Source organism: Nesoenas mayeri (assembly GCF_963082525.1).
Source record: "Nesoenas mayeri genome assembly, chromosome: 20".
Taxonomy (NCBI): Eukaryota; Metazoa; Chordata; class Aves; order Columbiformes; family Columbidae; genus Nesoenas; species Nesoenas mayeri.
In genome coordinates this window covers 5,490,704-5,631,015 of record NC_137569.1, presented here as the reverse complement: position 1 = coordinate 5,631,015, position 140,312 = coordinate 5,490,704, and the positions used below count along the sequence as shown (strand labels likewise).

The 140,312-nt window shown below is 49.6% G+C and overlaps 9 protein-coding genes across 14 annotated transcripts; 4 read left to right on the top strand and 5 right to left on the bottom strand.

Moving 5' to 3' along the window:
- Positions 1-29,965: 29,965 nt before the first annotated feature.
- Positions 29,966-52,276, bottom strand: TMEM132E (transmembrane protein 132E; the record flags this gene model as incomplete). Its single annotated transcript, XM_080357010.1, has 9 exons — positions 29,966-30,994; positions 31,498-31,689; positions 31,779-32,058; positions 32,634-32,839; positions 36,284-36,427; positions 36,655-36,847; positions 39,562-39,702; positions 40,061-40,958; positions 52,204-52,276. 9 exons carry the CDS (start codon positions 52,274-52,276, stop codon positions 29,966-29,968), a joined length of 3,156 nt encoding a protein of 1,051 aa, XP_080213136.1.
- Positions 52,277-72,817: 20,541 nt separating this feature from the next.
- LOC308048255 (C-C motif chemokine 13-like) lies at positions 72,818-73,568 on the top strand (the record flags this gene model as incomplete). Its single annotated transcript, XM_080357269.1, has 3 exons — positions 72,818-72,890; positions 73,082-73,196; positions 73,463-73,568. 3 exons carry the CDS (start codon positions 72,818-72,820, stop codon positions 73,566-73,568), a joined length of 294 nt encoding a protein of 97 aa, XP_080213395.1.
- Positions 73,569-77,161: 3,593 nt separating this feature from the next.
- Positions 77,162-77,914, top strand: LOC308048214 (C-C motif chemokine 3-like; the record flags this gene model as incomplete). The annotated part of the gene is made up of 3 exons (XM_080357196.1): positions 77,162-77,234; positions 77,553-77,661; positions 77,821-77,914. 3 exons carry the CDS (start codon positions 77,162-77,164, stop codon positions 77,912-77,914), a joined length of 276 nt encoding a protein of 91 aa, XP_080213322.1.
- A 654-nt stretch (positions 77,915-78,568) lies between these two features.
- Positions 78,569-80,884, bottom strand: LOC308048008 (PHD finger protein 7-like; the record flags this gene model as incomplete). Its single annotated transcript, XM_080356850.1, has 9 exons — positions 78,569-78,741; positions 78,876-78,994; positions 79,198-79,308; positions 79,429-79,535; positions 79,653-79,815; positions 79,892-80,016; positions 80,306-80,407; positions 80,498-80,589; positions 80,773-80,884. The coding sequence occupies 9 exons, from the start codon at positions 80,882-80,884 to the stop codon at positions 78,569-78,571; spliced, it is 1,104 nt and encodes a 367-aa protein (XP_080212976.1).
- A 1,055-nt stretch (positions 80,885-81,939) lies between these two features.
- LOC308048006 (PHD finger protein 7-like) lies at positions 81,940-83,934 on the bottom strand (the record flags this gene model as incomplete). The annotated part of the gene is made up of 8 exons (XM_080356845.1): positions 81,940-82,087; positions 82,271-82,384; positions 82,513-82,619; positions 82,736-82,898; positions 82,975-83,099; positions 83,403-83,504; positions 83,593-83,684; positions 83,832-83,934. 8 exons carry the CDS (start codon positions 83,932-83,934, stop codon positions 81,940-81,942), a joined length of 954 nt encoding a protein of 317 aa, XP_080212971.1.
- An 847-nt stretch (positions 83,935-84,781) lies between these two features.
- LOC308048158 (C-C motif chemokine 3-like) lies at positions 84,782-85,411 on the bottom strand (the record flags this gene model as incomplete). Its single annotated transcript, XM_080357097.1, has 3 exons — positions 85,310-85,411; positions 85,047-85,155; positions 84,782-84,875 (listed from the first exon to the last, which is right to left on the bottom strand). The coding sequence occupies exons 1-3, from the start codon at positions 85,380-85,382 to the stop codon at positions 84,782-84,784; spliced, it is 276 nt and encodes a 91-aa protein (XP_080213223.1). The 5' UTR covers positions 85,383-85,411.
- An 11,325-nt stretch (positions 85,412-96,736) lies between these two features.
- LOC308048127 (merlin-like) lies at positions 96,737-118,407 on the bottom strand. The gene is made up of 20 exons (XM_080357051.1): positions 118,215-118,407; positions 117,136-117,244; positions 113,911-114,132; positions 112,882-112,999; positions 111,132-111,257; positions 110,640-110,762; positions 107,249-107,332; positions 106,690-106,758; positions 106,400-106,482; positions 105,110-105,185; positions 104,529-104,666; positions 102,784-102,858; positions 102,129-102,242; positions 101,570-101,692; positions 100,837-101,054; positions 99,869-99,971; positions 99,347-99,471; positions 98,717-98,867; positions 97,962-98,171; positions 96,737-96,945 (listed from the first exon to the last, which is right to left on the bottom strand). Exons 3-20 carry the CDS (start codon positions 113,916-113,918, stop codon positions 96,910-96,912), a joined length of 1,980 nt encoding a protein of 659 aa, XP_080213177.1. The 5' UTR covers positions 113,919-114,132; positions 117,136-117,244; positions 118,215-118,407; the 3' UTR covers positions 96,737-96,909.
- Positions 118,408-118,671: 264 nt separating this feature from the next.
- MRPS17 (mitochondrial ribosomal protein S17) lies at positions 118,672-122,864 on the top strand. 6 transcript variants are annotated; one of them, XM_080356976.1, is made up of 5 exons: positions 118,686-118,702; positions 119,237-119,311; positions 119,801-119,883; positions 120,097-120,243; positions 121,289-122,864. In XM_080356976.1, the coding sequence occupies exons 4-5, from the start codon at positions 120,121-120,123 to the stop codon at positions 121,589-121,591; spliced, it is 426 nt and encodes a 141-aa protein (XP_080213102.1). In that variant the 5' UTR covers positions 118,686-118,702; positions 119,237-119,311; positions 119,801-119,883; positions 120,097-120,120; the 3' UTR covers positions 121,592-122,864. The 6 variants fall into 6 exon arrangements, with proteins under 6 accessions (XP_080213104.1, XP_080213102.1, XP_080213101.1 ...); XM_080356975.1 differs by lacking the exon at positions 118,686-118,702 and having other exon boundaries at positions 118,792-119,311; XM_080356978.1 differs by lacking the exons at positions 119,237-119,311; positions 119,801-119,883 and having other exon boundaries at positions 118,672-118,702.
- Positions 122,865-123,817: 953 nt separating this feature from the next.
- NIPSNAP2 (nipsnap homolog 2) lies at positions 123,818-139,820 on the top strand. The gene is made up of 10 exons (XM_080356974.1): positions 123,818-123,906; positions 127,808-127,947; positions 128,027-128,072; positions 131,807-131,901; positions 133,649-133,719; positions 133,966-134,106; positions 134,519-134,550; positions 136,797-136,891; positions 137,720-137,803; positions 138,612-139,820. Exons 1-10 carry the CDS (start codon positions 123,821-123,823, stop codon positions 138,674-138,676), a joined length of 855 nt encoding a protein of 284 aa, XP_080213100.1. The 5' UTR covers positions 123,818-123,820; the 3' UTR covers positions 138,677-139,820.
- Positions 139,821-140,312: the final 492 nt, after the last annotated feature.

Sequence of the window (140,312 nt, the reverse complement as noted above, 5' to 3'; positions counted from 1 at the left end):
GGCCCCTTTTCCAATTGCAGAAAGAGATAAACTGCTTCAGGAAAATCCCATCCACACTGAGAGATGGAACAGTGCCTGTGTGTCACTACAGCTTTCATTTTTTCTTCCTTTAATTAAAAAGGTCTCCCTCTAAAGTTATTAGTTACTAATGACACAATTAGAACCAGTAAAGAGGCATAGGAAGAATAAGATGAAAAAATTTTTTTTTAAAAAAAAGGCAAACCAAAGCCCAAAAAACCCTCTGGGAATCTGAGCCATTCGAAGCTTGAGAGAAATTAAGGAAATAATTGCTTAATTTAAACTTTATTCTCATTCCTGCTGGGCTCACAGAGAATGGACAACATCTGGATGGAAACCACCTTTCCAGTGCTCCTCCCTTCCACCTGATGGAGGAGATAAGTCTCTCAATCTCATTTAATCTGCTTGGGGGCAGACCCGGAGGCAGCATTTCCCCTTGGGTTCCTTTTCTGCAGTTTGCCAGCTTTCCACGCAGGAAAACCTGGATTTAGCACCATGATCACCATAGTCACATTTTCCATGTCTGCGTTGCCAACGCTGGCATCTCTCCTGGCATCACCCCTGCTTCTCTCTATCCAGCTGTCCCATCTCCAGGGACAAGAAATCAAATCTCTTCTATCCTGTCCAGTTCTGCTGGGGACCAACGATGGAGCAGAGCTGAGGACAAGCAGGGACAGCTCTCAGTGTCCAAATCTAAAGCTCCTTGGCTTTGAAAGGCCGGCTTAAATTGCTTGAAGACTTTCTCTGAAAAAATAGATGAAGGGTGTGGGAAGAGGGAAGCCCAGCAGAGCTGCTGGCTGCCTGCTGAGTGCTTATTATTTCTGTCAGCTGAGTGTTTTAACTCGGTAATCTCGGATTGAAATGGGTTTGTGGAGGGGAGGGAGGCGGCTGCTCCCACGGGAGCCTGGATTAGGTGAAGAGTGAGGCTGCAAACATGTCCCCCCGGCCTTGCTCCAGGCTGCAGCAGTTTTAGGGCACAGCCAAGCCCTTTGCTCTGTGCAACGCGACCCTCAGCAAACCTCAAAAACGTGGTCAGCATTTGTCGTGGGCGTCACGGTGAAGTACCCTGTGCCCACCCAAAGGTCAGCTGGACTTCTGCTGGGACACGCTCACAACCCTAATTCTCACCGACTTTCTTCTGGGTTTATAAGGGATGTGCAAAAAAGCAGGGAAAGACAAAAATATAGGAAGGAAAAAAAATGTTCTTATTGACTGCTGAGTCCCTTTGGAGGCCATGGCAAGTGGGGGTGAGAAGGGAGAAAAGCAACTGATACATTGTTTTGTCTTCAAGCCATTATGTGAAAATGAGTTAATCACAGGGTCACAGAAGCCATAACTGTTAATTAATCCCCAGCATGAGCCAAAAAGATGAATTTCCTGCAGTAAACAAACATAAGAGTGTGGCAAGGAGTCAAGCTCCCCCTGGATTATTGGGCTGGCTGGTTTGCACCCCTGGACCACACACCAGCCACCAGCATCCTTCCCAAGCCCCAGCCCTCGGGGGTGAAAGCTTTCCTGCCAAATCGCTGTCCATGGATGGAGGAGCAGAGGAATTACCACAAATACAGATGTTCAGTCACTCCCACAAGTGGGAGAAAGCAAAGGCACAACCATCTGCTCCCTCCTGGTGCTGCGTGTCCCCAGGAGCAGGGGGAGGAAACTCAGCAGGCGTTGATTTGTAGTACCGGAGGGTGTCCTAATATAGCTGGATTAATATAAACCGATGAAACCTTTGGATCATCTCAGCAGCCTCCAGATGGGATAAAGCCGTGAAGGTGTCACCTGCTGCCGGTGGGTCCTGCCCTCCCATGGACCCCGTGGGGTGCACAGACTGCAGGTTCTGCTCCCACTGCTGTAATGGGAGGGTGAAAGGGCATGGAGGGAGGGATGGGAGGATCTGTGTCATCCATTTAATACCTATTTTCACATTATTGCCCTTTTAATAACTATCTGCTCTTGTTCTTTAAACCTTATTGGAAAGATCCTGTTAAATCCCACATGCAGACAAATCCAGCACATCTCCTAGTGAAATGGCTCCAAAGCCAGCCCAGGACAAGTGAAACTTTGCTGCAAATCCAGGCGTCTCATTGAAAACTGGCCTTTTTTCCTTTTTTTGGGGGGGTACTTTTCCTTATTTCACATGAAGCATTTAGTCACTGACCCTTTTGGAAAGGGTAGGAAACCCTCTGGAAGTTCATGTTGTAGCAGACTCTAAATTCAAACTGCACCAGTTCAATAAAAACTATGATTTTCTTTAGGCTGTGCAAGTTGGCTTCATGCACACGATTAAATTAGTTTAAACCCAGCCTCTATTTATTTAGCTAAATGGAACAGGAATAATGCTAAAACCAAATGGAAATCATCCCAATTCCTCCTGGGCTGTCAGAGATTGTTCAGGGCAGGCATGAAACTCTCCTCGCCGTGTCTCATCACTTCTCTGCTTTGCATCTCTTCATTAAGCCCCTGCACTCCCTGGCGCTGTGTTCTGCTCATCCCAAGAGAGAAGAACCCTGGTGGCATCTCGCAGGTCCATGTGACATCTGAGTGCTGCTCGAGGAGCTGCCGCAGCCCAGGCTGGATCACCAGGACAAGGTCTGGTTCTGATAGTCCCCACATCTGCCTCTTGCCGCAGAGCCTCTGGCTTTGTTCTCCTCTCATCCTCCCCTCCTCTCTTCAGGTTGCTGTAGGAGTAAAGCTGAGCTCAGCTGATCTGTGTTATTTGGTTAATGTCAACCTAAAAGTGCAATTCTTCTGAGGTGTGGAAGCATGTGAAAAGAAAAATATCATAAAATACATCACTGCAGATCACTGCAGAAGGGTTTTTCTTTACCTCCTCTCCAATAAACATAATATTTGGGCCTATCTACCTCTTTTTCTTCAAAATCAGACAATTCTTATTTTTAAATAAATCCTTTAAAGATGTCAAAACATTTCACTTAAAAATGAGTGTCCTGAAGTATCTTACTTTGAAAGCATCGGAATGAAACCTTTCATCTCCTTCCAGACACATTTCTGGGTGTCTCCAGCCAGACCTGCTTGCCCACACTGAACTCCCCTGATTGTCCCTTTACTGGGCATCCACCAGTTAATGCTGGTTTAATACTGGAATAAATGACTCTCCCATTGAAGCAAGTGTTTGCACTGATTTATCTGGTGCTAGCTAACTACAAATCATTGCTGCTCTTATTCCTGAATGAGCTGTGCAGAAATAAACTTTAAGCCCTGGCTGTTGGCAAAGCCTGAGACCCAAGGCGTACAATCAAAACCCCGCCAGTGTTCTCATTCAGAGTGCAGAATTTAACTCCAGACACCGACAGGCGTAAGGGAGCCCATTATAGCACCCATCAAGCCTTGTGCTCAATCAGACATTTCCAAGAAGCAGGGGCGTTTTGCTGAAATTTCTCATCTCCTCTCATTTATTTGATAACTGACCTTTATGAAATTTGCCAAATCTCGCACAGCCCAAGTACCACTCGGTGGTGCTTTTTCTCCTGCAGCCGACTCCCTGCTCCTAATGACCGGTCTCTTCACAGCCGTTCTAACCTTTGACAAGAGCACTTCAGGAGCCTCATTAGCTGCTGGGAAGTTGTACGGTGGCCCTGTAAGTAAATGGAGGGATTGGGATGAGAAATCTCTGTTAAATGGGGCACTTTGCATGAGAGGTGGCTGTGGTGGTGGCTCAGATGTGAAGAGTTGTGTTGGAAGAAGCAGGGGAAGGTGATACTGGCTGGTGGCTTTTTGGTGACTCACATGAAGGGAGATAAATGAGTCTTGAGCCAAAATAAATAGCATCCCCAACCCTGTCAACCCGAGCGGTCAGAGACCAAAGGCTGGTGGTGCCAGAGGGAACAAAATGGCTCCTTCGCTTGGGTGAGGGGTGAGACGAGGGTGCCAAAGTGGATGGATGGGGATATCTCTTTCCCAGCATGGTTGGGGTGGTACCTGGGAAACTCTGTGGGGTAATTTTGGGAGCAATGGTTGCGTTCATGGGAAGGTTTGCATGCCCTCTTCGCCCCAAATCACCGTAAGGCTGCACCTCGTCCTCCGATCTGTGTGTGCCTGGGGACCAGCCCTGGTTCATCTGGGCTGAGACCCCAGCGAGGGCCAAAAAACCCATTGAGGCTCAGGAATGGTCCAGATTTGCTTAGGGCTGCAGCACCTGGGAGTGGCAGGGGGGAGAAATCCTCGGACCGTGGGGAGACCATGGGGCTGGAGGGTCAAGGGGGGTCACCCAGGCAAGGTGCCAGTCCTACACCGAGCAATGATCCCCTGCTGCAAAAGGGGAAGAGGCTGAGATATATAAATGCTGCCAGCAGGAGAGCAGAAGGGAAGCCAGACAGCTCCTTGCTTTAAAGGAGAGAGAGAGAAAACGAGCCTTTGTGATATCCTCACCCATTTACACACATAAAACTTTCTAAATGCTAAGCCAAATAAAGTCGTCTTATCGGCGTATTACCACTTAAGGCTCTTTCAGGCAGATTTAGAATGAATTAGTGTTTTTTTTAACTACAAATAGGAGCAAAGTGAAATTTCTTACTCCATCACCCTGCATGGCTGATGCCTTAACCCTTGGAGGGGAAAGCAGCTCCCTGGGCAGGCAAGGGTTATGCAGGTCCAGGCTGGGCCAAGGGCTCTGGGTACTGATGTTTGGTACAAAATCTGCTGTCTCTGATGGACCCTGGAGATGTTGAGCCAGGTTTTGCTAAGGTGAATCAGCTCCATCCCGTCCTGATATCTTGCCCTGGGTTTTGCCTGGAGAACAGGAGGCTGAGGGGAGACCTTCTCGCTGTCTACAACTACCTGAAAGGAGGTTGGAGCATGGAGGGTGTTGGTCTCTTCTCCCAAGTACCAAGTGATAGGATGAGAGGAAATGGCCTCAAATTGCACCAGAGGAGATTTTGATTGAATACTAGGAAAAAATTCTTCACGGAAAGGGTTGCCAGGCATTGGAAGAGGCTGCCCAGGGCAGTGGTGGAGTCACCATCCCTGGAGGTGCATAGAAGAGGTTCTTAGGGACATGGTTTAGTCCTAGAGTTAGGTTGTGGTTGGACTCGATCTTGAGAGTCTCTTCCATCCAGAATGATTCTGTGATTCTATTATTAGAGGCCAGCGTTCAAGCTAGTTCCAGTTCTTGTGCGATGTTGGCAACCGGGATGTACAAGGCCCAGAAAAGCTGGGAAATAATATAACCAGTGGCCATTAACTGCCAGCCATTCGGTGCCCATGGAGTGATGCTGCCCAAGCCATCGCTGCCAGCAGCAGAGGGATCTGGGCTGTTGGCAAAGGTGAAGATCTGAAGCCAAATCCATCCCTGAAAGGTTCACCTTCAAGAGGGGCATCATTGGTGCCCTTCCAGAGTCCTACGATTAATATGGAGTCATTAGCAGAGCAGCTGTTGGAAAGAACCTCCTGGGACCCAGTGTGCAAGAGCCATATGGTGCGGGAGGGATGGGTGGAAGAGCGATGTCAGAAGCCTGTTGGCATCTGCCAAGCTGGGGCGATCTGGGAGACATCTTCTGCCACATGCCATGTGATAAATGGTGCTGGGAGCAGGGCTGACATCTCCATTTGCTCCTCTTTGTTGTGTAGCTCTTGGAAATCTTCTTCATGCATTGGCTTGGGGCCACGGATCTCTCCCACATGTGTGTGCTCTGGTGTCTCATGGAGCTGGTGGGAAATTTGCCATGAACTGTTCTTCGATTTGGGATTTGCAGGTTGCTCTTTTGCACTGTGATAATCTTCCACACACTCGAGCAGACTCCAGATCCCAGTGCTGACTGAAAGGAGAATTTTCCCTTTGGTTAGGAATCAGCTTCTTCCCGATTCCTTTTCAGTACCTGCCAGAATGCGAGGAAAAAACAAAATATGCTGAATCTCCAGCTGGGTATGAAAGATCCTCTTCGACCCTTCACAGCCCACTTTGCAGTCTGTTAACATCAACTCCACTATCTTGTTCTCATTGATTTTCGAGAGCTCCTGGGCCATCCTACAAAATTCAGAAGCTAAGTCTTTTTTTTTTTCCTAAAAAAAAAAAAAAAACAAACATATATTTATATACTTTTTTACTAAAAAAGAGCACTTTCTTCCCTAGGCAGAAGACAACTCTTCAGGTGTGTCCTTTTCACACAAGGCAAATGGAGCTCACTTTGAAGAGGATCACAAAGGCAGGAGTGAATCTCACTCTCCCAGTCCAGCTTTCCTCAGTTGTTCAAGACCAATCGAGAAGGTTGGACAGGCGGGATTTTGATTTCTGCCTCCAGCCCATTGAGTTTCCCCAACAAAGCACCATACTGAAGCTGCTGCCAGGAGCCAGCACTCTTTGTGGTCAACTGCCCAGATTTAAGTAGAACATACCTTGGGCACCTTTGAATGTCAACCCTTCAGCTCAGCATCTCTATGGCTTATACTGAGACCAGGTTCTCCCCTTGATATGCAAAGACTCTTCCAGGCCAACGCTAATATTGTGTCCTGTGACCACTCACTGTGCCAATGTTTCACTCATTGAGCCCCTTAATTTTTGCCTTTTAGCCAATTTCTCCTGTTCGACTTGAACATATTATATTTAGTTCACGGTGCAATGGCATTTGGTACCAGCCACCAATCTGTGCTTGCGTGGCTCGTGGCCAGCAGCTCTCCCCCTCGTCAAGGGCTGCGTCTGCATCCAAGGAATCGCACCCCCGGATGGTGGCTTGGGATGCTCTTCACTTCTTGGCATCTTGCACAGTCATTCTGTGGTCTAGGTCACTTGAAGGTTCTATATTTGTGTTCTAGAGTTTGTTTATGGCTCCTTTGAAGGTTCTAGGTTGGGTTCTAGCCCACCTGAAGGTTCTAAATGGGGTCATCAATGTGCTTGGGAGCCTTTTTCCTTTTTCTTTGCCCTAAACCCAGGCTGGGTTGTCACAAGATTTATTAAAGATCCCAGTGATCTCATCCAGCTTTTTGTGCCCCAGCTGGGGCTGAGCAGGTGGGTGGTAACTGGAACAGATGCTCCGGAGTTGGGGATGTTTCTGTCTCATCTCAATTGCTTAGAAAGCCTTTCAGAAACCCTTCTGCTCATTTACTGTCCCTCTGTCACTGCTTGTCCCCACTCCTCCAGGACAAGATCAGAGGCTGAAGCCAGAGACCGTTGGTTCCTCCCCAAGCAGGGCTTCATTTTCCCAAAAACAAAGAGGGTTTCTCCTCTCCCCAAGCCCAGTGCAAAGCCAGGACATGCCATAATTTAAAGGAAAAAAACAAGTTTGTTGTTTACATCACTACATTCATGAGGAAAACTGGTCCTTTAAGTGCGAGGCTGGGCTGAGCCTCATCTGCTGCCTCCCAGGTGATGGGCTGGGGCAGGATCAGGTGCTCCTGGGCTGACTGGGGGCTCTCTATAAAAGGAGTCTCTGGGCTCCCAGAGGGGTTTTGGCTGCTGGGTGCTGGTGAGTACATTTGACACTGCAGGAACACAGACCTATTTTTGTCAGCCTTCTGGTGCTGCGGAGGGGACAGGCTTTTTTTGGGGCTGCTGGTGATGCTTTCCTCTCATTTCAGATGAACGGGGGGAGCTGCCAACTGCATGACTCGGGGTGGTTTAAGGAAAAGTGCAATGAAAATGTGTTGGCTCCCACCTCCTGTCTCTCCTGCTGCCAGGGTTTGTACAGCTGTTTCCTTTAGCGCAAAACTTGATGCTAAAAATACTTTGGAAAACTTAGGGGTGCCAGCATCCCAAATTGCCTTATTTTGTGCTTTTTTTTTCTTGGTTGCTTTCTCCCTGAGCAAAGAGGTTGCCAGGTGCTTCTCCCCTCTGTAGCAGCAAAGGGGTTTGGGATGTGCTGTTTGCTCCCCATGAGAGGTGTGGGGAGGCTGGATGGAGGAGGATGAGCAGAGCCCAGCTGAGTCAGAGCCGGGGAACTGACCCTTGGGAGCGGCCAGATTTACACCCACTTGGGGCTGTTCTGGGTCTGGCAGAGAAATAGTCCTCTTTTTCCCACCCACCACCTCCCACTGCTGGCAGGAGCCGTCCTGATCTCCCGCCCGGAGCTGTTTGCTGGGACATCTCCCATCCAGGTCCCCGAGATGTGGTCCCGTATGATGCTTTCAAGGTGTATTTATCCTCCTTGCTGTTGGGCACGGTCAGAGGCCATGGCTGGGAAGAGGCTGGGGTTTGGGCTGACCCCGTTCTGGGTCGCCAGCCCATATGGAGCAATAGCGAAGAGTGGTAGGAACACGCTGGCGTCTCCTCCGTGTCTCACCCCTGGGGGAAACGGGAAGACAGATGTGTGGTCATGTGCGTCATCTCCTGCTCCTTGTTCCCACACTGAAAAGAGAAAGTCCGGGTGGCCATAATGCAGAGAAAAAACATCAGGAAAATCCAGCCTGCCTGAGGATTTTATTCACTTTTTGTTTTTCCTGCCTGTTCTCCCCCATCCCTGGTCCCTTCCCTGCAGCATGGTGGGTTCTGAGCCCCCCTTGGGCCACATGTGGCCCCTCTTTCTGTTCTTCAGAGCAGCCCCCAAAACTATGATTGAAACGCTTTCTGGATGCCAAGAGATGCAGGTGCTGTCGGACTTCATCTGCAGTCGCCCCCCAGGACACCCATCCCCAGCTGAGCGGAGAATTACTCCAAGCAACGTTTCCTTTCAGACATTCAATTTTAACTTCCCCTTTCTTAATTTAATTCCGTCATTCCTCCATTTCACCCCCCTGGGAAGCGATATCTCATCCTTATATCCAGAGAGAATTTGCTTTGCCGTCTTTAATTTGGCTCCGCTATTAAAAGGCGAAGAAGAGGCAACACTCCAATTTGTCTGATGGGATCTTTGTTAGCCTGACTCATTTCATCCCACTTCTGTGTCCCAAAGCCCTCAATCTGTGCTGGTGACAGATTCAGGAGTTCCTGGTGCTGGGAAGGGACAGAATGCAGCCCCGTACCCTGGTCCCCATCATCCCACGCGGTCCCGAGCGCAGGGTCATTCCTCCATCAGTTAATCCCTTAATGCGCTCTGTGCGATGCTGCTGCCACGCTCCCGTTTCCAGAGTGTTTCTCTTCCCCCCGAAGCTATTTTTATGAGGCCTTTGTTACTTCCTAATTGTCCAAACCACTTTTCCATATTTCTCTTGATAAAGACAGATTTTTAAAAGCAGTTCAACGTCTCAGCCATTTTAGAGTCATCATCTGCTTCATCCCTTTTACTGTTTAGTGAATGGCCTACTTTCACTCAAATTTTTGTATTCCCCCCCTTACCGAGAGAGGGTTGATTTTTTTCACCTTTTTTGAAGGCTTGCTTCTACCTCTTAAATAATTCCCCTTACATTGACTCTTTCTGCCTTTATTATGTTATTCCTCCCCATTCCTGTGCTGGGCCAGCCTCCACAGGCTCTGCTTCTCTCCCAGTGCTGTGACTTGGGTTTATTTTATTTGCTTTCCCTTGCAAACCTCATGGGTTTGGAGGTTTATTGCATTTATCAAAGCAGGGGAAGCACTGGCACTGGGTTTCAGGGCGGTGGTTGCTGTTACAGTAGTCATAAGAAGCAGAGGGGGTTGGTTTTTTTACTTTTCTAGCCTTTTTAAGCCCCAAAATATCACATATATCCCCTGTTCATGCACAGCTTCAGCTGCTCTCTGATGTTTCCCACAGAAACCAGTTGTTGGAGGAAAATTTCAACTGACCCTCCATCCCTCACCCCAGTAAGAGAGGAATTGGGCCCCAAAACGGAGGCTTTGGAGCTGCCTGGGGACAACTGTCAGCTTTGGCAGATGATTACCTGTCACAAGGAAGGAAATGCAAAGGAGACAGAACACTGCAAAACAGTTTTGTTTCCAAATATTGAAATAAGGGGCATGAAGGGAAGGGGAACTTTTAATCTTGGAGACAAACAAAGCCTTTCCCTCCAGCTGATGCAGGTGAGATTGCAGCAAGGAGAAAGCGGATAGGAAAATTTATTACTGGTTTGGTGGGGTTTTTTTAATTTCTTTTTTAACTCCTTACTAGCCCTGCTGCACCCTGGGGCAGCCTCCTTTAAGTCATTAGGATACAGAGAGCCAACAAAAATTCCCTCTGGGAGATGATGCTGAATCCCACTCTGGTCCAGCTGAGCCCCAGATTGATGGTTTCGGGGGGACCCACTTTGCTATAAGCTTCACAGAAACAGGAGCTTTTGCATTTGCTCTTTAAGATAGTTTTTTATAAGGAGAAAAATAATGTTAGGAAGATTAAGGTTGAGGTTTGAAGCAAGCCTTTCTGTTAAACCTCCTGAGGATTCAAATTGGCATTTCCATCACCAGGTTTGAGCAAAGTCCTCGGCTGCAGTAGCAACGTTCAGTTGGACTCCAGCTGTAGTGAGTGGTATTTGAAAATAAATATATATATACAGTGCATTCTAGTGCCTGTGCAAGAACTAAGTGAGAATGGCAGGAAAAGCATGTTGGTCCTCCAAGTGTGCATAGATGGGCAAGTGGCACAACCATGGAGTAGACATCAGAGAATCCACCCAGGACAGCAAAGGTGTGATGTCCCAAATGGGGAAAAGGCTTGCCCCAGGGGACCCGCTGCCAGCTGGGGTTTCCCAGCAAACGCCGACCAAGGCTTTTCCCCTGGGACTGCTCTGAAGTGCCTGCAGATTCTCCGGTGTCTGGTAAGGAAAACACTCACGACACTGCTTGTTCCTCAGTGGAGCCATTAATTATGTCTTTCACTCCTCTGCCAGGCTGCAGATTCTCACCAAGCCTGTCGGAACATAATTCTCTTCAGATTCCTATTATTACTGTCAAATTCAGTTCAAATTGCCTCGTAAGGTACAAAATGACAAGGAAAGACACACTGGCTGTCTCAGGCACAGGGAGTGCAATTGCATAAACCTCTTTTCCTTGGCAAACAAGGTTTACAGAAATGAAAATACCTTTGGTTTTGTTTTGCTTTGTTTTTCTGGAGCTCAGCACGTGCAGCCTGGCATTGCCGAGGGACGGCGGCGTGCAGCCACCGCGGCAGCAGCGTCCAGGGACCGCTCTCTCTGTGGATGCTCGTCTGCAATCTCGGAGCCTCAGAGCACTACCAAAAACTCCTCTCAGCAGAAGCCCGGGACGAGTCACCTGTTCTTGAGTCGCAGGAAAAGCTCTGGACCAAACCCAGCCCTGAATTTTTCATTGAACTGGAAGCACATGGTGAGCATCATGGTGGGAGATGCCCTCTGCCTTGGGAGTTCACACCAGGGGTTTAAGTGGGTTTTTAGCTGTAGGGTAATTTCTTCTTTTCTTATTTTTCTTTGCCCGAATAACCCCTGGGGGGTGCAGAATGCGGTGCTTTCAGGGACCAGGAGCACCTCTATTTCAAGGGTTTACTAACCACTTAATGGGGCATCTCCGTCCCTTCCCTGGGATGTGCTGGTGTTCCCACTCATGGTCAGTTTAGCACTTGATATCTGCAGAAAAAACAGAAGTAAAATTGCTTTATAAAGGTAATCGCAGGGGAATGGGGTCCATCCTTTGTCACCTTTCCACCTCTGTGAGCGAGCTCTGGGAGCAGCTGGCTGGGACCAGAGGAGGGATCCTGGGCAGCCGGATCCATCCCGACTCTGCAACAAACTGGGATAAAAGATTAAATGTTTTCTCTCCCTTTTTTAGTGTGCCTTATGCCTTATTTATGACTCTCATTGAAGGCAGAGAGCGAGCACAGGGACGTGGGCAGAATAACACACCGGCTAAAGGTGGGGGAGAGCAATTACCAGGGAGAATCACTTGCAGCGAAGCCAGGGCAGCGTTGTGGGAACAGGGAGCCATCCTGGATGGGGAGCAGCATCCAGGCTCCAGGAAAAACATGACTCTGGGGTTATATTTGTTTTCTCTTCAAGCTTTTTATCCAGTGGTGGATGCAGGAGTTGGGCGCAGGCTGAGGGCAGGACCCTGGGGGCAGCTGAGACAACACAACCTTGGTCAGGCTGTGCCTGGGGAGCAGCCCATGAGCTGGAGCATCCTGCAAAGTACCAGCGCACCCAAAGGGAAGGGGAAGGAGGGAGCCGACGTATGCTTACCTGTCCAGAGCACCTCGTACAGGCTGCTCAGCAGCCTGGGGAGGGACTGACAAAGCAACTGCAAAGAAAACCCTTTTCCTGAGCACTTGGAGGCTTTGCTTTTTCCAGCCCATCCTTGTTGTCTGGGTTGCAAGGCTGAAGATGAGCGAGTGGAGAAGGGAGACGGTTGGGATGCAGGTGCTGAGCTCCGCTCTGCTGCCTCAGGATCCAGCCCCAAACCCAGTTTGCAGCTATCCTAAATCCTAGAAACCATTTCAGTGAAAAAACCAGACATCTCTCTTCCTTTCAGAGTGCTTCACAGCTTGCAGAAGTTTGTGCCGCTTCCCCCAACATGGAAAAGTGTGCCTGCAAACACAAGCCCTCGCTTCCTCCAGCATAAACCTCCCTCTCTTGGGAAAGGAAAGCAATGAAGTTAAGTCATCATCCTCCACAAAACACCAGAACACCAAAACCAGCCAAGGCCCAGCTCAAAAATAGATGATTGAAGCGCGAGGTGGTTTGATATCGCAGCATGTGTGGCTACGTGGGGGAAGGCACAGCACGGCAGTTTTGTGCGTGTGAGTATTCGGATGTGCTCCTGTGCCCTTGGTAAGCAAAGAAGAGCATTGGGCTCACTGTAAACCCAGGGTAAGGGAAACCACTCTTTACTGTAACATACCTAGAGACTGGAAATCCAGAAATACTGGAAACTGGGCTACCAAGGTCTCGTTTGTGCAGCTGCTCCGTGCAGAGGCCTTGCAGCCCAAGCTCTGTGCCTCTGAGCAGATGTTGCTCATCCCACTATGCCAGCACTCACCTGCTTTCACAGATGTTCCTGCTTAATGAGCAGCTAGTTCATATTTTTTCCCCATGTGGTGTGGGTCATCTCAGGTCTGAGTGATTCAAAAATATGCACAGACCGTGTAGCCCAACACAAATGAAAGGATTTTGCTGTGCTATGTGGCATTGGGAACCTCTGGACCAGTGATTGACTGGAGGTGGGAGCCTTTTAAAGTCCCTTTTAAACTTTGGCTGAAGCAACAGGGTTGATGTATGGAATATCCCTTATTTTTTCCTCCAGCAAATTCCATCTCAGGGCTCTGGATGCTGCAGCCACAAGATTCACCCGCTGTGCTGGAGAATCTGCAGAGGTGGTGGTCTGAAAGCCCCCAAACTCGTTGCACGCAGGATGATTTGATGCCAACAACTGGTCTTTTTCAGATGAGGGACTTCGGAAGCGAACAAGCATCCTAACTCTGACATCTCCACTGAGCCGTATTATTAGTTTTGGCGATTAAATAGAAACCCGTTTGCAGGTGACAATGCTGTAAAAATAAGTAGGTACCAGAGTCTACATCGTGAAAATCGGGCAGGAGAACAGAGCTCAGGCAGCATACATAATCCATGGGGAAATAAATGTGTGAATAATGAATGAGCACTGGAAAAAATAAAATACATTATTGTGGTAAAGATAAGTCTATTAAAGTCTTGCTGCAGAGCCTGCGCTGAGATGCCTTATAGATTACAGAGTTCTCTGCCTCTGGGTCCAGCTCTCTCCTCTGCTTGGCCGAGTGCCCCCACCTGAACATCCCCCAGCATGGGCTCACCAGACACCCCCCACTCACCTGGGACGGACACCTCGGACCTTCTTGGCCCCTTTCCTGCTCCCCGTAAGTGCCCTGCAGCAGCTTTTAGCCAATTCACGGGAATTGCCGCCGGGATGGGAGTTGGGTGCAGCGCAGTCTGTGAGCACTGGTGGGAGTTTTAATCCCACTGCAGGCTCGACCGCCACCCATGCTTTGCTTTTGAAAGGAAAAAGCTTTCTGCTTGCTAAATCCAGGGTTGCTGCGCTTGGCTGCAGGAGGTAATGGGGCTGCTAAACCTCATTGCCCCAACATTTCTGTGAGCAAACGCCTCCTCTATTGTTTGTTTGTTTGTTTGTTGTCTCTTTGTACCACCCATTGCACCTTCATCCAGGGCTGAACGACACTGAGCTCTTGCTGGGTTCAGAGTCTCAAGGGCTCATCCCTTCATCACCCTCCTCTGCACACCCCTGGGCAGGGAGTCCCCGGGTGGACACTCCTGTCCCTTGGGATGCCCACAGCCATCTCATACACTATCCGGTATCAAGCCTTCTTGGAGACAGACCCTGGTGTTGCAAGCTCTTTTCCTACCCTTGTTTAAAAACACCCAAATTAATTGATGCGGTGCTTTTCCATCACAGCGAGAAGAGCCTGTGTTGTTCTGCACTGACCTGAAACAATTTGTCGGCGGCCGGTTCAGCCGTGGCAGGGGATGGTGTCTGCTCCCATTACGGCTTTCCCTTCTGATCTGAGCTTGGTTTCCCTGTTTTTCTCCCAAAGAAAAGGGGTTTTGTTCATGCTTCTCCTTCAGCAGGAGGAAATTTCCAAAGGAGCAGTCATGTTGAATCAAAATCTTTCCCTCCCGAATGGGCCGGTGTGCTTTGTGGAGATTTTGCTGTTCCTTTTTGAACCTCTCCTGGATGCAACTTGGGTGAAGTTGGATGAAATGGGGTGTGGGGCCGCACTGTTGCAGGTGGGACCCGGGGGCAGTTGTTGGCTCTGGGCTTTGAGAAAGGTACATTTCTCTGTTTGATATTAAAAGAGCAAGAGTTGCTTTTTTTTTTGCCCTTTTTAAAGGAGTGGAAAAATCTGTGCCATCACAGGAGAGGGAAATCTTCCAAGTTGGGCTGTACATCTAGCTGCTCACCCCCAAGAAAAGCACCATGTACCTATCCCCGTATATGCTTCTTGGCCTCCTCCAGACAGATGTCCATCCCTCTGTCCATCCAGCTGCTCTCCCTGGGCATGGGCCTGGTGAACAGGGCACAGACCAGCACTGAGCAGAGGTGGGATCTCAGCCTGATCCTGGGACTGGCGCTGTCTCTGCAGCATTTCTTAGTGAGAAACTGCATCAATGTGACTATCACACTGTTGAAAGAGAGAGAGATTTGCTTTGGGATGGTCAAGGAACCCTCAGCAAAGGGTGAGAAAGCCCTTCCTGGGCATGTGAGCACTGCCGAGCATCATTTCCTCACCCACATCTGCATCAAAGGAGCTCAGGGATGTTGTTTTAAAGCAGTCTGGGGTATCCTAACCCTTCACGGCAATCGGTGCTGTGCTGGGGAAGCCCAGGTTTGCTCCAGCCCAGGGTGATGTTGTGGCCTCGATGGCAGAGCTGCAGCTTGTCCCGCTCTTCCATGAGACACAGTCCTGCAGGAAAGGGGTTGGGAAGGGTTCTGCAGCACAGAAGAAGCACCAGCCTCATTTTAGTGGTTGAAGAATGAGTTTGATGCGCATTGTGGGATCTGGGGAATTGCAAGGGGGAGAGAGTGGTGGAAGAAATGGCAGCTAGGAATATTGGGGGTAAAAATAACATCAATAACGAAAAGAGAGCGAGAAGGAAATCAGCCAGGGCTGCCCATCAGCTTGGTGATTTAAGATTCACTTTGAAAATATATTCCCCTTCAGGGGAAACACGTGCCTGCCCCGCCAGCAGCAGCGAGAGGCAGCTCCTGCTCCATGGAGGAGGCATTTAGGCAGGGAAGTGATTTCAAGAGCTGCTGGTATGGGGGTTTTCGTTGTTGTTTATTGTTCGGTTGGGGTGTTTTTGTGGTGGAGTTTTGCAGTGCCAAATCTCTTGGGGACAAGCGCTGGGCTGGCAATTCCAGCTCCTGCAGCCCCATCGCACCTCGGCAAATGGAGTGTGGGGCTGGGGATGGTGCGGGAGCGTGGCCAGGGCTTCATCTCAGGGTGGTCATGGAGAAGACGCTGCAGCAGGTCCCAGGGTGAGGACTGGCTTCTGTGCAGGAATCCAGGTACATCTCCCTGGAAAGAGCTTCAAAGGCTCCTTCAATACCTTTCCTCCTCATAGCCCCTGCTTTGCATTTTCATTTTTCAAGCACCTCATAATCACACTAATTAATACATTTTGGGATAACTCTTCCTGGCTTCCATCAAATTTAAATCAGCGTTTATTAGCATATTGCCATGTCTGTGTTGTTTGTTAAAGTCCGGCATAACCTTGTACTTCATTATGAAGCCAGGAACTATTTCAGAGATGAGCTGCAGCGCTGGAGAGCAGTGAGCTGAGATCAGGACGCCTGCTTTTATTTTCCTCCCAGATCATTAGAGCCCTTTTGGGTACCACAGTAGCATCTTGGGAGCACGGTGTCCACATTCAGCTGCAGTCAGCCAATTCATAGTTGGTGTTTGCCCCCCAGACATTTCGGTGGAGATGAATTCAGTGAGACCAGAGCAGTCTCATGCATCTGGTTGACCCCACTGGCTCTCCCTGGGGCTGTTCTAAGTTGTCTCCCCAAAGCGAGCAAGTCCACGGTGTTGTCCCACCGTGGTGCCACGTTCAGGCTCCCTTCCCCAGCCTCTTCCTTCATCCTGGAAGGTGACACCGTGCGAGAAGTAGAGACCAATGAATGCTGTTTGAAATCGACCCTTGCTGTGAAAAGAGGTAATTTTGCGCTTTGCCCCTTCTCTCTTCTTGCTTTCCCTTCCCTCGTGCTGGCAGGAGTGATGGGATGAGCTGGGCACAGGAAAGGATGGGCACTGGGGCAGCTCTTGCTCCCGAAGCCCATCAGTTGGAGAAGAAGGGTCTCTGGAGGGCATCAGTTCAGGGAGGGTTTGGCATCTGAGTCCATTGAACGTGGGACGCGAGGCTGCGTCCCGCTCCACCCCCCGCCTGCCATCCCTCACAGGGGGAAAGTGGATGTTTAATCCCTTTGACAGCCAGATATCTGTGGCTGGGGGCGGGTGAGAAGGTTTGGAGGCTTTACGAACACAAATCACTCAAGATTTTGGCCTTTACGTTTGGGGTCAAAAGTCCTTCTGTCCTGTCCCCTCCCTCCCACCCTCAGCGAGCGCAAAGGAGGTGGAACGAGGGTAGTCGAAGAGGCTTGAGGATCTTTTTGGCACATTTACTCGTGTCCCCCAGGGAAATTCCCACTGCAGAGCAAAGCCAGCCCTCACTGCCCTCCCTGCACTCTCTTTTTCTCCAGCTCCCGGCGATAGCAATAGCTGCAGCCGCCGTGATCGATTCTTGGTGTCAGCGCCGGCCCCCACGTGCCGGGGCAGGTCAGGCATCTGTGCCCCCAGCGCTGGCCGGGGTGCGGAGTAAAAGTCAACCAGATAACCATCACAGCCATTAATCATAATTAGAGGTGCCAGGGCGGGTCGGAGCAAATATACCCCATCTCATCTCGGCTGTCGAATCGAGGTCCCGCAGGGCCAAGCCCCTCCGTGCCCTGGGCGGGCTGGGGCTGGGGGGATGTGGTGTAACCCCCTGGGAAGGGGCAGAGACAAGGCAGGGAGGCTGGAAATTAATGGAGAGATGTGCAGAAATCCTTAAAAAAAACCCATATATATATATATTTATATATATAAAACATATATTTGAGCCATGCCCTTGCTGGCATAGCCACTGTCTCCCTCTCCTATCCCAACAGCATCTCCCAGACCACCACCACCTTTCACAACCTGATGCAGAAGCCCCCAGCGTGGCCCAGAAAACAGCACAGGTTACAATATCACACCAAGATTAACGCTATCCCTATTATTTTCCAAGCAATGGTTGTTTGCACAGAAAACCTCAGACACTTTTGCCTCTGGCTAACACATTCCCTCACTGCTGCACTTCTCCTCCTAAAAAATGTTCCCGAAGTATTTGTGGGGCTTTTTTCCAGCTGTCTGGCCAGTTAGAAGGGCAAAAAATGATCAAACTCCACCGGCTGCTCAGTGCACAAGCTCTCTGCAGCTACTTTAGCTGTATCAGCTCGGAAAATGTATCCTTCAATCAGTTTAAGCCCCTAGGCTTGATGTAATTTTACCGCTGCCTTCTCTCTAAGGTACTTTTATGACTGCTATCTCTAAGTATTTACAGATGGAGCAGCAAAGTGAGAAGAGACTTTGCTTAGTTTGTCCCCAGCATGGGCAGTAGCTTGAGGTTTGGCAGACGGGGCTTTTCCCCTTTTTGATTCGGAGGGACCCACGGCGGGACCGCTCCTGCTCACTGTCACGGGCAAGGAGCGCGTTTCGACACCAGCAAAACCTCCATCCTTGGCAGGAACCGGAGCATTCACTGGCCCTTAAATCCTCCCATCCCAGATCTTCCTTTGGGTGGGAATTGAATTTGTTGCGGTGCAGCTTCTCACAGGGATGCTCTCTGATCTCTGCTGCCCCCTCTAGTCCCCTCTTTAAGGTCCAGCATCAGTTTCCAGGGGTAAAAAAACGCCCTGGAGATGTGGGAAACTGCAAATGGGGTTGTGATGCTGCATGAAGAGGCACATGAGTGCCCACGCCGAGCTCTCCACGTGCTACTGCCCCATGAAACCACCGAGCTGACAGCTTTCTAAAGTCAGTTTATAACTGAATTAGATATTGCCTCTGTCTCTGTTCATAAAAATTATTCTTGGATAGGTCTCTGAAGCTTAGACTGTCAGCAGTGCTATGTTAACTTTTTTAAATAAATCAGTCAGTAAATCAAGTGCAGAATAAGCAACAGAGTTAGGTATATGCTTAAGCTGGAGCCAGTGAGACAAAAGGACCTGTTCGAAGCTTGTGCTTAACTGCTCTTCAGGGTGGGCCAGGTTTGCTGAATCCAGCCCTGCAGAGAGCTCTTTAAATGTAGCTAATTGCACATTGTGTGTAATGGGAAAGTTCTTGCCTCCAAAATAACCAACAATTATTTATTAGGAATGTTCTTTAGCAGTCACACAATAGACACAGATGCTGCAAACCATTCCTGCAGATCTGCTGCTTCTCCCCAGGTGCCGTTCACACATAGGGGGGTCCTTGCTGTCCCCACTCTGGGCACACCCTGGCAGAAGCATCGGGATGCCTCGTCTCCATCACTTCTCACACACTCCTGAGCTACTCGGGTTGATAACTCACAGAGCCAAGGGTCTTGAACTCTGTTCAGCTTCTCTTTCCTTGGGTGAAACCCATCCCAAATCCACCCTGTGCCCATGCAAGACTCTCTGACTCTTTAATTGCTTTTATAACCTCCACTTTATCCCATCCTGCAGTTAATTGAAGTTGCTTTACCCACCTGGCCCCAGAACTACCACAACCTTCTCCTGCACTGCTCTTGGGTTTTGACACGTCGGGCCCAACTTTTCTTCTTCCAGTCATTTTACAACAGCCTTGTATGGGCTGAAATGCTCCAGATTTGGGTGGCAGAGATAGGAAATGACCATGAGGAGCAACAGAAAACTTGTCCTGTGATTTTGTAGGTATCTTTTCATCCCATCCCTGAAAGGCATGAGAGATTCCCACCAAACCTGCTGAGGCAGGGCCACTTCTTGCCTGACCATGCAGATGAAGGTATAGTTGTTAACGTAGTAAGCTTAATTCATTAATCAAGGGGGAAGAGCATTCATCTATCCACTTATCGACATGTCTAATGCTTTTGTTTGCCTGCATCTTCATTTCTGTCTCACCTCGCAGACATGCAGACAGCAATTTCAGGACCAAGCCAAGTTGGAAATTCCAGCAGAAGACAAATACCCCCCATCACCACCTCCCTTTGCATCCTCCAGGGTTGCTAAGTGACAGCATTTCTGCATTTCTGCTCTCACTGAGAGAACCTGAGTGCTTAAAAGCAAGAAAATGGCTATTTAAGGACATGATAACTCATGTTCTTTGGTAGCGACCGACAAGCTGTTTGTTCTGAGTGGACTGGGGATATTTTCACTCAGAAATTAAATTTGGAGGGGATGAGTAACAGCTTCAGTGGGAACTTGGCCTTGCCTACGCCTTCTCTGCAAACACTTGTTGGGTTGTGGACCCTGCACAGGGACCTGCAGGCACATGTTGGGGGACTTTATAGCCCAATTTGTGGCCATAGAGCCCAATGGGCAGAGACCAGGAGGGTCCATGCACCTCTACCTCAGTTTCCCTGCCTTGTACAAGGAAGCTCAGGACTTTGCTGTAAGGACAGGTGTGTGCTGAGTCTGGGAGCCCAGCACTGTGGATCCTGACCCCTGCGATGCTGAAGAGCTCATCCCAATTTTACTTGCAGCACCCAAGACAATGGAGCAAGGGGAGCTCACTCAGAACTTTGCGGTCTCACTCCTCACTCAGCTTCACCCAGGCAAGTTTCCAAGCAGGTTGGCCAGATCCTGTCTCCTGAATCCCACGCTGGAGGCTCCGGTGCACATCACCGGCAGCAGAGCCAGAATGCAATCAGCCTGGTTACCTCTCCTCTCCTCTCCTCTCCTCTCCTCTCCTCTCCTCTCCTCTCCTCTCCTCTCCTCTCCTCTCCTCTCCTCTCCTCTCCTCTCCTCTCCTCTCCTCTCTGCCAGACAGCTCCATTTATTTATTTTTTATTCCACTGATGTTGGAATCACTCTTCTCTGATGCCATTGAAAATCATTGATTTACCACAGAGTCCTCAATAAGCAATTTGGAGCGATTGAAGCAGTTATCTTACTCTAGATCACATGGTGTTGGGAGTGAGGGGAAAGGGGGAAGGAGAGGAAAGATAAGAAAGAAAAATGGCTGGAGCTCCCCACAACCAGCCTGGCTCCATTCCACATCGCATTACACATCTCTGACCCCTGAGGAGGTCAGTTGGTGTTTGTGTGTTATGGTCCGGGAGGAGGAAGAGGCTCTTTGCTCCCTTTATTAGGTTTTAAAGCAAATTCAGGGATGCAGAGAGTGTGAGCTCAGAATGGGACCTGGGAGCTTTGCAGGGTGGCGATCACAGCATCTGCAGACCCCCCAGGATGCAGAAAACCCAAGGAGGGTCCTGGGGTCAGAACTGTGGAAGGAGATGGATTTTTCCACCATGGATCAGCAACAACCACAATCACAGACATGGGCACTTGTGGAAAGTGTAGCACAGCCCCGTGCACATTTTTGGGGAGGAAAGCAAGAAGAAATTGCAACTTGATTACAGGGGAAATTTGCCATCTCTGCCTCAGTGAGCTGTGAAAATAAATATTCCCAGACTACTTTAGGGGACATCAAGGAGGGGATAAAGCACCTGGACATGGCGGCTGGGGCTGTAGCTTTTAGCGATAGGTTTCTAGTAACTCCATAAACCCCGAGAATGGAGCTCAGGTCTTCAGAGTTAGAGACGCCCCAGACCCAAAAGCACAATTTGGGCAGGATTTAAGATACTTTATCTTCTCAACCACATCCATTAGAGTCCAGGAAAGCTGCCCCAGAGAGACTTTGCTTCCACGTTAATGAATGGCAAGCTCTCTCCCGATCATAACTCACAATGCAAAGCCTAAATACAAAATCAGGTAATAAAGAGAGGACCTGGCAAATGTGTGCGCTGCAATGATTTGAAACATATTGTGAACATTTTGAGTGCACGGAGAAAATAACTTGGTTATAAAATAGTTACCTGAGAGCCACAATAAGGATGGCTTTAAAAACAGACTAATGAAATGCTTCAGCTGCTTCCAGGAGGGTTTTGGAGCTGCTGCCCTGGTTGCATTCATGGTGTGCAGACCCTTCATCTAGTCAAGGCGATGCCATCAGCTGTGGTGGAACCAGAAATGATGTTTCTTGGTGCGATGGCATTGACCTTGTTGCTGCCGCTCCCAGAAAGCCCTGACTTGTCTCTTTCACACCTTTGATGTTTTCCAAACCCATAACTTCTGCTTAGCCTAATTGAAATGGAGACAACCTGGGATGATTCTCCTGTGGACTCTTACTTGCCCAAGCAAACACTGCCTGGTCTGAGGGGTTGGGGCCACCCAAAACCCAGCAAAGGAAATATCTCAGCAAAAAATAACCTTGCAAATTATAAAGATCCCAAACGACTCATTTTTTTTTCAGGGAGGAAGAAAGAGAACTCAACAGCAGTGTCAGTATTTGATGAGCCGGGGTAGGTGAGACCCCAAGCTGGGATGAGAGACCAAATCGTTGAAATCTCCCCTAAATAGGATCATTTCCATGCTGGAGGGCCTCATTTTGGCTTAAGGGAAGCTCGTCCATCCCAGGGCCCTGCTCCTGCACCCCCAGCTCCCCTCCAGCTTTTGTCAGAGGCACTTTAGCATCTCTAGCTGCTGGTAGAGCTGAGCCAAGGCCAACCCCCCCGAGACCTCCACATGCTCAATATCTTCATCTCAGCGGTGCCAACAACAGATTTATTTGGGGTTTTTTTCTTCCCAGTTCTGGAGCAGTTCAGGGAAAAAAAATCCCTTTCCAGAGACATCATCTGTGCTCCTGCTCCGTTCCAGTCAGAATCAAAAGGGCTTGGGTTGATTTCCAGCTTTTTAAGGCAAAAAATAAATAAATGTAATCAAAGGACCTGTCAAGTGGGAAGAAACTTCAAATTAAAAGATTGAAGCGGCTTCTTGCAAGCCAAGAAAACATGTCAAAAGGAAATATTTTTATTTTCGAATGTGGTTTTTTCTGTCCTTTTTCTCCCAGAGCGTCTTCGTGTTTCAGCCACAAGTGAGCAGGAGAAGCAGGGACAAATCAGAGCAACTTCGAGCAAATTCCTGGGATGAAAACACCCTGTCAGTCCCAAAACAGCCAAGGAGATGATTTCCCCAGCCCCCCCCAGGAGCATCTCCGCCACCGGCCGGTCCTACCTATTCATGGAACGCTACGAGATGCTCCTTGTGCAGCTGAAATCATGTGGCAGACTGGGAACGCTACTGGAAAACCCGCCAGCAGCTGGTGATTTGGCTCAGCCTCAAGGCCCGGTGTGGGCACATAGAGAGGAGGCACAATCCTTAGTAGCCACTAGAGAGTCTATGGTGGGACTCTTGGTCTGTGCAGAGGAGAGGATGGTGCAGATGAGCTGGATCCAGCCCTTGCTGGGTGCTTCTCCCTGGGTCCCAGCTTGTGTCCTGTCTCGTGAACTCCCCGGAGTATTCAGGCTCCATAGGCTGGTGGTTGGATTACTCTGATCTAGAAACAGCATTTTTTTCCCCCTCTACTACAGATACAACTCCTCATTCACTAAGTAATCCCAGGACCATTCACAGCCGCCAGCATGACACGAGCAGCAATTATTCCTCATTTTGTTTAACTGTGCGCGTGGGAGAGCCAGGAAAGGCGACGTCTCTACACGTGCCTCCCACAGACCTAAACCCAGACCATGTTTATTAATCTGCTCAGCAGGGTCCTGCCAGGCAAAATGTATTTCACTCTTGAAACAGAAAGCAACGGTCTCCCAAGAACAAGCAATATTATTTACACGGTATCGATCAGTGCAGAGCTTTTGCTGGCTCAGCAGTTTGAACCCTTGGTTTTCATCAGCAGAGTGCTTAACCCTTGGCTAATTGGATTTGCCGTTGTTAGTGTGATCTGTGCTGCCTCCAAGTTCTGTTTGCATGGCCCTGGTTGGGCACCTGCTTTTAACAGGGACGAGGAGCCAAAAGACCTGGACCCCTGCAAGGTCGGAGAGGGCAGAAGCATCCTGGGGTGCTGAGACATCAGCTCCCTGGGAAATAACGCTGACAAATCTGGAGCTGGGTGGCCTTCTGGGCTAAGGACAGATTTTATTTGCTCTAAGGTGGGACTGTAGTTTAAACTGTCTTAAATGGCATCTCACGAAGGACAGAATTAGACCCTTGTAAATCCAGGGAGGGAGACAGGGTGTGAAAACAGGCTGTGATTAATTACTCAGCAGTGGATGATTATTTAATTAATCAGGCTGCACCTGAGGCTGCAGCCCTGAGCCTACATAGTCACAGGCCTCCTAGTGGGGTAAGGATATGGTTGTGTCAAGGTAAACTGAGGCACAGCTGGGTGAAGCCATTTCCCAGGACCGTGCAGGTAAGTTTTGAGGACCAGGGGTCTGCATTCTGTCCCCATCATGAGGTATCATGAAGAGATGCTGTATCCATCCAAGTCTGGTTACCCAATTGCATCCTCGTTTAAGCACCCCAGGTGCAGCTGTCCCTAAAAGCCAAAGATTCAGGAGGTACTTTGCCCCATGGCAAGCAGAGAGCCATGAGGAAAAGGAAGGGACCCAGCTGTGTGTGAGCCCTTGCAGCCTTGTTTTCAGTCGCGGCCGAGCAAAAGCCTTTAATCGGCCGTAACGCCAGGCCTCATCAGACAGGTAATTGGGTGCCATTCGCTGAGCCGTGTCACGGGAGGTCAGACAAGATGCTCTTTTGTGACCTTTAAATCCACGAACTAATGAAATTGGAGAGTTTCTCTGGCCACGCTGCCAGGACCAACAGCAGCATCTGCTGCCTGTGTGGGCAGGGGCTGCTCAGGAATAGCTGCGTTTAGCACAGCCCCAGCTGGGTGCTCGCTGCACCCCTCTGAGGGAGCGATCCCCCTGTCACCTCCGTCCCTGTCTGCTCCAGCTGTGTGCCCCCTGGACACACGGCATCGCTGGGCATGGGGGTCCCACCCAGATGTGCCAGTGGTATCCGTGGCATCGGCCAGAGCCAGACCCCACAAGGACAAGCCCTGGGTCACCCCACGGGCACTGGAGGGGCAGGAGCGAACTGCAGGAAATTATTCCCCCCCGGTGCTGAGCTGGTGAAATGAAAATGAGCCGTTTTTACCTTACGGGAAGCAATGAAGCTTATTTAAAATGCAATGGCTGTTTAAAGGGATCTGCCTCTCCTAATGCTGTCTTGATAACATCTTTACCAAGGGCTTGAATGAAAGCCCAGAGCAGGTTTGGGGGAGAAGCTGCGGCTGCTGGAAGCACAGCCGAATATGGGGGCTCAGTGCTGTACGACCCAGCTGTGATGGAGAGCCCACAACTGCCCACTTGTTTCCATCTTCCCATCACCCACGGGTGCTTTAATTTTATTTATGGGGAATTTCTGGACACGCAGTGATTGTGCGGTGTCAGATGAGGCGGAACATCCCACCGCTGCTCAGCGACAGCCGCCGAGAGGCGATGGTGCCTGGGGGCCACAGACAGTGGGGGAAATTGAGGCGTTCCTGGAAAACTAAACCATCTTTCCCCTGGGAATTCATGAGACACTAATAGAAATTCCTGGAAAGGGCAGAGAAATGCCGGAAAGGCCCCGGAGTTTCCAGCAAGCCTTCCAGCAAGCCGAGGGGAGTCCTAGAGAGCAGCAAAAGTTCCCAGCAAGCCCTGAAAACCTCCTTGATGGGCTCCAGTCCCACAGTCCCTAAAAAGTGCCAGGGAATTCCTAGAAAACTGGGAAAATTTGTCGCAGGGTCTTAAAAGCTTGCGGAGAGTCTCCGGAGCTCCGGAGTGTTTCTGGTGTGTGTATCCTGCTCCCTCCACCCCAGGACTGGGGATGAGTTCTGGCTCTGCCTCTGGCTCCTCTCCCTCGCTAGGGAAATATTTTGGCAGCACAGGGGGACCCACACTTGGCAGGAGGGGAACAGCTTCCCAGCACAGAGGAGGAGCCCCCCAAAAGTTTGGGAACTGTTGGGCTTTCCTATTCCTGCTCCCTAGAGCCACCCGGGAAGCCCATCCTCAGTGTTGGCTGATCTGGAGCAGAGAGCATCCCTCATTCCCCAGGGGGAGATCTTCACCAAGCCACACAAAAATGTAGCCGAGAGCCCCCAGAAATAATGGTGCAATTACCAAAGTAATTATCCTGGACACTGTGTAAATCCTGCCCAGTTAATGTCAACAGCCGGGGGAGGTAGCACATGAGTCCTGCCTTAATTAAACTTCTACTGGCTGGTCGGTGGAGATAGATGTGGAGAACCTCTTGTTGTTGCTTTTATTGCCAGAAAATAAATCTCTCTGTCGGTTGGGAATATCCCTCCATCCCCTGTGACGTGGGGCAGCTCCACGGAGGGTGGAGGCGGCATCGTGGGGTGAGAGCGGGGATGGAAAAGTCATCAGGTCCTCGCAGCCCCTTGGGTTTTGTGGTCCCTGTTAGAAAAGCCCCATCACGGGGACAGAGCTGCACATGGAGGGGACACGGCTGGAGGCATCTCAAGGGCAGCATGACAGGGATGGGGTGGGAGTGGGGAAAATGGGCTCTGAGAACTGGCTGAGAGAAAAGCCAAGGCAGGAAATAATGATAGGGAGGATGGATGGATGGATGGATGGATGGATGGATGGATGGAGAAGAAAACAGGTGGAAGGAGACTGAGGCACAGCTGGGGATGACCTCAGCTGAGGAAAATTCCTATTTGTGACCCTCCCTTCTCTCTTTCTCTCTGTTGCATGAATGGTTTTATGAGGTTTGATTTTTTTTTTCTTCTTTATTTTAAGAATGTGTAATTTTTTTAGGCAGGACCAGGGTGGGGGCCAAGCACCCCTCTGGGAGATGGGACACCGGGATGCAGGGGTGCCCGTCCCCAGCGCTGCCTCCTCCTCGCAGGTGGTTTGTGCAGCCTCACAACACCGCATTAAAATGCAAATGTGTCCCTGCCTGCTGGGAGCAGATAGTAAACCGCTAAACAGGAGAGAGGCAGCGCAGAATAAACAGAGGGCAGCACGAGAGGGGAGCTGGAATAGAGGCTTCTTTTTAATTATTTTTCCTCCAGTGAGATTTGGCTGTTTGGTGGGAGTTTATTTAATGGGATCTGAGGCAATAAGGGAGGAAGGTGCCAGTTTTGGACTAGCTGGGCGCAGGTGGCCTGTCACGGTGGGTGTCACCAGCCCCCGGCACACAGGGGGTCTGCAACCTAAATCCCACCAACCACAACTGCTTTTTATTATTTAATTCCATATCCTAGCTGGTCATTCCTTATTGGGGGGGTTGGAATCTATTTTCCTGGGGTTTCTCCCCAGCGTTTTGCCCACTGCCGCTTGGTGTATTTGCTGCGGGGCTTCAAGGGCATCAGGAGCCCAAATCAATTGTTGATGAGCTGCTTCCCTCCTGCTCCTGGTGCCCGGCTGGGGTGGTAGGTGATGCTCAGGGGCAAGTTGTGTCTCTGTGTGTGTATTTATAAGTGTCTGCATGTGCATACACGCACCCTTGCACCTGAGCAAAGCCCTTGGCATCAAGCCGTACAGGGACTGCACACATACATACTTTTATATATATGTGTGTGTATATATATATATATATATATATATACACATATATAAAAAAAATATATATATATATATGCACACACATATTATATATCACAGTATCACAGTATGTTTGGGATTGGAAGGGACCTCAAAAGATATATGTATGTGTGTATATGTATAAAGTATAAATACATGCATATGTATGAACTATAAATATATCCATATTTATGTATCAATAAATAGATAGCTATGCAGCTATGTAAGTTTTGCTCTCCATTTCAAAGTAAAGCCTCTCTGAGCAGGTCTCTGGCCCTCCTGCTGCCCCTTGCCCAGCACCGCACTGTCCCCAGCAGCTCTGGGGACACAGGGATGTTGGCAGGGCCGGGATGGAGGTGACAAGGTCGTGAGGACATGAGTGGGGCTCTCCCGTCCGTGTGTGCTGCCTTCACAGAGGCTCCTGGAGAGCTGAGATGGATCTGTCAGCTGAAATGGGAAGCGATGGGCTGGAAAACCAACGCTGATGCTCCGTGTCAAAACTTGGGCTGATGATGCTCCGTGTCAAAACCTGGGCGCAGCTACAACTGTGGTGGGTGAGCAGCCAGTGCTGCTCGAGGGGCTGGTGGAGCAGCCCAAAGAGGGGGGGCAAAACCTGGCACAGGATCAGCTGTGGGGACACCCCGGTCTTCACCCCAGTGGGTGTGTGTCCCCCCCACTGCCTTCCACCTTTGCAGCCCCCAGGACATGCTCACGGACCAGGAGTTGGGCACTGCCAGGTCTTATTACGATTATAAAATTTTATTATACACTTTTCTTAACTCTCCCCCTCCTTTTCTTTCTTTTTTTTTTTTAACAAGTATTCATATGTGTTAATTTAACAAGGAGGTTTGGCAGTTCCAAGCAGGGAAATCAGCTGTATTAATTTTACTTCTCAGAGCTGCTATCAGCTCAGCAGCTCATTCAGCCAGACCTGGGTCCTTCAGATAACGGGGCACAGCAAAACCTCACTGCATCAGCCGCCTGGCCTTTGAGCACATCTCAGTTCTCCATGTATACGTATATGTATGTATAAAATCAGCATAAGCTATCAGGTAAGTTTTAAGGCTGCTTGGGGGAGAAATTTTCATAGCTGAAAATTGATAAAGCCCTTTAAAGAGGCTTTTGGAACACCGCACATGACCACAGCCCGCTGCTTGCCTGCCAGGGAAACTGAGGCACAGGGGCCAGCAAGGATGCGGTTACAGCATCGCCTCGGCCCTGACCACAGGTCTTTGATCAGGCTGCCCAAGAGTGGAGGATTTTGGAGAGGGAGTCCCAGATCCACAGCTTTGACCCCAAAGTGCTCAGGCCTCCGGTGGTGGGGGCGGGGGGGGGGGGGGGGGTCAAAGCCAAGCAATGCTCGCAGAACCCTGTGGTGTGTGTGTGTGTCCCTGCAGACCCCACACCCCCCCAGGACTCACCCCCAAACTGCTGGGAGCAGCCACCCCGGGCACCATGGCAGAGATAGGGCCCATCACAGTGCTGCAATGCATTTTGGTTTCAGTTTCTTTGTTTCATTGTTTTTTAATTTTCTGGTCTTTTATTTAAGAAAAAAAAAAAAAGGAAAAAAAAAAGAAAAAAAGAAAAAAATAATTAAAAAAAAAAAAAAAAGACACAGTGGTGGGTAACTTCCAATCCAGAAATAATCTGCTGCCAGTCTCAACCTCCCCACTCCAATGGGTGATGCCACGGGGATTCCCCGTCCCCCACGGGTACCACTGCACTGGGACCCCCAACCTGCCAGCATTGGTACCCAGGTGTCCCTGCAGTTAACCCAGCTGGGGATGCTCTGCGCTGGGCTGGGCGATGGGGTGGCCCTGCGTTGGGGGCTCTCAGGGGAGCCAGAGGGGCTGGGAGCTGCCACCAGAGTGGGGTGAGCAGGGAGGCATTGTGTGATGGCAGGCAGAAGGCACCGCGGGGACTGAGCCTGGCGCTGGGCATCCCTGCTGGGCTGGCACTGGTTCCATTGTGGGTGTCCGCATCCAGGTTTGTTCCCCCTCAACCCCCCCGCAGTAGTGGGCAGCCCCCACATCACCTCCCAGCCCCAGAACTGTATCCCAGCATCGGGAGGGACAGAAAACAGGGGCTGGCCCTGGGGGTCCCACCAGGGCTACTGGGTGGAGGGGGCAGGCAGCATCAGTCCCACAGCTGGGAACAGAGGGAGAGTGATGGCCAGACAAGCTCACAGGCAGCAAATTTGCTGGGCACCCCCAAACTGCCCCTGCCCAGGGGTCACAGCCCTCCCCAGGCAGTTGCGGGGGGCAGAGGCAGCAGCCTGTGGTCCTCAAGGGATGCTCGTGTGGCAAATGTTACTGTCACCAACCCCCATGGCCCATGCCAAAGGGAGGGGGTAAGCCCAGCATTTGAGGCTGGGATGCAGCAGCAGTGTCCCAAAACCATGGCTATGGGGCTCCAGCCCCCTGGCACTCCCCCCACACACAGAGATTCCCCAGCATCACCCATAGCAAGAGCTCCCTGACACCCCAACAAATCCCTGAACCAGCACTCACCTTCAAAATTGTGCAACCGAGCACAGCTAAGGTGTTGGGGGGGGGGGTCACCTTTGGGAGGCCCCCACTCACCACCTCCCTGCCCTGCTCCTGGGGGGGGGTCCAAGACCTCTCCCCTCTTCCCACTCCCCGCAGGGCAGGACCCGCAGCATCATCCTGCCCAATTCGCCGTTGGACACGCACTCACACACCCCCCAAGAGTTTGACCCCATCCATCTCCTGCCCCCCCAGCTCGCTCCTCCACTGCCCCCTCGCCACGGGCTGGGGGCCACATGTGCGCTGGGAAAACCAGACCAGAAAGGGCAAGAAAAGAAAAAGGCCCCTGGGGGTGTGTTCCGACAGGGTGCGGAGGACGTGAGATGTGCGGAAGAAGGAATGCACAAGAGAGCCAAATTCGGGCCTCCAGCCCCGGGGAAGCAGCCAGCGTGGCGTGGCGTGGCATGGCGTGGCACGGTGTGGCAGCCCCCTCCCTCCCCTGCCCCTCGGCCCCTGCGTTAAGCAATCTCTTTGATTCTGCGGATGTAGTTGTGAAGCTCTTCAGGGTCTTGCAGCCCCATGTCCTGGCAGACCCACTCCAAGTCCTCCTCATCAGCGATGGGGATGGAGTTGTAGGCCAGCTCGTCTGAGGGCAGCGTGGCAAAGGTGGTGAACTTCACCCGCTTCCGTTTGGAGGTGGGGGAGTTGAGCGGGTCCTCGCTCTGGTCCCGCGTGGAGCCCCCCGAGGAACCGTCCCCACGGCCATGGACCTGGCTCTGCACACTGGTCTGTGAGCTCCCGCTGCTGTGGTGGTCCCCATGGCAGCAGGTCTGGACGTTTTCCAGGGGGTTCCCGGGACTCTCGGGCTGTGGGGAGAGGTCATTGTGAGCCCGCAAGGGCTGCCCGTTGCCCAAGAAGACCCAGTGGTGGGAATGGTCCATGTTGGTCTGGCCTTCAGGCGGGATGCGTTTGTGCCGGTATTTCAGCACAAAGACAATGCAGTTGATGAGGAAGACCAAGATGGCCAGACAGAAGACACCCAGGAGGGCGTACATGCCTATCTCCAGGTCCGTCAGCCCCCTGGTCACCTGAACAAAGCCAGTGGGGATGGTGGGGAAGTCCTCGGTGGGGTGAGATGCGCCGGACATCCTACTGTCCTCGCTGGGCTCCGCATTCCTCTCCACCTCTGCCCGCAGGGTGGTGCTCGCCCCCGTCTCCGCCAGCCCCGGCTTGCTGGGCACATGGTCATAGTCATAGGTTGGGTCCTCCTCGGACCCAAAGTGGACCCGCACACTGGCCAAGGCTGTGAAGAGCACGCTCTTGCGCTTGGTTTTCTGGCAGCTCTCGCAGATGATCAGCTCGGCCCGCAGCAGCTCCCCCGTGCCCTCGCTTTCCGCCACCACCAAGGGGAACGCCCGGTCCTGGGTCACCGAGACCACCTTCTCATCCAGACTGGTCACCACCAGGTTGTAGTCCTTGGGGTCATAGAGGGAGAGGGGGGCCGTGGTGCCGTCACTGTAGGAAATCCACAGGCTCAGGAGCGCTTCCTGCGGGACCAACACAGGCACCAGTTGCCCAGTACGATGCCAGTCCCACCTGCACCCATCCCTCCATCCCTTCTCCTTTGCATCCTTCCCTCCACCACATTCACCCTTTAAACCCTCCACCATCCATCTCATTCCTTCAAACCATTACCTAGTTTTTCCCTTTTGCCTGTTCTTCTCTAAATTTTCCCTCTGCTTGCCCAGGCTCAGCCCAAATCCCAGCCCCAGAGGTGCCATATGTGGCTACCAGAGCTGGGCTGGGAAGTGTATAGGATTTATTCTAGACCCCTTTGTCCTCATGATTGTGTCTTGTCCCCAGAGTTGGTTCGTAGGTCAGCATGAAGGTTTCTAGAGTGCTTTGCAGATCACTAGGGCATCTGGAGAACAGTGGGTGCTGTGGGTGACTGTGGGCAGGATTTGGGAGGGAAGGTTTGTAGATTGAGCCCTCATCCCATCCTAAGTCCCGCACCGGGCCCCCCAAGCCCAAATGCACCCCCTGGCCTCACCTGCTTGAAGAAGCTGAGGGTCTGCTGGATGGACGTCCGGGCAATGATGGTGTGGCTATTGCCAGGGCTGGGGTGGAGGGACAGCGAGAGGCTGGAGACCACCTGGGCCTTCAGGTCCGTGATGCTGACCTTCTCCTCCGCCACCGTCACCAGCGTCTCGCCCAGCACCGCCTCCATGAGCGGGGACACGACCTGCAGGGGACGAGGGTGCCTGTCACCACCTGCCACCCCCAGCCAAACCGGCAGAGGTGGGGACAGGCAGCCGGGGGGGGTGGGGGTACCTTGAAGAGCGTGGTGCCCGGCTCCCTCCCGGCCAGCGTGAAGCTGTCCACCATGTGGGCCACCCGCGGGTCGTCCACGCGCATGAAGTCACTGACCAGGTCGGTGACCTCCACCAGCCAGTCGGGCCCCAGCATGGTGACCACCTGCCCCGTGCCCTCCGCCGCCGTGGTGTGGAACTGGGTGAAGACCTGCAGCGTGGCGTGTTGGTACTGCAGGGCACAGCCCCGGCTCTGCTTCCTCTCCTCTTCATCCTCCTCATGCTCGCTGTCCCGCACCGACCTACGGGATGGGGCAGTGGGTGGGCAAGTGCTGCCAAGCTCTCCCCCCGACACTGCAGCTCTTCAGCCTCCCCAGGAAAGGAGAGGGGTGGCTGGGCAGGGAGATACAAAGGGTCTCTCCAAGCAGGGGAAAAAAACTGGTGGCTCCTGGTCAAAAAGGATGCTTGTGGCCCATGAGGTCTCTCAGGGCTTTAAGGAGGTCACCAGCATCTCTGTCCCCTAACCAGGAAAAGGAATGAGATATCTTGGGCTAGGATAGGTACCTGGTTGTCTCTAGACCTCAAAGCAGGGCTAACTTTAGATCTTGTCTGCTCCTGGCCTCATCTGGACTTCTGAGCATTGCCAAAGACTGATGTTCCCCATCAGCTCCAGCATTTGACCAACCACACTGTGAAACCTTCCTCCTCCATACAAACATGCAACCAGCATCCACGATCTCTCACCTTTTCACCGAGGACCATCTTTAAAACCCCCTCATTAAGTAGTTGAACATGGCAATTAGACCCTCAGCATCACCTTCACCTTGCCTTCTCCAGGCTGGACAGACCCCAGGCGTGATGGCCCCATAGCACCCACCTCCTGTCCGGCAGGATGGGCACCCTCCAGCCCTTCACTTGGCTTAGCCGGGCATCCGAGAGCTCGATGTGCAGTGGCAGCTTGGGCACCCACACCGTCATCTCCAGTGGGGCAGAGAGGTGCTCGTAGGTGAAGGTGACCCGGGCACTCATGGAGCCCTGTGACTCCTTCCCACTGACGAAGACGTAGTCGCAGCTGCTGGAGACCTGGGGGAGAAGGGAGGATGAGGGGGTTGCTTCACAGAGGTTGCAAACTGCTCATCCAGAATGACATTTGCCCCCAAAAATCACCTCTGCCCACTCCCAGAGAGCAAAGGCAGCCAGCACAGACCAGCCCTGTGCACAGGTACCCGCCGGTGCCTTGTCCCCGTACCTCCCAGTAACCCCAGCAAGAGCTTCCTGGAGTTCACCTGAACCCTCACGTTCATCTTTTCTCTCTCTTTCTCTTTTAATTCCCATTTATGCATATACCATTAGTTAAATTTGCTATAAAATACATGCATCCGGTGGGGGGGGGGGCACTTATTACCAACCAATCTCAGCCAATTAAGGAGCCAAGAGCTAGCCACTACAGCATCACCTGTGTTTTGGCTGAGGCCATCAGGGTCAACAGCATCTTCTTCCCAGTAAGGGTGGCAGGAGACAACGATGCTGGGGAAGCTCCAACCTCTCATCTGCAGCAGCTCCATGGCCCAACCCTGACCCCCTCTTTCCCCTGTTACACCATCAGGAATTACATCTGAGTTGTTTGCCACTGGGGAAAAAATCCCACGTTTGCTCAGCAAGCAGATGCACCGTGCATTTCAACAGCACAGACGGGCTCATTTCCAGCAAACTGCTCTCCCACATGGAGTCTCTGATGGTTGATAAGGGGTTGAGTCCATGCTGCATGGTGACTGGCAGCAGAGGTGACAGCATCCCTGTCTCTCTCCCCACCTTATCTTCAGGCACCTGTGGTCATTCAGCTGCAGTACTTTGCATTTTGAAGGCCACAAGCAGGGCTCAGCTTCCCCAAGAATTCCATGTTTTAGCTGCAGGAGCCCATCATGAGGTGTCTGTGGTCCCCAGGGCCGGAGGAGGACGCAGAATCTGGGACCTGGGCTCCTTGGGAAGTCCCCGCTCCCTGGACATGGAAGTACAATGCAGGAGGGTTTGTTCCTCATCTTCGTATCAGAGATACCAGCTCAGCGCGTCTGAAAAGACAATCTCATCTCTGGCGGGGCAGCGTCTGAATAAAGATGAGCTCCTGGGTGAATCCTCCAGCAACAGAGTGCTCTGGATATTGTGCCATTTATCACAATAAATATGATGGGCTGCTGCTTGCATTACCTTAGCTAATAAATCCCCCAGGCATCTTCTTCTGGGGACCACTTGCTTTGCAATTGGGGGATTGAAACTATGACAACAAAAAATCCCAGCACGTCAGGGCCTGTCCTGATGATGGAGTGACTGCAGATTAGCCTTTAAATGAACTGCATGCTTGTTCAGAGAAACTTCCCGGATTTGCAGCAAGGCACCGGGAAGCGAGAGGCTGATGTCTGCCTGGGCTCCAAGCCAAGGCTCTGCTTCTGCAGCGAGGAGCTCCCCAACTTGGCACAACCTCAAGCATGGGATGAAGGGGACACGTTCTCCAAGGCCCTCAGGAGTGGGAAGAGCCACCACAGCTGGTGGGACCCCATGTCGGCCAGCCAGAGGTGCTGGTGGTGGCTGTGGGTGACCAGGGTCCCCGAGGCTGCAGTCCTGCTGAGCTGACTTGCTCCTGGTGGGTCCTCACGCTCATATGGATGGTGGCTCCTGAGAAAGGTTCACGTGGCAGGTGAGGTTCTACATCTCCCATCGAGCATCGCTGGCAGCAGAGGTGGCCCTTCCAACCCCTGCATGTCCCTCAACAGGTACAGTCCCCAAGGCCATAACACAGGCAGGGAAGGGGGATATTTTCTATGCTACCTTCAGTAATGAGGTCCTCTTCTCTGGGCTGAGCACGGGCAGTCACCCTGTGTCACTGCAGAGGGGGATGAGGGTGACAACTCCCACCCATGCTCTCCCACCATCCTTCATCAGTGGCCCTGGCACATTCATGGTGATGTCCACCAGGTCCAGGACGTTTCCCCTCCACATTACACATGAGAGCAACCACCACTGAGCCACAGGAGGAGCAGCTCCCCAGCCCTCCTTCACGTTAAATTATTTACAGGAACAGACAGCGCATCCCACGATGTAAGCTTTGATTTATGTAACAGGTTTATAGCCCTGACACCATAATCATACTCCCCAATCTCAGCAGGTAACTGAGAGCTCCCTCAGAAACAAAGCTCCCGCACAAACACAAAATAACTCAGCAAGAAATTGCACAGGGCTGCAAGCGGCGAGCAGGAGGCGAGCGGGAGGCGAGCCGGGCCGGAGGGCTGCTCCATGCATTATTCATCCCAGCGTGTGTGCAAGTGTCTGCTCCCCCCAGGTCTGGGGACAGCATGTAAATAGATTTATGAGTAGAAAGGCAGCACATTAAACAGTTTAAGTGTCTTGGAGTCCATCCTGAAGTGTATTATTGCTCCAGTGTTTTATCACACTGCGGAGGACCGCTCTCCATAAATTAGACACATTGCTGTAAATCGCACAGATGGGAGTTTTAGTCAAGAACTTGGGTAAACAGTTTGTGACACCGGCTGTCACCCACCCATGCACCCCCCAACTACTAGGGAGAACAAATCGCAATGCAGCTGGGGCACAGGGACGGGGCTCTGCCAGCACCCCTGGCTCAGCTGGGAGAGCAGCCGGTGCGGAAGGGGAAAAGGCGTCATGGCCCACAAGCTGGGGGACATGGGGGAGCCCAGGCCCCCCACGTGTCTCCCTGCCTCTTCCTGACACAGTGGGGACATGGAGAGGAGGGCTGGCTGGGTGCATGCTGGGAGAGCGGTGGAAGGTATTTGGAAGAAGGTGGTGATGTCTGGGTGGATGGATGGATATGGTGAAAGAATAATACGGCTGGTGAATAGATGGATACATACAGTGATAGAAAAATGTATATGGATGAATGGGCCTAGTTATGGAAAAATTACGTCTGTGTTCAAGGACAGACTGCTGCCTCGGCAGCTGGGGCGGATGCACGGGTTGCAGCAGCACACCTTTTACATTCACCTGATCAGCATCTCCTCCATGAAACCCCTCTTGCTCCTCTCCCTCAGTCCCTCTTTTCCCTCCCTCATCCCCAACTGCCCAGCTCATCCCCTGATACCTCACTGGGGTCAGCCCCCAACCCCAGCTCAGCCCAGCCCCTGATCCAAACAGGAGATAAATGTCACCTGGAGGCACGAGTGAAGCCGCTGATGAGAATGTGCAGCTTGCATTAGAGGTGACAATATTTCACCTTATCAGCACTAAGTGCCACGATAACCCATAGTTATTGCTGCTGCCTGGTGCCAGCCTGCGCAGTGCTGGAGCATCCCACAGCCTCTCTGGGGACAGTGACAAAGTATCTTGTCCTTCTCCCAACAGATCCCAGGGAGAGGCACATGTGGAATGCAGCCACTGAGGGGTGATGCTTGCGATGGGGTGGGCTTGTCCAGCATATCAGCTCCAGCTTCATCCAGCTCCAGCCCATGCCACCGTTGGGGTCAGCACACCTGGGGGAAACCCGCTCCCTGCACCCACCTTGATGATGTCTTCATTGTTGGACTTGCACTCAACCATAGCCGAGACATCCACGATGACACCGCTCAGCTCAATGGCGATGACCTTCACAGGAATGGCCACTGTCCGCCCCGTCAGGATGGCCGTGTTGATGATTTCTGTGTCCTGGGGATGAGGCACAAAGGGGACCATCACGTTAGAGGGCAGCCTGTCCCCCTGGGGGCAGATCCCAGCTGGCCACTCTCCTGCTCCAGCCCTGGGGCAGAGAAGGACCCATATGTTGGTGGGTGGGTTATGTAGGTGCTGCAGGCCAGTGAGAGATTCCTCAGGGGGACCCAACCCATCCCCAACATCAAACCTGATAAGCTAAGCAAGGGTAGGAACCCACTCACCATGGCCAGGGGCACGATGGCCCGGATGTCCCTCTGGATGACTGTCAGCTCTGTCACCACCTTCTCCAGGTCGGGCGGGGGGTTGCGGCCCCGGTAGTCGACGTGCCACATGATGCGGCGCGTCACCGACTGGCTGGTGAAGTTCTCCATCTCGAAATCCAGCTGCATGATCTCAGAGGAGGAGTCCCCATCCCTGGGCAGGGGGACAGGAGGGGTGCCCCATGAGCAGGATTGCCCTGAGTCTGGCAGACACCCCAGGATCGGCACTGGGCGGTCCCCTCTAGTGATGCAGAGCATCCCCAGCGAGTCTCTTCTCAGGGTCCCCCTGCCTCCCGGAGGGACCATGCTGCAGGTGCCACCTCCATGCTCCCAAACACAGCAGCCCTGATCCCTCACTCTGTCAGGGGCTGAGCTGACAGAAACCTGCAGATTCCCATGGGAATCTTTGCAGTGGGAGGGAGAAATGCATTTCACTGCCTCTCCCCTTGGCAGCTCAAGCAGGTGCCCTCCCAGCGCCATGGGAGATACATGATCACAGGGTGAGTGTGGCCATGGCCCCAGGGGACACTGAGTGGTTGCAGGTGCTGCTCTTGTCTCCCTGGCTCCATCTTCCCGGCAGCACAGCTGGATTTACTGCTCTGGGCTGCTCCCACCTGCACACTCATCTCCCTCAGGTCGAACCCCATATGCCCCACACCCAGGAGGGCACCCTCCAAGCTAAACTTCCCTCCAAAACCAGAGCATCTCCAGGGGACACTCCAGAGTCCCTCTGAACCACAGAGCCAGCAAAAGTCCCCAGAGCAGGAAAGGTTCCCTGCACAAGGGGAAGCCAGGACTGGCCACACTCTCTTCTCGATGTATAGCAGCCTTTGAGAAGATCCCATCGATCTGGGGATGCAGGATACAGTTGAGTTTCTCTCTCATAAATATCTAACGAGTGAAAGGGAGCAGAGAAAGAGGAGAGCAAGAAGCCAGGGCTGCTCCGGGCATCCCAGGAGTCCTGCCAGGGGACAGTCACCATCTTCTGCCCTCCCTGAGCATCATCTGCTCTCAGCCACAACAGAGATAGGAGCTGGGCTGCCCAGATTTGGGGGATAGCTAAAGGTGCAGCTGCTGGGGTGGAAAATACCCAAAATCAGCCATTATCACCCCAAAGCTCAGGGTTTTTTTCTGCTCCTTACATAGCTGGCACTGCCAAAAGCCCCCAGAGCCCCAAAAAAGCAAACTCCTCCGGCTGCACAGCCTGGAGGGCAACACGGCTTTGAGACATTCACACTTGCCGTTCCGTTAATATTTGATGGAGTTGTTTGTCTAAAAGGTGATTATAATCACTTTAAATTCATCCTCAGTCTCTAACCTTTCCAGGCTGATTTGAAGCGGCGGCAGACGGGGAGAGGGGGAAGGAGGAGAGCAGAGGATCTTGCTGGCGGCAGGTCTGGCAGCTGCGTGTAGGGGTTCTGGGGTGGCCATGCGGAGGATGGGGGGACTCGTGGTCCTGGGGACACTCCACTGTCACCCATGTGGCTGCAGGCTCGAATGCTGCAGTTGGTATCTGGAAGCAACAGTGTGGAGTAAAGGAAAATCCATCCTCTGGGTAAGCATGTGGGAGGGGTTTTCTGCAGACAGCTTTTGAGCTCATGTTCAAAGTAGTCAGAGCTGAGGGTCTTCTTTCTGCAAGGACTCATCCCCAGCTTTCCTTGGTTTTGGGGTGGAGGGCAGAGACACAGAGATTTCCAGCGCAGAGGGGCAGGAATGGTTCAAGTGCATCAGCTCATTTTAACCTGGCTCCTGGAAACACTTGTCTCCCTTTTCCCAAAGACACAGCGATGGAGATGTCACAGCCTGGGGACAATTGCTTTCCAGCTCTTCAGAGAGTCCCTGCTTTTGGTGGTTTTGACCTGCCCTTGCTCGCTGTGTCCTGCCCACACAGATGTGAGGAGCAAAGCTGTCCCTTGTCCTTGCAGCCTTCGTCCACTTGCAGAACAGTCCCATGTCTCCCTTCTCCAGGCTGAGCAGCCTCTGGGTTTTCAACCTGGCTTTGTGGGTCCTCACTCCTTCAGATCATTCTCATTTATATGCCCCGGATTCTCCTCAATCAACTCGAGCCTTTCCTGAAGCCCCAGGAAAGGGCATCATCCTCATGTCGAGCAGGGCAGAAGATGCTGCCTTGGTTCACACTCCCCATCTGACACTCATCCATCACCTTAGGGTCCAGACGGGGCCTTGCCTGAGGACTGCTCCCCTTCCTTCCCAGAGGAAGCAGCAAAGAGCTGCTGCCCCTCACGGTATTAAAACTTCTTAAAAAATTAAAATGCTTCCACCCCAAACTGGAGGATCCTCTGTGGCTTCACAATTCACCCCCCAAATCCACCACATGTGCCCATCAGCATCCAACACAGCCAGGATCCCAGCTCCAAGCTTGGGATGCAGCTGCGAAATGATCTCACAACTTACGAGCGCATTGCTTGAGCTCCAGCTTGGTCACTTGTGGTGACCCAGAGCAGATCCCACCTCACAGAGCCCCTGGACAGCTGTGTGCCCGACCACAAACCTGCCCACCTTGGGCCACAAAATCCATCTTCACCTGCCCTTTAGCCAGCTGCACAGTGCCAGCCAAGGTTAAAAACCACACACAAAATTAAGCCCCTTCCCATGTTGGTGGGGGATCTACCTCAACCTCAGCGGTGCTGACAGTTTGACCCCAAAATAGCTCATCCCCCTCTGATGCCCTCAAGTCCCCCAGTCTGGGCTGTGCACCACCATGCCTCAGTTTCCTCCGCCAGCACCTATGTGGCACCACAGCCAACCAGGCACCCAAGATGGGGGATGAAGGGAGAACCACTCCCGGCAAAACCCCAGCAATTTCCTCAAGCCCCTGCTGTGGGGGGCAGAGGGGGTTCCCCTTACCTGGGCCCAGCGCCATCCGCCCTGGCCACATCGACGGTGGCAGTGGAGTGCTTGCCACCTGTCAGCAGCTCCGAGCTCACCAGCCACTGCCCGCTCCTCGACTTGGTGCTGAGCAGGTTGACGCCTTTCTTGGCCTTGACCCTGTGAAGAGCGATGGTCAAGGCAGGATTCTCATCCCCAGGCACCCCTGGAAGCCCCCGGGACACCCTGCTGTGGGGGCAGGGAGATTTTTTTCCCCCTCAAACCCTGGATGAACAACCTTTCCCTTTTCTCCAACAAGCTCCCACTGCAAAGCCCCAAAATGTAGCAAGTCAGGTGCTCCCATGGCCTCCCTTACCTTCCCAAAGTCCTGCCAGACCCAGTCCACTGCCCGGCAGGTGCCACAAATGCAACACACCATCCTCATCCTCTCCCTCCTCCCCATGGCTGCCTTGGCACAGCCCAGATGAAACAACCACCCCCTCAAAAGGCGTCTGCTCCCAGGGTGGGGGCACCATACCTGAGCGTGAAGTGCTCCACCGTGGAGTTGGACATCAGGTAGAGGAGGATGCTCAGAACCTCACCCGGCTTGAGAGGCTTGTCGGGCAGGCGGATGAAGATGTTACCATCCAGCCGATGCTCCTGCATGGGCTGCCCGGGGGGGAGCTGCAGGAGGCTGACGCTACCGATGCGCAGCAGCGGGTGCTGCGTGGGACCCTCAGTCCTGGCCCCCGCAGCCCCGCGGCGAGGGACTGTGTCCCCAAGGCACTGGCCAGCCCCGTCGGGGGCGTGCAGGGTGTAGTACAGCTCGGCTTGCTGGCTCTCGCCCGGCACCTCCAGGCTCTCGGGGCTCTTCCTCCTGCCCAGTGGCACGGCCGGGGGTCCAAACCAGGCGTGGGGCAGCTCTGCCTGCACCAGGCACGTGGCCAGGCTGCCCCGCAGGCGACACGAGCTCTTGATCTCACGGGCGTCACGGAAGGCGTGGAGCTGCACGCAGGGCAGCCGGTCGGTGACGGCGAAGTCGTCCCAATCCCGGCCAGCGATGTAGAAGAGCACTTGGACCACGGGTTGGCTGGCCACCAGCCGGGGTTGGATGATGAAGGCGCGCACCTTCCAGTTAACGGTGAGGCGGTCAGGGACCTCCAGGGTGCTGGAGGGCTGCAGCTGCTCCTTGGGCAGCACCAGCCCTGTGCTGAAGGGCCCCAGGGTGACGTTGAGGACGGGCAGCTCCTTGGTCTGGAAGACGACAAAGGGCTCGGCGCGTTGCAGCGGGGCGCTGCCGTTGCCTGCCGGGCCGGCTCCCACCTCCTTGAGGAAGAAAGCCAAGCGGGTGTTGGACAGGCGGTAGCTCACGGGCAGTGTGATGGCACCGGGGGGCTCGGCAGGCTCAGGGCTGGGGGCTGGTCCCTTGGCGTGGGCTGCAAAGGGGATGGAGAGTGTGGGTTAGTTCAGGGCATCCTCCCAAAACATCTCCTGAGCCCCAGAGCACAGAGCCTGTAAGGGTGGTGTCAAGGCCAGACTGTCACCCATCACCCACCCAGGGATGCCACCCCCAGTCCCCATGCACCAGAACTGGTCCAGCCCAAATTTTTCCAGGCATGGACGTGACCTAGTACAAAAGCGATTAAGACAATGTTGGTGCCGCCTTGCGCAAAATGCAGCAGCGCCCAGGTCCGACAGCCCTTAGGAAATCCCTTTTGTCATCCATTTTCACCATTTTGCCTTAAAAAAACTAAATAAACAAACACCTTGCATGCAGGGTGCAATGCCTGCCAGCCCCACACTCCCGGGGGCTGGAGCTGCCCAAGCCCCTCAGAGGGAACTGGCCACCCCCTACCCCACTGCCACGGCCAGCAGGTGGAGAGAAACGCTGTGAAAATCTTTCTGGTAAAACAGCTGCTGCGAAAGGTGGTGGGCATGGAGCCGGGCTGACGGCACACGCTGCGCCGGCAGCTGCGGGAGCCTGGAAGACATCTCAAGGTCTTTGCATCTACCAGCGGCTGCCAGCAATTCCCAGGAGACCTGGGTCCCCCCACCCCACCTCGGCTCTCCGCCAACCCCCTCGCACCCCCGTCCCCGGCGTTGATTGCAACTGTTCCCAAGTGGCTCCCAAACAGGAGAGCCCAAATTACCCGCGTCAAGCGGCGCAAAAGGTGCGGATGTGACAGCTCAGCTCTCGGGAACAGCTCAGCCCCCTCCTCGGCGGGGGCTTCGGAGCATACCGGGACCCCGGGGCTCTTTCCAGCCTCGGTCAGGCCCCCAAGGGCTGAAGGAGATGCAGAACCCTGCAGCCCACCCGGGGAGCTCTCTGCTGCGGGGCACAGGGGAGATAAGCAGCTTAGAGGGCTCATAAAAGGATTAGCACTCGATACGGGGACGGGCGGCATCCACAGCTATGCTGCCTGGGATGAAACTTGTCCGAGAGCCAGGCAGCCGGTTCCTCGGGGCTGGGTAGACACCGGGGACATGCTGCTGGCATCACCGGTGAGGCCACGGGGCCGGCACCACTGTGGGCACAGCTCAGCACCTGGCAAACTAACCCTGCTCACCGCTGAGCCCGTCCCGCTCACCTGCTCTGTTTTCCCCCCTCCTAGAGAGCCAGGAGCCACGGGAGAGTTGTTGGGCCCCAGAAAGCACCCATGGGTGCAGCCCTGCTCAGAAATAACCACTGGCAAGTGGGCTTTGTGCTCCTCCAGCTCGTGGAGGTTGCTTTTTGTCATGAAGTGTGAAGGTTTGTGTCCTCCCTGCATCCCAGCTCACACAGCCACGGCTGCTCCTGACACCCCAAGCAGTTCAAAAAGAGGATTTTGTCCAAGGCATGAGATTATTTGTGGAAAAACTGTGAAAGGATCCACCAGCTGGAGTGACAGGAGCCTGACTGCCTGGGCAGGACCAAAGGACACAAAAGTAGCCCAGGAAAGAGTTTGACTCATTTGGAACAGCATCAGTTTTTATCCCTTAAAAGCTCTGGGGTTTAGGGAAGAATCAGGTCATTTGTGAAGAAAAGACACCTGAAAAATCCCCAACAATGCCCAGCACAGCCCCAAGTGAAACCCACCCTTAGGAGGGTGTGAAATGCCCCATGTCACCACCTGTCCTTTGGGTGGGGGCCAGGGAAGCTGGTGCCCTGTCCCAGTGAGCACCCAGTCTGCACCCAGCGAGGGGCACCTGCTGCCACCCACCGCACTGGGAGGGCAAAAGCAGCCAGTTTTTTGTCTGCAATTTGCCACCAGCCCCAGCTCATGGCAGAGACCCCCCAGCCTGAGCCGCCAGCAAGCGGTTCCTTCCTCCTCACCATGGGGATTCTCTGATGGCAAATATGGGTTGTGCACTGGGGCGGGCAAGGAAAGCCCCTCTGCTCTCCACAGCCAGGCAGAGGAGATGTCCTGGGGACCCTGCTCGACTCAACAACCGGCAGCTCAGTGTGGCCAAGCTCTGTTGCAGTGGGGACACTCAGGGTGTCTCCAGCACTGAGCCCAGGCACAGACCTGCATCCTGGCCATGCCAGATCGGGGAAGCGAGCAGGGACGAGCTGGGATGGAGATTAATGTGATGGTCACGATTAGTTCAGCGCAAGCGGATTGCCGGCACCCAGAGAAGCTATTTCCTTCCACAGACAAAATGCATTTAAATGATGCTATAATCTGTCGCCGGGAGGGGGACGGGACCGGCGCCTCTGTTACTTGGCCATAAACTAATCCTGCTGCAAGAGGGTCTAACCCAGGCACATCCAGCCTGGGGTGGGTGCCAGGAGGGTGGATCCCAGCCTGAGCCTCTGCACTGCGATGGACGCGGGGTGGGGAGGGAAGGAGAAGGGAGTAAAGTGATGCCTGGATGTACGGATGCGTGGCTGCAAGGAAGAAAGGGTGGATAAGGACAGAGGAACAAGCAGACAGAACGGAGGATGGATGGATCGAATGAGATAGGCAGACAGCAAATGGCTGGACAGCAAAAGAATAACTCTAGGAAGAGAGAGAAGAGGTGATGGATGGAAGGATGGATGGACAGCACGCACATTGGCTCAGGAGATGTAAGGAAGATCATAGAATCATTTTGGTTGGAAGAGACCCTCAAGATCATCAAGTCCAACTGTTAACCCAACACTGTCACTAAACCATGTCCCTAAGAGCTTCATCTACACATCTGTTCAACCCCTCCAGGGATGGTGACTCCACCACTGCCCTTGGCAGCCTGTTCCAATGCCCGACAACCCTTTCTGGGAATAATTTTTTCCTAATATCCAATCTAAACCTCCCCTGGTGCAACTTGAGGCCATTTCCTCTTATCCTACCACTCATTACTTGGGACCAGAGACCAACACCCTCCATGCTACAACCTCCTTTCAGATGGATAGAAGGAGAAAGAACAGATGAAAGGATGGGAGGACAGATGGACTGCACAACAGCTCAGGAGGCTCCAGTCCCCACACCCCTGTCCCCTGCTCTGGGTTCCAGCATCTCCTGGGAGGGCAGGTGGTTCTCGTACCCTCTCGGCTGGCTGGGTTTTGGGGGGGAAGAAGGGTTAAACCCCAGTCACTGGCTCTGCTCTGTGGCTGCTGAGGTTAACGGGATTTGCAGCGCCTGACCTGCATTCTGAGTTTTATTAGGCTGGCGCAGAGGGGACCATATGGTCCTTCCACCCTTGCAGCTCAGCACCGCAAGCAATAAAAAGCAAATCTCAGTGCCTGGCCAGGCTCTGACCAGCCCAAGGGCTGCCTGGACCCCCCAGGTTAAGGAGCCATCCCAGCCCTGTGGCAGGACAGGACTCATGCGTGTCCCCTCCATTCCACTGCATAGCAGCCCACAGGGAGACCTGCAAACCACAGTAGGGAGAATGGGGAAGACGGGGGGTGGAACCACACAACTGAGGGTGGCCCCCTCGCCAAGCCCCCACATCTGCCCGACCAGATGTGCCCCACACTGGGCACAACCACATGGCCAGATGGCCTGAGCCGCTCCTCCCACCCACGGGGGCACACGGGGACAGCGGCAGCACCCTCCAGCCCTGCCCTGAAATCCAGAAGACCCTCCCAAGGCCAAGGGGTCTTGCTGCTGCTGGGGATCTCCAGCACCAAAAGCCCCTGCCCGTCTCCCCTTTGGCAAGCGCTCCACTGCAGCATTTCAGTCACTACCAGGCACCCTCCTGCTCCACCTCCTCTATTCAGGACAGACTGACAGACACATGGGAAAAGAGGCTGACAGACATACTGGATGTATCTGTGGCTGGTGGCAAACACTGTCTCTTTCATGTTCCTTTCTTGCTCTGAATCCCCAGCAAATGGGGTACAGGGGGGAGTGTAGCTCAGCCCCTCCATTCTGCCCCCACTGCAGCCTCGCCAGCCCCGTCCCTGCTCCCATCCACCGTCCTGAGGCTGAAGAGCCTCCTCCTCTTCCACTTATCCAGCACCGATAGCCAGCGCTGAGCTCCAGCTTAGCCCCAGCCCCAGCTGTCTGCCATAGGGATCACTTCTGCCACGCTCCAGGGGGGATCTTTATCCCAGCTTATCCCATGGGATGTGGCGGGGGGCTCCCGGCACATATATCCCCACTTAGCAGGGAAGAGTGTATAAGAAAAACCTCTGGAGGAGAAGATGGAGGGGAGGATTAAAATCTCTCATGGTGTTAATGGGAGGCACTGGGGGCTTGATGTATCAATGGGCCAAACTCAGCTGCAAGGGAGATGTCGAAATACCGGTGATGTGAAGTACCAGCCCTGGCTGTGCCATCTCTGGCCAGGGTTGTGGCACATCTGGAGCTCCCAGGGTTGTCCAACATCTGGATGTCCCAACAGTTGGATGCTCCAGCTAGAGGCAACCCCAGCTCGCACACCGTCTCCCCACCCATCCCAGGCATCGCATCCATCCCTTCCCCTCCTCACCCCGTAACACTGATCCCCACCACGTTACACTCCCACCCCAATGGCGTCCCAACCCTAAAAAAAAAACGACAAAAAGGGGAAATGGAGGCTTCTGTGCCTTCACCTCCACCCAAAATTCAGTCAGGCCAAACAGGAGCCCCTCTCTGGTGCATGTTTCAATACTGCTGGGGAAAAAAAAAACACTCAGTAATAAAACACAAGTTGAATTAGATAACACAAGTGGGCCACTCATGGAAACCTCCTAAATGTTTTCCAGCAGCCGGAACCTTGAAAATTGGTTTCAGCGACATAAAAGACAACAAGCTATTCCTTCCCTCTGACGCGCCGAGAGCCTCCATCTCCAGTCCCAGCTAATTGGAACTCAATTAAGTGAATAATTGTTACAAATGTAAAATTACCTTCCTCTGGCGCACAAGAGTGAGATGCCCCGGCTGTGGCCGCGGGGAAGGGAGGGACGTAGGGACATGGGGACACTCCCTTCCCAGCCCCCAACTCTGCCCACAGCCTTGATGGGGCAATAGGGTTGGGAAGCCCCATGGTACCGAGGACCCCAACCCACAGCCTGGGAGGTTAAACTAGTCCAGGCTTTCCAAAACCAGCCCGGGGTAGGAACTGAGTTCGTGGTGGTCAGGAAAAGCGAATCAAGTCTTCCTGTGAGCATCGGTGCTGGCTCCGAGTGGATTTTCTAGTGCCTAATACAGAGTTGTGCTTATGTCTGGTGGGCACTGCTATATTCGCCTTTCTTTTAGGTCCTTGAGGTCTTTCCCCCTCCGAAAGGGTCCAGCCTGGCTTCATCAGCAGAAGCAATAAAATAAGAAATGCTGGTGGGACACGGGCCAGTACACAGCCTGTTTTTTGGGGCTGGCAGCACTAAGCAAAAGGGAACCATCCCAGTGCCACACCAGGCTGGGGTGCTGAGTTTGCATTTCCCCCAAGAAATTATTAAAAGGAGCAGAATAAAAAAGGAGAAGAAATTAAAACAAAACAAAAAAAAAAAGGAAGAAACCTACAGGAATAAATAAATATGGCCTAAATGGGATGTGCTGTGCAGAGGAGCAGCCTGCCATAAATTCCTGGAGCCGGCAAGGCTTTTACGTGGCAGCTACTTTAGAGCAATATCCACAAATCACGGCAAGGGACAGGTCAGGGGAAGGGGAGGAGAGGGCATTTATGGAGGAGGAAGAAAAATGAAGAAATGAATTAAAAGGGAGGTGGGGAAAAAGATGAGGAAGTGCTTGACCATGAGTGTCCACAGGGATGCTTAGGGGCTCCGGGATAAAGCCGGCAGGGGTCCGGGGCTGGATCCCCATCATTGCCAGGTTCCCCCCGTGCCAGGAGGAGCCACCCTCGCTGCCTGCAGCAGCAGGAGGGCACAGATGGTTTCCCCAAATACAATCCCCCGGGGAAGCCAAAAGTAGCGGGGGGACGGGCGGTGGGGAGAGCCCTGCAGGGTGGTTCTGGGCAAGCAGGGACAGGGACAGCAGCTCCCGAGGGAGAAGCCCCCATCATCATGGTGTTGGGGTGGAGGCGATGCAATGACCCTTCCAAAGCCACGTGTCCTGCTCAGATCCCCCTTGTCCCCTCCTGCCACGGCCAGGAGCAGGAACATCCTCCCAGCACGCTCCAAATTTGAGCACCAAACACATCCCCTGGGCTGTGCCCCCCCAGCTGCCACCGCCAGCCCGGGCTGTGCCAAGTGACACGTTTCAGACTGATTAGACACTGATTAATTTTCTCCCCTGGTGACACGTGTCAGGCTGTGTTCGGAGCCAGAGTGGGATTCAGTTCTAGAGGCACACAAGGAGCTGCAGACAAACCCAGTCTGTAGCCAAGGCTGGGGTCCAGCATCAGCCCCACACCACACTCAGTGGCCCCCAGAAGCCAGGTTGGGGACAGGCACCAGGCTGGGAACTTCATCAACTCAGCCCTTGGCAAAGCGGCCACAGCACCAAACACGCACAGCTCAAATACATCCCCTTCCTTTTTTTTAATTTAGCTGGTACCCGGAGAGGAACGCAGCCAGCAGCCGCCAGTATTGCATTTTCAATTTTATCTATCTTCAAGAGGGAAAACATAGCTTTTCCTTAAAAGAAAATAAATTAAAAACTAATTAATTCCCAACTTCTGCCATTCCTGTGGAAGAGCTGAGCCTATTTAATCATGGGAAAACCTGCCCTGTTAACTCTCGCAGAGGGGACAAAGCCACCCTGGCAGCACCCACTTGGGCTGTCAGCAGAGATAGTGACAAATCAAGGACGGCAAATTTGTCCAAGTGATGGGAAAACGCTCACCGGCAGGAGACGGCGGCTCCATCCAAAGACTGTAAATCGCCTTGATTGTGGTGTCCTCCTGGGGGGCAGGACCAGCGAGCGAGGGACTCAGCACCCAGCCAGCAGTGAGGGACGTGCGCCCAGAGGGGAACAGCAACAGGTTGGGCAACAGCTCAGGAAAAGTGAAGGGACCAGTGCCCAGGAGAGCCACATCCCAATGAGCAGCCTCTGCATCCCAAACCTGGGGCATTTTGGAGAGAGGTGACAGCCCATAAGTCACCCTGCTCAGCTGGTGCCTCCCCCAAGGTGAGTGAGACAGGGCCACCATCAAATGGAGCTGGAGGACCCTGTGTCTCCCAGTTTTGAGGGGAACAGTGAGCTCCAACCTCCTCTCCCCTTGGCAAGGAGCACCAGAACCTGCCTCACTCCACACCATTGAACCATGGCTCCTTCTGCCATCACACACAGACAAACTCCCTGGGAGAGACCCCGTCCCCAGAGGCACCGCCAGAGTCCCTGGCCCCGTCACAGCACGTCCCACCCCAGGAGCAGCCACCTTCCTCCCTTCCTGGGGGGCTGCTCGTTAGCAGAGCCGTGTATTTAATAATAAGAGACACTGATTAGATTAGCGAGAGTGACCTTTTCCAGATGGATGGCATGCTCGTACGGTGGCAGCAACGGGCGCCACGCGGGACGGGAACACACAGGCAGCTTGCTGATTCCTCCACACCCCAACGTCGGGCTATTTCAGCCAGACAATTGCAGGAGCCGCAAAAAAAGATCAGGTTATGCCATGTTCTGCCTCTCCCCTCATCCATCATCTCCAAGGATGAGGCCACGTTCTGCTGCTCACTTCCCAGTTAGAGCCTGGGGGGCTACAGCAGGGGATGGAGCTGGGATGCAACACTGGGACGCTCTGCAGGGGCCTGGCTGGTTAGTTTTCCCTTTCCCCCTCTTTTTAGGATGCAGAGAGGCTGGGCAAGGAGGGACCACAGCAGCCAGTCATGATGGGGTGAATTAAATAGTAGCACTTAAGAAAAATAGCCAGGTTTCCTAAAAATCACTAAGCAATCCCCAGCCAGGGGGTTGCTGCCACCCAGTGCCCTGCCTCTGTGTCCCCCAGTGATGTAGCAGGGCTGAGATCAGGGTGCAACATCATGAGCACACACATGGAAGGATGTCTCTGGATGAGGGTTTCAAGGCACTTAACGCAACCCAAAGTCCCCAGGGCCAAACCTTGTGACTGATGCTTGCCAAAATCATCACTCAGAGGATTTCCATCATGCTGCCGGTAGTATTCCCCACCCTTTTCTCTTTCCTCAACAGCACCAAGAGGACAAAAGATGTAGAAGGAAAGGCAATTGCCCAGTGGGGTGTCCAGCTTTGTACACCCATGTTGCAGCACAAGCACCCTGCTGGGATTTAAGATATCAGGGTTGGGGGAGGTGGAGTGGGCCCTGGGGTCACACAAGGCCACCATTTTGGCTTTCGGCTCTGGGGTGCCCTTGTGTGACCCTCTTTTCTGTGGTAGCGAAGGCAAAACTTGTGCCAGGTTTAACCCAGCACAGAAGCCAAATTCTGCCCTCTCGCCCATTTGCTAGAGCAAGGACAGATCTTGTTGCCCCTTCTCTGCTCCTGGCTGGAACTGAGGATGCTCAGCTGCACCGACCCCATCCTTCTGGCTGGGATGGGCTGTTAAATGAGCAAACACTGGGTGAACGCTCCCGGTTCAGCAGCAAGTTATTGCACATCTCCACCTGCTGGTCTGAAAACCCGCAAGCTGGGAGATGCTCTGAGCTGAAACAGGGATGGGGGGTGGTCCATATCTCCTCCCGTCAGGGTTGGAATGCGCTGGCTGGAGCCCCCCACCAGGGATGGAGTCACGGGCCACAGAGTTGTCCTTCACCCCCAGCCCCATGCCTGGGACTTGCTCATGGTGGGAATTACTGGTGGGAGATATGGGGAGAACAGCACATCCCCATTCCCACCAGCAGCGGGATGGATGAGCCAGAGATGTAGGATCCTACACCAGACCCCAAGCTTGCCTTGCACGCCAAGACAGATGCTCAATAACCCCCAAACTGCCTCTGGGTGAGAGCTGCCACCAGGAGAGGGGAAACTGAGGCACGTTGTGGAGAGGAGGCTCAGCAGGGAGAAGACGCAGGAATCCAAGCTCAACCCCACAGCCAGCACAAGTTATCCTGCAAACCAGCAGGTAAATCCCACCTACACCATATTCCGACAGGTCCCTTGCAGCTTCACAGCACAACCATGCTGAGCACACACCACCTGCCCCAGGGTCTGTCTGTCCGTCCATCCCTCCCACGAGCCCTGGGGCCATCCCACCCCAGAAATGCCAAAAAAACCCAAAACCCTTCCTGGAAGCAGCTGATCCAGGGCCGGTAGCCAAGCATCTCCCAGGGTGCCCAGTGCTGGCAAGGCTGGTGCTGAGGGCTGCTCTTAAATAAAAAACAAGGGAAAAGGGAATAAAAAGCCCTGAGCAGGAGCTTCGCCGCTGGCTGACCCCCACGGCCAGCCCCAGCGATTTGCAAGAAAGGCTGGGAGAGTTCAGAGCTCTCGGCCTCTTTTTCCGGCTCCCTCCCAGACCTTTATTTGTCCAGGAAAGGCCAAAGCGGCAGCAAGGGCAGCTGCATATCCTGAAAAGAGCCTAAAAACTCCTGGCAGAGGCTTCTCTCCCTGCTGGCACAGGCATCCTCCCGCAGCAGCACGGCGAGCTCCAGCCCCGCGTCCAGCACAGCCACTTCATGCCGGCATTGCCACCATGGGGACCCCCCACCCATCGCATCCCCCAAGCCCAGGGGCCACATCCTGCTCTGGGATAAACCAGAAACCTGACACATGGAGCTGTTGGTGTCCCAGCAGCAACAGGGGGCTGGGAAATGCCCGGGAAGGGGTGGAGAACAGGGGGCTGCATCCAGCCCCTGCACGGGAGGCGATTCCCGATGGATCGCTTCCACAGGGGTATTTCCCATCGCCTGCCAGCAAAGCCCACAGCTGCCTTCAGCAGTGCACCCACCATGGAGAAATACCAACCCAGACAGCTGAATCTCATCCAGGCAAATTTGAGAAGCAGGAGGAGATGGCGCTTCCCTGCTGGCTGCCAGCAAACCCCCTGACCTGGGGTCCTGCCCAGCAAACCCTGCCCAGGCAGCATCCCAGGAAACACCCCGTCTTGGGGTACAGGGAAGCAGCATCTGCCACCCCAAAGGATGCTACGTGAAGTTGTGGTGCTCGCCAGCCTTAAGCATCTCTGTTCCTGTGTTGGGGTCAGTTTTTCAGTGGGGGAACCCCCTGCCGGCTCCTTGCGATGCTCCCAATGCTTCCTCCTGATTTCAGCACTGCGGGTGGGCAGCCCCCCAAGCTCCTCAAAGAGCCTCGAGGGGCTGCAGATGCCTGAGAAAGCCCTGTCTGAGCTCCAAAAGTGCTTTGGCCACGGGCTGCCGGTGCAAAATGGAGCTGGGCACGGTCCAGAGATCCCTCCGGCTCCCAGCGGGTCTTGTTTGAATGGGGCAGCGCAGCCCCCAGGACACACTGAGCCCATGGCCAGAGCTGGGCTGGCAGGAGGGGTCCAGGTGGCTCCCCTTAAACTGCAAGCAGCCCCCCACTGTCTGCTTGGCCAAGCCAGCTGCCGGGGAAAGCCGCTTTGGCTGCAGCGTCTGCGGGGCTTGGTTTTACACAGAAATCATCTGAAAAAAAATCCACGGAAAACCAGCCCTGTGTCCCCCAGGGTGTGTGACTTCGCTTCGTTCTGGCTTGCCAAAAAAGCCCCCAGCAACAGGTGCTGGTGTCCCCAGAGCTGCCACCGGGGCAGGCCGGGATGTCACCGCAGCTCGGCTATGGCATGGCAGTGATTTGGATGCAACTCAGAGCAAGTGAGCGCAGGCAGCGGGGCCCCCCCTGCCCAGGCCGCAGAGAGAAAGGCGGCATCACCAACCCCAAAAACACGGGGGATGGATCAGAAAGAAACAGAGGGATAGCAGGGGCTGCACCCCCCTCTCTGGCACCCTAAAATGATGCCACCTCAGCAGCACTTGCCCTGTAACTCAGTGCAGCCTGGGAAAGTGTCTGGGTGGGGGTCTGGGGGATGAGCGAGTGGATAATAGCAGATAAAGCCCCTGATCCTCCTGCTAAAGCAGCTCTGCATTAAGGATACATGGGGCTGAGGGGGGGGTACAGAGAGGATCTACCCCCCTGCCGCCCTGCTCCCTGTCTGGGGAAACAGCCCCGCTGCAAGCGCTCACAAACACAAGCTGTCATTTTATTAAGCCAGGAATAAACTCTAATCTTTACCCATTTCAGTGCGGGGGTCGGGGGCACAGAGGAACAGGAGAGGTAGTAGCTGGGGGGGGTCCCAGCCGGGCACAGTGGGGCAGCTGTTGTACCTGGGGGGGGGCAGATAGGGCTGGAAGAGGAGGTGGGTGCAAACCTTCCCTATGATGCAGACACACACATAACATATACATGAACCCCCCCGCCCGGCTCCGGCAGCACTTACCGGGGAGTAGCAGGGACCAGAGGCAGCAGAGCAGGGCAGCCGGCCCGGGGTGCATCTTCTCCGGAGAGGCCATTGCAAGGTGGGGGGGGGGCAGCCAAAAAGCCGGGGTGGGGGGGGCACAGCCACCCCCGTGGCAAAATAAAAATAAATAAAAGGAATCCAAACCAAGCACCAAAAAACCGCAGAAATCCCCTAAATCCAACCACGTGCGAGCCGGGAGCAGCAGCCAACGACGAAATTTGGGGAGGGGGGGGGGACCCGGCTCAGGTTAGGGGGGGGCTCGGCTTTGCCCCCCCCAGCTCAGCGAGCAGAGCACCCCATCTCCGGCCCCCCACCCCTCCCCACCCCGCACCCCAAACCTGCCGCAACCCCCCCACCAGCGTCTGCAGGGCGACCGGAGGAGCGCCCAGCCGGCGGGGGCGGGTCCCCGTCCTCCTCCTCCTCTTCCTTCTCAGGAGCCGGGGGGGCGGGGGACAAGAGCACGTGTAACCCCCTCCCTGGGGAAAAAAAAGAGATGAAAAAAGACGTGCTGATAAAAGCTGATGCTGCAGGGCTAGCGGGGCGCCAGCCCCCCCATGCACAAAAATAAAAATAAGATTTCCAAGCGCGGTTCTTCCGAAAAAAGAAAAAAAGCTGAATTAAAGCGCTCCCCCCAGGAAAAAAAAAAAAACCAACGGTAACAATAAAAAAACACAACCGAAAGCAGGCGGGTGAATAATTAATCCCAGGCAGATGCAATTAATCAGCAGCAGGAGCAGCTCGGTGGCGGAGTCCCCGCATCCGAAGGCAAAGTTTGGGGGGAGCGGGGACGGGGAGCGGCCGCCCCGCAGCCGGGGGGGCGGGACTCACCCGCTGCCCCCCTGTTTGGGCTGCAAGCGGGGGGACTCGGCCATGAGGATGCAAAGGAGGGGGGCTCCCCGCCTCCTCTGCCTCCCCCTTGGGTTAAAGAGGGGAATGCATCCCCTCCTGCTCGCAAGGAAAATTAAAGAGGGGGGTGCAGGAGCCTTGGGGTAAGCGGCAAGTTGGGGGTTTCTGCTCTTTGTCCCCCTCCGGGGGGGCCCCGCCGCTGGGCGCTCCCGTGGCCGCTCGCCCGGCTGGAGCCGCATTGGGCTCCGGTGGGTGCCAGCGCGGGGAGGGCGGCAGGGGGAGGTGCCTTCCTCCTCCTCCCCCTCCTCTCCCCTTCCCCCCCTCCTCTTGGGCCGAGGAGGTAGCAGCCGAGCGCAGCCCCGCTCCCCGCCGGTGCGGTACGATGCGATGCAGCCCCCGCTTCCCGACGCCCCGCAAACAGATTCCCAACCGAACCTCCCCACCCCGGCACCCTGGGGTGCGGCGGGAGGGATGGGGGCTGCGCGGCCGGCCCTCCCCTGCGTGCCGTGCACCGCAGAGCAAGGGGAAATAATTAAAAAAGGGGAGAGAGGTGAGGGGGAGCAGAGAGGTATGGAGCACCGGGGGGCACATGCGTTGTCACCCCTGGCATGCAGAGGGCCAGCTGATTTTGGTTGCTTCTCTCCACGCTGGGGGAACTTGGGCCCCTTCCCCATCTAGCCCTGCTCTGGCCAGTGTGTCCCCTGCTTCTCCATCCCCTCTGCCCGTGGCTCCCCAGGGGGATCAGCCCTACCACCACACTCCGTGCAGCACTGTGTACACAGGCAGGGCCTGGCTGCACCCCTACACATGGCTGGGGGTCGCTGGGGACCTCCTGTGCCCTCCTGGCGATGGGAGTTCAACCACCATTGCTCCAGTCCCTTGTGCGCTGCCTGGTGTCCCCCCAACACCACACACCCAGGGACCCTCTCCTGCAGGACCCAGAGATGCTCACAGCAGGGCTGGGGAGGGATTCTCTGTGTCCCAGCTTACTGCTGCCGTTATGGAGCCGTGGGAGAGATGGGTTTTTGGGGAGCATCACTGTCTTCATACCCTGGGAATGCCACACTCCGCTCAACCACACGGTGCCCAGTGGGGATGTCGGCATTTGGGGACCAAGTCCTCATCACATCCATTCCCTACATGGCTCACACATGCCCTCCTGGCCGCTGCCCCTGCCCAAGGGTGGGTTTTCCTCCCTCCACCTGCCCCTGCGCATCCCGTGCACCCTCACACTCCCTCCTGCTGCCATGTATTCCCCCATCTCCCTTCACCAGGAAATATTGGCCAGCATATTCATCCTGGCAGCCTCATTTACAGTGGAAGTGCATAAGACATCTCCATTAATGCCAAAATAATTCACAGCAATTAATGGGATTGACCTTGAGCAGTGACAGGAGCTGAAGATGCCCTCAAGAAGCAGCAGACTGGCAGTGCCAAAGGGGGAGGACAGCCCCCAGGCCAAGCCCCTGCACAACCCAGGCACCTTTGGGTGCTGCTAGGAGGTCTTTGCAAATGATGCTGAGGGATGACAGAGGGACCAGGGTGAGGAAGATGGAGTCCACCCCAAAACCCACCATCCAGACCCCCACGGGAAGGGCAGAGCATTGCTTTTGGCAACCAAAAAAGGCCTGGCTGCTGTGGTGAGTGGCCCCACGCCACCGCCCAGGCGACCACCACTTGTTTTCATAAAAATCCCATGATTTATAAGCCAATCTCCCGATTGCTTTGAGGAGGGGAGGGCTGACTCATTGGCCTGAATCCCCAGGGATGGCAAAGCAGCCGACAGAGTGAAGCAGCAGCCCGGCCATGATTTATCCTTCCCCCGCTTGCCTGGAGGGTAACAGGGCACGCCCTCAGTTTCCCCAGGTTCAGGGAATTGGGGACAATGACGGGACCACACTGTGTCCTGCCCTATCACGGGAGCCTGATGGATGAGGGCTTTTAAAGCAGGGTGCTTGGTGCCATCCCTCCCGCCCTCCCGCAGTGCCTCTGGCAGGTTCTTGGCGCCGCCGCTGGGATATTTTTCAACTGTTACAGAAATAAGTATTTTTAACCCCTCTGGATTTTATTTATGGTTCCAGCTGTGGCAGGCGGAGGGGCTGGGGTGGGCTGGACCGAGTGGTTGTGATCTCTCTTTCCTTAGCGAGGACCGATGCTGGCATGCTGGCAGGGTTGCCACTTGTACCAAGGAGCTGCCAGAGATAAATCCTGTTATTTTACCAGGAGCCAAGGCAGGAAAGGTCAAAAATGCAACTCTGGTGCAGGATCCCTTCCGTCTTCATGAGGACCCCTCTGAGCATCTCCTGATTTTTCGGGCATATGATGCACTAGAAAGCCCAAGGATGGATTTCCCAAGGAGTTACCCTCAAAAACACTGAGGGGTGTTCAGGCAGGGCTGGGTCTGGCTTCCCACGTAACCCCCAGGCAGCCTGGGGACACCGGCTGGCACCGGTGACCTCTCACCACGCATCCCGCTCACCCCGGTGACATTGGCTTCACTCCGGATGGCATCACATCCACCCCAACCGCAACAGCCCCTTGAGCTCCTGCACACAGGAAAGGAGTTTGAGGTGTAAACCCTGCGGGCTCTGTGTAGATAAATCCCGGCTGTGGGAGAAAACCCCAAGCAGGAGCATTTGTGCCGGGTTGGGCAGAAAGCATCGGCGGTGCCGGGACAGCCCGGCCTGTCCCCAGGAATCCCTGGCCCGTATTTCACCTGTCTGTAATCCTGGGCAGCGCTAATCGCTGGGATAACAGAGCCCGGGAGGTACTAATCGCCAAATCCAGCCCTAATCCCTGTGGGAGCCGCTGTGGAGGTGTCGTGGCAGAGCTGTTAGGTGGGGGTGGGCAGCGGGCATGGGGATGGCTGAGAAGGGACCCCTGGGTGATGGGTGCAGGGTCCAGAGGGGACCTGCCTTTCCCTTCTCATGGGGAAACTGAGGCACGCACAGGAACCGTGCACCCCAAGACACGTCAGAGCATTTCTGTCTCCGCTGATTAACACAAGGATGGGGCTACGAAACACATGAACGAGGGTGGGAAGGGCCCAAGGGGTGCAACCCCCCCTCAGACACAGCAATGCAGACAAACACAGAACCAAACCTCACTTTTTTGGGGGGGGGCTTTAAAGAAACAGCCAAGAGCCAGAGCTCAGGCTTTGCACCTGGGGGGACACCCTGGGTTGTTATTTTTCGTGCTGTGCACCCAAGGACGCTCCAAAACCAATAAATCACCTATAAACCAGAAAGAATAATAATAATAATAATAAAAAGCCCAGGGTGCACCCCAGGACAGTGAAACCTCAGCCCAAACCTCCACTTTTCCCATTATTTTCCAATAAACATGAATGAAGGTGGGGAAGCTCCCCACCCACAATAAACTCTCTCTGACAGCGGCTGCCTTGTTAGTGGCCGGAGCATCCGCACCCCGGCCCAACAGCTCGTTCTGTGCGGGAGTTGAATGGCTGATCCTGGAACATGGTTAAAAATATATATAAATTCCCTCCCCTTCAAGGCAGTGCCCAAAATACATTTATATCATCCACTTTCCTTATATAGTTCTGATAATGACATAAATACAGAAATCCCGTAATTGCCATAAATTAATTTTATATTATTATTTCTAAAGCAAAGGGGAAAAAAAAGCCTTTTATTGTAATTAATCATCCAACTGGTTTCCTTGCAGAGTTCATGACTCTATTCTGCTCTTCCCCGCTGTCTCTGCCCACTTGGGGAACTGTCCCCATCATGGTACCATGGCCACCCCATGGGTCTCCTTCCTCCCCAGGAGATGCTGGCAGAGGAAAATGGGTTGGAGAAGCAAGAAATGGGCTTAGACATTTCAGCACTGAGATGCTGCAAGTCCTGAGCACACCCCATGGTACCCATGGCCAGCAAATTGTTTTGATTTTTGGGTGCCCCAAACAGTGTAACAGCGCATTAGATATTGAATGCAATATTTATAATATTAAAATGAATATTTTAATAGCATATAAAAGCAACGGAAGGGCAAATCAAAGCAGTAGTGCCAAGCCCTTTCCTTCTTGTGAGATAAAAATGTTTCATTTCAGTTTTACTGTTTGGATTCGTCTTTGCCTCGACTTTTATGTTCTATTCAAATATTAATTTCAGGCTATATCATAGACCTTTTTTATTTTATCTGATATAACAAGTCAACAGTATCAAAGTTGTTGGGGCTCAGCACGGGGCAGTGAAATGGCCCCATGAGTAGGAAGCCCTGCAGACTCAGTGGTTCAGAGGGGAATTTCTTTTCTTGCCTTGCATTTTCTTGCCAAGGCATTTCTTTTCTTGCCTTGCTGTTTGGCATTTTTTGTTTTGATTTTGGTTTAGTTTTGTTTTAAAGTGGAGATTTGGGGGTAGGATTTAGCCACTTAGATGAGTTCAAAAGCAGCTCCTCCAAACTCAGCAGTGGGCTGGTGGCATCACTGAGGCCACAGGTACCTGGTGCTGGGTGCCATTGGGTGCAGGGAGCATCACGGTGAGGACCAGCCCATGTTATTCTGTTGTTATTTTGGAGAGGTCGAGGGAATTTGCAGCATCTAAATCAAATATCAAGGTCTTTGATGGACCTCACGGTGAGTGAGGCACCTGCAGACACTGGGAAATTAAAGGCAAGAGGTTCTGCCTTAAGCAAAAGGAGGTTTTGCATCCTGTGGGACAGCTGGATCCTGACCTGCAGATCACCAAAGCCTGAGGGTGCAGGATGGGATAACTCAGAGCATTGGTGGTTTCAATAGCTGGAACACAGACTCTATAGCCGCCATGGATGTACACCCACCTGGAGCAGGGTCTGAGGCAATACAAACATTTATTTCTAGACCCTGAGCAGGCTGGGGAGCAGGAAAGAGACAGGGTGGGTGTCTGCAATCCCCTGCCTGGAAAGGGACCCCACTCTTGGGGGATTACTGCCATCATAGACTGAGACCTCATATATTTATACATATATATATATCTCACAAGAAAGAAATGCAGAATCCCTTCTTTTCCAGCCTGTGCTGTTTGGGACCGTGCAGGAGAGCGTGTGGTGGCTGTGTCCCCAGGTCAGGTCCCCATCAGCGTCCCTGAACTCTCACCAGGGGACACCCGACAGCCCCGACTCGCTTTTCTATCCCCATCTCCCTCCCCCTTCCCTGCCTCGCTGGCCAAGACAGAAAGACAGACAGGGAAAAGCACTTAAGAGAAGGAGAAAAGCCCATTTACTCTGGTTTCCCAGTCGCCCGCTCTCTTGGCTCAGCTCAGGTAGTTTGATTTTCCAGAGGCTTTTAGGCCTCCCCTGGTCCCTAATCACATAAGGACCATGAGGCGGGGAGCAGGGGGGAGGATTCAGGGCTGCTCAGCCATTAATGATGCTGTGGAGATGAGCTCATTGTGGGGTACAGCCTTCCCACAGCCCTGGCATGGCCCTGGTGTCCCTTACATCATGCCAAATAGCTCCAGCACAGGCCCCCTCTGATACACACGTGCCTGGTGGGGCAGGATTTGAGATGCTTTCCCCAAAAAAACACCTCCACCTCCCCGACTGGGATGCTCTGAGCTTCAATCCATGCATCTCTACATCCATCCATCCATCCATCCATCCATCCATCCATCCATCCATCCATCCATCTCTGCCTCCACCCATCTCACACTCCCTCTCTCTGCCTCCCCTGCCCCTAGACGCTCCACATCTCGGGTCCCCTCTCTCCCCACAGCCATCACGACCTTTCCAGCTGAGCACCCCCATACCAGTGGCTCCGCATCCCCCAAAGCAGGTCCCCTCCACCACCTGTCCCAGCACCCACGACCATTGCCAGCCGAGCAGCCCCAGCAACTAGCAGGGCCTCCCTTTCCCCTTCGCTGGACCTGTCACAATAGTGTTCATCGGGGACAGGGACAGTGGTGGGGGAGGCGCTGAGAGAAGGGCTGAGACCAGCCGAGCATCCTGCCTCAATTTTGGAGGCACCGCGGTACATCGGGCTGTTTGCTCCTGGACACAGGGCGCTGGCAGCTCCAGGGTCCCACCACCATGAGCATCTCCTATGGGACACCTATTGCAGAGCAGCTCCAAGCTGGGCACCCCATTGCACTCCTCAAAAGCACCCAATCGTCTCAGAAATGCCAGGCCCTGGCAGCAGGAGGGGGGTTTCCCCAGTGCCTCCTCCCACAGGACATGGTTCAACACCAGCCGACATGTCCCCAGGGGGATCTCCAGCCAGGGCTGGCAGCCCAGTGTTGGAGCAGCTAATTGCATGCAAGGAGTCATCAAACACAGCCCTAATTACCCCAGAGACTCCCCAGTGGCTGTTGGGGCTCCTCTGCAGGCAGATGGGGCACCTGCCTACCCCCAGCAAGTGGAAATCTCCCAAACCCACCAGCCTCAGAAAGAAAAAGCAGAGCCCGGCTTTTATCCCAGAGCTCAGAGCCCCATCCCCAGCGCCTGCCCAGCTGGCGTGTACGGTGGGATAACAGTGGAACAGCTGCTAATTCATCGGGGTCAACCCCAGCACTGCCTAATGGCCACCCCGGTAATGGCCAGGATGTCCCGGGGGTGTGGGGTCTCATCTGGAGTGGGGCCCAGCAAAGCCCTTTCCTTCCTGCTATTAGTAGCTCCCAGCTGGGATTTGAGCTGCTCCCATCCCTCCGGGGCAGGGGAAGAACCCCTTGGAAGACCATTTAGGACCATGAATTTTTCAGGAGTTCATTTAGCAGCAAACATTTTCCCATCTGGTTTTGTGCAAAGTGGATTAACCCCTTCATTCCCCCCCGCCCGGTGGTGGGGATGGAGGAGGCAGATCCCCAATGGGAATGAGCTGCTGTGATTTTTTTTTATTTTTGGGGGGTGGGGAAATGCAGGGGGAGGGCAGAGGTAGGAGCAGGGTCAGCGTTTGGCTCCCTGTTTTGCTCTCCAGGGCCAACAGCAACATGCTGCCTGCACCAGGACAGGGAATGGGCAGCAGCAGCCTGAGCAGCAGCAGCAACCAGGTCTCACCCGAAATGTGCCTGAAATCAGCAGAAAACCCCTAATTTTGCACCTAGGCATTCACAGGATACAAAAACCTGCTGGGAAACCCATGCAAAGAGCTTTGCCTGCATCCCCATCACCTGCGCTGAACCTCTGGGACCATATCCTGTATCCAACAGAAAGGAGCTGGCAGCCAGGGTTGGGCAGCATTGGAGAAAACAGTATTTGAACCACATGCATTGCTGGAGTCCAGAATAATTATAGCACCAGGGTCAAAAAAGCCTCCTTGAACGTCATTTTTTCTGCTCAATATGCAGCAGCCTTTTAAAATAAAAGAAAGCTTCTGGAAGGTCCAGATGTGGAATGGAAGGATGGAGAATGGTCAGGAGAGAGGGAGGGTTTTCCAGAGGGATCGCTGATGGGCTGTCTCGGGGACAGGCAGGCAAAGGATCACAATTTTGTGGCAAAACCCGGCATTTAAGGCTTCTGGCAAAAAAAAAAATGGTATCAGAGCTCAACATTTTTTTTCAATGAAACACTCCTGACCTTGACGGTATCTGGCCAAAGATGATTCAGTATTTGGCTACAGGTGGTCACATCTCAATTAAAGCCCCTGACGTCTTTGGTGACGTGTCCTATGCATCCCTTACATCCACCCTGCTAACAGTGCTGGATGTAGGGATGGTTTTTCTGACGTCTGCAGCCTTTTTTTGACCTCCTCGGTGTGTCTGATGGGCAATCACATCCTTCCTCAGCCTCATCTTCCTCTCCCAGAGCTGGGCATGGATCCCAGGAGCCCACAGTGGGGGCTGCATTTACCCAGCCTGGGATTGTGCTTTACAAAGTCAAACAACCTTTGAGGGGTCTGCAGGAGGTGGGTAAAAGGGCTGAGCCTCTGCCACTGACTTGCAGGGTGTCCTTTGTCACCTCCCTTCACCTCATCCCCGCTTGCCCCTGAGCACATCATCCTTTTAGCACAGATCTCAGACCTCAGGAGTATTGTTCTCATCCTCCAAAGGGTGCAGCACAGGAGGACCCCGGGCTGGCCCATAGGGTGCCATGGCACCCCAGCTGCACAAGCCCTTCTCCATATCATCAGGCATTGCCCTGCCACATGCACAACTCTCCCAGAAGAACCAGGCAGAGATGAAAATCAGAATATACAAAGGAAAGGCAAGGGAAGGCAGCGAGTTTCTGCTTGGCTGTGCAAGGAGGGGTCTGCAGTGCACAAACAGCATCCCCTCCCATTTCTTCATACCAGTGACAGCGAAGAAAGTTGCAAAAAAAATAAAATCCATTTTCTTCACCCAGAATAGGAAAAGAAAAAAAAAAAGACATTTGCAACCTTGAAAGATTTATATTCTCCCTCCAGAAGGTGGTGAGACCACACAGGCTCCATGGAGGTGCTCAGTGCCAGGGCTGGCCCCAGATGGCCCCTGCCAGGGTGACGAGAGGCAGGGATGCTCCCAGCGGGGTGATTCCCATGGGAAAAGCCAGGCTGGCAGGAGCAGTGAACACCTGCCCAGCCCTGCTCCATCCATTAGTGATCTTAATTAATTGCCCCCCTTCTTGCACTACCCCCTCTTCGTTATATGCCTCTGAGACCCCCCCCAGGCAGCAGCAAGGGCTGCAGCTGAGCAGGCCCCCAAAATTAGCTGAGGGAGCCCAAAATGAGCAGAAGGACCCCAAACCGAGCCTCTCCCCAGTGCAGAGCTGTGATTTGAGCACTGGGTCCAGGCGGATGTGCCAGTTCTGGATAAACCCAGAAAAAGAATCTTTTCCCCCTCAAAGCAGAGCCCAGTGAGAGCAGAAATGACCTGACCAGTCCTGCTGTCTCCCATGGTCTATAGCCCTCCTGGACTGGGACCAGCCCAGCCCAAACTGGGCAAGCAACGCCCCCCCAGCCCTGCGTCTCTGATAGTAATTAACAGTGGCCACTGATTGGTGCTGGTCCTGGGCCGGAGGTTCGTCTCCCTACTGTGGTGAGCCCCCTTCCCCCGGAACCGTGGTGCTCGCTGTCTCCCCGTCTGCCTCTCCAGAGCTCTCCAGAAAAAACACACTGGCGCCGGTGTTATCAGCCCGGCCGCAAGCCAGGTCTGCCAGAGCCTTAGTGCCATCCCAGGAGCCTGCGGCTATTTTTAATCCCGCTATAAAGCGGGCAATTTGTCACTGAGGTCTCTCTCCCAGACTCCCACTTACCCAGGCTGGAAGTGAGGGGTGGCTCCGGCACCATCCCCTGCACGAGTAGCCCCAAAACTTGGCTAGAAGGAGGATGCTCTTATGCTCGGTGTCTGTGGTAACAGGATGCTCTGGGATCAGAGCGGGGCCAGGAATAAACCCTGTCATAGTACTTATTCCTTATTCTTTATTCCTTATTCATTTCCTTATTCCTTATTTCCTTATTAATTTCTTATGCCTTATTTTCTATTCCTTACTCTTTATTCCTTATTCCTCCACATTTCCATCTGCCCATAATCAGGGGAGGAGAGAGAAACCATCCCAGAGCAGTTTCCTCTTCTTCTCTTTCTAAAATTGCCAGAAACAGAGGGAAAAACTCCCGTTTCCCATTGCTCTGCTGCCAGCCACTCTCAGGGGTGCAGCATCATCTCCCCAAAAGCTGCTGCTCTTTGCAACAGCCCTTGAACCCTGGAGCACACACCGGGGCTTTGCACTTATCTGCTGGCAGATCATTTTGCTGTTAATAAAATCTCCATATGTAATGAGGGGGTAGGGAAGTTGGGGGGGTCCCAATTTACACCTTTGAGTCCCACAGTGTCACCTGGATGTCCCCCCCTGCCCCTCCCTGTGTGGATTCTTTGCATCCCAGTGGGATCCAACAGCTTCAGCATCCTGAAACTTGATTAGAAATCAAACATCCTCCCCTACTTGATGATCTTAAAGGTCTTGTCTAACCAAAACGATTCTATGATTTTATGATTCTATGAAATGGCAACCCAAATCTGATCGTGGCACAGCCCGCCCAGGTGGGTGATGGCAGATAAGAGGCTGGAGCAGCAGAAAAGGAAAAGCTCTCCAGGAGGAATATTAAACCTCACAGCGGATGGATTGGAGCCTTATCAGCAGAGTTTGAAGGTAATAGATTTTTGTAATAACCCGACTTTATTACTGGAAACAATGTGAGGATGCAAAGTGGCTTTGAGGCTTGTTAAAAGCATTTTCCAAACACTTTAACACCCTTCTCCCACAGCTAGTTCTTCCCCCGGGGATGCTGAACCCTGGTGGGGAGGTGAAGAAATCCTGTTCCAGCCCAGTAAACCCACTGCGCCAGCAGAGTGGGACACACTGGTGAAGACCGCAAGGAGTGGGTACATGTTTGGGTGGCACAGGGAGGGGTGGGTGCAACCAAGGGGGGCAGCTTTCGGATCCTGCCCTCACTGGCTGCTGCGAGCAACAGGGAATATACTCTGACAAATAACTGAATTCGCTTTCCTCTAGACAGGATCCCAGGTTACATGCTTGACAGGCGATATTTGTATGTATTTTAGATGGTAAACAGCAGTGATCACATTAAATCAACACATCAGATCATCCAGCCAGCCACCCCTGAGAGGTGCTCCATCCCGCAGTATACTCAGACCCTCCTCATCCTCCTGATGGAGGGGTGAAGAGAAGCATCAGGGGCAGCACTGCAGAGTAGGGTAGTAGCCAAAATACTGGAAACTTGGGTTAGAAAAAGGGACAGAAAGAAAAAGCAATAGCCAAGCCAAGACCATGGGGTTAGGGTTAGGGTTAGGGTTAGATTAGGATTAGGGTTATGGTTACAGTTAGGGTTAGTGTTAGGGTTAGTGTTAGGGTTAGGTTAGGATTAGTGTTAGCGTTAGGGTTAGGTTTAGGGTTAGGGTTCGGGTTAGGGTTAGGGTTAGGTTTAGGGGTTAGGGTTAAGGTAAGATTTAGGGTTAGGATTAGTCTTAGGGTTAGGGAGCAGGGTCGTCCAGCCCCTCGCTTCTCCCTGTGTTTTGGCAAAGAGCTGAAAGAAAATCCCCCTCTGGGACCATGACGTGGGATGCTTTGATTTATCTGCATGTGGTTAATTTTCTGGTTTTTTGTCCAAAGCTGTTGAGGCTTGACCATGAATCGGTGTGTTGTTTCTCTTTACAAACCCAAAACTCCTGCCTTTTCCAGCAAAATCAAAATAGTAGCCAGATGAGCGCTGTTCTTCCGCAGCACTGGATCCCAAGGCAGCTTTACTGGCACGCCAAGTACTCCGAATCATCTCCACAGCCCTGCCAACACCGCAGGGTGACAGCCAGACTGGGAGGGGTAGATTTGCAGGTCCCTTTTGTGGACACCCACATCTGGCTGGGGACACCAGGAGCAGCCAGTGGGGAACCTGGGGAGGAAAGCAAAACACCCAGACCCTTCCCATCGCTTTTACTCTCCCAAATTCAACTTCCGACACCCTGTTTGGAGCTGATTTATGGCAGGGTAGGGGGAACTCTTTGGTGTGTCCCAGGTGTCTCCTCGAACTTCAGGGAGCATGATCCAAGCCCAGATCCAACGTAGTGGCATCACATAAATAATATTGAATTATTTCCCTGCCATTTCTGGGAAATGCCGGTTAAGGCTCTTAGATGGCACACACTTGCAGCTCCTAATCTTATTCACCTGCCATTTACCCTGGAAGCAAAGTATGAAGCCGCCAGCATTTCTGGGGCACACAGATATGGGGTTTCACGCTGTTAATAAGAGGGAATAATTAATATTAATCAGAGACACTACGAGTTGCACACCAAGGCCCTTTGGGCATGCAGAGTTGGGGTGCAGCAAAGGGAAACATAGGTCTTTGTACCCTCAAAGAGCTCATGGGAGGAATGGTTGAATTTTGATTATATTTTTGGCTGGTATGCTTAAAAATCCATCCATCTTCCCCTGGCAGGGTCAGCAACTCACAGCTGGCAGAGCCCCACTCGCGCTGCCGGTGAACCGGGGCTGCGGCTCCCTGCCGAAAACAGCGGGGACAGTGCAGACACCGGCTTTGCAACTTCTGATCTCAGCTCCTTATTTTTTCCTATTGATATGATGTCTTTTTCCTGGCTCATTTCAGGCCTGAGTTCCTCAGACGCTCCCTGACATCTGCTAATATCCCTGAAACCGGAGCCCGAAGGGGATTTGAAACCACAAACGATGCTATTTTCAGGCCGTGGTGAGATCAGGAGGGGTTTTCCCCACACTGGGCTCGATGGCTCACAGCGGGATGCTTGCAGCAGCCATGGGGGATCCGAGACATTGTCAGAGTGAGTTTTCCACCAGCTTTTTTGTACGGGAACAGCACGGCCCCACCACAGGCTGTGGCTTGGGCTGGCAGGAGCCTCTCCAAACTGTGACACATACCCGTTGAATCTGGGCTTGTGTTTGCAGGCAGAAGAGAAGCTCCTGAAAGACAGGTTGCAGGTGAAACTCACATTGCCCCAAATAGCAGGGCTGACACATCTCAGAGAGCACCAGCAGTCGGGTCTCTCTGCACCTCGGGAGCCAGAGGCACAGCCAGGGGACAGAAAATGAGGCATCAGCAACCAGTACATCGCGCTGTGCCCAGCCCACAGCCCTGCCACCTTCTCTGCTTCCCTTCCCATCCTGCTAATTTCAATCATGGAAATCTCCATCTGGGTAAAATAGAAAGCTAGCTTTTTTTTCTTTTTCTCTTTTTTTTTTTTGGTGCATATTGAGTGTGTAGTGGATGTAAACTGCGTTATCTGGATGGCTTGCTGGCTTAGCACAGCCTCCGTTTTACCATACTAATGACTTTTTACACTCCAGGTAAAATCAGAACAAGACAAGAAGGTTTTAGAAAGCTCGTTCTGACAAATTCCTCACTGTAATTACTGGAGCAGAAAGAACTCATCAGCAGTACATGCCGTTGCTCCGGGCGCTAAAAGTCTCGAGTGGTGAATGGCCCAGATATGGAAACTGCAGCTGTCGCCGCATCGCCGCGCGGCACAGGGCCCGGCAGGTCTCTGCACCGAGGCAGCGAGCGGAGCCCAGCGCGGCTTCCCCTGCCGACGGGCTCCTCGGCGGATGAGGAGCAATTTTATACATGAGTGATCCAGCATAATCCCCATCATCCCAAGGGCCAGGGACCGCCACGGGGTGACGGCACTGCTGCGGGGTGCATGCGGGTGTCAGGTGCTGTGACAGCCAGGCTTGACTTTGCTGGTGATTAAAGACACCAGGCTGGTCTTTGGGAGGGTGGTTTTATTCTCTGGGTGCCCCTTGGGCTCTGTCTGTCGGGGGGGATGGACTGTGGGGACCCCCTGTGCCCACTCCCAGCCTGGCTGGCTCCCACTGCTTGACCGGATTGCTGTGGCACGGAGAAAAGACATTGAGGGTTTTTGCTTCAAAAATATCGAAAATGAGGGGAAAATAAACCACATCCCCAGCTGGTGGAAAAGCATCTGGCGAAGTGGTTTGCTGGCTGCATGCTGCCAGCAGCTGTCAGCAGGTGTGAAATACTCCCCTGTTCCGCAGAATCCACGGCTTGGGAGATGCTCGTGGACCAGGTCGGCCACAAAACCCCAGCTGGGAGAGTAAAGCCACCAAGATGTCACAGTCTGCAAGAGGACACGGTACTACTGCTCATCAGCTGGCTGCAGGGAACAGCTTTGGGGTGGATAGAGGGAATGGGGCAGTGCAGGGGGGGCGTTCTCTGTCACCATCCCAACCCCAGCCCCTCATCCTCACCTCCAAGACCTGATCCAAGCCAAATTCCTGGATCTAGACACCCTCACGATTGCACCCACAAAGTGCTTCGCTTGTGCAAGCAATAATTTGGCTGAGAATGGGGCTGGAAAGAGTTTCTAAGACATTTTGGGGGCTGCAAATGTGCCTGTCCTGCATCCCCCACGTCCTGCCTGCGCCTGGCGCAGCAGGCAAGGAAAATCCATCACAGCTTGGCTTTTACTGCCCTCTCCAGTCCCCGGCAGTTAAGGCAGCTCCCAGAGAGGGAAATAACCTCAAAGAACAGGTGAGGAGGGGCCAAAGCCCAGGGCTGAGCTGTAGTGGGACCCCCAGCTCTCCCCCCAGCCCCAGGAATGGCCAAGACAAGCCCTCCCCAACCTCGAACCTCTCCCAGCACCCACCCCAGTCTTGAGGATCGCAGTGGCCCAGGACGAGCCTCCTGTGAAACCATGTGGTTGGGCTGGAGGTTGGGGGCTGCTGAGATGTCCCCTGACACAAGGGACATGGGGACACGGTCTAGGAGGGGACCACAGTGGCAGATGGGGTGCTTATCCCCCCCCCTCCTGCCACCCTAGAGCCATTGCTGTCACCTAAAAGGATTAGTCATTCGGGATTAATTGTGGATTAGACACTCAGGCGCATATGGCTCAGACACCCAAGGCAAAGCATTAGCTGCATGGGCTGGGGGCAGCTTGGGGGGCAGGCAGAGGGTGTCACAGGCAGCAGAACGAGGGGAGGATTTCAAGTCTGGAGGAGGGCGAGCGTGGACCAAAAGCTGGATGGACTCAGGCAGGGTGAGAAGTCGTCTCCAATGTCCCCCCCAGTGCAGCTCCTGTGCCCTGGGCCCGCAGAGCACCCCATGCTGAGCAGCCCCCAGCAGCACTGTGCTCCCCAAAAGCTGCCCCCAGCTCAGCCCTGTGCATCCCCTGGGAAAGCTCAGATCCTGACATGAGCTCCCCAGCTCCATTTGCTGCCCTCAGTGGCCAGTTCATTGGAATATGGGCGGACCCGTGGTGCTGCTGGGCAAAGATGCACTTTTTGGAGTATCCTGAATCTCCAAAAAGACTTTGTTTGCAGATTCTAGTTGGAAGGCTGTTTCAGAGGTACAGCACCTGGGTCATGCACAAGTTATCCCTCCCCTCTCCCACCCAGAGCAGAGCCTTTCTTTTCAGTGAGCTTCTTCCCTTTTTTGGGAGTGCCCTGTGCCCCCCACTGCCTCCATGGGCCACCCCAAGCCCAGAGAGCAGGGCTGGAGCACACGCAGATGATAGATCCCTTTGCTCTTAATCTCTTTCTATCTGCTAATTAAATATTGATGGTAGTTAAATATTCATAGAACATTTTGGCTCAGAGTTTTTATCTGTCTTCAGGCATATGCGAGGTCTTTGATGTGTTATTTTTCTGGTCACCCAAGGTCCCAGAAGCCTCCAGACTTGTCAACACTCTTTTGAGGGTTTCCCCCCCACCCCCTTACACATGTGGCTGGTAGAGGGTTTCGATTCTTTCATTTCCAGCTTCTTTTCACCCTGTATCCCCTTTCCTATTTTTCCCCAGCATGGAGCAGCTCATGTCCTGCCGAGGGCTGCTGGCCCTGGGCAACCTACTCTCCATCCCTTGTACACGAACTGACACCACAGAAAGAGAGGGGACAGCCCGTGGCAGCAATGGCGGTGTCGTGGGATGTGGGGATGGGGCTGATCCTCCTCCACCTTCCCCCTCCTGGCTGTCAGGTTTCTCTGCAGATGGTTCCCATGGGACCAGCGGTGTCTGAGGGCCTCGTGGTGTCTGCAAAGAAGGACCTGAGGCCATGGCGCTGGCTGAGACCTGCTGATCTTGGTGCATCTCCATCAGTCAGAACAAGTCCCGGTGTGGGGGGCACAGCCGGGACCCAGGAGCAGCCGGGCAGCACCCCAGGCTGGGGACCCCAAGGTGATGGAGCACCATGGCCAGCCAGGCCATGCGGTGGGACAGCACCAGCAGCCGTTCCTTGGGCAGCACTGACATCTTGTGCCAAGACGAGGAAAAACAGCAGCCACGGCTTGGAGGGATACGGAAACCTCTCCGCTGACTTTGCACCCCAAGCCAGCACCCCAAATCCTCCTCTCCCCATCGCCGCAGCCTGGCAGAGCCAGGGCACCCATCCTTTGGGGCCAAAGGGCTCCCGTGGGCTGGCACCTCGCCCGGGAAACAATTGTAAAAGCATATTAGGGAAATTTCCAGAAATGACTCACACCAAGAGGAAAGAGCACCTGTGCCGGGGCTGCTGCACGGCCACACGGGTCCTGGCTCCCCCACCTCCGAGTGGTGCTGGGGGAAGATGCTCAAGGAAAGTACCCCGGGGTGGTCGCAAGGGAAATGAATTCATCTTCTGCTGAGTGTCTTTTCCTTCCTGGGCAGGTGGTTTCAGAAAATAAGTGTGAACACTAACAGTCACTAACACCACAACAGCAGATCATGGCTGCTGATAGCTGCAGCCTGGGGAAAAACACCACAGGGATTCATGGTCAGGTAGCAGAGGAATTCAGGGGGGTGCAGCAGAGCCCCCCACACCCTGGTGATGCGGAGCCCCGTTTCTCATCACCACCTCCCTGCATCCTGCCAGCACTGCCCAGCCTTGTGCCTGCAGAAAATCCAGAGAGCCCAGCAAGTCCCTAGTGTGATTTTTTTAAGTTATTTGTGACCCCAGCTCCTGGGCGCAGAGGATTTTATGAGCATCTCACTTGTCTTTTGAGGTTTCTTCTTTTTGTTCTATCATAAAATGCTGCTTCTTTCCTTTCAGGTTGCTGGGAAATCATGAGGCATGTGCAAGCTGCAGAAATCAGGGTGCAGATAATGCTTCGGGTTTATTTTTAGTATTAAACTCCAGGGTTTCAAAGGCCAAGCTTGGGGAGGGGGAAGAGATCACTCAACTTGAGCATCCCAGCCCTGATCATAATCTCAAGCAGGGGGAGTTTGGTATGAAATCAGCTTTTCAACCAGGGCCAGTCCTCACGCGGAGGCAGCCAGGATGCCGGGGGCCAAAATACACGGGAAATGAGTCAGGCAGCAGAGAGCGAGGACTCCATGGACGGGGGAAAGTTCAGCCCAGGACGGCTGAGAGAGGAGAAACACTGGGGGATGAGCCGCCTGAATGGTACAACACGGGTACCACAAAGCCCCCTTGCCACTGTTGATGCAGGAGGGACCATCATCCCCACGGAAAGCTTTTTGCCTTTGGGATCAGCTCTGCCACGGGCACCCTGAGCCCACTCAGCCACTGTTTGGGGTTGAAAACCTTTCCCTTTGGGGATGCTTTCCCTGTTCTGGGGCCAGAAGGATGTAGGGTGACACACTCCACTGCCCAGCACTGGCAGCCAGGAAAGGGGGGCTGCCCCAGCACAGCCCTCAGCCAGGAACACAGGCTCCAAACAAACAAACAAACAAACACCTGCTAACAAACTCTGCTGCTTTTTGGGGAAGGTGACATCATCTGCGCAGGAGCCAGTGGGGCTTCCCAGGGGCGTGAGTGGCTCTGGGGACTATGAGCCACCTCTTCCTGTGGACAGGCGAGGGTGGACCCACCTCAATATAAACTATCTCCACAAGCAGGTGGGAAAGTCCCAGGTGGCCGGGGCCAAGCAAGTGCCTTAAAAAAGAAAATAGCACCTGTGGGATGTACATTTAGTGGTTATCTCACCATCAGCCCCAGCAAAGTAACGGAAAAGCTGATCTGACCAAGACAGAGATTCAAAAGGGAGAAGAATAACTCAAATCCTTCATAGAAAACAGACCTGACCTGGTAAAGCTGCTTTGATTACACTCATGACTTTGGCTGCCCCAGCTGCAGCAGCTGTGCCGTACCGAGGGCACTGCACTTAGATCTTCTTCCCACAGGGTTATCGATCAGCTGAAACGAGGAAAAGCACCACAGCATCAATAAAGCATCTGCAAACATGGCTGAAAAAGCGACCCTCACCCAGGGACAGGCAGAATTTCCAGGAGGGTTGTGTTGCTGAGCAGGTGCCCATCCTGCAGCAGCTCATCTCTCCAGCAGCCCCAGCAATGCAGAGCTCAGTGGGACGAGGCTGGGGCTGGTTCTGGTTCTGAGCACGGAGGGTGATTAAGCATCGACTCATTCCTAGCCGAGGCAATGGTTTCCCCAGGAGCTGCTTGCACTTTCTGTTCAGGGATGCAGCAGAGCTGTGGAGAGCAACGCCCAGGTGGGGCCAGTGGGATGGGAACATTCTCGTTCCCCCTCAGCAGTGGGAGATTTCGAGCCCCTGCCAATTTTTGGGAGAGGACAATGGGAGCTCAGCCCCAGCAGTGTCCTCAGTGCCTCTGCCAGCATCCTAGATTTGCCACCTTCCCCTGCTCTTCTTGGCAGCAAGAGCAGGATCTGTCCCATATATTTTGCAGACACCCACACCTTCCACCCCCTCTGCGGGGCTCAGCCCTTCTCCCCAACCTGGGTCTCGGGATGAAGGAATGCTGCAGGTGCTGGGAACATCATCCCAGGAATTTCCCAGCCTGATGTATGCCAGCATTTTGCACATGAGTCATTAAAAGGAGCCTTTCCAAGTCCAATGAACCCTCCTTTGTCTTCCTTGTGATTCTGTTTCACTTTCTTATTGCGGGAAACATTTTTTGCCCTTAGGAGGACACATTTAGCCCAGCTGGAGCACGAGTTCCTCGGTGCACGGGGGTAAAAAGGGAGATAAGATAGAATGGATGGATCTGGGAAGGGAAAGGTGAGGCAGGGAGCTGCACTGGACCAGGACCAGAGTCACCTGCTTTCCTCCACTCTTTGATGTCTTTCTGAGGAGAGATTAAATGGGCATTTGGGTGATGGTGGGAAGGTGCTCTGCTCCACCAGCCAGGCATGGAAACACGGACCCCCTCTTGTCTGCACCTGTCTGCCCTGGGGCATCACCCAGCCCCACTTGCGGCACCCCTCTATTATCTCACATGTGCACCCCCCAAAAAATTGAGGCTGATTTCTAGGAAATGGCTTTGGAGAGAGTAAATGGAGGGACACGGCCCCTTTTCCCATGGGCGCAGGTCCCTGCCTGGACCAGCACCACGTGCTCTCCCCAGCCGGGTCTCCATGGCAGCCCAGGGTGGCAAAAACACCGACAGGGTGTCATTGGTGTCCCCAGCCCCACGCTGCGGGACGTGGCTGCCCACACAGCCAAGCTGGTGGGGATGCACGTCTGCATCTCCTCCCTGCTTCCCACCACCTGCCAGCTGCAGGAAGCTGGGGCATGTCCTGGGATTTGCCAGGGGTGGAGGCGGGGGGAAAGGGGTTTTTTTTGACAGCTGTGGTCAAGCAAAATCCACTGGAGAAACCCCAAACTGGCCTCTGCCTTTCCCAGCTCAGCACGGCCAAGAACATGAGCTACTGCTTTGGCACTGGGAGGAGGGAACAGGAGCCACCTGGAGCCTTCTCCTGGCCCCAAAAGCCCCCAAAGCCAACACAGTCCCATGTACATGCCTGGTGTAACCAAACAGAAGCTGTTTCTCTATGGCTTTTTAGGTGTGAGGTGGGTATTTGGCCATTTGTCTCCTCAGCTGGGATGCGAAACTTTGTGGTACAGGGGGAGGACACGGACCACCAGGTGTGCCTGCAGCTGCTGGGCACCCTGCGGGGTGCTGAGCCCAGCCCTGGTCCTGTCCAAGGGAGATGCCCAGACACTCTAGCCCACCCTGGGGCTCCTGCCAGGGGATGTGCAACCTGCCCAGGGGACAGGGGTACGGAGCCAAACTTGGGAGCAAGCCAGCCAGCAAATCTAACACTGGAGGCAGAAGCTTGGGAAAAATCCCAAACCCATGGGGAGCCAAAAGCACAGCCCGGGAGCAGGTTTTTCCCTTCCCAGGACTGTGCTGAGGGGGGCTGATATTGCTCACCCTGTGTGCTTTGGGACATGGCAGGAAACCAAGTTACTGCAGGAGAAAAAGTCATGGCAGGGGGCCAGGTCCTCCCCCTGTCCACACAACCCCTGGCCCAGAGGGACATCAGCCCTGCTGCTTCCCTATAAAAGCCGCCCGGCAGCCCTGACCCCGGCAGACGACAGCTCTGCCCCGGCGCCACCGAGCAGCCCTCCTGCAGCCCAGCATGGCGAAGGCAGCCGGGGTGGTCTATGCCCTCCTCCTCCTCACCGCACTGTGCTGCCAGAGCCTGGCCCAGAGTAAGTGCTGCTGTCTGCTCTGTCCCTGTAGCTGGGGGACAGGGACAGCCCCCAGGGCCCTGGGGATGGGTCTGCTTCATGCATGGGGTGCAGGGGGGGCTCCCCGCAAAGAGTCACCACGGCCACCGTGGGAGGGCTGTGGTGGGAGGTGGGGAGCTGTGGGTTAAGCTGAGCTGGCGCTGTGCCCCCAGGAGCCCCGGCCGTGCCGGACAAGTGCTGCTTCAACTTCCAGACAAGAAGGATCAAGAGAGACAACGTTGTCAGCTGCTACGTCACCAGCCCCGAGTGCCCGCACAAGGCTGTGATGTGAGTACCCTAAACCCAGCCCTGGGGATAGAACCATGGAATCACAGAATAGTTTGGGTTGGAAGGGACCTCCAATGCTCATCTAGTGCAACCACCCTGCAATGAGCAGGGACATCTTCAACTAAAGACCCTCGAGACCCTCCCAGAACCTGTGCCTGGTTTTGGTGGGTCCAATCCTGATCCTCTGTGTCTCTGAGTCCCTTGGAAACTCAGTACCGGGGTCCCCATAACACCACCCTGCTGACCCCATCTTGTCTCTGCCTCAGCTTCAGGGTGAAGAGCGGGAAGGAAATCTGTGCCCAGACAAGCAGGCCCTGGGTGAAGAGGTACCAGCAGAGCTTCCAAGTCAGCTCCTTCTCCATCCCCAGCTAGTGGGGCAGCTGGAGGCAGCACGGGGAGTCCCCTGTACAGGGGACAGGACACCATGAAGGTGACCCCTTTGCTGAGCCGGCTGCTGGGACATCACTTTTGGATATAGAAGCTTGTTGGGGACATCCTCCCTATCACACTGCTATGACCCTCACCATGTCTCTGAAGGCTAAGGGCCTTTACCATCCCCGGCATCCCACCAGGATGTGGTGTGCTGGCCCCACAGGATGCTGGGCTCCAGACCCACTGCCGGCCCCACACTCTCAGCCCTGCCTTGGCACATAGGCAGCTGCCCGTACCCCTTGCAGGCAGCAGCAGCATGTCGGTGAGGCTGTGCCCGCCTGCCTGGCAGCAGCAGAGGGGTTAAGGGGGAGCAATTCCACGGTTATTTTTTGTACAGCACGCTGAATAGAATTAAACGTGATCTCACGCATGCAAACATCTGTCTGTGCAAGTGTCTTGGGAGTAGGCAGATCCTGCTGTTGGCTCTCTTACCCAGATGTTAAACCACAGCTGTAAGTGCTGGCGTCTGTAAGGAGCTGGGAGGAGCCGAAGCCCCAGAGGAGGGGGCTTCTCATGCTCCTCATCAACCATCTCAACGAGAGGAGATCCCTGGCCAAAATTTGATCAGAGCTGCCCCTCAGGGATGCCTGGTCAGGCCCTACTGGCAGCCCACGATGCCACAAGATGTGATGGGCACAGCCACCACGGTGGGCACAGCCACCACGATGGGCAGCCAGCAAAGGGTCTCAGAGTGGGCTGGGATGAGCCTGGTCACTGCCAAGCCACTCACCCCTGTGCAAAATTGCAAGAGAGACATCACAGCTGAGCTGACAATGGGTGGGTTTTGAAGATAAACTCTGGGCTTTGGCAAGTGTGAGCATCATCCTGTGTGGTTTGCCCACGGCAAAACCCAACCCAAAATAGACTGCCGGCCGCAGCGCATCACCAGCAGTGCAGAGCTGCCGGCTGCTCGCCACAGTTTCCAGCAGCCCTTGGGTACCACAGGGGTTGGAGTGGCCAGAAGAAGGAATTTCCATTCACTGGTTGCCCTTTATCAATATCTCTGGTTGGTTCTTTCCCTGGGGAGAGTCCAGAGCTGTCATGGAAAGCCTGGTCGGGGGATATATCACACTGAGCTGTAGGGAGGAGAGGCAGGTAGCTCTCGGCGGCCACGAGTCAGCAAGAGCTGCCAGCTGCTGGTTGCTGACTGAGCCCTGGGTTGGACATGAAGTTCTTCTCCTTGGTCCTGCTCACCTTGCTGCTGGTGGATCTCTGGACTGGAAGCCAGGGTGCCTCCTGTGAGTACCAACACCGAGACTTTCCCCACTATGGCCCTGATGCTGTCGCCGGCTCCCACACTGAGGGGTTTGTATGGGGTCAGGAAGGGGGATGAGAGCTTCAGCTCCTGCTTCTGCCATGGGTTTAGGGGGCTGAAGGCATCACCAGCTGCCCAAGCACAGGGCTACCCTGGTCTTGTTCAAAACAAGCAAAAATTGGCTTGGGGAGAGCTTTGGAGCACCTGCACCCCTCATGCCAGGCATGGACACCACCAAACCCTCTTGCCTCCTCCCAGTCCGCAGCCACTACGGCACATGCTGCTACAAGGAGATGTTCATCCAGCAGAAAATCCCGGCTTTCCTCATCAGGAGCTACCAGAAGACACCTTCCCACTGCTCCCGTAAGGCTGTGCGGTGAGTACCCCCAGCCCCCCACCCAGCCTTCCTCCCTGGCATCCCTCTCCTCACCCTCGCTTGCCTACCTTCCCTACTTGTTGCTCTGCCTTCAGGGATCCCCCAGAACAAGCTACCTCCAAAAGGTGCCCATGGGTGGGGGTGTCCTGCCCTGGCTCTTCACATGCACCTCCCTCCTCACTGCTTTATCCCTAATAGCCCCCAAAGCGCCTGTTTCAGCTGCCAGGCAGAAAAACAGGAAGGAAGCCACAGGTTTCAGAGGCTGCTAAAAGTCAGCACTTTTTTGGGATGTGGGACAGGATGCTGTGGGCATCCCTAAGCTGAGGGGGGAAGCCCAAGGCATGGCCAGATCCTGCACCCTCCCAACTAACACAGCCCCTCTCTCCCTGAAGTGTGGAGCTGCTGAAGGGGAAGAAGTTCTGTGTGGACCCGAAGGAGAGCTGGTTCCAGCAGTACCAGCGGCAGAAAGAGTCACCCAATGCCTCCACGTGAAGCTACCTTCCCATTAAACTTTATTTATTTGCATCCCATAATTACCTTTATGTTTCCATCTTGTTAAACTATGGACCTGGCTCCATCCCCTCCCCTGCTGTCACCCCCTCTACACTACTGTACATCCCTTGATGGGTTTAATAAAATGCTGTGTTCTGACCTGTTGCTGGAGTGAGTTGATGTAAATCCTGTGGGGAAAAACAGGGGTTTCATCAGGGGTGTGCATCCCCGCGGGGACCCAGGAACAGTCCAGGAGCCCCTGGGAGGGCAGGGAACCCAAAGGGCCAAGGCTGATGCTTCCCAGCTCCTCTTCAAGATGAAGCAGCGCCTGCCCAGGCTGCCCGCCCAGCGGGATGAAGACTGATGCAGGGAAAAAGGCAGGCAGAGGCTGGCAATGGGATAAAAGTTGTGTTTGGGGAGCGCCTGGTGCTTGGCTTGTCTTTTTCCCAGTTGGATCAAGGAGTTAAATAGGGGCAGCTGCAGAAGGAGAGGTGATTGGAGGTTTAGTACTGTCCTTCAGCCTCAGCCAGACCCCTGGAGATAGGCACCCATGGGGGTGACCTTGTTTGTGCAGGTGTGGTCCAGGTCCCCCAGGATCACCTCATCACATGGAACATCCTCCTGTAGCCCCTACAACCCATCCACTCACCACAGCAGCAATGGGGAGGGCAAATGAAGGAAATTGGACCATACTGAGCATGTCACTCATGTCAATAATTTCCTTAAAGACAAGAAAAAATAGAAAAATCAGATGCTTTGTGCACGTTACCAGCAAGCACAGGGAACCTGGAGCATCCTTCATCCCCCTGATTCCCATCAGGGCTCCAGCCACAGTGCTCCAGCATTAATTCTGTAACCCTGCTGTAATGGTGGAGCAGGGTGAGAAGTGGCATTTGTGGCAAAACCAGGGATAAGCTGGGATTTGACTCCACAGCCCCCTGACACAGTGATGCTGCTGGGGCTGTAGCCAAGCAAATCCCTGACTGGAGCTCATGCTGTTGCTCCACGGCCGCCAGTTGGGATTGTAATTGGAGCTCTGGCCATGGAGCTTCGTGCCCCAACCTGGGTCATGGCCAGTGGGGTACTCGCAGCAACGGCAGGGTAAGTGTCATGGGGACTTGAGGTTTGACCAGTCCCCGCCGGACACCCAAATGGAATCTGAAAGTCGCAGCCCCGTGGCTGGCGCTTCCTCTTCTGCAGTTTCCTTCCTCAGCTCAGCAAAACTGGCTGCTCCTGACATAATTTCCCTGGTATGATGCACTCATTTTTCCTTTCCTTGAAATCCTGTGCCCACCCAGCGTACAGGGATAAAAGGAGGAGATGGCACAGGGTCCAGAGCATCGTGCGGAGAAGAGTCCTGCAGCCCTCAGCTCCTGCCCCGCTCGCAGATCCCTCAGCCGCCGCAGCACCATGAAGGTCCGTGCAGCCGCCCTGGTCGCTCTCCTGCTCATGGCCACCTGCTCCCCGTCCCAGGCCCATCTCGGTGAGTCCGGTGTCTCAGCATCCTCCCTGGCACACGGTGTGCCATCACTCCATGGCAGCTGCTGGGGAGCTGCAGAGCCCTGTCCCCATCAGCATGGACCCTGTGGCTGGTGGGGTGGGAGCTGGGAGCAGGAGACCACCCCAATGCTGGGACTCAGGCTTGGGGACACGGGTGTCCTGGGGGGCCAGCGCCAGAGAATATGACACAAAGGGGAAAGGGAGAAGTCAAATCCCTGGGGAACCCCAAGCACTAGTGGGGCCAGAGGCTGTGGTGCAGCCTGGGGTCTCACTGGATCTGTCTGTCTGTCTGCCCTCACAGATGGTGTCCCCACCACCTGCTGCTTCAGATACCAGCAACGCCCCGTCCCGCAGAGCCTCATCGCCTCTGTCTACACCACCAGCAGCAGCTGCACCCAGCCAGGGGTGATGTGAGTACCCAGTGCTGCCAGGGGATCAGCGGCGATGGTCGGGGTGGTGGCCGAGAGGGGGACGGGAACAAAGCCAGGGACACCTGGGTGCTGCAGCAGGGCACAGCGTGGGCACCTGCTGCCCAGACAAGCATCCCAATGCAGGTTTTCTCTTGACAGCCTGGTCACCAAGAAGAAGAGGGAACTGTGCGCGGACCCCCGGGAGCCCTGGGTGCAGGCGCGTCTGAAACACTTCCAGAGCCTGGAGAACTGACCCTTCCCCACTGTCCACGCCGTGTCCCCAGTGCCGCCACCGGAGGGCTCAGCTACCAGACCCTGTCACGCAAGAGAGTACTTGAACTGCAGCCTTCTTCAAGGGGAAATGTATTCTATTTAACTTATTTAAGGTCAACTAAATATTTTTTGCTAAGAAATGTGAAAATATAAATGTAATTTATACTGTATTAAAATAATAATTTAAAACAAAGTAATTTAAACTATATCAATGTGCCTGTTAATGAAGAGAGAGGAGTTTTGATGCCTAAATAAAGTGGTTTTGCTATCAGCCCCTTCGAGTGTCTTTGAAGTCTCTGCTGGAGCCCTGACATGGGAGAAGGGACCCACGGGGATCCCCTCGCCCTCCCCACGCCCTGGGCTCGCTGGTCCCCTCTGAGCAGGGTGAAGTCAGCCCCATGGCAGCTACTGTGCTGCTCCCTACTCCCCAGCCCGGGTTCAGCTCCAGTGCCAGCCAGCACATCCCCACAGGGGGACAGCAGCATTTCCCTGGGGTTGCCACTGCCAGCTCTTATTTGGGACAGGACCTGGCAGCACCCCCAATGCCCACAGGAGGATCGGAGCCACCGTGGAGGCTCTTGCCTTGCAGTGCTCAAGCACATCAGCAAACCTACCTGTGAAGCTCCAACTTTTATTAGGGAGAATCTGCAGGTTTCTGGGACACAGGCTGGGAGGGGAGTTGGTCGTCAGGGTGTCCTTCAAGGATCCTGGCCTCCTCTTCCTCAGTCGAAGTGCCAGGAGCCGGGGTGCTATGCGAGGGTCCCTGCACCGGCAGGCTGGATTCTGGGCTGGCAGCAGTGAGGAACACTGAAAGGGACAGGGAGATGATGCGCACAAGCCCATGTCACAGTCTCTCCCCCTCTGGATCACAACGCTACACCTGTCCCCAGGTCCCAGATGGCTGTGGTGGCCCTGGGGACCCTGGTGGCTGCACCCCTCACCAGGGTGCAGGTCACTGCAGTCGCTGCACTCCCAGGAGTCGTCATCTTCCCCCATGGCAGAGCAGCGCTGGTGGGTCCCATGGGAGCCACAGGAGCTGCAGAGCAGAAGTCTCCAAGGCCTGGGGATGCAATGAAACCCAGTGTCAACAAAGGTCCCCAAGCTGTGGGATGCCAGCCCTGGTGCTGTGCTGAGCCCCCTCCACGCTGCTCACCCTGGCAGCCCAGCTCGGCATCTCAGGGAAGCCCCAGCCCTGCCCAAAGGAAAAGACAAAGTCATCGTCTCCTCACTAGGGCTATGGAGACCGGGACCAGTTGCACTCACCCCATGTCCTCCACCTGCTCCCGTCCTGCCGGGCACAGGCACTGGCCAGCATCGCAGGAGCTGTGCCGCAGGTAATGATCGTCAAAGGTCCCATCCTCCCAGGCAGCATCCCTGTGGGAGCAGGGGAGGGATCAACCCCGGGTGGGGACACCCCAATAGCACCCAGTGATGCAGGAGGAGATCAGCCAGAGCATCACAGAAGGGAGAGAGGCAAGAGAGGAGGGCACTGGCCTGTTGGGGATGTTGATGCCCAGGCGAAACATCTCCTCCTGGAAGGTCACCATGTCCTGGCAGAGCGGGCAGCGGAAATGGTGCAGGGCAGAGCGCAGCGCCTGGCCCTGGGGCAGACCCAGTGTCACCATCAGCAGCTGGGGGGTTTCATTCATACTCCCAAAGCTGAGTGACAGAGTGACCACAGGGATGATCACATCAGGGGCTGGGGCAATAATACATACCTGGATGCAGCGACGATGGAACCAGGCACTGACACAGGCAGGACAGACCAGGGTGTCATAGCAGGGCCACCCCGCCACCGCCTCCTGGCAGATGAGGCAGCGGGTCTGGTCCTGCTGCACCGCCCGCACCCGCTGCACCGGCCGGTGCTTCCAGCAGAAGGACCTGCGGGACCCAGGGGACAGTTCAGCCCCAGCCCTGCTCTGCCCCTGCCCCAGCCCTGTGGGGCAGCTGCACTCACTTGAACTCCCCGAAGAACTGGGACACGCAGCCCCGCTCGCTGCCGCAGGGGAAGTGGAAGGTTCGGGGGCAGCGCCGGCCCCGGCAGGTGACCGAGGCTCCCGGCAGCCGGCAGATGCAGCATCTCTGGGGACAGCGCAGAGGTGGATGGTGTCATGGCCACACAGCCCAGGGAGCCCTGTTTGCCCTGATCCAGCACAGCCCTGCCACATTGCGGTGGGTTGCCTAGCTGGTGACAGCAGGCCACTGATAAAGCCGCCTCCCCTCCTCAAATCCCCAGTTTCTGTGGAAGTGTTCCTTTTTGATCAAGGAAGATCTGAATGTTGCTTGCAGCAACCCTGTAGTGTTGCTGGACTTGGAGGTGACAACAAGGTACATGGAGACCGGGGTGGGGACATGCGTCCCCCAGCCTCACCTTCCGTGCCACCTGCTTCAGCTTCTGCTGGATGTCAGAGAAGAGGAAGCCATAGAAGCCCTCGTCATCAGCCCCTCTCTGCTCCAGCCCGCTGGCGTGGTACTGCAGGAGGGGAAAAGGGTAACGTGCCAGGGGCAGGGCTAGGGACAGGGAGATGTTGGTGACAGGGGGTGTCAAGCCTCAGGGACTCACCAGGCAGTTCTCATGGACACAGAGCCCATCTTGATGGCACAGCCGCCCAACCACATCAGGATCACAGTCTGCCCGTTGGCACAGCCCGCACACTGCCGGGGGACAGCAGCATCGTCACCCTCAGCACCATGGTGGCGTGCTGGTGGGGGTAACACTGGCAGGATGAAGGGGTGGGGGTGGGAGCCGTTTCCCATGGCCTGAGGGTCTCTGCACGCACAGTCGGACACTGGTCAAAATCCCCTCTGGGAGGTGCCCAGGGGATGCTCTGTGCTCACCTTCATTCTCGGAAACCTGACGCTTCCTTTTGCACAGGGTGGGCACACAGCAGGGTCCTGCCTGCTCATCCGGCCGCGCCGCAGGACACTGCACAGGGGGGAACTGCGGCATCTTGCACACCACGATGTCAGCCGTATCACCTCAAGCGGCTGCAGCAAAGGAGGTGGCTGGCTGTGGGGATGTCAGTGCTGTCACAGACTGTCCCGATCCTCCAGAATGTGTGGCAATCATGCCGCTGAGCCGGGGACAGTTGCATGGAGCATTCCAGGGTGTTTGTGTGCTGTACACAGGTATGATCACAACACGGCACTGCATGTGCAGAGCCGGGTCACAATGGTCCCCACCCCAGTCACCTCCCTCCCTGCGTCTGTGAGCTGGGGACAGGTGCAGGGCTGGGATCTGGGCAGGGAGGGAGTGTGGCATGGGCTTGTGATGCTCATCATCTCCCTACCCCTTGCAGTGACCCCCATTCGAGCCAGCCCAGACTCCAGACCCATGGCCAGAGGGGATTGCGGTCAGTTGCTTATGATCATTTTGTGTGAAAAGTTTGGTGCACATCTAAGCAAATACTCCCTGTTCACCATAAGAAATTCTCGAATATTGCAATTGATAGTGACATTTTATACTACTAAGGCTGTATTTTCACCATAAGCTTTCAAGTGCATTAACATATTATATAGATAATATTAATTTAGCACTTAAACTAGATCCAGGACAGCTGACTCAAGTTTGCCAAAAGAAGTATTCTGTAACACAAACATCACTCTTGGTATTGAAGAAGGAAGTTGCAGGGAACAGCTCTCATTCCTCATGGACACCGTCCCTGCGGGGGTCCTGCTCCTGTTCCTGCTCCCAGGCCCCAGTTCGCATGACTTCCCTATGCAGTGCTGTTTACAGCCGCGTCTTTACTGGACTCACCACGCTCAAGTGTCCGTCTCTGACATTCATTGACAGGAGTGTGCATTCTAGTGGCCAACTAATGCTTTGCATCATTATTCTTTTATTATTATTTGATTTTTCAAACCATAGGTCTGTTCTTCTCTTACCCTTCCTTCCCCCCAGAGTTGGTGAGAGAGAAACTGTTTCGTTGTTTAGTCACAGGCCCAGAGCTAAATGGCAACAGGGGTGCTGAGCGAGCAACTGCGTGGTCCGGTTGCCGGCTGGGGTTAAAGCATGACACAGCTCCAGCCCCAGCTGGTGCGCGGGTCTCTGCAGTCGATGCACTCCCAGGAGTCGTCATCTTCCCCCACGGCAGAGCAGCGCTGGTGGGTCCCGCGGGAGCCACAGGAGCTGCAGAGCAGAAGTCTCCAGGGCCTGGGGGAGCAACGGGACCCCCTGTTATCAAAGGGGCTGCCAGCCCTAGGGCTGAGATGGTAACATACACCCTGTGCTGTGCCTGGCTTGGCGTCCCAGGGAAGCTCCAGCACTGCCCAAAGGAAAAGATGAGGGCATCATCTCTTTGCTGGGGCTGTAGGGACCGGGGCCAGCTGCACTCACCCCTTCTTCTCTACCTGCTCCCGTCCCGCTGGGCACAGGCACTGACTGGCGTCACAGGAGCTGTGCCGCAGGTAATGGTCGTCAAAGGTCCCGTCCTCCTCCCAAGCAGCATCTCTGTGGGAGCAGGGGAGGGATCAGCCCCAGGGGCAGGGTGTGAAACCACACCAGCATCTAGGGATGCAGGAGGGGATCAGCCAAAGCATGGCAGTGGCAGGCAGGGAGATAGGTAGAAAGGCACCAGCCTGTTGGGGATTTTGATGCCCAGGCGAAACATCTCCTCCTGGAAGGTCACCATGTCCTGGCAGAGCGGGCAGCGGAAATGGTGCAGGGCAGAGCGCAGCGCCTGGCCCTGGGGCAGACCCAGCATCACCGTCAGCAGCTGGGAGGTCTTTTTCATCCCCTCACAACTGGGTGACTAGGTGATGACAGTTGATGACATCAGGCACTGGGGACGATGCCACCTACCTGGATGCAGCGGCGATGGAACCAGGCGCTGACACAGGCAGGACAGACCAGGGTGTCATAGCAGGGCCGCCCCGCCACCGCCTCCTGGCAGATGAGGCAGCGGGTCTGGTCCTGCTGCACCGCCCGCACCCGCTGCACCGGCCGGTGCTTCCAGCAGAAGGACCTGCGGGACCCAGGGGACAGTTCAGCCCCAGCCCTGCTCTGCCCCTGCCCCAGCCCTGTGGGGCAGCTGCACTCACTTGAACTCCCCGAAGAACTGGGAGACACAGCCCCGCTCGCTGCCGCAGGGAAAGTGGAAGGTTCGGGGGCAGCGCCGGCCCCGGCAGGTGACCGAGGCTCCCGGCAGCCGGCAGATGCAGCATCTCTGGGGACAGCACAGAGGTGGATGGTGTCATGGCCACACACCCCAGGGAACTCTGTTTGCCCTCAGTCAGCATAGCCCTGCCACTGTGTTTTGGTGGGACATCTGATTGTGACACCAGGCCACTGATAAAGCCTCCTCCCCTCTCCAAATCCCAACCTTCTGCAGAAATGTTCCTTTTTGATCAAGGAAGATTTGGGGTTTTCTTGCAGACAACTGCCAGAGCACCCCTAGAGGGTTTCTGGCCTTTGAGGTGCCAGACAAGGGACATGGAGATCATGGTGTGGACACGTATCCCAGCCTCACCTTCCGTGCCACCTGCTTCAGTTTCTCTTGGATGTCAGAGAAAAGGAAGCCATAGAAGCCCTCGTCATCAGCCCCTCTCTGCTCCAGCCCGCTGGTGTGGTACTGCAGGAGGGGAAAAGGGTAACATGCTGCCAGGTGTGCAGGGCTGGGAACCAGGGGTTGTTGGTGACAAGGGGTGTCAAGCCCTCACCAGGCAGTTCTCATGCACACAGAGCCCATCCTGATGGCACAGCTCACCAACCACATCAGGGTCGCAGTTTCTTCGGCGGCACAGCCCGCACACTGCCAGGGGACAACAGCACCGTCATCCCCAGCACCATGGTAAGGTGTCAGTGAGGGTAACAGGAACAATTTCCCACCATGCAGGGGCCTCTGCTTCAACAGCCAAAATCTCCTCTGGCAGGTGCACAGGGGATACTCTTTGCTCACCTTCCTTCTTGGGGACCCGGCCCTTCCTTTTGCACAGGATGCGTGCACAGGAGGGTCCTGCCTGCTCCTCCGTGGGATGCGGTGGCAGGGGCAAATTCAGCATCATGCGGTGCCACGAGGTCAGCTCTATCACAAGTGGCTGCAGCAAAGCAGGTGTCTGGCCATGGGGATGCAGGTACAGTTGAACATCCCGATCTTCCAAAATCTGTGACAACCATGTCACTGAGCAAGGGGTAGTTGCATGGGGCTTTTTATTCAGCCCAGTGCGTTTGTGGCGTGACACCACACCATATCTTGCTCCAGGCATTACCCCTATTGGCACCCCAATGTGGTGCTGTGGGTGGCGTTGCTGCCGTCCCCCGGCAGTGTGCAGCTGTTCTGATGGGCAAACTGTGACCCCGAGGTGGCTGGGTGGCTGTGATGTCAGGATGGGTTCTGAATCCATGAGAACTGACCCAAACATTCAAGTCACCATGGCTGCGGCTCCCAATTCTTTGGGGAGTTCAAGTGAGCACTGCAGGAGCTGCCATGGGGATGAATTCACCTTGACAGACAGGAGCAGCGAGCCCAGGGTGTGGGGATCCCCGTGGGTCCCCTCTCCCATGTCAGGGTTCTGGTAGGGACTTCAGACACACTCGAAGGGGTTGATAGCACAAACACTTTATTTAGGCATCAAAACTTCTCTCTCTTCATTAACAGGCACATTGGTATAGTTTAAATTACTTTAAGTTATTATTTTAATATAATATAAATTACATTTTTTCACTTTTCTTAGCAAAAAATATTTAGTTGACCTTAAATAAGTTAAATAGAATAAATTTCCCCTTGAAGAAGGCTGCAGTTCAAGTACTCTCTTGCATGAGAGGCGCTGGTAGCTGAGCCCTCCAGGGGCAGCACTGGGCACACGGCAGGGACAGCAGTTAGGACACGGCATGGACAGCGGGGAAGGGTCAGTTCTCCAGGCTCTGGAAGTGTTTCAGACGCGCCTGCACCCAGGGCTCCCGGGGGTCCACGCACAGTTCCCTCTTCTTCTTGGTGACCAGGCTGCCAAGAGAAAACTCACATTAGGACGCTTGTCTGGACAGCAGGTGCCCATGCTGGGTTCTGCTGCAGCACCCCAGGTGTCCCCAGCTTTGCCTTCGTCCTCCTCCCCATCACCCTTGGGGCATTGCCGCAGCCATCACCCCCAAGCCCCAAGCAGCACTGAGTACTCACATCACCCCCGGCTCGGTGCAGCTGCTGCTGGTGGTGTAGATGGAGGCGATGAGGTTCCGTGGGACTGGGCGTTGCTGGTAGCTGAAGCAGCAGGTGGTGGGGACACCATCTGTGAGGGCAGACAGACAGACCGACGCAGTGAGACCCCAGGCTAGAACCACAGGGTCCATGCTGATGGGGACAGGGCTCTGCAGCTCCCCAGCAGCTGCCATGGAGTGATGGCACACCGTGTGCCGGGGAGGATGCTGAGACAGCAGACTCACCGAGATGGGCCTGGGACGGGGAGCAGGTGGCCATGAGCAGGAGAGTGACCAGGGCGGCTGCACGGACCTTCATGGTGCTGCGGAGGCCGAGGGATCTGCGAGCGGGGCAGGAGCTGAGGGCTGCAGGGCTCTTCTCCGCACGATGCTCCGGACCCTGTGCCATCTCCTCCTTTTATCCCTGTACGCTGGGCGGGCACAGGATTTCAAGGAAAGGAAAAATGAGTGCATCATACCGGGGAAATTATGTCAGGATCACCCAGTTTCGCTGAGCTGAGGAAGGAAACTGCAGAAGAGGAAGCGCCAGCCACGGAGCTGTGACTTTCAGATTCCATTTGGGTGCCCAGTGGGGACTGGTCGGACCCCAAACCTCCATGACAGGCAGTTTTGCCTTAAACACCACTTCTCACCCTGCTCCACCGTCACAGCCGGAACACAGAGTTGGCTCCACAATGATGCTCTGCACATATACTCGTCTGTACTCAACATACCGATTCTTGGTTGGACACTTAGGGAAAGATCATGTAGGAACAAAATTGTGTTGAGCTCCAAGTCACTAGGTATTTCACATTTGTCCCTTTTTGCCAGCAATATGGTTAAAAACAGTATTCTCATGCTGGAAAGGCTGCAGGGACATGGAGGCCTGGGGGCCCTGTAGGGACTGGGCTCCATTGTTCTGCTCCAGGGCTGGAGCAGCGGGCTCAGCCTCCCCATCCCCTGCCTGAACAGGGGATTTACACCTCTGCAAGGATTTTAGTTTTGGCTGCAATCTGCGCCTCTTCTCAGTCAAGTTGTTGCAATTACTGCTAGCCCACTACTGGCTTAGCCCCCCAAAAATCCACAAATGCACGCATGTCAGGAAATAAGGGCATTAAGAGTAGGAGCTGGAGGGAGGAGAGGACTCTGCTGGCACCCACTAGGATCAGCTCATTGCAGCCTTGCAGATTAAACCTGGAAGAGATCTCAGCATGACTGAAAATGGGCAGCATTTGCAATCCCAAAGGGTAATTCCCAAACACCCAGAAATAAAGAGCTCTCGAAGTTTCTACTTCCTAATTTTCCCCCCCCCTTTTTTCCGGCCTTGCCCCAATGCTGCTTCTTGATGCCACAGAAGGCTGGATGTCCAGCTCTCAGCTCCCACACAAACCCTGGCTTCCCACCCTCCTCCCGACACTTGCTCAGGCATGGCTCATTCCTGCTGCCCTGATCCAAGGGAAAAGTCCAACTCACCGAAATGCTGAGCAGTGGTCATGCCCATCCTCCCATCCCCACCACATGGCAGGGGTGATGCTCCCCATATGCATGAAGGGATAAACCCCACAGTGGCTGCAATGGTCTTTTGCCTTCCCATGTCAACAGGTCCCTGTCTGAAGGATGTATTGCTCCAAGCTAGACCTTGTTTGAGAGGAAGCGAGGGATTAGAAGAAAAGGTCAGGATTGTTTCTTTTAGAAAAGATGGAGCAGAGGAGAGAACAAGTGTAAAGTATCTCACTGGAGACCTTCAAGAGGAGCTGGTCTGGCCTCAGGGCGGTGATATGAACAGAAACAACCTCTCCAGCTCCCTTCTGCAACTGCCTGTGTTTCAGCTCTTTCTGTTTAAGCTGCCATGCCTGAGGCTATGAATGAATAAGGCCAGGCAGGACAGGGCTCTGAGCAGCCTGATCTGGCTGAAGATGTCCCTGCTCATGGCAGGGGTTGGACTGGATGAGCTTTGAGGGTCCCTTCCAGCCCAAAATATTCTATGATCTGTGAGCACTGGCTATATCAGTAACCAGAGGAAAGTTGTTTGTCTCGTAGGAACCACAGAAAATCTCACAATTGCAAAGATCGTTTCTGATGGAAATGGTGAAAATATTTCCTCTTTGCTGCAGAAGTGGTTGGCCAAACTTTCAGTTCTCCACTGAGATGAGAGCCGGATAGGACTTCTTACTGGATGCTGATGAAATACTTTCCACGCTAACTGGAACTGAGGATATTTCAATGAATTGCACAAAATTGCAGCTCAGCAAAAGTATATTAGTTGTGTTTAAGCATATTTAAGGAATTAAATATAAGGAACTGATGTAAAGGGAGAGTGAAGAAATTACTTACGGTTTTATTTTTCCTGCCACGGAAGATCTCTGTAAGCAGATGACTTTCTAATTCAGCAGAGGAACACATGAGAAATTCAAGGCAAGGGAAGGAGAGGAGGAAACACAGTAGGCAAGAAAACTCAGCTTTACAAATACAAATTTGAAAACCAAAAGAAAGTAAAAGCCCGTTAGTTAGAAAGGGGAGCGAGTAACCAAAGATGCCACCTCTTTTTGTATTGTCTTTGCATAAACAAAACAAGAGGTTGGGGTCGAGTACTCAACACAATTTAGGGCACATGGGTGATAAAAGAGAACAAATAAGTAAGGAAGAGGCAGATAAGGAAGGTATGATCAAACAAAAAGGCCCCAGATTGTGGCCATCTCTGGGTCACTGGTGATGAGCAGGACAAGCTCACAGGGAGTGGGAGAGGGACCAGAAAGTCAGTGATTAGCAAACAGGACACTAGTCTTGCATTATCAGATGCTTTTGGCACTGTCTTGCATATGTCTCCTTAAGGAAAGGGGGCAATTAAGTCTAAAACCCACATTTCCACCAGGGGCTGTGAGCAGGGTTAAAAGAGCAGAGGGAGCATCATCCCTGACCTGAGGGCAGGACAGAGAGAGATGAGTCAAGATATGGTGACATGTGAAGAGCTGCTCTGGGAGAGCAGCCAGAAGAAACAGGAGGGACAGTGTGTGGCCAGAACGGCCCCCAGATCTGCTCAGTACTGAGGTGACTGGTGCTGGTGAGGAACTTGCCCCTTAGGGCCTCACATTTTAAGAAATAAGTGATAGGAGAAGAGCTAGAAAGGAGCAGCAAGAAGATTCTGCATGTAAACAGGGCAGCCAGACAACATCATGGGATTTATTTAGACACAAAGACAAGGGATGATCTCAGTCATTATAAAGAGAGCAGCATCGCTTCTGATCCCCAAGCCTGCTAAGGAAAGCTGAGACAACTGCCTCGGTTACAGCAGACTTCAGGAAGCCTCCCCAGCTCTGCAGAGAGTTTTCTCTGAGGACAAATCCCTGGTAGAAACATCTCTGACCCTGAGTCAGGGCAGGGGGATGCTCTCTGCACCAGACACGTGGGGTCCTGGGCTTTGGGGGTTAAAGGGACCACAGCAGCCCTTCTGCCTTCACCAGAAGGAAACCGCAGGCCGAAAGAAATGAAGGAAACTGCCAACACCACAGTCCCAGGCAAGTGCAGAGAAAACCACGTGGCATTATGCAACATCCATCTGGGAAGCGACACTCATCATTGATAAAAATTATGTAAAGGGATCCTGTGGCTAGAGGTTGCAAGGAACACACATCACCCTGCAGTGAGTTATCACTGACTCTTGCATGTATTGTTTTATGAAAGGAATTTAGTATTCCAAGTGGAATTCCTTAAACCCATCTCCACCAATATATTTTTGATTCAAATTTCTGGATGTCCCATTCTCCTCATAGAAACCCATGCTCTGCCCTGCACAAAGACCAACAACCTAGCACAGAGATTTTACTATGGTCCTGGATCAAAGATAAACCTGTTCTCCCCCCAAGCCTGAGTGACTTCTACACTAGATAGAAAGGAGAGAGAGCAGTAGGAGCACAATAACCTCTCCCGAGGCAGGAGGTTGCAGCACACACACGCATTACAGAAAAACACAAGGGGATTAGTAAAATAATTTGACACCGCAGGCACATGTGCCTGACACCATCCAGGAACCCAGCACAGCTCTGCCAAACCACAGGGACACTTGGAGCTGGTTACCATGTCTGAGAGCTTAAAGATTCCCGTGGCGATGTGTTTCACCAAGAGGTGGCTGCAGCCACAGCTTCTCTCACCCCCTCCCAGGCTCCCCATATTGACTCCAAGTCCCCAGCCTCAAGCACCCTTTGCTCAAGGCAAGCAGAGACATTTCTAAATGCTGCATAATAGAAGCAAGCATTTACCTGAGAAAGTACCACCCTGCTTCACCCAAATGTGAATCCCCCTGTAAGCAACAGGATTCAGAACACAAGGCACAAGGAAAGACCCAGGTCAGATGCTCACTTGCCAGCACATAGGCACCTTCTTTCCATGCTGTGCACACATCTTTGCTCTGCCCTGGCTCCCCAAAAATGCACCCATAGTCCCTCTGCTCTCACACGGTTTTTGCCTCCATTCTGCTCCTTGTCTCTTCTGACTCATGCCTTGCACCTGCAGTCCCCATCCCCATCCTCAAGCAGAGCAAAATCCCAGGGCTAATTCCCACCAGGGCTGGGTTTAGTTTTGGAAAGGGCACATGGACTCTGGCCTCCCACATGTACCAACCTACAGCTCTTCTGTGCAACCGGGCAGAACCGGGGGCTCTCGGCTGCTGCCTCTGAAGAGACCTGCATCCACCTGCGTGAACGCAGCGCCGGGACTTGAAACACAAGTTGTCTGCATGCAAAAAGCAATTTCAGTTTTGAGTTTGCAGGCACCAGCTATCATTAACTCCTGCACCCAGACAGCAGATTGCATAAGCCCCATTTCCACAAAAACTGGCTAAAAATAACCCCAGCTTTGTAAGTTTAGGTAACTTTTTATCTCATAGCAATTGCTTCTTTCTTTTCCACTTTTTGCCCTTGATGAGACCTTCTGGCAGAGGGTTTCATATGTTAATTAATGCCTTGTGTCAAAATATTTCTCTAGTACACTCTCTTTAAATGGTTTTAGCCACATAGATGTCCCTTTCTTCTCCTGCATGAAAGGGTAAATAATCAATATTGAATGTCTCTTTTTAAGCTCCCTTCATCTATTTGCCCCACTCTTTACAATCTTTCATCTCCAAGTCGCTAAATGCTTTCATCACCTGGCTCTAAGTCTTCTGTGCTGGCTCTATCCCTCTCTGAGTCAAAGTGATCAGAGCTGAACATGGCATTCGGAAATCATTCCCCTGGTTTCTAACAACATGATGGCATTTGGAGAATTAGTTTGTCCCATCCTTCACACACTCCAATATTCTGCTTAATCCTTGGACTTGCAGCTCCAAAAACCAACTTTAGAAAACAAGGAAATGTTAAGTCTCATTTTCTGAAGAAAATGGCATTTTGGGGACCTGAATGTCATTGAAGAGGAATGGAACAGACACTTCTAAGTCACATGAGCCAAATACTCAGGACCTAAATATCTTTAAAATCTGGCCACAAACTCAAGAACATGATCACAGGCCTTTTTCTTCCCTGAGTAACTGTAGTTCATTTGACCTTAGAAAAAGAAATAAGTATTTCAAATGACTCCTGAGTACATTTGCCAATAGTGAATGTCATCTGCTAGCACATTGCTTCATCAACTAACTCTGTTAAGCCTCAGACTCCTCCAACACAGATTAATGTAAGCAATCTTGTATTTTGCAGACATATGCATCCCATTGAACTCCCCTCTCCAGATCCTCAGGCATGGCACAACATACAACATATTTGTAGTACATCACACAGTATGGTCCTGATGCAAACCAACACCAACCTAATAGCTTCCTTTTATAAGTTCACAGATATTTGCGATGAAGAAATGCAGTAGATCTCACTCTTCTGGGCTTCAGTAAGACATTTGAAATGGTGCCACATAGTAAATTATTAGCTAAGCTGGAGAAGATGTGACTGGCATATGAAATGTAAAGTAAGTAAAGAGCTGCCTGAAAGGGCCATGGTAATTGCTTCAGCTGAAAGGGGACATGTCAGACCAAAGGGGCTTTACCAGTACAGTTCCTTGAGTTTCTGCCTCAAAAATTATTCTGCTTAACATTTGCATTAATGATCTTGGCACAAGAAAGCAGGAGAATGCAAAGGAAATTTGCTGATGAGACAAAATGAGATGCTACCATCAATCTAGAAGAGGCCAAGATATCACACGGAAAGATCATAATGACCTTGAGGACTGGAGTAATGGGGAAGGGATTTGATTCAGCAGTATGGACTGTGCAACCATGCTCTTAGGGACAAGGGACAACAGTGGCAGCCATTCCAGATTGAGCGACTGTCAGTTGGAAGTGTCTGGGGCAGGAAAATAGCCATCTACAAATCACAGGACTGTGACAAGACCCCGGTGTTACATAACATGAGACAAGTCAAACACAAAGAGCTCGGGTTGAGGGGTTGGGAAAATGGGGGACTGGAGCTGTGTGAACACAAAGTCAACTCCAGAGTGGGAAAGAGTTGATGCTGCTGGCATAAGGACACAAGGCTAGAAAGTGGCTGGGAATACAAGTAGGTGGGAAATTAAGATTTCCACATGAAAGCATTAAGTTTCTCATGCAGGTTTCTGACCCAAGCAGGACAAATAAAAGCCACCACTCAAGATTATCTCAGTTCTGCTGCACAACCCGCCTGCTGGAGAAGGTGACCAGATCAGAGGTGTGATCTTCCTTCTGAACTGCAACTGGTTTGTCTTTCCAAGGGCCTACTCACAGACATAGCCATCACTAACCACAATGCTGTTTTGGAACCAAGTGTTCTACAAGGCTGTGGAAATGGCATCAGGCCAGGCAGATGGCAGCTGCTGCTCCTGTGCTCCCAGGACAAACGCTGGGTTCACTTCTTCCCGTCCAGGACTGGAGGTGGTTTCAGTGGTTGCAGGTTTTTCGTATGTGATTAACTGCTTCACTCCGAAAACCCTCTGGCCTGCTCAGCTCAACCATTCAGTCTAGAATCAGTGAATAATAGCACTTCTTACAAATTTCCTCCAGAGAACCCTTTTAGGACACCCTCATCTCTAACAGCTCCTCTTTCCCTGGGCTGATGCAGAGGCTCTTGTGCATCCCCTGTCTCCTAAGCTGACCACTTGCTGCTTCTGCTCCCCAGAAGCAAATTTAGTTTTGCCATGGCAAACTTTAACTCTTTGTGGTCCCTGTATTTACTCTTCCCAGCTCTCCATCCTTGCTGCCACATTCCCTCGCACACAGACACCTTCACTGCGGTACCTAACCACATCTAACCTCCTTTGGGGCCCTCAGGAGTTTCTATTCCGCTCTCATCGCCTCCTGCAGGTCCCTCAGAGCTTCCTGAGCTGCCTCTCCGCTGAGTCAGAAGATCTTTATAACACTATTTTAAATTTTCAGGCTTTTTCTATTGACTTCCTCTTTCTCTGGAATCTCCCTTTCAAATTTACTGCCACAAGACTATTTCTGCAGTCAGCCTGTATCCCTTTCCCCTTGCTCCTTTCAATCACGGGACTCTGGACTGAGTCACACTGTAAGCAGGATTATTTAGTTATCCCTCTAGGTCTCTCACTTCTATTGTATGTGTCCCCCTACCCCAGTCTATGACCCCAGCATCCCCCTACACCCACAAAGCTGTCTCTTTGGACAGTCTCTTCCACTTTTCAGCTGAAGGAGACTGATTTTTCTTACAGTGAATTCCCCAGTGAGAGCACAGAGGTTTATGGCCCAGCAGGTAACAAGACATCACATCTTGGCTTTGCTTTTAGGACTCAGCCTGGAGTAATGGCTACCATTAGCCCTTTATTTGCCTTCTCAGAGATGGCCCCATCCTGCAGACTCCATGCCCTAGCTCTGCTGGGTGTAATTCAGCCTGACAAAGCCTTCTCCTCCCAAGAGAGGTATCCTCCTGATTCAGAGTGCTCTTAGGTGTGAAAACTACTTTCTACTCCAGCCTAAATGGCTCAGTGTAGTCCCAGAGCTGGGCTCCCCTCTGTGCCCAGAGCCTCTCCAAAAAGCTGACCCTGCTCCCCTTAAAATGCCCTGCAGGAAGATGGGAAGGAGCTCAAAGAAGGCAGAGAACCAGAAATAACACCACATCACCCAGTCTTGCACCCAAGCCTGACTTTTGCCCACAGATCAGTGTGAACACACTTGACCTCTGATTTTTGCCACCAAGGACTCATTGCAGCTGTCCCCATGCCAGGATCTTGTCCCCACTACACACCAAGAGCAGCAGGCTGGGAGCACATGTGACAATAGCACATCAGGGGTGCCAGCCTAGAGCCCCCCACACTCCTTAAGTTTGAGCAGAAATGCCAGGGATGCTCTGGGAAGGACACAAGAAGCTGGCAGATGCCTCCAGCAACAAAGAGCAGACATTGCTGGCACAGGGTGCACGAGGCCAGAGAGAAGTGAGGTGGCAAAACAGTGAAATGTGGGGAGAACAGCCAGTTTGCAAGGGAGAAGAGGAAGAAGTTTGGCTGTGCATAATTCTGCAAGAGCATTCCATGAAGGCAGGATGTGAACTCATCATGCTGCTGGTGACTGGACTGCTGAACAGCAGCAGCACATGGAGAAGAAGGTCAAGTTCAACAACTCAGAGGTCAGCCACACACGCCGTTGTGCCTACTTTCTGGGACCAGGTTAACCTCAGATCAAGGATCAGCAAATATGAGCTGGTTGGTCTTTAAGAGACAGGTCCCTGGAGAGGACGGGTCCTCTCTAAGGACTAAATCACATTTTCTCACTCCCACAGCTCAGATCAGGAGCACCAAAACCAAGCAAGAACATGTGGTTTCCCATTTAAGGTTTCTGTGAGGGCAGGGAGAGCCCCTTGGGGTTAGAGCAAGTGGGTTTTCAGCGAAACAGAGAAAAGGGAGAGTTATCTACTTCCACGCAGAAGACGAACACTCACTGTGTCTCCCCAGGAACAGAAGTCCTCACTCTCCAGTTGATCTACTAGCACTTCCTCACTGCTGCTATATTTTTTCTTCCATTTTTTTTGCTGTAGTATGGAGACCAGACCATCATATCCTATCCAGCATGAAAACAAAGGATTAATTTGTTCTCTCCTCATTGCAGTGACCCTTGTAGACCATTCTCAGGTCTCTTCCATGCTCTTTAGATTACACAGCACAATTCTCCCACACTCTGCAAATTTAACAGGCCTATGCTTGTTTCAAATAGCATTAACAAAAATATCACCACCAGACCCATGGGGTCCCACATGCTGCTGGCAGTCAGGCAGCTAGCTCATACCCATGGGACTAAGCTGTGCAATAATCCCTTCTCAGAGTATAGTGCTTGCACATTCTGGATCCCCATCAACAATTACGTCAGGTTAAACTCCAGGAAGAGAAAACAAGCAAGTTCAGGTTAGTGTGGGAACATAGAAATTGGCAGAGACTCTCAAGGAGTAATGCAGGGTTCCCCAGCTGTTGTCCAGCACAGGAGCTGTACAGAGCGGCATCACAGCACCATCTGCTGACTGCAGGTCCACAGATCTTCGCCAGAGCTGTGTGTTGGGCCTGGAGTGTTCAAAGATGCTGACAGCATCATCAGATAAATGCCTTTCCCTTTAGAGCGACAAACGTTGCAGTTACTGATTAAAACAAGATACCTGTGTTCTATTCCCTGCTTTAGGGGAAACCAGGGCTCATGCTTCTCATTTTCTTCAATTGAAAGACAACCTCCCAGCTTCCTCAACACATCTGCAGCTGCCTGTTTTAAGAAGTGGTCAATACTGTGAGTACGAGCATCAAAATCACCAACAAACTTTAATTGCTGCAAATATTTATTTAGGTTTTAAGCAAACTAACACCCAGATAGCACTCTTCTTTGCAGTGTCCTCGCAGCAACAGCTCAGTATATCTGTAGCTGTGCAAGCATTTCTCCAGCAGATCCCAGCTCCTCTTGCCCCATTTAATCTTTCAAACACCCATACGAGTATGCAGGAACACGGTGCTGCACACGAGCAATGCAGAGCAAGAACACCTACGAGCCAGCAGGCTGAGAACAGCACATTCATATAGGCTTCATTTTTAAGCTGGCAGCAGTGTGACCCTGTCCTTGTCTTTATGGTGATATATAGGACCAAGTCCAAAGACATAAATCAATCACATGTGGAGCAGCTCTCTTCCTCTATTCCCTGTCCCATGATGCAGCCCAGATACAACAACAAAAGGAAGCCCCAGCACATGTGGCAAAGTGAGGGTACACGCTTACTTAACTGTGGCAAGACAAAAGAAATAGGAAAAGAGGAAATCTGTACTGTTTTACTCTAGGGCCATCTATCTCACCACTGTCCAAGCTCTTCTAATACCACCTTCCCAACCTTGGGACTTTGACAGCATATGCCACCTCAATCTGACACCTCTGACAGCTGCTCCATCTCACAGATGAGGCTTTTCCCAAACAAATCAGAAACTACACATGTAATAACCGATGTTTGCAAACATCTCATATCAGACAGCTGTGAAAAGAATTAACACCCTCCCCTCTGTGTGCACACCAGAGGCAGCAGCTTCTCTGGAGGCTGAGGGAACAGACACCAGGACAGCACTGCAGATTGCTGGGATGTGCATCTCACCATGTAACTGCCAGGGCTGGTAACGTCTGAGAACAGAGCTGGCTGCTGACACTATCCCCCGCTGTGCTCTCAGGCTGTTGTAGATGTGTACAGAGATTAGTGTGTTTGTTCTTAGAACTCACCTTGTTAATGTTGTTGTAATGTTGACAAAGTCACTTCAAAGCTGTTACTAGCAAATGGAAATTGAAGCTTTTTATTGCATGTAGTTTTTAATCTTAGCTTTTAGAACAAGATATTTAACAACATTAACATTCATTTTTTACATCACATGCTCAACTGTGCTACTACTACAGCTACAGCTGCATATTGTCAGCTTCCCCAGAAGTCCTCAGACTGAAGATTTATGGTGAAACAGACACTTAAACACAAGCAGAACCAGAAAATGAAAGTATGTTTTACTAATGAGGCAGACATTTTGCTGCATGCACCTCTCCATCAGAAGCAAGTCCAACTTTATCAGACACCAATAGCATCTTCTGTCTTTGTCTAGTTTGGCAGCTGTGTTACACAAAACTGGGAAACAAGTTAATGTATGCCAAGTTTGCTGGAGCAGCAAAAGCAACAAAGTGCTTGATCTAGTAAAGAAACTGGAAGAGAACAGAAGCTCTGCATTCCAAACAAAGGATTCCCCTAGGAACGAGAGCTATTAAAGACATTCACTTTTACATCTGGAATTAAAAGCTGAGATTTCTCACAGAGAAATGCAAATCAATTAAGCAAACCAAGAAACATTTGGGCAGGAAAAAGAAAACATTTGGCAGGCAAACACTAAAATGTTGAGCAGCTCTGTGAGAGGCACATCCCATGGACCAGCCCAAAAACATGGTCTATTGTGTAGGTAACCACCAAGCTCGTGTACATTTTTTTCCCTCATCCCAAACATCTCCTGGATACTTGATAGCTATCATCTTTTCTACAGAAGTCAAGTACCATAGTAAGTCAGTGTGTAAAAACACCTAGGGGAGGAAGGTTTAGCAAAGTATAAAAAGTGTTTCTTCAAAAGTGCATAAGTAGTAAACAAGACCCTCTGGGTTTGTACATTTACCATTGTACCTACAGACATCAACCATTTTATTCTGGTGGTTTTAGCACTCCCAGCATAGGTTACCTGCCTGGAAGCTGAAGGGCACCGCTCTAATCACAGTACTGTCTCTTATGCTGATGTCTGTCAGCAGACAGAGCTGCGTGAGCATCCTTGTGTAGGTGCATTTTGCAGCAGCCAAAAAGAGATAACCCCCAGGTTCTACCAGTCCAGTAAGGAAACAAGAGGCTTCAAATGTAGATCACATCCGAGTCATGCTGCTGAACCTAGAGGCAAATCAAATAGGAATGATCAGTTTTTGCCCTGAACTCCTACTTAAAGGAAAGTAACTCCTTTTGGTCCAGCTCTTCCTTTATCCCCTGATTCTGTAGCTTTTTGCAAGATGCTCTGAAATAGCTTTTTCTTCCTTCTTGAAACAAGTATATTTGCCTCACCCCTATTTGGATTAGGTTAGTCTCAAAAGTTGCTTCTGTTACTTGCATTAGAAAGAGCTGCTTCCCCATCTCAGTGGTGTTCCTTCTAGTTCTAGTTCAGCACAGAACCCTGAAGATCCGGGCCTTGAATGTTATATACTAGAGCCTCTAACTGATCCTAAAACCCCTCAGTTTTATTCATCCAAACCAGAAAATACATCAAAATTTCTTTATTCCCAATACCTTGCACAATTACCATTGCCTAGAGAAAGCTGACTTCCTTCCCACTGTTCAAGACCACATGCCCTCACAGTTCTCCTTGAATGCATACTAGATTCTCCAGGCTAGTAAAATTTTAAGGCAGGTTGTTTTCTCACAAGACTCAGCTCATTAGCTCTTCATAGCTCTTTGACAAATACGTTGTAAGAGAACTGAACTGTTAGAAGTTTAGGCATTTACTGGTATCTTATTCCCTGCCTCTTAAAACCAGAAGACAAGCACTAAGTTTTAAGGTCTCTATACCTGGGAGCACGTTCTTATTTCCAAGCCTGGCTGATACAAATAAAATTTAACACAGATCCTCCTACCACATACAGGCATTTTTGTTTAATCTACCAAGGCTTACAGCTTTGCATTCTCACTTAGACTATGAGTGAGAAAAAACAAGTGGCCTCAAGTTCTAAAGAGCCCTGAGTTGTGCACCAATGCATGGTCTCCAAACTCACACAACAGCCACACATTGACTTGTCATTTGAGAGGTTGTGACAGAGCCAGAAAACCAAACAGATCCCTGAAGCCAACCATTCCTCACCTCTATGAACTCTACACTTTTAAACAACATTTGGGAATTTACTTACAAATCTGATTACCTTTATGATCTGTTTTCTGGTTCCTGTGCCCACACTGTTGGCAACCAAGGAATTTGCTTCAAAAGATGACTTCACCACTGGCACTGTGTGTTGAATTTTGTTGGTACAAGGCCAGCTGCTTGTAGTATTTAATGAGTAAGCAGGGAAAGGTCTTTGAAGATTTATATCCAATGAATCTCCAGTTTCAAAGGTTTTCATCCATGATGGGGTCTTTAAAAGAAAAGAACACATGGAAATTTAATGCCCTCTCTACAACAATGCTGATTATGCCAAAAAGAACATTAGATGCAGAGCCAGAGAATACAGACCATCTTCTCAATTTTTCCAAGCCTCCCTTCTCCCTCTGAAACAGTTGACTCAGAGCCATTTTTGCTTATATACAAAAATCCAGGTTAGTTCCCCACTGCCTTAACATACACCAAGACTTATGACTTCTATCAACCACAAAGCATGTGAATGAAAATGTGATGCAAACTGTGAGAAAGCACTTTTAAATGTGTTAAGTTATAACAATTAGGCTTCACAATCTATAAAATTATTATTTTTTGCTTCTGGTACTGGTATCCCACCCAGGTAAAGCTTCTTGGATTTCATTATGACATGAACTTTCCTTGTCTGTGTTCACGCTTTTAACATTTTACTCTCAAGGGTATTAAAGTAAATGCCTTGAACTGAAATGGAGCAACTGCCTTTGGCACACACACTATTCTCTTTTACTGTTCATGTAAAAAAAATATAGGTGTTTGTGTACATACATTTCCTATGGAGCGATCCAAGGATCCCAGTACTTCGTTCCAATGAGAGTAAAGCCCAGATTGTTTTTCTTCTAGTTTCAAAGCAAGAATTTCAGACTTCAGTTCTTTCAGTCGATCTTCAAATTTTTTGCTCTTTTCTAAGTAGTCTAGCCTGTAATTCACACATTGGAGACAAAAAGCTTCTTTGCATGACATAGCTCAAGAACAGGTGTGTGTGTATAAGGAGGAAAGAGGAAGATATTTGTTTCATTTTGGGTTTTTTTAATGAGCAAAATGAACATATTTGATATACTAGATCAACGCAATACCACACTTCAACACTAGAGGGGAAGTTCTGTCCTCTAACATGCTGTTTCTCCAGTATACTACTTTGCCCCTGACATAATGCTCTCCAAGACAGAAGGGTTCTGGACCTCTCATGGCTTGATGCCACCAGAATACTCTGTATAAATAACTGGTGTTACACAGACAACCCACAGCAGCTCAGTAAAAGACTCACAGCTGTATGTCCAAGTAGGAGGCCATCCCAAGTTATTAAAAGAATGAACTGTGACTCCCAGAGATTTTTTTCCTTTCTGTACTTTCCATGATTAACATTTTCATTTATTTACATCGTAAGCATACTGATACCTTTCTCTCTCTATCTCAAAGGATAGTCTCTTGAGGTCAATGTCCTTTAAATCCAGCTTTATGGATCCTTTGTCAAAGTTGGCATCTCTGTCAGTTGGCAAGGCCTGTGGGTACTTGATCATGTGCTGAAAGAGGCAAAACAGGCACTGTCAGTAAGAGCTGATTGGTTTGGGGGGGTTTATCTCCCCAGCTTCTCCAAGGACACCATGTTAAGCCATTTCATAAGTTAGCTATGGATTCTCAGACACACAGATGTTCCTGCAGCCTCCCCTCTACCTGGGTGTCCTGGGATGAACCACTGAAGTCCACAACCCATAGATCCAAGGGCAGAGAATCACTCACTGCCCTGAATAAACAGCATCCATCCTGGCCACACTGTGTTTAAGTCCTGGTCCTATAGGTGTTTGTCCCTCAGCTGGATGCAGACATGCCTCTAACTCAGCTTGATGGGGGCTATAAAAATGCAATTAACATCTGACTATCTCTGAAGTTGAAGTGGTGACCAGTGAAGTAGAAACTCACAGGATAATTAAGCTTGGTTATGTCTAGGAGTTTCTGCTTTGCCTTCCGTTCAGCCTCTCGGGCTTCATGCAGATCTTGTTTCAGATGCTCCGCTTCCTTGGCTCTATAAGACAAATATCCTGACATGAATGGTTAATGATTTCCAGTATAAAACAACACATGGATTTCAGAGCTATGCACTTCACTGGCTTCCAGAGAACAAGATCCATTACTGCAAGCAATTCCTTTACCTAAAGACACTTGTGGTAGGATGGTTACACAAAGAACTGGACACAGCATGACACACTTTCAAGGACAATCCTGCACAAACTACATGAATTAACATGTTTTTCCTACTCCTAATTTCCATGGGCTCAGTCATGACCTGCTGATACAGATCCTCCAGGCTGTCAGAGATCCTCCCTGACATGAGGAGAGGTGCAACACATCTGCTCTTTATTTTGGCAAGCTTTTTGGCAGTATCCTAAAACAAGCAGAAGGCCCATAATAACAAAGTTAAATACCCTCTGTCAACACTGTTCTGCTCTGCATCTTCAGGCACCGGTGTCTTATAGACCATGCAAACACTTATAGTATGGTTTATATTCCACATGAGTTTACTTGGTTTACGCTGCTCAAAGACCCAAAACAGATACAAGAGACCATCACTTAATAGTAATGAATGAAAACAGCCTCATAACTCACAGGGTATACAGATTGTTTCAAATTAGATAGCTCAGTACCCCAAAGCTTCTGCATTTTGGATGTTTAATACTGAAGATCTCTAAAGCCTTGCACCAAATCCTCTATAAGCTTCTTGACCTGCATCACAACCATTGGTACCAGGTGGAACAAACAAGGTACAAGAAGGCTGAGTCACTCTGAAGTGTTGCTTTGGGAACAATCGCTGCCTCATGGGCTTAGCTCTGAGAATAGCAGCACCCTGCACCCAGTAGGGACCACACAACCCCAACTCAAGCAAATCTTACCTCCGGTCCGACTCCTTCACCAGCTTCACTGCTATCAGCTCTGCTTCCCGCATCTTTTGCTCCATCAGGCGTTTCTCCTCCTTGGTTTTCAGAGCTGTGATCTCCAGCCTCTGTCGCTCTTGCTCAGCTTCTGCAGCATTCTGGGCCAGCAATTTTGCTTCTTCCTCTGCAATCTGGGCTTTCTCAGCCAGTAACTCTGCTGCTTCCTGGGATCGGAGCTAAGAGGAAACAATTTCTTAGTTACCACATCCAGCATCCACAAAATCACCCCTGCAGAGAGTCAGGAAGAGGACATATTTCCCAAAAAGATCAAGTCAAAAATATTATTCTTTAAAATAAAAATTATCATAAACATAATTGTAAGGTTTGGTGTTCTTCCTTTGCTCCAGAACTTCCCAACTTCTTTCCTCCCTCTCACCTCTGCAAAGAAAGGAGACAAATTCACTTAGATTTAGACGACATCAATCAAAAACTTCCAATTTCAGCTGTAAGGTTGCTTCCTCTCTTCCCTCTTTGCCTGAAAAAAGCATTGTGAATCAAATACGAGGAGCAAACAGAGGTTATGGAAGAGTTCTCCCCTGTACTCCAGCATGTCCCCTCCACCAGCACTCAAACTCTCCAGCCTTATCTGAGCTGTAACTCCTGGTGTCTTGCAGGAGCCATAAGAAAAAAATGCTTCCAAGCTAAGAAAGCCCATCAAGCACAAGAAAATTCAGACTAATGTGCTACTCACCAGGGCCTCATTGGCCTGCCTGGCTTCATCTTCCAGCTGGAAAAGACGCCTTTCCAGCTCTTCTTTGGCTCGCTCGGCTTCTTCTCGGAGCTGCTTCTCCCTGGCCAACCTTTGATTCTCCATCTGGAAATAGAATGAGCAATACCTCAGTTGTGGGTTTGCAGCAGAATCTCATCTGGGCCTGAGGCAGCACAGCAAACACACCTAATGAAGAACAGGCTGCTCTCTAGCTGGTGGACTGATACTCACCAGAGATGCAATGCTGAAGCTGCCTGCACTTTGCAGCGCTGAACTCCTCTAGCGGGTAATACTGGTTATTTCAGACTGCTGAGAGAGCACTTGGATCCATTTGTTATGTACCCCAAATCTTTGCGATCACCTATTCTGTTTCACAAACACATCCTCCAGTGCTGCATACACACTAGAGCTGTTCCCACATTCAATCCTGCAGCAGCATTTTCTCACCTCCCACACACATTGATGCAACGCATGGACAGCAAGGGCACCAGCCAGAATAATAATCAATGTTTTCAACAATATAGGAGCAGAAAGAATCTACCTTTTTTCTAGCTTTTTCTTCCCTGGCTTGTGCTTTCATTTGCTGGATCTCTATTGAGTCTACTTTTCTTCTCCTCATAAACAGGTCATGGTTTCCAATGCACAACTGCAAAATCTGAACAACAAGAAAGCAAATGTGATTTTGATGAAGGCAATAGATCTAGGCCAAGAGTACACAAGATGTAGCTGTGGGAATGGTCACCTGTGGCAGTCCCTCCACAAGCCCACTGAGAAGTGAGCCAGGCCCTGTGGTTGTGTTAGGAAGCAATCAGAGATGACAACTGGCCAGTTGGTCCCTTCCTTATTGCTTCTCCCATGAAAGGAGAGGCAGTAGATGATCCAGAACACACACCATCCAGATAGGCAGATGCTGCAGTGGTTTTGCACCTTTCCATAAGCTACATCCTCCCCTTCCAGCATCTGGATTTACCTTTGTGATTTGGGCCTTTTTCCATATCTCACTCCCCACCCATCATTTCCCCTTCCCAGAGAGAACAAACATGCACCCTGACTTCCCAGACAGAGCAATCCTCAGGAAAACACATGAAACTCAATGCTCCCTGGCCCCTCCACAGGTTTTACAAACAATATTTCTCACTCAGATATCAGTCAGTATTAACAGGCTCAGTTTTAAAGAAGGAAAGCAGGACACTTACCAATTTGTTCACTTTGAGTTGAGAGGAAAAGAACTTGAAGACTTCTGCCTTTTTGTCAAGGGGTTTAATAGTTAACTATCCAGGCAAAAGAGAAAAAACAAACAGTGAGAAGGTGTAAAAACAAAACTGAAGCTATTAATACTACTGCAAACTTCAGCCCTTCTCCACTTCTCTCCAGGGAAGCAGTGATTTGTGCTGCAAACAAGGCGAGAGCGATGCAAAAACGTTTTGCTTAAAAGCATCAGAACCAGGGCTGCTGCTACACAGGCTCCTCATCTGCTCCCATAGCAGGTGCTAGAAGATAAAGCCTGTTAGAAGATAAAGCCAGTTTGGATGGTGGTTTTCATAATAACACCACCTGTGCATTGCAAACTATACCAGGAACACTGGAACAAGTGCTGGTTATCAGGAAAACAGAATACATTACTAATCCCCAGGAGCAGTCATGTTCTTAAAGTCAGGGAGATGTTAAACACCACTCTGAATACCAAAATGCATCGAGGGCCTGAAGGATTTGTTCTTCTGACCATCAGGTAGCAGCCCTGGAGCTCCTGCTTTCTCACATTTTCAGTGCTGTCTCTCAAGCTGTTTCCAGAGGACATGAAGGGCTTTACATGCTGCCAGGTCAGGACACGCTGTTTCACTCCGTACATTGTGCTCAGTTTGGTTGCATAACAAAATACGGCTCCATTCTTCAAGATCCTGTTTTCTGTGACTCATGGGTTAGCTAGCGCTCTATTCCTATAATTCATTTGCAATGCAATGTATAATTTCAGGCCATCATAACATCGTACAGTTTGTTTTACCCTGTAGGTAACAACTGGTTGAACGTGTCAGTGAATATACAGGGCTGCCCAGTTTCCCAACAACAAGGAGTTAGAGCAGCTTATTCAGAGACCAGAGAAGAAGTTTAATGTCATTAAGGCCCAAAAACTTTCTGGAGGTCTCCTGTAGGCTGCCCTGCCTGATTTAATGTATGTACATCTAAGTCCAGGCAGCAAATCTCATCCTCAATGTTTCTCAAGAGGCCCACTGAAAATGGAATAGGCTGTGCTGTCCTTTGGCTGATAAATTCCAGTATCAATGTACTTTTTTCCTGGGTTTTTCTGATTACAGCCTTCCACGTAGCCACATGATCTGTCATGAGACTAAAATTCACCCACTACCCACTACCCACTGTACTTTCTACAAGTAAAAGACGGGCTCTGAAATGACAGTGAAATTGCAAAGGTGGGGTTGTGCTGAAGACTGACATCATGCACTGACAGAGTGGCAGAACTCAGGCAAAAAAACGTCTACATCTCCCTGCATGTCTCCTCTTGCCAGCGTGCTTCAGACCTCATCTACAAGGACAGCTTCTGCATGTGAAAATGGCATTAAGTCTTTACAGATCATCTAATTCCTGCTGAGATAACTGAAGAAAGTCACAGTGGCATTCATAATATAGTATCTTTTTTCAGAGATCACCACACTTGTTTTGCAAAGGCCAAGCAGCAGGGAAGGAACCACAGCAGTGCTTCCACATGTCTGGAGAGCTCAGAGCAGCCTCTGGCTCTTAAGGGAACCGAGGTTACACAGCACATCTGAAAGGCAGGTCTGTTATTTCTAGTTTCATAACAAAGCTCCCTAGGATTTTCCCCTTCTCCCCCAAATTATTTAAACAGAGACAGCTTTCAGCCTGGTCCAAGAATCCCAGTCCACACCCATGCCCATACAAAAAGAATAATATATCAAAGCCATCATACCTCTTTCTCACTATAGGAAATGTTTCTGATAGCACTCCACTCAAACGACTTATTTGGAGAAAACCTGTTATTAATGCTGTAGATATGAATCCCTTTGGCATCCACTCCAAGTAGGAGATCAGTATGGTTTTTATTTTGCTAAAAAACAATATGTATCAGTAAGTACCATTTATGGTTACATTAAACAACCACAGACAAGAACCATACTTATTCTAATAAATGGATATTTATCAGTATTTTTAGGAATTTTATGTTTCCACAAAATATTACAAGTGTTGTCACTGCTAGCTAATATACCCAGCCCTCTAGGTTGACTTCAGCAGCTCAGACTTTGAGTTTATTTTTCCTTCCTGTTACATACCCAGAGCTACTCAAGATCTTTCTCAGATTGTAAAACATTAATCTTAACTGTTTTATCCACCTACTCATTTAGCAGGCATGTAAACCAAGTCAGGACAATCAGTACACAGCCTACCATCAGCACAGAGAACCAGGAGGAATCCCAGTTCCAAACTCCCTGGAGGATTTTAAAAGGGCAGGACATCTACAGCAATGGAAAACTGCTAGAATAAAACACTTACAGCAATTGGAAAATAATTGACACCGTACATTTCCAAGTCTTGGGCAATTTTCAGGTAGTTCATCTCAGCTTCATCCCTAGAGAATAAGACCATGATTATACTTGGAGATTCCAGCCTCTCTCTTCTAGCTGGCAGTACATTTCCCACTTAGCAAAGAACAGGCAATCTAGTTCTTTGTACTTTTAATTTTGCCATCTTACTCTCAAAAATAGAAAAAGAATAATAAAAACAGCATCTCTACAGAATAAAGGCAGTAATGCTGTGCTTATTTTGAATTATGTATAGTGTAATCTTGATTAAAATTCAAGTCCAGTCTTATCCTTGTGTTAGTTTTGCCACTCTATTATGTCAGAGACCAACCCTACAATTGCTTTCCATGACATGAGGATATTTCCTTCAGGAAATGGAGTTCATTGAGAAATGAGTCCTGAACAAATTCTAAACAGAGCTTTGGGCAGAGGCCAAAGAAATGCAGGAATTTCTGCACCTTCAAGGTGAGGCATCAGTAAGTCTTGAGGAAAATATTCAGTAAAAATAATGCTAAGAAGCATCTAGAACAGCCAAAGAGAAATTTAACCCAACTATTAGGAAATGCTGTCTCTGGGTGCCAACAGCTCCTACTTGTTTAATTGAATTTCCAGGCACACTGGATGCCTTGAAGCAGCTGGATGTCCACATGGATTAGCACTGAAACTCAGTCCAGGAACTATGATGCCGCATCTTAGTGTTTCGGTTCCTTGATAAGTATGCTGACAACCTTTTGAAGCATGATCTTCACAAGGTTTAAAATATCAGATTCATTCTTTTTATTCTAGGGGGAGACTGGTGTGATGTGGCTGCAGAAAGGCAGCTGCTGCACAGGGCAGACACACCAGCAACTCCAGGTAGCTAACGGCCTTACATGAGAAGGCTGAACTCTCAGGGCCAACTGCAAATTCAACAAAACTCAAACTTTCTGCAGAAACTTCTCTCTGCCAGCATATATAGACCCTGATGAGACAGAAGTCCTGACTTAGATACATTAGGTCATGAAGCTCTATAAGAGCAGCCAGCTTCTCTGTTCACTTCAAAGCAAATCCAGTTTACAAGCACTTGGAGCCTTACACAAGACACTTTTTACCCCAGATAAGTGGGGGAGTGTATCCTTAGTCATAAATGAACCTATTAACATCACAGCTTGGAAACCAATGTTTCTTTGCTCACCCTACAAAAGCCAAGTTTGACTGAACACAGCAAATAACCAGTTACTGAAATGTGTGAGATTCCAAAATAATGAAATTATTTCAATACCTGGCGATACCCCTGTGCTCAGCATACCAAGCAGTAATCTTTTCTTCCCACATCTCTGCTGTCAGCTGATACTGCCTGAGGACCTGCAGAGAAAGGAAGGAGTTTGGTTTCCTTTCACGATCCAAAAACACGTGCTGCCTCACCTAAGCAACATGAACACAGCGCTGCAGTTCACAGCTCGGTCATTTTGCCAAGTTCAGGGCAGGCACAAACAGTTAATCCCACAGCAAGATCTGCACTGCAAAGAGTAGATTCAAGGATTGGTTTTTAAACAAAAAAAAAAGACTTACCCTTTTGGGTAAAAGCTCATCATGGGCTAGAAAGCCTGGTTCATGAAAATTTGGGTCATAGTCACCATACTGCCCCGAGAAAAGAAAAAATACTTCAGTTTGTTACACCCAGAATGCTGAAGAACTTGTTGCTTGTAGAGTTTGACATGATTGCTTGAGACAGATTGTTTTGGTTCTCCCACATACAAAGTAACATAATAAACAGCTCCCCTGATCTGAACTGTCCATGGAATTTACTTCCAGCCTTTGTGCTATACAGGTGGCTCTGATACAGCCACTCTAGTGGCCTGTAACCTTCACTCAGCCTGCAGCTCTAACTTTTTTTTAGAAAAACAGGAAATAATTCCATCTTGGACCAAGATTATATTAAAATGTTATGTCTAAAGAAATCCCTTAAGGTGTGAAAGCACAGTATATAACACCAAAATCCTTGTAAGGGCATCTAATGCTTATTTTTCTAGCTGCACCTGTACCTCCCAGGATGACCTACTTTAACAGCAAATTTTAACACCGCACCATATATACGTGTTAATAAAAAAAGGCACTGTCGTGCACAAACCTTGGCCTGAACAGCATAAGAAGCCAGTAAAACTGTTGCTTCTGGAGAACAATAGATTTCCTCATCCAGTATTTGTTTCTTGACCTAAATCAAGAGGAAAAAAAGGAGCAAGTTAAGGAAGCTCAAAATGAGGCCTTATGTCAAGCTTGACATGAAACTAGACATGCCCAGACTATAACTTGGCACCAAACATTACCATTATGAGTTAACAGCAACAATAAAATGGCATTCAGAAACACAGGAAGCCTTTACTTATCATTACATTTAATGAAAGAAAAAGAAACTTTCGAAAGCAAAACAACTCAATGAAAATATAACCACCAACTGTTAAATTTTTCAATCTAATTATACCGTTTACAACAACAGGAAAAAGCCTTTTCCATAAATCAGTGGTAATTTTTAAATCTCATCTCATTAGTCTTTTCATTTTTCTTTCTTCATACAAATAGAATTAAGGACCTTTCTCATTGTCCCTTTTACCAACACATATCCCAGAATTAATCCATACCATTTTTACCTTCAGCCATAAAAAGGGCAGGTGAACTCCTCAGCTACTGCAAATCAGCATAATTTCTTTGTATTCAATGTACTAAATGGTCTATGGAAAACAGCGATTTGATACAGCAAACAGTGATTTGACCTCCCATTTAAGATGACACTAAAGAGCTACACAACTACAACAAGCACAAAGGCAGTTTTGCTGCAAAAGGTTAGCTTTACAAGACGTAAAACATCACATTTTGGGTTGGAAGTGACCTCTGGAGGTCACATAGCCAACGGACATCCAACCAGACCAGATTGCTCAGGGTTGTCCAGCTGACTAATACTGACAAGGACATACTGAAAACCGTAATAGTGTGTTCTCAGGATTGAATGAGAGAATGAGAGAATGAAGGAGACCCCACAAAGGGAAGTTGCCTCAAAGCACTGAATTTATTCAAGTGTAGTGGTCTAAGCACAACAAAACCATAGGGGCTTAAAAGTAAAAGCTCAGTATAAGTGGTAAAGAATCCCTCTTTTCATTTTAATAACCTATGGTGCTGCCAAGATCAGAGGTGTAATGGTTTGTAAGATGTTGCTTGATTTCAAAATCAGTTGGGTAATTTACTTAAAAATCTAAAGAGAGAAGGGGAAATTAATCTCCACAAATCCTCCTCTCAGGTGTGATGTACTCAGACTACTAACAAGCACAAGACAAAAAAATTCTGAATAACACACAGTGTTAAACACTCACAAAGAAAAATTACTCAAGATAACACCAAGCTACCTTTACAAATACACTTTGTACATACTGTGAACTGAAATGAACCATCAAGAAAGTTTTTCTTTCAAATTTAGTCTCTAGTGAGCACAATATATAAACCTGAGTTTAGTACAGGGAAAATTCTTTCTAAGCTGCTAAAATGGAAAGAATGAAAAGACTGAAAAGACCGTTCTTCCAAATTGGAAAGCTCCAGTTTTCATACTCCATAGTACAAATCATACATTTCAGAGTTCAGAGCAACTTAAGATAAATCCCCCATAAGCGTCTGGGGTTTTTTTCTGATCAGTTGTTACAAGGTTTTGTTATATTTGTGAAAGAGAAAAATCACCTGATCTTTAAACATACAACATTCAGCTCTAGTCATTTACACTTATTCACACATTTTGCAAAAAGCTGTTATGCCACATTAATTTGTAAAGGTCTGAAAAGACAGCAGGGCTGAAATCTGCAGGCATCCAGATGTCCGTACATGTTTTTCCTATTAGCATCCAGGTGCGATCTTGGGTTCTTATAGTCAGGAAACTTTGCAAGTTCAAATTTGTTTCAGTCTTGTTTTTCTACTTTGGAATGAGAGGAATTTGCTAATTGCATATCTGCTAGTCAAGGCAGGTTCAAGGAGAAAAGAAAAAAGTGAAAAAAAAATCAGGATTAAAAGGCAAGGAAAAGCGTTCTGCCCCGCTCATTCCTTTCCAAAATTAGCTTAAAAAAAACCAAATTGCCAAGTGGTTTAAGGGTTCTGGATGAAGTTCTAGTTATTATATTAACCCTCAGAACAACATTTTCCCATTACTTCATTAACACATCCTCCTCAGGGAACAAGTGTATTTACTGTGTTTATTTACAGATGCAGACAGTTTATTCCATACACCCAAGCTGCTTGCGCAGACACATCCTGCTGAAAGCCACCAGAATAAAGCAACACCAGAAGGCTGTAACTTGCAGAAGACTCCACAGCAACTCAGGAGAGAAGCTGCATGTCACAACAATTGGAACAAAATTGACCAACAAATGACCATCCAAAACTCACTTGCACGCCCATTGCTACATGTACAGCCTGCTGCTGCAGCTATGGCTTTTACTGGTTGATGCAGCTTTATTTTGATAACAAAGAATTGCACTCCAAGAATTTGCTCCTTCGTTTACTTTAAGAGAGCCAAGAGAACCCCAAATTTCTGACACAAAAGAAAACCAAGTGGCAAATAAAACTGCTTCTGCAAAGCTACACGCATCAGTGCATATGTGTGGTTGATTTTATTACTTTTACTGGCTTCCATCTCATGGAAATTTGTAAGCAGCACCATGGTGTGCAGACCAGGTACAGGGATAGGCTGTAGTCAAAGGTCTTGTTCCATGTACACCTGATATGGGTAAAAAAGCTGGTTGTCCAACTGTTTATCACCATTCCTTCCTTCTCCACTTTCACAACTGCCACCATAATTGCCTGTGTAGTCACTCCCCCACACAGTGCACACATCTAATAACAGGCCTCTTCTAATCCTGCTCATTTTGAAAGAACTAGGTTAGGGAATGGTTACACTAGAGGCTACACCAGCAGGTCTAAGACAACAATGACAAGGAGCTGTTGAGACTCTTCATCCACCTCATGTGCAGCCAGAGCAGAAGCCACAGTCCTCAAGAAAGCTCCTTCAGCTGATAAAATGATGGTTTCACTTTATACTTCTCAGCACTGATCAGTTAGGGCAAAAGCCTCACAGTTATTCAATCAGTGCCAGCCTTGCATGGATTTTTTTTTTTCCAAACACATACTATAGGAATAAAACAAATCCAAAGTAGCCAGGTGTGGAATTAACACCCAAACATCCAGGTGTAAAAGTCATTTTACATGATACTACTGGCCTCAGCAATTTAACTCCCATTCCTATCACAAACTGAAGCCATCAAGAGAACAAAAAGCCAACAGAAGGCAACCAGCATTCAGGTTATCAGTACACAAAATATAAGTCAGGAGAGAGGTTTGTGTTTCATATAAATGAGATCTTTACACAGTGATACAGCTGAAGCCAGCAGAATCATTCTGAGACAAACAGCTGCCAATGAGATCAAAGACAACACAAAAGAACTGGGGTAAATACAGAAGGAATTCATAGTCAAAACACTGTTCCTGACCTGAAGGAAGAATAAATGCTGGGTAATTTCCTGTAATAGTTCCTCTTCTACCTTCTCTGGGTAGAATTTAGCCAAAAAATGAAAGCTAATGGGATCTTCTTTGGGGATTTCTTGATCTAGAACCTGTTTGAAGATGAAATAAAATCAGCAGTAAAAATTGTACGTAAGTGTCTCAAAAATAATATTCCAGAGGAAACTCAGAAAACAGCCAATAATACACTGAAAGCAACTTTTCAATATTTTAGAAGTAAAGGTAATGCTGAGCTTTAATCTAACAGCAATCAGTGCATATAGAGGTGATTAGTGTGCCACACTTCAGGTCAAATGCCATAGAAGCAATTAGACCACATTACCACAACAAACTTTAGTCTTAAAAAATGATACCATCTAAAATTTTGAGTTGTCATATAACACATTTCTTTAGCTCCTGAGCTAAAAAAGTAAATCTTTCTGTAAGTAGAAAATTGCCACACTATTCTTTGTTTCCTGTACCTTTTTGTCCATCTTTAACCAGGTGCATATTCCTTTCATTGTGTACTGCAAGCCAAAGAACCACGTCTCCCTTAAACCAAGTGCTCGGCACACCAGGTCAAACAAGTCCTTTCCCTTCCACTTCATCTAAAACAGGGAAAGAAAATTAAGAAAATCAGGTATATCTTAAATGAATTAGTTACATTTTAGCCAAGGAAACCAGGCTACCATTTGCTTTACTCCTATGAACTCTTTACCTTTGTCTTTCCAATGAAAGATCCCTTTTTTTGTCTACAGCAAAGGTGCAGTAGATCCGATGCTCTACCTCTTCTTTCTCTCCTCCAGAGACACATTTACAGAGCAGCTCTGGTCATTTAACCATTAACATCAGGCATTTTATGAGCACAGAGAATGAGGATTGTGCTATTGATTCCCCAGGACACACCAAGGCTTTATCAATATTCATGAAAATGTTACGCAATAGTTTATATAAATTGGAGAGACGATGAGGGGAAACCAAAGGAGTGTCAGGGCACAGTGTACAAATGCCAAACAATCAAAGCAAATCCAGTTTTCACATAGCTCAGGTATTTCAGTGGCACCAAGCCCAGTCTTTATGCTACTCAGATTTAAATGAACAGGAGCCTGTCTTTTAGAGTCATTTGCTAAACAGGCTCCATGGAGAACCAACTTTGATTAAAGGTCCCAAAATTCACACGTGTCTCATTTTTTCACTGAAGAGGCCACACATCTGTTTCTTCTATTTAGCTACACGTTAAAAATATTTTTTCTAATTGAATGGGTCAGCCACTAAAAACTTAATGGCAAAATAAGACAACTTTTGTGCAATATTTGGATGGAAAGCAGGAAATCCTCCCAGTAAAAGAGCAATATCTGGGGAGAAGGGAGAGCTGGCAAGGAAATAATACATCAAGCTAGATTTGTTAACAAGGACTCTGATCTCTAAATTTTCCAAATCCTTTATTTTCACAACTCTGCAAGTATTCTAGGTCAGTAAAGCACAGAAATACACTGTTTGTGACTATCTATACTGTCTCTGAGGGACCTAGTAAATTAAATACTAAATTGGCCTTCCTGGCCACAAGGGCCCAGTGCTGGCTCATGGTCATCCTGCTGTCCACCAAGACCCCCAGGTTCTTTTCCCCTATGCTGCTCTCTAATAGCTCATTCCCCAACTTATACTGGAACCTAGGGTTGTTCCTACCCAGATGCAAGACTCTACACTTGCCCTTGTTATATTTCATTACATTTTTCCCTGTCCAACTCTCCAGCCTGTCCAGGTCTCTGGATGGCAGCACAGCCTTCTGGCGTGTCAGCCACTCCTCCCAGCTTGGTGTCATCAGTGAACTTGCTCATAGTGCACTCTATTCCCTCGTCCAAATCATTGATGAATATATTGAATAATACAGGCCCCAGTACTGCCCCCTGAGGCACTGCACTAGATACAGGCCTCCAACTGGACTCTGCCCCATTGACCACAGTTCTGTGGCTTCTTCCCTTCAGCCAGTTTGCAGTCACCTCACTACCCGGTCATCCAGACTGCACTCCCTCAGTTTAGCTATAAGGATGCTGTGGGAGACTGTGTCAGCTCTGACCCAACTTCTTTATCCAAGCTGGCAGTGTCTTAAAGAGCCATGTCACTTACAGAAAGAGGATTTTGTGGAGAAGTGATGATCTGAACTTCTCAAATGTACGTCTTGCTAATACCAAGGTCAGGCTCCATCTTTCTAGCATTCTTGAGGACACTTACCTCACAGCTGAACTCCATCTCAGCATCCACTGTTATAATTTTGACTTTAAACGTCTTTGGTTGTTTCTTCTTCAGGCCTCGGATGGACATATTTTTCAGTTTACGAGGATAGCCACACCTGAAATTAAACATGCATCACACTTACAAGTGGAAATTCAGTAACGTTTTCTTGGATAGATTCCAAAGTAGGGTGAGTCCAAACTTGCAGAATAAAGTCACCTTTAAATATGCATTTTTGTGTCCAATAAAGGATGTTGAAACGACAAAAAAATCGTCTGACCTTTATTTTAAGGAGCAAACTAAATTTAAATTGCTCCCGTCTTTCCTCAGACATGAGCAAACATTGGGTTCCTATACTACTAGAAAGAACATCCATACAGTCACCTGTGTCCATGCAATTCAGCAGCATCTCACAACAAAACTCTGCAGTGGATGCATGTTCACAGTTGCATGAAATACCTGGGTTTTGAGTAACGCCACCAGGAATATGCCATTCCTCATCACTTTTACATATCCTAGGAAAATTCCCATTCTCAAAGGTCTCTGTGGTTTGTACCAAATGACAGTGTGAATCTGCACTATGCAGTTCTCATGTCTACTTCTGAGCACAGGAATCAGTCTGAAGTTTTCTTTTTATTTCTTTATAAAATTAATAGCAATAGCTCTGACTTGCACAACCTATATTGTATCTATGAACTATATAGGTCAAGAAGAGAGGCATTCTTGGCTTCCTACAATATAAGACTATTACAGTGTGTCAGACTTTGAATCTCTCCTTAAGGAATTCCAAAATAGAGTTTAATCTGAAAATTTCCATTTGTTTGTACCTTCCAGGATTTTATAAAATATCTTGTAACCTTCTTTGCTTCTCTGAGCTCTAAATTGGCTTCCAAATGTAGTGATCATTTTTCACTTACTTTGTATGTGCCCCTCATCCAAAAATTTCAAATAGCTAAATAGGAGGCAAAATACATATGGAAATGTTTATTTTCAACTCGTGTTGAGGCAGAGAACAGATGAGTTAATTACCAAATCATATGGACATCAGCAGCAAAGTTGAGAACAAGTACTTTTGATAATGGAGAGTGGGGAAGTGAATCTCAGGAGGAAATTCATCTGACAGCAGTTGAGGAGTCCTGTCCCTCCAGTTGGCTGTGGTAAAGCTTCTGCTCAAGTCTTGTTTGGTTTGGGCAATGCTCTTCAGGAAAGGTAAGGAGCTAACTGGAGAGAATCCAAAGTCTAGAAAATAATCTGTGGTAAAATGAAAGTACTGGTTAGTACAGAGAATGGACGAATGTGGTGAGACGTCTGCTCTTCATGACCACAATGGTTAGGACAAGGAATAATGGGCTTAATTAAATCACAGACAAGTTGCACGCTGAGAAAAAATCACTAACAACACTATGGTGCTGGAAAATCATAGGATGAAATTTCTATCTTCCTGAACTTCTGTCCAAAACAGTTTGACATTATCTGCTCCCACCTCAAGAACAGGAGGAACTATACACCCCCAAAGCAGCCATCCCAAACTGGTCCTTGCCACCAGTTCACACCACCTAGAACCAGTGCAAGCCCAGGTGCTTTGGGGACAGGCACATTCACAGTTCAAATCTCATCACCCCAGGGGACCCCCTTGTCCTCAGGAAATATTTTCTTAAAGGAATGGGCTGCTTTTCCTCTGTAATTTAGGCAACACCTCAGCACACACTACCTAGCAAAGCTCAGGTCCTTTCTATATAGCATAGAAAACTGTTTTCAACTAAGGGGAAAGGAATGTTTAGAAACCAATAAATGACCACAATAGTGTGGTTTAATGTGAGCACAGTAATATTGACAAGGAGAGCATCACGTGAAGGCATCCAAACCAGCAGTAATTATGCCAGTAATTTTTTGATCTCTGATCTGCAAGCTGCAACACAACTAACAGCAAAACTGTATTTTAACCTGCTATACTCTAGAGGTCTTTCCTGTCCAGTTTTCTTCAAAATCAGAGATTTGCTGTAAACAGTTGTGTCACTGAATACAGCAGTTAAAGCATGAAAGCTACAAACTAGTATACAACATTGAAAATAACCCCTCCTTCTGTTAGTTCTAGAAGCAGCACCAATAGCTGAAGACAAAGGAGGAAAAAAGCTTCATAATTCATTTTAAATATGTAATTTGAAACAGGCAATTGAATTAAACAGGAACTTGGAGTTAGAGCCAGTACAGAACATTCTCAAAGAGTTTCATATGGAAAATGCTGAACAGAAAATTGAACAACTACAGAAAAATGTATTAATTTTCACAAAATATGACAAACACACCAGACCCTTTCATTTTAACTTTGAAGTTCATTCTTTTTTTTATATAACCTGGTTGAAATGACAATATAATTTGTTGAACATTTCCAATAGCATTTTTTTCCCTTTCCAGAATTTTTATTCCATGGAAAAGTACATTCTGACTCACAGCAAAAAGACATTTTTGAATATCAAATTTACCCAAGAAAAGTACACTGCATTTTAATCAATTGCACTGGTAAAGAAATAGAAAATGTTTTCACACTGAACAGCCTAAATGAATGTCAAATACTGACAACATAAGCAAAAGCACTTAACAGTCAAGCTTTTAGAAAAATAACTTCTCCAAATAAGTGAAATCTCACCAAATAAGACAATCTGGGTTTGCAATCTTTTGCTTAAATGCAAAAGCAATCCACGCTAGATCCTCACTAATAACAACTTTTAACTGTGAATCATGTGCAACTTGTTTCAAGACAGTTTCTGTCACTGAGCTCCAGTGGTTTATTTCTGCAATTGCCAAAGGGATCTGAGCTCAAGAACCACATGCTGCAAAATGCGATAGATCAGAGCTCATCATCACCAAATAACACATTAATTCAAAATAGGGCAGGGTGATAAAAGATTCCTGCCTAGCCAGAATCTGGGAACAGATAGTTCAGAAGCCGTGGATGTCCACAGCTTCTCCTGCACCTTATGAAAACCAGCAAAAACCCAATAAAAGCTTTGTTTGATGAGGGAAACAGAAATGTGCTGATGAGGAATATCACTTGCAGGAACTAAACACTCCTGACTCTGCCTTTTAGTGTGTTCGCATGCAAGATAAAAGAAGTGACATCCAGTAGCTCTGAGGGGATTACAGTCTCTTCCCTTCTTGACAACGAGAAACCAACACCTGAGCAAAACGTGGGGGTGTGAGGGAAACTGGGACCAGCAGCAGCAGCAAGAAGAACTGGCAAGGTGACTCTTGCAGGGACTGATGCTTATCGGTGTCACAGCACTACACACTTTATCCAAATGGGAAATAACCCACACATCAGATACCACTTACTGTAGTAACTGAAAAGTCCAAAGAGAAAGAAAAGGAAACCAGCATTTCCCCCAAAAGCTCAATAAATCCACCAGAATTCAGCACATTAGAGACAGACAGAGAAATACCTCAGCAAACAGGCTGTAATTAACCTTCCCAAGTGTTACAATTTACTTTCAGTTTAGCATTTCCAAGGTGAATAGATGGTTTGCAGGGCTCTCCACAGGATATAACGATTTCCCTTCACATGGCGCTTGCTCTCAGTGACTATTACCATCCAACCACACTTTGGGCAGCCACACTCAAGTGAAAAAGCATCTGTTCTCACACACAAAAAAAAGCCAGCAGCACTTTTTAAAGTGTGATCTCCTCAGTCTCAGCTGCAGACAGGCTAGGAATTAATGGTAATTGGTAAAGCCCCCCTTACACCCCCAAAAGCAGGATCAGCACAGCAACTGTACCATCTGCTGGCAAAGTCCTCACACCAGCTGGAAATATAAAACCCTTGGGAGCACAGTGTGGCTTAAAGAAACAAGGTTTAGGAAGCACTTAAGAGCCCCCAATAGAAGATGCTTGAAGCCTCAACTGCAAAACTATATTAATGCAGATAGCACTACAATTTGAAAGTCTCCTGTCATTGCTGAAATATTTGCTGCAACTCTTAATCACAAATTCCCCCAACTCATTATGTTTCTCCCAGTTCCTGAATTTCTATACCTAAGCACAGAAATTAATGCAAGCAATTTGAATGCAGACAATACAGGAAAGTGTTGTGGGCTTTTTACAGTTGTTGACTCACGCTTCTTGCCTGTGCTCCCTGCCCAAGTAACAATTTAAGGAAATAATTCACTCCTTTAAAATGGGTCAGCAATACAAAGGTTTTTCTTACTTCTCAATCTAGGAAGTTGTTATCTAAAGTCACCAGCTGGAATAAAGACTTACCTTGCAGATCATTTTCTGAACAAAAGTAAGGAGAAAAAAAATATCCTTTCAATCCAAAGCTCCGTATTTTTCAGCAGGCATCAATATCCAGCCATCACAAGTTCTGCCACTGAAAATAAAATCCAAGAACAACTTTTATACTTGATCCCCTTTCCTTTGTTTCCTATGAACTGCAGCATGTTAGCGCCCTCTGAAAAATCAAAGAATTGCTTTCCCAGGTGATATGAAAAGCTCTTAACCATTTCCTGCCCAGGCCAGCAAGACTCCTCCCAACTTCACTGTAATTCAAGCAATAAGGCACTATAACAAGAGAAGCCCATGAATCTTGACTTCAATATCTGTAAGAACTGATAATAAACTTCCAAATAACTCTTTTGACATATTTGATCAGACTATTTCAACAGTGTCTCCAACCATACAAAGAATAGCCTGTTCTTACCATGCCCAGCCACCTTAAAAAGGAGAAGCTGCACAGTGTCATCCTATTAAGTAAATACAATTCCCTACCTGTCCTCTTCCTGTGGTGAGAGATGATGGGACAATTATACCTGAAGACAACCACCCTGAAAAGTGGGCAGCAGCCAAAAATCTTGCCAGTGGAAAGAGGTCAGTGAACACATTTAAATTAAAAAGCAAAAAAACCAAACCACCACACACAGCATCAACCTGAAGTCACAGGAACAGAGACCACAGGCTCCATGACCCACCAGGGGCCATTTCCTTAAAGGTGATGGCAAAGTCTGGATTTTTTGCTATTATTCAGACTGTACAGTTTTTTTTTTAAGATATGGATTTAAAGAAACTGAACTTTTACCAGTGTATGGATAAGCAAGGACACTAGGCCAGCTCTTACTTCATACATGTTACAATTACTTCAGAACTAAATGGAAAAAATCTTTAAAATTTTGTATATTTTTTTGGTATATTTACATAATTTAACAGCAGGTGGAAGAGCATAAAATTACTTGCTGGGCAAAGAGGCTTCAGTGCCACAGGGACAAAATGAGCCTGTGCTCACCCAAGAGCTTCACCCCCCCAAAATGTAGAGTGAGAATCAGCCCCTCAGCTCTCACACCCACCTCAAGCTCCTTCAGCAGCTCCAGGCCAAGGCCAGCCCCACCACACAACACATTGCTGCTGCATGAGGTGACCCAGACCAGTTATTTGCACAAAAACTCAGGCTGAGTTCAGCTGTGTGAACCCACAGCAGCCAGAGATAGGGCAGGTCTCCCCACAGACAGCGGCTCCCTGAGAAAACAGGACCTGCTTCCTCATCGCCCCTACCCGCCTCAGTCTCAGGGAGAAAAAAACCCTCACTTTCAGTGACTTTGGCCGCTTGCTCAGCGCTGGGACAGCCCCACATGCAGCATACAAACCCCAAGACAACCATCCCCACCCTCCACCGCGAACGCCAGTGCGGGCTCCCGCGCTTTTAAACACTCCCAGGAGGCTCCGCCCCCTCCCGCCGCTGGCCCCGCCCCGCTGCCGCGCGGCTCTTCCTGCTTCGGCTCCGCCCCTTCCGGCTTCGTCTCTTTAAGGCCCTGAGGCGCGGCGGCCGGTGTTGCTGGTGAGCGGGGATGGGGCGGTTGTGGCGAGGACCGGGTGGGGGTATGGGGCACTCGCGGGGATGGAGCTGCTATGTGGGAGGTGGTTGAGCTGGGGCCTGGCGCCTGCGAGACAGGGCCTTTCCCTCAGCCCTGCCGCTGTGGGGGTTGCTGGGGCTGGGCCTGGTGCGGAGGGCTGTGGAGAGGTGGGGGAGAAGGCTGTAAATCTGTATAAATTTCCTCTTTTATTCTCCTATTCGCTATGAGAAATGTCTTGTCTAGCTGTCTGACTCCTGTCCTCCTCATAGCTCCCCTGTGCTTTGTGATTATTGCTTATTTTGTACCTGTTTGCCTCTCTCCAGCCTGGCCACAGTGTGGCTGGTGGTGGCTCGCCCTGTTTTACAGGAAAGCCTCTCATCCTGACTCCCTTCTCCTGCCCTGTGGGTCACACAGCTGAGTCAAGGATAGTAAAAGCAACCCTAGGTGTTGCTGCTTGGAGCACTTTATCCTATGGATGTGTCTCTGCATTCCTAAACTTGTGTTTGGATGTGTTGCAGTGTCAAAGCAATTGTTAATTAATGTTGCAAAATGGATAAAATGGAGCACGCAAGAGATATCAGCTGTGTTTAAAAGTATGTAACTGGGTGAGAGACAAAATGGTCATTAGTCTTCATCAGTTTTAATATTGGTTCAAGTCTTCTAATGCTTACATGTCTGTTTTGTTTGTGACTCTTGCAAGGGTGGTACAGAAAAGCTCTCGCTAATTAAACTAAGCAAGTAAGGTAATGAAGTGTGATTACTGCCAGGAAAGAGCTAACTCAAAAGTGATTACACTTCCTGTAGGTCAGGCAACTCTTTCATATGTCATTTATATTTTGAGGAGTTTATTACCTTTTGTAGACTTTTGTCGGCTTGGCTAATAATCAGGAGCTACACAGGAGTAAATTACATGCTGACCAGAAGTGACAGGCTTCTCTCTGTTTGAGTTAACTCTGGTCATATACAGACCTGGGTAACAAGTGTCCAGCAAAAACAGCTGCTGGAGTATGAGGTAAATTAGCAGTAATTTCTGCAACTGCACACATTTGTCTTGTGTATGTGATAATGGGTATGATTCACAGGAACTTTTGGACCTTGTGAGATAAGGATTCATCCTCACACTATTATGTCTATTTTCACTACCATCCTGAAGTAACTTTCCCTGGTAACTGGGGGCATGTTCACATCCCTTCTTATACTATACAACAAGGCTGAGATAGTGCAATATATGGAGTTCTGAGCTGTTTGTATTTACCCTGTTTTTCCCACAAAGCAACCTAATTAAGCTGTTAGTCTGAAATGGAAATCCTAATTTTGGTAGTGATCAGAAACTGCTTATTTCTTTCTTAAACTAGCATGTCTGCTTGCGTGTTGCCAGGCACTGGATGACCATAACTAAACCATGTCTGTACCACGTGGAGCTGTCCATGCAAAATGGATAGTCGGGAAAGTCATAGGAACCAAAATGCAGAAAACGGCCAAAGTGAGAGTGACGAGGCTGGTGCTAGATCCTTACTTATTAAAGGTAAAAGCTGGTTAACACCTTGTCTTGTATGGTAATTTTTGTACTGTGTGGAAGAATGCTTTACTGATTTGACTCTTAGAATTTTTGGCATCTCTTTACAATGCAAACTCTTTAAGGAACTTGGTAATGATTTGGTTGTGGGGGTGACTGCAAAGGATGAAAAGCAGTTTGTTGTGAGGATACCTCCTTACGAATTACCTGCTAAGTGTGTTTCTTTGGAGTGCTTTGTTAATGCACTTCATGTGCTATTGGTTGAGAAGGTAAGTTTTTATTGTTTTACACATAGATTTAAGTTTTCATCTTGGAGTATGCTTTCTTTTGGAAACTTGACGTTGTATCAGTTACTTTTACAATAAATTCTGTGGCAGTTTTCCTGCCTGCATAATCATACTTGGTATTTGAATCTGTACTGTGATGTGCTACACAACCTTTGTCTTTATCACTTCTTGTCAATACATTTTAGAGATTTTTAAAAAATCAGTATTTAAAAAAATCAGTATTTTCTCCACTTATAGAAAGGGAAGCTGTGCTACATGTAGGTGAAATAATTTACCATTGGTGACCAGAAGATTAAGAATAGAGTCAGGATTAGGTGACTGATCTAGTGGATCCCAGTATGAAACTTTATCCAGTAGAAGAACCTGTTAATTTTTTATTTAAAAAAAAAATCTGATTTCTGTTGTTCCAATAAGAAGAAATATTGACTTTTTAGATGAAAGAAAATTAATTGAGCAAGAAAACTCTCAAATGACGAATTTCAAAATACTGATTTCAGGGCTGGTGATCTTGAGACATATTAGGATGAATAAGAATTAACATCAGTTCTTGAAGTGCAGGCTGCACAGGGAAGTCATTCAGCTTGTGTGCTTCCTTGGGAAAAACAGCAGAGTGTACAGTTGCATTTATCTTCATGATCCAAACTTAATCTCATTTAAAAAAAAGACTTCTCCCTAGTGTGATTTAGTTGGTTCTATATTAACTATATATTTGCCAATTGCTTACTTTTGAAATCTAATGCCAAGGCTTGCTTTTTTTCCTTCTACAGTTCTTTAACAAACGAAAAACCTATTTTGCCCACGATCCATTGCAGCAGTGTGTTGTTGGAGACATTGTTCTTCTGAAAGCTTTGCCTGAGCGGAGGAGCAAACACGTGAAACACGAACTGGCTGAAATTGTTTTCAAGGTTGGAAAAGTCATAGATCCAATAACAGGAAAGCCCTGTGCAGGAACCAGATTCCTTGAGAATCTGTCAGATTCAGAAAATCTGACGGAGGCAGATACTACTTATCTAAGTGAAAAACTTCAGGAACTTAAAGTTTGTTCAACAAATAGTGGGGAAAAAGTTTAACCAGAGGGCTTTTCAGCTTGTCTCTGCCAGGGATGTTTGAGGCCCTGCTGGTTTATGTTAAATGTTTCAGTGAAATCTGTAGTCAAAATAAATAGTAAATATAGTTGCTTATAAGAAGGGATGTTGCAGCTTGATAGGTACCTTGACTCTAAATGAAAATACAGAGAAAGTATGAGTTTAGTGTCAACACTTCATTTTGTTTCATGTAGCTTTGCCCTAATCCTTGACTGTTTCAAAAGCCGGTTGTTCACTTGAATGACTCTTCTGTATTGAGAAAGACAAAAATATAACTGTATAATGTTTAAGTTTGGTGGGAGGGTCATTATATTTGATTGTTCTGTATTTCAGACAGTCTCTTGTGTTTTGTAGGATTACTTAAGATAATGCTATTAAACCTTTTGAAAGGAAGTGTAGAATTTCAAAACCAGCTACCTGCATGTGTCCTTATTTCCTCCTACAGTTGCTCCTTCCACATTGAGGTATCTTCTAGCTTCCAAAATCTCTAACAAAAACACAGCCACTTGCCTTTATAATGGCCGTGAGAATGAAGACTTTGGGCAGCTTAGCATGGTTGACTTTGTAACCTGTCCAAAGGAAGTATGTAATATAAGAAATTCTTTTTGAAGAGTCTAAATATCTCACTGGTCTTTAGGATCAGAAGGTAAATTTGGTGTGTCTGAACAGAGTTCCTGTGACCTAAAATATCCTACTTTAAGAAACTGAGCCAGCTTGCACTAGCAAGCTCTTAGTTGTGTTCTCTTCTATTGCCAGTGGTGTAAATCTGCCCTTTACCTTCACTTGCGGGAAATCAGTTTTAGGTGCTTGCAAACTGCTAACACAGTCCTATTGAACTTAGCAAATTATTTGGGCCAGGAAGAATGAAAAACTTCAATTTTCTTCAGTGCTTCAAACCAAAAATTACTGCTTTTTGAGTGCTGGTCCTCAAGTGCTGTCCTGTGATGTCTCTGTGTAAATTAATAATGTGAACATGGTCTCTGACTTTGAGGAAGTGTCTTAAACATGTAGGTTATTCTGGTTGGTATGTTTGTCAAGGTGGTTTAGGTTTATGTAAATTACTCTGTAGCTGCCTGATTAAGGCCCTATTGAAGTGGAAGGAAATCTGGGCTCTGCCTCCTGCTTGGGTGGATGTAAAATGTGAAACTTTATCCCCAGCAGAGACTGAGAGAAACCAGACCCTGGCTGGAACGTGGCTCCGGGCTCTGGAAAATGCACTTCAGATTTACCCAAGCAGGCAGTAAAGGAGCTTCACCCTCAGTATGTGGGATACGAGTGTTCTAATAACTATTAATAGACATATATTATAAGAAATATTAAAAGTTTCCTGTTTGGGTAATGAGTTGCATCTACATCTAATTGGGGAAGTAAATATTTCCCTGTATTGCCTGTAGTTTTTTTTCTTGAGTAGCTGTGAAAAATGTCTTTTTCCTTCAAGATTGATTCATCACAGAAGGTTGTCAGTTTTTTTCACTTTACAGGTAGGCTCTTAGAGGGTTGCTCATGATCCCAATGTGCTGTCAGATTTAAATGTGACTAAATGTTCGTGGTCTGAATTGTATAGTAACTTCTTTAAAAGAATGATGCTAATTGTAGGTTAAACTGTTTTTTAAAGAGGACCACAATGTACTGTTGTTAAAGCACATTGTGTTATGATTTGCTCTCACAGAGCGTTGATACAAAAGTCATAAAATGGTGATGGAAATAGCATAGTGAAGTGATATAAACTTGAATCCTATGTAGAAATTCTAGGCAAGGTTTGCTAATAACTTGTTTTCTGTGTTTATTGGCTGGTTGCTTTTAGAATTGTCTTGTAACGATTAGCCTAATTATTCTTAATTTCAAGTTATTTAAGGGGTTGATGCTAGCACACTACCAGTTTAGCTAAATTGAGTTTTAATTAAATACTGCTGTAGCTGGAAGGGTGCAAAGAAAACATTTCAGCTCTTTGGGGGTGAAAAATTTAATCATCATTAATCATCTTATCCCCCAAATAAAAAAATGCTTGGGCTTTTATTTAGTGGGCTTTTTAGGTCAGACCCCAACCCAGTGCTGGGGTCACCCCAGAACCGGGGCAGGCGGGCGGGAGGTCATGGTTGGGGCGATCTGCGCATGCGCGCCTGCCCCTGCGGGCGGTGCGCCCCTGGCGGCCGGCGGGGCCGCTGCAACACTCCCCCTCCCGCGCCGGCCCAGGAGGGAGGCGGCCGGAGCAAGATGGCGGCGCGAGTGCTGCTGCGGCGGAGCCTGGTGGGAGCCAGCGCTGTCCCGCGCCTCCCGCCCGGCGGCGGCCTGGCCCTCAGGTGAGCCCTGAGGGGGTGAGGCGGGCGGGAGAGGGCCGCCGAGGGAGGCTGGAGACGGAGCCGACGCTGCCCGCGCCTCCCCTCGCCGCGTAGACACCCCCCCTCCCCTTTTCTGACTGGAAATGGCGCCCCGCTCGCCAGGGCAGCTGACGGGCCTGGCCCGCGGCCCTCCCGTGGGGCGGGGAGTGCGACTTGCTCGGGGTGGCCTTCAAGGTCATGGGCCTCAAGGCCGGCCCCTTCCTCTCTGGCCCCAAGTCCGCCCCTGGGGGGTGATGGCCGCGCCGAGAGCGGGGCGCCCGCCGGCCCCTGCCGCCCGTCCGGGGCTCGGGCTGCACGGACACCCCACGGCTGCTCACCGCCGGGTGTCGGGCCGCGCAGCCACCCTGCACACACGTGTCCCTGGTGTTGGGGTGTATGGATGCTCTGCACTCAAATATCTCTCCAGGGTGTAGAGCTACTGTGCATCCCAACTCCAGCAGACAGCAGGGTGCACAGCCAGCCTGCACCTCATGGCCTGTGGTACTGGGGTGCGTGGCTGCACACATAACACCCCGTGGTGTCAGGGCACATAACCACTCACAGAGCCAGGTTGCGCCATACCAAACATCCCCATCTCCCCCAGTGTCAGGCTGCATGGCTGCTCACACCAGCATCCTCCTGCCTTCACCTGGCACAGCCACACACGGACCCTGGAGTGTGCATGCCCCTCAGGTGTCGGGGCACACATATTCACACTTCCCTTAGGAGCTGGCATGTGTGTACACATGTGTACGACCCCAAGGGTGTCACGGCACATGCACAGACACATCCATCAAGTTTTGGGGTGCAGATGTTTGTATCCCCACATGTGTGATGTGCAAAGGGTCAGACATCCCACCTGGGTGGCAGAGGCACACACAGAGCTCTTGGTACAGATGTGCACACATGTGGCTTGGATACAGGCAGCAGACACATGTGCTACTTGGGTGTTGGAGACCAAACCAGCCAAGCTCGGATGTGTCTACACACTTTTTTTCTCCTCCCTTTCTTTGAAACAGGGAAAGCTGCTGTCTCAAGCCTCAGAATGGGCAGCAGCCCTTTTGCAAGACCAAAGGCATCACTGCAAGCAGCTGTTTAAAACAGGGATGGGGAGAGCTGTGTAGAGGATATGTTGTGAGATTTTATGTGCATGTTTTGTTGGGTTTTTTTTAGTTAATAAACGTGGATGTCTGCTTAGACCACAAATCAAAAACGGTAAATTATAGACAAGTTGTTTTTCTTCCAGGCAGACATGGTTTTCTACAAAATTTAAATATTTGACCTGATATCTCCCCCCCAGTTTATATTTTGTTCTAAAGCAGAAGCTAAGTGAGATAGAAGTGTTTCACCATCATTTTTAATTTAAGCAAGCTATTCAGTGTTATATTTTCATGTTCACAGCCCAATATTTGTAGCAAGAAAGCCAAGCCCATAGATAACACTTGTAGGTTAAGAACTGACTAGCAAAGACAAGCAGTGCCTTTGAAGATTGCATGAAAACATTAAAGAGAGTTAAAGTATTGTTCCCAGAACATAAAAAGTTGTCTGTTGTGGTGGACATAGTGTGTCTACATTAATTCTATTTGTATATTCACATACTAATTAGTGGTATTTGAGTTTTGGAACAATTTAAATACAATATCTGTTTTACTTGGAACAGCTATTATAATATTGTGGGACATAATGTTAAGAAGTTAGTTAAAAATAGATCTTTTAGATGATGGATTAGTTTTGAACTACTTTGTGACTGATGTTCACAACTGCAAGCCCAAGGACATGAATTTAGTTCCTACTCTTCCAGGGTTAATCTTGGGTACAGAATTGCCCACACAAGTGAATTAGTAATTGGTTCAGGGCTTCTTGATTTGTGGGTGTCTAGAATGACACTGGTAGTACAGGACTTCTCTAAGGGTATGGATTAAAAATAAGGCCCTGGTATCTCAGATTTGGTGCACTATCTGTTGAACTTCAGCTATTACCATTCTTTATTATACATAGAATATATATATTTAGATGGATAGTTGTGATTTGTTAGTCATTGTTCGTGAGGAACTCCACAATAGCTGGGTAGAAGATTTTACATAAGTGTAAAGTATTACTCATTTCATTGTATTGAAAATTAAATATACCTCCAGTTTTAGGTGCAGTTTAACATTCAAGTCATGAGACTCTCCTAATAGCAAAGGAATTTGCTTTTCAGTATTATCCCTGTAACTCCAGCTTACTCTGGCTGCTGATAAAGCTGGTTCACAAAAAACCCAACATGATTATTTGTCTCTTTTATCTTTAAAGTTTGCTGCAAGCAATAGTCCTCATAGAATAGCGTTCTAAATATTAGCTTGCTAACTCCATTTAATAAAGGAGAGAAAATGGCAATTTATAGATCTGAGTTGCAAAAATGAGCACTGCAGGCCTGGGATTGAGTTCTGTCTCCTAAAGCCCCCTTTGCTGTCCAGTGAGCGTGAGCACTTAATTTAAGGGAGGTTTTTAAAACAACTTGGATTTATGCAGTGGGGTTTAACCATCTGGGACAGCTTTTGCTCCTTGTGGCACCTGCTGTAGATACGACAACTCAACTGCAGTCACCTGGGCCTCATCTTCTCCAGCCGCGATCAGCTCCAGGCAGCTACGTGCCCTTTATTCTATAACAGCACCAGTCTTATCATGGAACGCCCTTTAAATGCTTGTGCTCAGGAATAGCTTCTCAGCTTTCAGCACAGCAACAAGTTGGTGTGTTTGCCTAGGGCTGGAGAAGGCACCATTTTCAATAAATACACCAACAAGGTATTTACCAGTTACTTCTTAACATCGAAGGTCATCTTGGCTGCACTTGTGCTGCTGGTTGTTACTGTTTCTCTGCTATGAAATACTTTTCCTTTCCTCCATCCTGCTTCCACAGCGTAAACCAGTTCACTGTGTTATTTTCAGACATTGAGACTAAGAGGTTGATTGTTGAAAAACACTGCTAGAATGAACTGCTTTTGTGTAACGCAGACAGGCATGTTCACAAGGATAGTTTTCTCAAAGAAAATCAACAAGAAAGCTGATGTATTTTTGGTGATTGAGGGGTCCTCTGCCAGCTGGAAAAGAGAAGACTGATTCCTTTAACACATTTTTAAAATGAGAGGGTATCCGTTGTAATGTTTTGTGTACTCTGTGCTGTAAAAGGAAGTGGTGGTATTTTGGAAGAGCACTTGCAGAAACTGCATAAAAGTTAGATTAAAAAAGACAGTGAAATTCTTCTGTTTCAAAGAAAGGGAAATTGTGAATGTACAAAGAATGGGGATCTGTACCCCCGTTTAGTACAATTTGGAACTGAAATATTTGCAGGCTGTTTGTTTCCTTCCACTTGCAATTTTCCCCATATTAGACTTTCATTATATTTTTTCTCTTGAAATATGCACTATTTAACTTTCTCCCTTTTTAGAGCTATCTTTAAGCAACATAGGAACATATGGCAGTTACTTTCCTGTTTACACAGTACAATTTTTTCCTTATGCACACTGTCTTTTTGCTCTTTTTACTTGTCTGTGTGCAGGACAGACCCAGCCTTCTTGAGCTAAGACACGATTAAAAATAAGATAAATAAGCAGCAAAAGCAGACATCCACCCATCCCCTGCCATGTGCACAAAGAATAAAGTGGGTAGTATATGGTTAACACTTCAGCTCTGGATCAAGTAAAATAGTTTGTGAGGAGGTAAATCTCAGCGGGGAAATCTTTATGTTGCTAGAGAGTGGCTCAGTGAAAAGTTTGAGTGACAGACGTCTGTGTAACTGTGTGTTATGATAGTGTTTACATTAAACTTGATTGCACCCTTCTCTGCATTGTGGGCATTTTTAGGACACTCTCAGTGACAGTATAATGTACTTGTTAATATGTAGGGGGCTGGGATCTTCAGCTAGCAGACCTCGTGAAGACAGTTGGTTAAAATCGCTATTTGTTCGCAAAGTCGATCCAAGGAAAGATGCTCACTCCAACCTTCTAGCCAAAAGGGAGACCAGCAGTCTGTATAAACTACAGAGTGAGTGATATTTTTTATATTTACCTTTACCATGTCTTTATTCTTTTCCTGCATTTCTCATGTAATGTTGTTGTTTCAGTTCACAATGTAAAACCAGAATGTCTAGATGCCTACAACAAGCTTTGGTAAGTGTGCGTATTATGTTTTCATATTTTAGATATGTTGATTTGATCGCAGGCTGTTCTGAAAACTGGCTAATATCATGATTATTTAGAAGGGAGGTGGAAAAATCCTTTTACTTTCATGGTATGGTGTTAAATAGATAATAAAATTGGAGAGAGATGGCAGAAGATACTTCACTCAGTTCACCATCTGCCTTCACTCTTGGAGGTGTCATTTCCTAAGTTGGAATTTAGGATGATACCTTTTGTGCAAACGTTGGTGACGTTTGTTGGGAGAGCTCTCTCCCTTCCCTTAGCTGTCCCCCGGTTGCTGGTCCGTGCAGGTAGATCCTGGTGTCCCAGCATGTCCCATTCCAGCTGCCCTGTAGGAATGTGCTGATGGTGGTTATTGTCTGTATATAGGAAGGAAGGGAGAGATGACTGGTAAGTAAAACTACCTGCCAATGTTCAATTGAATTAAAACTTCAAGGAGATTTTAATAGCCATGGGGTTGACTTTCTCATCTATATCCGTCTACAGAAGTAATGTTGCCGAGATCTTAAAGAGCTCTGCAAATCCTTGGATAGGATCTTTTCATTGGGGCGATATCCTTCTAAGGGAATGGTACTGTTGTGAGTTTTCCAAAAAATGTATGAATTAGCAACATTTTAGATTTATTACCTTAAGGACAGAAATATTAATCCTGTTCTGCCTACATAATCACTGCTCTGGAGCCAGAACAACCACCTTTTCAAGAAACACAGAATCACAGAATGTTAGGGATTGGAAGGGACCTCAAAAGATCATCCAGTCCAATCCCCCTGCTGGAGCAGGAACACCTAGATGAGGTTACACAGGAAGGCATCCAGGCCTTTGAATGTCTCCAAAGTAGGAGACTCCACAAACCCCCTGGGCAGCCTGGTCCAGGCTCTGCCACCCTCACTGAGAAGAAGTTTCTTCTCAAATTGAAGTGGAACATCTTGTGTTCCAGTTTGAACCCATTACCCCTTGTCCTAGCATTGGTTGTCACCGAGAAGAGCCTGGCTCCTTCCTTCTGACACTGACCTTTAGATATCTGTAAACGTTAATGAGGTCACCCCTCAGTCTCCTCCAAGCTAAAGAGCCCCAGCTCCCTCAGCCTTTCCTCACACGGGAGATGCTCCACTCCCTTCAGCATCTTTGTTGCCCTGCGCTGGACTCTCTCCAGCAGTTCCCTGTCCTGCTAGAACTGAGGGGCCCAGAACTGGACACAATATTCCAGGTGTGGTCTCACCAGGGCAGAGTAGAGGGGCAGGAGAACCTCTCTGACCTACTAAACACCACCCTTCTAATCCACCCCAGGATGCCATTGGCCTTCCTGGCCACAAGGGCCCAGTGCTGGCTCATGGTCATCCTGCTGTCCACCAGGACCCCCATGTCCCTTTCCCCTATGCTGCTCTCTAATAGCTCATTCCCCAACTTATACTGGAACCTGTGGTTGTTCCTGCCCAGATACAAGACTCTACACTTGCCCTTGTTATATTTCATTCAATTTTTCCCTGCCCAACTCTCCAGCCTGTCCAGGTCTCTGGATGGCAGCACAACCTTCTGGCTGATAGTGCACTCTATTCCCTCATCCAAATCATTGATGAATATATTGAATAATACAGGCCCCAGCACTGCCCCCTGAGGCACTGCACTAGATACAGGCCTCCAACTGGACTCCGCCCCATTAACCACAACTCTCTGGCTTCTTCCCTTCAGCCAGTTCGCAGTCCACTGTATGTTTAAATTTGGAAACATAGTAAGCCTCACACATTTCCAACAACAGCTCTTTCTCACTGGCAGTGACCATCTTGTCAGTTAAATAAAACATTCTTAGCATAGCAATACCCTACTGCAACCATTTTTTCAAGCATGGTGTATTTGCGAGAACACCAGCAGGGTGGGGAAGAAGTTCACAGCTCCCAGTTCGTGTCCTTGGCTCTGATACTGGTTGGCTGTACAGCCACGAGTAGGTCAAATGACATCTCAGTGCCTTCATGTGTTCAGCTTTGTAATGGGGCTAGATAATGCAGAACTGTTTTCCTTACTATGCAAACACAGAAATCTACCAGAATAACATTCAGTCATAAGGTATTTTTAGCTTTTTTGTTTTAAAAAAATAATTACACAGACGAGCACAATTAGCATTCATCCAGGTTGCTGTTTAAAAGCTTAATATAAACATGTCCAATTATACAAGACAGGGAACAATTTCTCTGCATTATTTGGTGAGCTACATAAATGTCAAGTGAAAGCAGAAGCTTTTATTTTCAAGGAAAGAGACAACAGCAGAGAAAAAAACTGCTGACAGTAATCAGATGAAGTATGTATGGTTAGATTTATTCTTTCCAAACAAACCCAAATTCAAGTATTCTGGGGAAGAAAAAAAAACTCTAAGAATGAAGTAATTAAAAAAAAAACCAGCCTCTCTGAACTTCCTCTGCTCCTCTCCCTAAATTCAAGATGTTCAGGTTAATTCCTTACTCTATATCAAGTTAGAATAATCACAGTGGTTAAGGACCCCTTCTGAAGAATTAGGAGCAGTTCTTTTTAAAAAGGGAAAATATGGTGTTCCAAGGTAATCTCTGGCTGTTTTTTTTTTCTATAATTTATAACAAAATACATTTTAGGGTTATTGCAGTAATTTAACATTCCTGTTTAAAGCTGCCTTTCTAGGATCTAATTATGTTTTGCAAAAATGAAGCAATGGTGAAACATGCTTGGAAAATCATTCTGTCGTATTATTTACACTACATAGTGAGAAATCTTGAGGAATGAATTGGTGATGAGATTTGCTTACGGTTGTCTGGAAAGTAAGTGTAAGAATGAAGAGAAAAACTCATATCTAATGACTCTCAGCCACAGACCAGCCTGTTCCTATTATTTGATATTGTGTAGAGACTCATTACCCTTGAGCCAAACCAAGTAAGAGGGGTAATTATTCAGGGAAAAATATTAAAAGGCAAAGTTCAACCTAACTAATTGATGTATTAATCAGAGTACAGTGCAATGAAAGCTGTCTTAACCAAGTCAGCAATCAGTAAAACTTAATTTTCTAATGCTAATGTAGGTCACTTGTAAAGTTTGAAAAAAAATGTTCGAAATACTAGAAACACTCCAACAGAAATGTTGTGTTGGAGGTGTTTTTAAGGCAGTTTCACTGTATACTTTAATGGGTAAGTTGCCTCCAACTAAGACCACTTTCTGAAACAGCAGTAGGCAGTAAGGCTGCATACTATGAAGTATGGTCATTTGATCTGTCAAAATACTTGTTTTTACTCATTCAGCTCAACAGAATTAATAGCATTGTAATGGGTACAGAAGACTGTCCTTCCCTATTTTTGAATATTCTACCTCCCTTGATAAAGAAAAGCTTTTCTGAAAGCAAATCACCCATGTAGTTAAGCTGCACTTTCTTTAGGTAAGCCATCCTGATGTTTAATTTCCTAATGCTTTGGGTAGCCTTTTAGGTGATAGACATAATTTATTGCATTGAAAGAATTCTACCATGCTGTGTATTTGTCATACAGTCTAAGAAATGGTAACGCTTACCTTAAATTTATGTAGTCTTGTCGCTATCCTTCCCTTGGTATAGCATTTCGGCTTTCTCTTCTGAAAAGTAGAGCTTGTGAATTTTTATACCATAATGATAAACGTGTGGTGATTTGTTATACATATCAACTGTAGCCTCCCTGAGGAAATGCAACACAGTGTCTGTATTCCTTGTTTTCAAGTCAAGAGGTGCTGCCAAAGATTCATGAAGAAAAACACTACCCATGTGCACTGGTGGGGACTTGGAACACGTGGTACGGAGAGCAAGATCAGGCTGGTAGGAGATAGAAGTACAACAGAATGTAAAACCATACAAGTGAACCGTGTGCTTGGCAGGTTTCTTCTCTTTAAATCATCTCTGTTGACAGTAAACCTTTAGCAATGTATACAGAGAGGGTGTGTGTGCATCAATTATCAGTAGCCTTATTAACATTTACAGTGCTTGCTTTTTGTCTTGTTGAGTTTTACAGTGAAGCATTAATTCCTAAAACTTGTCCGGTTGTTAATACACTTTCATATTTTCCAGGTGGTATATTAACAGTTTGGGGAAATGCTTGTAAAATTTGTTCCTGTGATATTTTGCAGGCACAGATCACGTTCCTGAATATTTAGGGTGAAGGCAAAGGCTTAAAAAAACCAACCAAACAAACCAACAGATTTACCTTGCATTGGCTGGTATAAAAGCTATACTCAGACTTTCATACTTTAATTGCTGTATGATAATGAAATGAAAATCATTTGTGCCATCTGAAAAAATGAGTGCATTGTAAACTCAACAACAAGCTAGGCCTTTACTGGAGGAAAGTGAAAATGTTTCTGTTCATGTATGGATACAGCCTGACTATGCAGACTGAACATATATGGGAACTTGAAATTACTGAAGAGCTGCTCCAGAGGTAACTACAAGGAGTCTGGTGTAGAGAGAGAACCTGAAAAATTTCCTAGGCTCTGGGCATTGAAGGAATGGGAAGCCATGACTGCAGAGTGGTGTGATGATATTTGTTATGTAGCTCCATTTTTAGAGCTTTATTAGTAGCAACGTCATTGCCTTGTTACAGAAAAATATACTCATGTCCACATTAATTTTTCCTGCATTTGCAGCATATTGCAATATTTACACTGAACAAAAGCAAAGAAATAACAGTAGATAAACCAAACAACATCTGAGAAACAATTCTAGAAGTTGAAGGGCAATTGGGGAATGAAGACAATTGAAATGAGAATATCTTGGCCAAGTCTCATTCGTTGCTTTTGTAACATATTAACATAGACCATATTTGTAATTGCATCCATAGCCTGCCTGGAAAATGTTATTGCAACAGTTCTAGCAGTGTAATAAAGCAGATTATGGGGTTTTGGTTTGTTCAGTATTGTGCCCAGGCTGTGTTAATATTAGCTGGATTTATCAATTTGCCCTGGGGATAAGACAGCAGAAGCAGGTGCAGTGGATGAATTTGTTATCATAGTGAAGGGCCTTATATTAGTGTCCAGTCCGCTCTCTTGAAAAAGGCACAGGGCTGCTTTAGACGAGAGAAAATAGCTATTGTGACTCTTTGAGGTGAAATATTGTTGCCCATTTTTCATGTCCTACAGAAAGTGTGTTGCTCTTTGTGCTTGAGTAATTTACTGAACTAAAAAGTTTGCCACTCTGCTCTTAGATTAAATTTGTATAAAACACATTTTTGGAGTTAAATCATCCAATTAAATTGAATCTCAATTTCAACTAGTCATGTAAAGTCATCACATCATACTAGCATGGCAACAAACATCCTTTCATAAATCTCCATTATCCTCAGAGCAGATTGCAAATTTCCAAAAGAATCCTTTTCAGAAATCAGATAATTCCATTAAAATGTTCAAATGTCTAGTGCTTTCTTTAAAGAAAATCTATTTTTAAACCTGCTACCTGACTTCTATTTTTGTATAATTCTCTGGTATGAAGAGCATTTGATACTGTGATACTCCATAAGATTTAGCATTAGTCTGTGACATCCCTGAAAAACCTTCCTTTTTTTCTGTTTCAGTTCATCTGTGGAGATATGAAGGAGGCTATCCAGCTCTTAATGAGGTCATGAGTAAACTCCGTCAAAATAAGGTAATATCCATTGATTTTGTTAGAATTGGTTATTTTACTTGCAAGAGAACAAAGAATAGAGAGAAAAACTGCATATTTGGATACTCGTGTTTAGTTCAATATCTCGTCACTTCCTGTACAAACTTAGAAACATGTATCCCAAAACCTCAAGGTAGCATTAAAAAAAATCTAAGCCGCTGTACGTTATACTGCTTTTTGTTGTTGAAACAAAATACACAGTTTGACAGTGATCACGTTGTTTTTTAGGAATTCACAGAGTTTCGCAAAGAAAGAGGTAACATGCTTCTCTCACGCAAGAACCAATTATTGTTGGAGTTCAGTTTCTGGAATGAACCTGTTCCCAGAGAAGGGCCTAATATTTATGAACTGAGATCCTATCAGCTTAGAGTAAGTTTAATGTTTTCTTTTTATGTTCAAATGTTTTTTACTTTAAATGTTCCAAGGGTGTTTATACAATGTAGATGGAAAACAGGCCTCATCTTTGAAATGTGGTTCTTATCAGAGCTGATGTCTGAGTCATTGTTGCTCTCAAAGTGTGGGGTCCAAAATGAAGACAGGTTCCAACAAGGTACTAATATCTGTAGGGCCTGTTTTCATTTGAAGGAAACTTCAGGTAAATGACTTAGAAGTAATACAGTAAGTAAACGAAGTAATTACAGACGATTATAATATGCTTAATGCTTGAAGGAAGCGATTTTGTTAATAAACAGTGTTTTCCCTGTGTAAATGTTGTGAAAACTGTCCAAATATTCTGACTTTCTTTAAACTACAGTTCTAACAGTCTGTTTTGTTTTTGTAGCCCGGAACCATGATTGAGTGGGGAAATTACTGGTAAGTGTTGCTTTAGCACTTGTGTTTTTCTGTAGGAGAGATGTATGTTTAAAGAAGTGGAGGTAGCAGAACAGTACCAAAGCAGCTCAGTCACCCAGTGAATGGCCTGCTTCTGTACTTCTGCAAATTGTAAGATAGTTGTTGACCCTTCATTTATACTTCAAGGGAAAAAAAAAGAGGAAACCTGTGTGCAAACAACATCATAGGCTCTGTGGTTTGGCTTTCCTTCACGTAACCCTTTTAGTTTGATTGTAATAGAGAAGAAACAATTTCAGCATTGCTGCCCACCAGGTGCTGGAAGGGGTAATTGGCTTGTGATGCGGGTGAGTAGCACCCATGCTGTGCTGCAGCAGCAGGTGTGGTAACTCGTGCACTAGGGTGTAGAGGTTGTCACCTTTTGGTAGTTACACTCTCTCACCTATTGCCACTGTCTCATACTGTTGCCAACCATGGTCTTGACCAGAAAGAGAGCTTGTCTGAAGAAGACTGTAGCAACTCAGACAGACTGTCTGCCCCGAACCGTGGCTGTTCAGGTTTCTGGCTGCAGGGAGTGCCAGAGCCTGCTGCTGCCTGGTGAGGATGGCCAGCATCCCACCTGTGTGAGGTGTGAGCAGGTGCAAGATCTGCTCGGAATGGTTGCAAAGCCTAAGGAGGAGATTGAGACGCTGAGGACCATCAGGGAGTGTGAAAAGGAAATTGACTGGTGGAGTAACTCCCTGGCGTGCCACTCAGAGAGGCTCCAGGGGGATACCCCCCAAAAGGTGATGAACCCCTTGCTTTGTCAGGCAGAGGGAGTAGACCTGAGGCAGCCCCTGCCCTGTCGCTGTCAGGCAGAGGTAGGGGACAGAAAAGATGACGAGGGTTGGAAGCCGGTTCTAGTTCGGGGCCGTGGGCAACCCCCCTCCCTACCTGCTTTGCTTCCCCAGGTGCCCCTCTGTAATAGGTTTGAGGCCCTGGATCTTGAAGAGGAGGTAGGTGAGGATGTGGTGCAAGGCTCACCTATGAGGTCACTTAGAAAGAGGCAGTTGACCCCACTCCTCAAGACTGCCTCCAATAAGAAAGAAAGAAGGGTAATTGTAGTAGGCAATTCCCTTCTGAGAGGGACGGAGGGCCCAGTCTGCAGAGTTAACCCTCATCGTAGGGAAGTGTGCAGTCTACCTGGAGCCCGGATCAGGGACATCACCAGGATGCTCCCCAACCTGGTGCACCCAACGGACTACTACCCACTGCTGATCTTCCAGGCAGATGGGGAGGAAGCTGCGTCCTGCAGTCTGAGGGGCATGAAAAAAGATTTCAGTTTGCCCAGGGAGGTTGTGGAGTCTCCTACTCTGGAGACATTCAAAACCCGCCTGGATGCCTTCCTGTGTAACCTCATCTGGGTGTTCCTGCTCTGGCTTCTTGAAAACATATTGAGCAGCACCTTCATATTTTAATACATAGGTTAAAAGCATTTAAGACAGCGTTCTCTGGAGTATATGCTTCTGATTTTATCTTATTTAAAACCAGTGCATATTTCTTTCAGTTTACCTTCACTAAGTCCATGCAGCTCTAATGGTTGATAGTTAAATAATTTGGAGTATTTTCAATTATTGCAACAAAGGTGAGGACTTGGGTTGTTAGATGTTGTGTTGTCGTCAATATAACAGATTTAAATACAGCAATTTGAATATTGTCAATTGAATTTAGATTATTTTTTTGAAATAGGCATATCTGTAGTGGTAGCCAGTCTGTTTTAGAAAGTGCAACAGATTTATAGTTAAAAGAGATATTGACCTTATTTACATAACTAATCACAAAGTGTTGCATGGGACAGCTGCATAGCAAACGTCCACCTGGTTAAAATGATGGATTCCACTACTACATAATCTATGAGTGTGACAAAGACAATATGACTGCAACTCAATTATTTGGTTTTAGAAGAACCTGCTGTAAAAATGTGCTGCCACTCTGCACTGTTCCAGCATTTATTGTTATACCGGATCTAATGTTGAAGACAAAAAGTTATTAATGCACAGTCTGGTGAAACTGTAAGCCTCTATGCTTATCTCATTCTAATAAGATATATAGGTATATTTTAATTAGTGCTTAAAATCAGTGTATTGTGGATTTTTTCCCCATTTTTAATTACTGAAGTGTACTGCAAATGGTGTTTTAACATTTGTGCTTCCTTTCAACTCTGCTTTCCTTTCAATTATCACTTCTTACCCAGATCTGCTGTTTTTAAAGGCTGCTTTGCTCTTCTGTAGGGCTCGTGCAATTCGTTTCCGACAGGATAGTAATGAAGCAGTTGGAGGATTTTTCTCACAAATTGGACAGCTGTATATGGTTCATCATCTTTGGGGTAAATTTGTTTGTACTCTGCTTTTTCCTCACTGACCCAGCCCCTAACAGACTTTTGACTTTGCCCAGGAGACAAGGCTTTTGCACAAGGCAAAGGAATGTCTTAAAAGACTGGTTTTGTTTTACATCAACAGTGTTGATTTCCTTCATTTTTTGTGTAGGTAACTATTTCTCAAACAAGCAAGCAAGCATCTGTGAACGTTTCATGTTTTGTTCTGTTTCTATGTACAGTGTCTAATGGCCCGCTCTTATTAGGGACTGCTTGTTTGCTTTCAATAACAGAAACATGACAAGCCCTGTCCCGCCATCTCTTTTCTGTATCCCCATTCATGCTGAAGTCAGATTTTTACGGTTTAGTTTCAAGCATCACATATACCTCACCTACAAAAAGGAAAGTCAAGCATTTATTTACATTACTACATTGTGGTGTTTTGGCTTTCTCTGTGTGTTAGTCTCCACAAATGCTTAGCTACTTTCCACATGTTAGAGTTATTTCAGCTTGAAGAAACTGATTGTCTAATATTTATTTTAGAAAATGTGCAGTATTATCTTCATATCTTGACAATTCAGAATATTCCAGCATTAGAAATCTGGAGCTTTACTCCGTTGCATTATCTGTCTTACCTGCATCTAAGACATTCTCTCTCTTCCCCAGTTCCTTCTGTTTGCGTTGGTTTGGGAGCTTTTCCTTTTTGTGGAGAAGAGCTTCAGACTTCTTCACAGTGTTTGCAGCCTCCTAATTATGTCCTAGAATACTTTTAAGGGAGCTGCTCATGTGTAGAAGGACAAGGAGTTACTTCTAAGCTTTGTGCTTGTTTTCCCTCACCAGCTTACAAAGATCTCCAAACCAGAGAAGATATAAGGAATGCTGCGTGGAATAAACCTGGCTGGGATGAGCTTGTCTATTACACAGGTAACCTATTAACTTCCGTGGAATGCTGGAGGCAGACTTTTGTGCCTGCCATCATTTTTTGTTCTTTAATACATTATATAACGATAAAAAGCTTTGCGTCTCTGGTGTGTGCATGTCTGTGTGTCAGTTCCTCCACTGTAATGGGAACGAGGAGCATTTCACTAAGCCCTAAAGTGAACTTTGTAATTGATTATACAAACTTGGAGAACTTGCCTAATTGCTGAAAAATTGCTATGTTAATAGTAAATTTTTATACAAGAACCTCTCCTGTAAAAGAACAGATTTCTGTAAATGCTTAAGTTTATGTCCAAAAATTTAGGGAGCCAATAGTGAAATTTATCTTTGTATTAAATCATTGCAACTAATACTTCATGAAATACAGGAGCCTTGTTAAATGCATTCCTTTGAACAGGGAATTTAGACTTTGGAACTAGAAGGCAGGAGATCTTTGAGATCAAAGACAGCTTTCATTACAAAACTCACAGAAGTATGCTAAGCACGTCAGATTTTGGTTCCATAGGGTACATTTCAAAGGAAGTATACCAGAAAAACGTAAGATAATTTTCATTATGGTGAAAAGGAACAGAAATATTTGTCTTCAAAGGAGCAGACAGATTATATTAAAAAAAAATTCCCTTGTTCTCAAAACTTCTATGCTTTGGTTACAGGAATGTTGGTGGTTACTGATGACTTGGCATGCACTATTTAGGAGAGTAATATGAAGACAATGATAGCTGTTCAAACTGAGTGTGCAGAACTGCTCATGATCTGTTAGTGAAATTAAACCCTGTCCCAATTTTTTTTTCAGTGCCCCTTATTCAGGAAATGGAGTCCAGAATCATGATACCATTGAAGATTTCTCCGCTTCAGTAAAGTCACCGATTTACTTGTGCCTACATAGATAAAGTGACAAGTATTTGTCTTAAATTAATTTATGGTATACATTGTATATCATAGTCTGAAATATAAAAGTACTGTATTGAGCTTATAAAAGAGACCTCTTTTCTTCAGAATCTAATGACCTTTTACTCTTATAATTGTGCCAGGAAAAAAACAAAACAGGACTGTAATTAAAATGATGGTTAACTGAAAACAAGTACAAAGACGACATAAGTTCCTGTCTGAGACAGCTCCTCAGGTGAAGTATGGCATACAGTGTTTAATATATTTTCTATAGACAGTGCCCAGTGTTCAGTAACAGCAGCAGAATGGAGTGTTACAGTTGCCGTGGCCTTTGTGTAGCATTATGATGACTGCAGATTTTAAAAACACACGTGGGAGTTCTGAAATCAGAATCTCTAAAGCCCTCAAGCAGCTCTAAAATACACTGAGCTGTTCTAGCAGGTCTGAAATCAGTAAGTAGTTCTAAATTTATAATACAAACAGGCAGTCATTCACTGGGGATAATACTGTTTGCCAGGTGATAATGTATGGACAGAGAATAGGGCATTCTGTTTGGCAAGGACTCTGAAGCCTGTTGAAACTAATCACACATTTGTGTAGATATCTACACCTGAAATTAATTTTGTGAAGTTCTTTACAGACTTTGTTTGAAGTATGACCCACGGTTCTCAAAGAGATGCTGACAAGACATGATCCTCTGAACGCTGTTCAGGGATTCAAGTTCAGTTAAATACACTTATCTCTCTAAATAACTCGGAAGTCTAGGAAAAGGGGTTTAATTTAATAAGCAGTCATGACTTCAGACATACGCTTGGTCGGGTGTTTCACTAACTGTACAGTAGGTACTTACAAGTTGATGTGTGAAACTGCCGCATGTTGAGTCAATAGGATTGGCATAAAGTGGTGTATGTACCATTATGTCTGGTTCTATTTTTGGTTTCACTTTTAGACTAGAATATATCAACACTTTTGGTGTCTTCAGTGATGTGAACATCCTGTCAGTGAAAATAATATTCTCTCTTTAAAGTGGCTGCAAGAATAAGTGTAACATACAGAACGTACAAATCAGTAACTGAATGTCCAGTTTGTACATTTTAATGAGTTTTCAGGAAGAACATACCAGTCAATAAAATCCTTCTAATTTTCACATTTTACTGGCACATTTTACTTGCTCCATCCTCCTGACATTCACCCTTTATATATCTGTAAACATTAATGAGGTCACCCCTCAGTCTTCTCCAAGCTAAAGAGCCCCAGCTCCCTCAGCCTTTCCTCACACGGGAGATGCTCCACTCCCTTCAGCATCTTTGTTGCCCTGCGCTGGACTCTCTCCAGCAGTTCCCTGTCCTGCTGGAACTGAGGGGCCACAGCTGGACACAATATTCCATGTGTGGTCTCCCCAGGGCAGAGTAGAGGGGCAGGAGAACCTCTCTGACCTACTAACCACCCCCCTTCTAATCCACCTCAGGTGCCATTGGCCTTCCTGGCCACAAGGGCCCAGTGCTGGCTCATGGTCATCCTGCTGTCCACCAGGACCCCCAGGTCCCTTTCCCCTACACTGCTCTCTAATAGGTCATTCCCCAACTTACACTAGAACCTGGGGTTG

Excerpts from the sequence above, each read along its gene's own strand:
- NIPSNAP2 (XM_080356974.1), top strand. The coding sequence starts at position 123,821 with ATGGCGGCGCGAGTGCTGCTGCGGCGGAGCCTGGTGGGAGCCAGCGCT. Across the intron at positions 123,907-127,807 it reads GGCGGCGGCCTGGCCCTCAG|GGGGCTGGGATCTTCAGCTA; the intron begins GTGAGCCCTGAG and ends GTTAATATGTAG. Across the intron at positions 131,902-133,648 it reads CGGAGAGCAAGATCAGGCTG|TTCATCTGTGGAGATATGAA; the intron begins GTAGGAGATAGA and ends TTTCTGTTTCAG.
- LOC308048127 (XM_080357051.1), bottom strand. Across the intron at positions 101,055-101,569 it reads GGCAGGCCAATGAGGCCCTG|CTCCGATCCCAGGAAGCAGC; the intron begins GTGAGTAGCACA and ends GTTTCCTCTTAG. Across the intron at positions 98,172-98,716 it reads TGGATCGCTCCATAGGAAAT|ACCCCATCATGGATGAAAAC; the intron begins GTATGTACACAA and ends TTTCTTTTAAAG.
- MRPS17 (XM_080356978.1), top strand. The coding sequence starts at position 120,121 with ATGTCTGTACCACGTGGAGCTGTCCATGCAAAATGGATAGTCGGGAAA. Across the intron at positions 120,244-121,288 it reads TAGATCCTTACTTATTAAAG|TTCTTTAACAAACGAAAAAC; the intron begins GTAAAAGCTGGT and ends TTCCTTCTACAG.